This window comes from Salmo salar, chromosome 21 (genome assembly GCF_965601325.2).
Source record: "Salmo salar chromosome 21, fSalSal1, whole genome shotgun sequence".
Classification (NCBI taxonomy): Eukaryota; Metazoa; Chordata; class Actinopteri; order Salmoniformes; family Salmonidae; genus Salmo; species Salmo salar.
The window spans coordinates 35,788,299-35,932,477 of NC_138311.1; the positions used below are offsets into that span (position 1 = coordinate 35,788,299).

The 144,179-nt window shown below is 41.0% G+C and overlaps 2 protein-coding genes and 1 pseudogene across 10 annotated transcripts; 1 reads left to right on the plus strand and 2 right to left on the minus strand.

Annotated features, from left to right (window-relative positions):
- Positions 1-1,706: 1,706 nt before the first annotated feature.
- Positions 1,707-4,386, minus strand: LOC106582261 (secreted frizzled-related protein 3). Its single transcript, XM_014165152.3, has 6 exons — positions 3,688-4,386; positions 3,478-3,516; positions 3,273-3,332; positions 2,916-2,981; positions 2,367-2,571; positions 1,707-2,070 (listed from the first exon to the last, which is right to left on the minus strand). The coding sequence occupies exons 1-6, from the start codon at positions 4,145-4,147 to the stop codon at positions 1,947-1,949; spliced, it is 954 nt and encodes a 317-aa protein (XP_014020627.1). The 5' UTR covers positions 4,148-4,386; the 3' UTR covers positions 1,707-1,946.
- A 1,607-nt stretch (positions 4,387-5,993) lies between these two features.
- On the minus strand, positions 5,994-95,986 carry LOC106582262 (nck-associated protein 1). 9 transcript variants are annotated; one of them, XM_082967129.1, is made up of 33 exons: positions 95,680-95,985; positions 89,416-89,433; positions 88,251-88,361; positions 82,990-83,082; positions 82,706-82,762; positions 82,385-82,527; positions 82,092-82,182; positions 81,717-81,854; positions 78,215-78,263; positions 77,781-77,937; positions 77,548-77,604; positions 77,336-77,432; positions 61,824-61,930; positions 60,612-60,744; positions 58,626-58,709; positions 58,197-58,262; positions 51,266-51,411; positions 44,192-44,324; positions 34,585-34,704; positions 32,044-32,183; positions 31,030-31,161; positions 29,488-29,706; positions 26,466-26,596; positions 26,013-26,110; positions 18,943-19,036; positions 18,643-18,725; positions 17,171-17,251; positions 16,872-16,965; positions 13,934-14,050; positions 13,536-13,645; positions 10,132-10,221; positions 8,908-9,039; positions 5,994-7,110 (listed from the first exon to the last, which is right to left on the minus strand). In XM_082967129.1, exons 1-32 carry the CDS (start codon positions 95,797-95,799, stop codon positions 8,923-8,925), a joined length of 3,426 nt encoding a protein of 1,141 aa, XP_082823255.1. In that variant the 5' UTR covers positions 95,800-95,985; the 3' UTR covers positions 5,994-7,110; positions 8,908-8,922. The 9 variants fall into 9 exon arrangements, with proteins under 9 accessions (XP_082823255.1, XP_082823258.1, XP_082823256.1 ...); XM_082967132.1 differs by having other exon boundaries at positions 5,994-9,039; positions 58,197-58,255; positions 58,628-58,709; positions 82,990-83,076; XM_082967130.1 differs by having other exon boundaries at positions 5,994-9,039; positions 82,990-83,076.
- A 751-nt stretch (positions 95,987-96,737) lies between these two features.
- Positions 96,738-99,359, plus strand: LOC106582263 (dual specificity protein phosphatase 19-like; annotated as a pseudogene).
- The last annotated feature ends 44,820 nt before the right edge of the window (positions 99,360-144,179 follow it).

Genomic DNA, 144,179 nt, shown 5'->3' on the forward strand with positions numbered 1-144,179 from the left:
AGTGGTGAATTAGGTTGCTTGACAAACTAATAAACTTTGTATGGTTCATGTAACACTGGTAGACCTCTTAGTGTAAGGAGAATCTGTTTTACTGCTTCTGTCTGTCACTGCACAAGGCCAAGCTTTGTCTGTTCACAGCGAGCAAACCACCGTATGTCAAAACAAGCATTATTTCACATTAGAGGCCGACACTCTTTCCCTGTCAATTGGTTTGGAGACTGTGTACTGTTGGATGATAAACAGACTCCCTCTGACTAAGAGCATGAATGCTTTCATAGGCCGGGAGGGAGCAGGCGAGCAGTACGCTGATTTGGCCTCAGTCCAAATTCTCTCTCTGACTTTCCTCAACCTGGTAGCCACTCATACATACAGCTTCCCTCTTCATTCCGTTTACTCCTGTTCATTTACAGTACAGTCCAGACGTCTCAACAAGCTTCTCTCAATATGTTGAAGTGCGTAGGCTAGTCAGTCATGGCTACCCATGTTGTAGTTTAGTCGGGTCAATTTAGTTTCAATTGTGGACAGGTTGAGTTCTTCAAGTAGGTTAGGCTATACAGGTCCGGGTAATACTGTACACTACGTGTTTGCTGAGGAAAATATTGTTTTGGAATAAAAACATGTTCTGATCACATTATGTTCAAGACAGTCATGGACTATGCGTTGGACATGACACCAGCCAGACAATGTTTAATAAAGCACTCAAATCAGATTTACAATCACAATTGAGCGGTGGTTAGCATTTCATAGATTGATATATGTATGTATGTTGTGTACGAAGACAAACCAGAGTGATGTATATGAGAAGTATAAAACTACAGTTCAGTTTAGAAAAACCCAAAGCACCAAAAACGACTGGAAGAAAGACACTTAGCAAATCATCAGAGCTCCAAAGCATGAGACATCAGAAAGCAATTCAAACTTTTTGTTCCAAAGAAAGAAAGAAAGAAAAAGAGAGAGAGAAATAGAGAGAGAGAGCTGAGTCGGGAGACATATTACATGTTATGCAATCATTATTTCAATAGCTCAATGTTGTCGTGTTTTGTGTTGTCATCAATGACATGATATACTCTGTCTTCTTGGATCATTCTGACTTTTCTTCGCATACTGACAAAACAATATGTCCCACCTCCCTCCCACCTTCCTCATCCTTTGTTTATTTTTCTCCTTTGAAATGTGTTAAATCCTCTTGTAGTGGAAAATAGCCAGATTACAACTTGATTGTGTTTCCTTTAAAAGAAATAAAGCATAACAGAGCACCCCATCATAAAAGCACTTTGGTATCTTAAAGACATCCACTTCATCCCATGTGCAGTCTCTAGCTGCTAGATAAATATCCATCATTTTTCTTTAGAGTGCTTCTAACATAATGCTGTGCTAAGACCTTTGTGCATCCTAAATGACACCCTACTTCCTATATAGTTTACTACTTTGACCAGAGCCTGTGCCAAGTCCAAAGTTCCCTATCTAGTTAATAGGGTGCCATGTAGGATGCAGTCCCTGTCACTCTTCCAGTAAAGTCCCTCGCAAGTCTCGTCCAACTGTACACACACTCAGCACTGTTAAATGAACATTTTGTTTGTGCAAAAAGAATTATGAAAACACACCAACAAAAAAAAAGAATTATAAACAAATATAATACAAAAAAAGCAACAACTAAAAAAGAATCTACATTCAGCTACAACAGTTTTGAAAAATAAAACGTGCAATAGTGCAATTTCAGTTTTCTGTCTGCAAACACTTTTCTTTCTATCTCCACATGTTGTCCCATATGTCATCATTTAGGGTTGCAACATTCTGGTAACTTTCCCCAAATTCCCAGAATTCCCAGTTGGAGGATTACAGATTTCTTGCTTATTCCCTCCTGATTCCAGAAAACTTGGAATTTTGGGAAAGTTGGTGGAAGTTTGCAACCCGATCATCACTGCACAGGGACGCGTCTTGGTCGATCAGTGGCGGCTCCTCCGCATATTGCTTCTCCCTGGGTTCCCCCGGCTCTGGTCCCAACGCCTCACCTTCCTCCCCATACGGTCCTTCCACTTCTGTGCAATGGAGCCTTCGATGAGCAGAAGCCTACAGACAGGTAGGTGGCATATGAGTTACAATGTGGTATGAATTACATAAAGCTGGAAGTAGGCTACAGTAGGTCCTACTGCCTTCCTTAAAAATGTACAACAGGGTTGGAGTCAATTCCATTTCAATTCAGTAAGTAAACTGAAAGTTCCATTCCAATTCCTATTCTCCTCCAGTGCTTTCAATTATGAAATTTGGAATTGACAGCTCCGCTGATGTACACAATAATATATAAATTATTCCATGAATGATTGTTGCTAATAGAGATACAGTAATACGACTGGCTAAAGACGTACCTGGATCTCTCCTCGTTCTCGTAACCCATAATGATGTACTCGTCGTTGGCAGTGAGAGGAGGACAGGGACAGCCAGAGTTGTAGTACAGTGTGACTGTATCACGAGGGATGTTCACTAAGGAAGACTTCAGGATGTCTTTGACCTCCACGATGGCACTCAGATCATGATTTCTGCTTCTAATCTCCTTCACCCTCGCACGAATCACTGGGAGGAAAAGATTAAACATGATTTTAGTTCATTTGATTATTTTAGGATCCTTTACATTTGAAAGCCAATTTGTTTGACTGAACATTCAGTGCCGTTTTCCTGGACATGAATGAAGCCTAGTCCAGGACTAAAAAGCGCTTTTGATGGAGATTCCATTCAGAGTGCTTTTTACTCCAGGACTAGGTTTAATCTGTGTCTGGAATAACATCCAGAGTTTTTGGACAATGGTAATATCATGCATTGTAATAATCAGCTAACTATATCTCTCTCATTCTGGAATCTTCTCTCACTCCGGAACTGCAAAAATAATTGGCAAAAAAATCATACAGAAAATAACCCACCATAGTTGTAATTACTCTTTAGGTAGGTCTTCAGACCCAGTCTTACCGACTTGCACTTGCATCGATCTGAAACAATAAAAGGATGTGATTAATTGTAGAACATCTGGTTTTTGAACAGCAATATTACATTCTTGAAATGAATGTAATGAAAAACACATGACATCAAAATCTATATCATATTCTAACATAATACTGTACAGAAAAGATTCTTCAGCACTAAATTCAATAGCCAGAAATATTGTAGACATACATTTCTAAGCACATTAGGTTACATTTTCAGTATGTTAGGACAAAAACAGCTCCATTCAAAAGTATAAAATGTTTAGATAAAGCAAAGAAAATGTGAATATTATTTACCATTGTTGGCTCCTTTACAGTTGACATTGTGAGAATCACTTGGAAAGTCAGGAGTTGATTCTGAATAAAAATAACTATGATGAGAACATTTTCACTGAAGAACAGTACAATCTATCAACTTCACAAGTAGCCTCTAATAAAATAGACAACTGTGGTTTAATTCACTTTATATTGGGAACATATTCAAGGGTCACATGCATCTTACCAGGTGAGCATTTTGAGGGGTCTTGATAATAGGGGTTGTCTGAGGAAGAGAGGAATAATATGTACTTACAAGTGGCTGATGTAGAGAATTGTACATCTACATCATATTTCCCCTTTGATCTCTCTCTTTTTATATTATGTGAGGTATATTTATTCACAATATCTATTTCAGAAATACACCATGGAATCATCATAATCACCCTTATCCTACCTGGTCCTTCTGCTTTGACAATGGCCTCTGGCGAGATACAGACTCCCCGGTCATAGACTGGCAGATCCTCGCAGGCCAAGCTCTCTGGCCAGGTGTGATTATAGCGCTTCATCACCGGTTCACAGCCGCACTTCGCCCGTTCACACACCGACTTGCAGGGCTTGATAGGGTCGTGTTGGAAGTCAATAGTGCATATTGGAGCGTACATGGCGCACAGGAAGAACAATAAATCTGGACTGCACTGAGTGCCAAGAAGCCCTTCAAACTGCTCAATGGCCAGGACTGCGTTCGCCTGGGTGCTGTGGTGGAGGTGGTTGGGCATTTTCGTCATGTTCCAGGGCATGGACTTGCACAGTGGGATCCGGATGGGCTCGCATGCCGCTGCGGACGCTCTGGGTATCCCAAACAGACAGGTAATCGCGAGGAAGGAGACGAAGAACTCGTGTGAAAACATGATCATCCTCAGTAAAATTCAGACAGGTGGTTTAGGATAACAAAATTAAAAAAAGAAAAAAAAGAAATCTAAATGCAATGCCTGGTTATGAAGTCGGCATGGATAAACTTCAATGCAATCCTAAAATCTATAGCCCTAAAGTCGCTGTCGAAAGTTGTCTGTCTACCTGGACGTGTCCAAACTTAACGTCACGTAGAAGGAACGAGGAACGAAAGTCATCTTTCGTGCGTAAAACCAAAACAACAAAGCCTATTCGAATCCCTAGCGGGAGATAACGTGGAGATTCCTTTAGTTTTCCCACTGTTCTTTTGTTCCTTATTCCATCCGCGCGTGTGTGATCATATTGCGGGTGGAAGTGGGCTGGGGTGGTGGCTCCGCTCTCTCTATCCCTTCCTCCCCAGACCAGTTTGCGCTGCAGTGATTGCTCGCTGGAATCACAGTGACCGCACAGTGCCGGACCAGCTTTTTTACCCCTCCGCATCATCATCATGCCTCAGTCTGACCCAGGACACTCCTCCTCTCCTGCTTCAAGCCAATACCAAGCAGGGCTGGATAGCTTGTCCCACAGCCTTCTTTGAAATGCTTGGTCGTTATGGAATAGGCTATATAGCCTAACTCATTTCATTAGCTAGGCCTATTCATTTCTATTTGGATTAAAAGTAAAGTCATGAAACCCTTATAAAGTCACCATTATAAAGTCACAAATCTAAAGACATGAGGACAGTGCTAAGTACACAAGAAACTTTAATCAAGCCTAATTATTAGTGTAAACACAACACAATTGTCTTTGATGAATGTTAATAGGCTCATTGGCTGTTGACAAGATTAAGAATGTGTTAAATAGCATCCTTTATGCAAACAGTGTTTAAATAATATACAATGAACAGCATGGAGGATTTTAAAGGGATCGTTTATGTGACCAAGAGGTCATATAGGGTCAAATAGTTAATTATAATTAAGATACAGTATTCACCATTTCAGTGTTCACTATTTAATTACCATTTCAGAGTTCACTATTTCATTAATTACCATTTCAGTGCTTAGTATTTAATTAATTACCATTTCAGAGTTCACTATTTCATTAATTACCATTTCAGAGTTCACCATTTCATTAATTACCATTTCAGAGTTCACTATTTCATTAATTACCATTTCAGAGTTCACTATTTCATTAATTACCATTTCAGAGTTTTCTGGATCCATGTAAAATTAGGCCAAATAATGTGGAGCAAATTACTGTTATGAAAGCTTCATAAAGAGCCTTTTTCATGTAGTTTCTCACAAATACTGTACCAGTGGAAAAGAGAGCAGATTTAGGATTTAAGATTTGTAGATCAAAGGGTCGTCTGATTACCTCTCAGCCATAATTAGAATGTTCACATTTCTTCCTCCAGTCAAACTTGAACACAGAAACTACTAATCGTGTGTGTGTGTGATCACGTGACTGAGGGGGTGTTTAACATTATGACCAGGGGAACGTCAATGTGAGGGCTGCTGGCCGGGACCCTCAGGGCAAAGGAACACTTCCCCACTAATATTTTGACAGCAAAAAAAAGAAGCACGAAACAAGTGACTAGAACTGTTCTAGGAAAGACCTTCTAGACCTTCTAGTTCTAGACAACCTTTGTTTCAGAATACACTGACAAGCCAACTCAATAACACAATCAGATCAGATGGGAGCTTGACAATTAGCTGCCAAGTGTGACAGCTTGAACTTTTGTGGACATTTATCTAAACGAATGTCTCAAATGCAAACTCAAGTTAAAATGATTAGGCTAATCGTAGTACTGTATGTCTGTCTATGTATAGCATTTTGTGTGCTGAAAACAAGAATAATCCCACATTAGGCCAGTAAGTGGATATAGACTAAGATTTATTTGTCACGTTATGGAGGATACACTGTTCATTGAAACATTGAAAACATATAAAAGTGGTAAAAGGAGAGCTATTTATTAACATTCAATAAATATGAAAGAATGTTTATTATATACCGTACAGACAGGTACAATGGAGTGGTTATGCCAATGAGGCATTTAGTTAAAAAATTATTCTATGCTTTATACAAATATCAACCATCTGTTACCACTTTTCATAATATTTAAGTTTAATACCAACATTTTAGCTTAGCTCCAAATAATATAAAATGCTATGGTTTCTCAACAATTTGGCAAATATCTCAAAAGAACACAAGAATGTAATTAACACAAATTCACAGATACACATACTGTAATAATCAACAGATGATGATGGTGAATGGAATAACTGTGGATCATCATTTCCCCAAAAATCTGCAATTGGTTTTGCACATTGCAATGCTGCACTTTACCCTTAATAGCAATTTTAGTGTTACATTTAACCCATTCAATATTTAGAAACTGAAAGACTAAGCCAGTATTCAAAAATGAAATGAAGTAGTAGTGTACCACTGATCATTGTCAACAAAGCTTACATCAGATTCATTTAAGTAAACAAATTATTCATTCATAAAACTGGGTGAAAAGAAAAAACCTTGATCCCACAAAACCAATAATATCATTTTTGTTTTCTTTAAGACTGAAGATGAAACACAGCACACCCACAATGGTCACATCATCATATCAGACTCTCAAGTTGTCCAGAGCCATATATTTCTATTCTCAGTATAGGGCTCTGGGGCTGCCTGCATGTATCAAGCCTCTCAGAGTAGGAGTTCTGATCTAGGATCAGGTCCCCTGTCCACGTAACTGCTGGGTGTAACCCTAGCTAGCAAGCTGTCATGGTCAAAACATATAGACTAAATGGTTGCTAAAATGGGAAGAGTTCTGTTCATGATAAGAAGTTGCTCTGCTTTCTTGACATCGAAATCAACCAGACAGGTCCTACAGGCCCTAGTTTTGTCGCGCCTGGACAACTGCCCAGTGTGTGTCAGTGCGGCAAAGCAGGACATAGGACAATTGCAGTTGATCCAGAACAGAGCAGCACATATTGCACTGAAAATGTACACAGAGGGCAGATGTCAGTGGTATGCATGTCAATCTCTCTTGGCTCAAAGTCTTTTTTTTGCCAGGTGTTGATTGGTTAAAGGTATCAAACTGTTTGGTCAAGCAGTTGGCACATAGTTCGGACACTCATTGGTACAACACAAGACATGCAGCCAGAGGTCTCTTCACAGTCCCCAGGTCCAGAACAGAGGCTGGGAAACACACAGTATTAAATAGAGCCATGACTACATGGAACTCTCTACCACCCCGGGTAACTCAAACTAGCAATAATACCAGATTTAAAAAATGGATAAAAGAACACCTTACGGCACGACGGGGACTGTAAAGAGACAGACATTTTTATACATTTTGCATTATATTCTGCATTGTATTATGTAGTGTATTCTGCATTGTATTAAGTATTGTATTATGTAGTGTATTCTGTAGTGTATTCTGTAGTGTATTAAGTATTGTATTACGTATTGTATTAAGTATTGTATTCTGCATTGTATTCTGTAGTGTATTCTGTAGTGTATTATGTAGTGTATTATGTAGTGTATTATGTAGTGTATTATGCATTGTATTAAGTAGTGTATTATGTATATTATGTATTTTATGTATTCTATTTGTTGTTTTGTTTCCTGTTTGGACTCCAGGAAGAGATTAGCAGTGGGATCCAAATAAAATATTAAATCTTATTAATTGTGATCTAAAAGGCAAAACTGATCTCAAATTAGCACTCCTACTCTGAGAAGCTTGATACATACAGCCCCTGGTGTTGTCTTCTTCACTCTCTGCAAGTTAAGGCTCCAGACAAAACCTCTTTCTCTCGCTAGGCAGGGAGCCTCCCCGCCTGCCTCTCTCTCTCTGCTAGCCTCCCTGCCTCTCCCTCGCTAGCCTCCCTGCCCCTCTCCCTCGCTAGCCTCCCTGCCCCTCTCCCTCGCTAGCCTCCCTGCCTCTCTCCCTCTCTGCCTCCCTGCCTCTCTCTCTGCTAGCCTCCCTGCCCCTCTCCCTCGCTAGCCTCCCTGCCCCTCTCCCTCGCTAGCCTCCCTGCCTCTCTCGCCTCCCTGCCTCTCTCCCTCTCTCGCCTCCCTGCCTCTCTCTCCCTCTCTCGCCTCCCTGCCTCTCTCGCCCTCTCTGCTCTCTCGCTAGCCTCCCTCTCTCTCTCGCTAGCCTCCCTGCCTCTCTCTCCCTTCTCTCGCTAGCCTCCCTGCCTCTCTCTCCCTTTCTCTCGCTAGCCTCCCTGCCTCTCTCCCGCTAGGCTCCCTGCCTCTCTCCCGCTAGGCTCCCTGCCTCTCTCCCGCTAGGCTCCCTGCCTCTCTCCCGCTAGGCTCCCTGCCTCTCTCCCGCTAGGCTCCCTGCCTCTCTCTCTCTCTCTCTCGCTAGCCTCCCTGCCTCTCTCCCTCCCTGCCTCTCTCCCTCCCCTCCCTCGCTAGCCTCTCCTCCTCCTCTCTCGCTAGCCTCTCATCCTCCTCTCTCGCTAGCCTCTCCTCCTCCTCTCTCGCTAGCCTCTCCTCCTCCTCTCTCGCTAGCCTCTCCTCCTCCTCTCTAGCTCTCCTCTCTAGCTAGCCTCTCCTCCTCCTCCTCTCTAGCCCTCCTCTCCTCTCTAGCCTCTCCTCCTCCTCCTCTCTAGCTCTCCTCCTCTCTAGTCTCTCCTCCTCTCTAGTCTCTCCTCCTCTCTAGTCTCTCCTCCTCTCTAGTCTCTCCTCCTCTCTAGTCTCTCCTCCTCTCTAGTCTCTCCTCCTCTCTAGTCTCTCCTCCTCCTCCCTCCTCCTCCTCTCCCTCTCCTCTCTAGCCTCTTTTCACCTCCTCTCAGGGCTCTCAGGTGGAGGAAGGCACACTCTGCTTGTAGACGGCGTGGTATGCGTTACGGAGCAGCACATATGGGAAGCAGGACTCCAGAAGGTCCATGGTCAGGAATGGGGACTCCTGCACAATCTGGTAGAGAAAACACATGGATGGATAAGGATACAACCCAAAATAAACACTGTGAGAACAAAGTTACACATAGGTTGCATCCCAAATGTCACCCTATTCCCTATATAAGTGCACAACTTTTGACCAGGGCCCACATACGGCTCTGGTCAAAAGTAGTGGACTATATAGGGAATAGGGTGCCATTTGGGATGCAGATTAAGTTTAATCACACTTTTGTGATCTTGCCTTGTTCTCTATGTTATCGGGGCAGAGTAGCCCCATGGATAAGGCAGAAGGGTGTGTGTGTGTGTGTGTGTGCGTGCGTCTGTGTGTTCTATCTTATGCCAGGTCCACTGCAGGATAAAGACTGTGGCTGATTCTTCCTTCTTGCCATTATAGTTGTCTTTCTATTCAACAACCTCCCTCCTGTAGATTATTCTTCAAAGGAAAGCAAATCCCACAGACCAATGAGTAAGCCTCTCTGATCAAAAGACCATACATGTGTATGCATGACTGCATATGTAATTTTCAATACAGTCAGAAAGAAAATAGTGCTCTGTTCATTTTCCAGTACAAAGAGGTTATGCGATTCTCTTCCTTTTCTTTCTACTTTGGGCTGGCCAATGCTAGTGAAAATGTTGACCTTGGAACCAACTGCTATATTACATGTGTTAGTTAGATGATGGCTAGATGATAATTAGATGATGTGACAATGTGTTAGATGATGGCTAGCTTAGTCATAATTCATGTCAAGTTCAAAGTAAAAAAAAAATCCAATCTACTTGGACTATTGTAATCCTTATTTAGTAAGCCTAACTTTATGAAACTGCATCTCTTAGTCATTCGTTTTGATATAGTATCATACATTTTTAGTATAGGACTCTCTCCTAAATTAATTTCCCAGGTCTCCCTTGGGAAACATTTCTTCTGACCTAAATGGGACTTCCAGGTAAATAAAGGGTAAAAATAGAACACTAATCTGCATCCCAAATGGCACCCTATTCCCTATATACTGCACTACTTTTGACCATGGCCTATAGGGCCCTATATAGTAGTGCACTATATAGGGAATAGGATGCCATTTGGGACTCATCCATACAGTATGTGACTCACCATATCCAGGAGCAAGTAGACAGATTCTCTGTTCCTTGTTGTGGTTTTGTCAGTCTCCTGGCCGATCTTCAGCAAACTGGAGGAGGCAAGCTGCACGGGAGAGAGAACAGTTTAAATCAGTTTCAACTGACTGTGTGGAAGAATGGTAAAGAACTAGAAGCTTTAAGAACAACTTCAAAATGGGGTGGCAGATAGCCTAGCGGTTAAGAGTGTTGTGCCAGTAACCAAAATGTCGATGTTCCCTTGAGCAAGGCACTTAACTTCTTTGGGATAGGGGGCAGTATTTTCACGGCCGGATAAAAAACGTACCCAATTTAATCTGGTTACTACTCCTGCCCAGAAACTAGAATATTGTGGCAAAGAAGGGGGTCGAGTGATAAATGGCAGATATGTGAGGGCAGAACTAATAAACGGGCTCTGCCCGATCACTAAAATGGCCACCCCGATCAGAACTACAGATCACAAAATGGCCGACTGCCAAAACTACAATTCCCAGAAGCAAGGGGAACCCTCAGAAGGTGGAGCCGACCCACAGATAAAAGGTCATGAAAAACCAAGAAGAGGGAGTGAGAGGGCTGGAAGGTTTCTATGAACCATAGAGAAAGAGAATCTACATTGGCTGGATTTACCGTGTACGAGCTGGACTGTTTTGGACTTACCTGTTGGCGTTTAGACCTGGACCTACCGAGAACCAGATTTGTGTACCGAACCCTGCTATCCTTGACCTTACCTGCGGCCTGGGTGGACCAGGACAGCGAAACGAACACACAGGTACTGTCGTGTTCGAAATGAACTTTCATTCTGGGCTGACTTTGGTGACAGTTTCCCACTTAATTTGTGACAAACGCTCCTAACTTTGAAGAGGTTTGCCACAATATGCATATAATTAGTAGATTTGGATAGAAAACACTCTAAAGTTTCTAAAACTGTTTGAATGGTGTCTGTGAGTATAACATAATTCATATGGCAGGCCAAAACCTGAGAAGATTCCATACAGGAGTGCCCTGTCTGACAATTTGTTGTTCTTCTGTTGCATCTCTATCGACATTACAGCATCTCTGCTGTAACGTGACACTTTCTAAGGCTTCCATTGGCTCTCTAAAGCTGCCAGAAAGTGGAATGGGGTGTCTGCTGTCTCTGGGCAAAGTACAGTAGCAGAGTTTGTAAGTGGTCAGCCTGGGGACAGTGAGACTGGAGATGCGCATTCACGAGACTTCTCCATTTTTTTCTTTCAGCCTTTGAATGAATACAACGTTGCCCGGTTGGAATATTATCGTTATTTTACGAGAAAAATAGCATAAAAATTGATTTTAAACAGCGTTTGACATGCTTCTAAGTACGGTAATGGAATATTTTGAATTGTTTTGTCACGAAATGCGCTCGCGCGTTACCCTTCGGATAGTGACCTGAATGCACGAACAAAACGGAGGTATTTGGATATAACTATGGATTATTTGGAACCAAAACAACATTTGTTGTTGAAGTAGAAGTCCTGGGAGTGCATTCTGACAAAGAACAGCAAAGGTAATCCAATTTTTCTAATAGTAATTCTGAGTTTAGGTGACCCCGAAGTTGGCGGATGTCAAAATAGCTAGCCGTGATGGCCGAGCTATGTACTCAGAAAATTGCAAAATGTGCTTTCGCCGAAAAGCTATTTTAAAATCGGACATAGCGATTGCATAAAGGAGTTCTGTATCGATAATTCTTAAAATAATTGTTATGTATTTTGTCAACGTTTATCATGAGTAATGTAGTAAATTCACCGGAAGTTTTCGATGGGTATGCTAGTTCTGAACATTACATGCTAATGTAAAAAGCTGTTTTTTGATATAAATATGAACTTGATTGAACAAAACATGCATGTATTGTATAACATAATGTCCTAGGAGTGTCATCTGATGAAGATCAAAGGTTATTGCTGCATTTAGCTGTGGTTTGGGTTTATGTGACATATATGCTTGCTTGGAAAATGGCTGTGTGATTATTTGTGTCTATGTACTCTCCTAACATAATCTAATGTTTTGCTTTCGCTGTAAAGCCTTTTTGAAATCGGACAATGTGGTTAGATTAACGAAAATCTTATCTTTAAAATGGTGTAACATAGTTGATTGTTTGAGAAAATTGAATTGTGGTATTTTAGTTGGTTTTGTATTTCCCGCCGTGCGATGCCATTGGCTGTTGGCTAGGGGTTCCGCTAGCGGAACGTCTGTCCTCAACAGGTTAACCCTAATTGCTCCTGTAAGTCACTCTGGATAAGATTGTCTTCTAAATGACTCAAATGTCAAATGTAAACTTTAACACTGAAAGAATGGTGTCTTTTCACAATGTTTCTACAAGTCACCAAGCTGCACCGGAGAAAACTTTAAGAACAACTCTCACACCGAGAGCCGGTTTCCCAGACACAGATTAATCCTATTTCTGAACTAAACAGCAAACTCAAACTTTTTGTCCTGTAAGATTTATCTGTCTGGGGAAACCGGTCCCAAATGTATAGAAGCACTTTTGTCTCTTCTATCAGTTTCACAATGTTACTAGACATTTAAAGCACAATGTTACCAGACATTTAAAGTCTACCACTGTAACCTTGCCTCTTGGATTTTAACTAAACACTGCAGGGTTTCAAAGAGGATGGGGCTTGGGCTGCATCTCACATGGTATCAGACTGGAAACAGCATTAAGTATTTTAACACTGTTGTAGTAATACAATATTGGAGCGCAATACAAAGTAAGAGACAACATTTTATGAGGAATAATTCCAATGGAAACACAGAGGGGAAAACAAGGTTGGTGGTACAGCCTTCCCTGTAGCTCAGTTGGTAGAGCATGGTGTTTGCAACACCAGGGTTGTGGGTTCGATTCCCACGGGGGGCCAGCACAGAAAAAAAAAAAAATGTATGAAATGTATGCATTCACTACTGTAAGTCGCTCTGGATAAGAGCGTCTGCTAAATGACTAAAATGTAAAATGTAAAAAATGGTATGCTGTACCCTCCTCCTCAGCGACGCAGAAAAAGCCCCGGCATCCAGGAAAATTCATTTCAGATATTAAAATAAAAAATTATTTCGAATCACAGAAGGTTTATGGAACATTAATGTTTATCAATCCCGGTCATGAAAATAAAAAATGAAATAAAATAAATATCCTGCCTCCTCCCACGCTGTGTGTAATACATTCTTACACGGCCTTGGCTCTGTCCCAAATAGCACCCTATTCCAGGTCCGAAAAGAAGTGCACTGTATAGGGAAGTGTGCCATTTAGCATACACTCGCTAGCATTTTGGAAAACCCACCAGAGAGATGAAATAGAAAACAGATGAAAGAAGAGAGCTGCTTATAATAAATAATAAGAAAGGGTGGAGAGAAATGTGTGGTATAAACCAAATGGACTATCACTACAAAACGTACTGCGAGGAACTCTTTGAGGCGGTCCTCGATGCTGCCCTTGTGGATGGTGAATAAAGCTGCAGCGATCTGGTTTATAGCTTTAGCCAGACAGTGGATGTTGTTGCAGTGACCTGTGAAAGGATGACAGACAAGTAGATATTAGTGTCTCAAATATGTCTTTAAACACTGCGGGTAAAACTATCTACTATATCTTTCTACAATGTTAACTTGAGACTAAACCACATCAATCCATATACATGTAACAACAAATGAACATAAAAGGTCCTTAAGACATCTTATTACTGTATGTCACAGCACTTAACAAGGACTATTATGAAGGAACCATATCAATAAGTATAACAACAAATAGACATAAAATGTACATAGAACATTTACTTCGTGTATCTAAAAACAGGTACCTTCAATAGCAGGGCTATACTGGGACATGACGTTGCTTGCCAAGGTGGGCATAGAGACCGCCACAAAGACCATCAGCAGGCACGCTATCTTGTACTCCTCCTCAGGACTGATGTTCTCTGTTACCAAAGAAAGGAAATGTCTGTTAAAGCATCACCATGACAGCTTAACAGCACGCCTTTATCTTGGCATCATGACATAGAGAGAAAAAAATATTCAGAATATAGCAGTTTGGGGGAAATCGGGGGGATCCAATTTGGATATTATCTGAACACGAAGACCCTCTAGCCAAGACAAACTGCAATAAGGCTCCGTAATTTACTGTAATTTATATTAACAGGACAACACTGGGAGATGATTCAACTATGTGGACCCAACATGGGGTAGGAGTGCCTCCCAAATGGCACCCTATTCTCTATATTGCACTACTTTTGACCAGACCCTTATGGGTCTCCCTATGGGCCCTGGTCAAAAGTAGTGCACTACATAGTGAAAAGAGTGCTATTTGCATCCTAGGAGATGAAGTTGAGGGTTGATAACTATTTTGATATTAAACAGAGGTTTGTATAAGAACAGCAGGGGCATAATAGAAATGTCTTCGCTGGCCAAAAGGCCTGGAGGGCTCTTAATGGCTCTGACAGAGTTAAAGCAATGTTATTGAGTATTTTCCTTAGAGCAACAGAGAGAGGCTGGGAACTTGAGGAGAGTCAGTGGCTTCGTCCCAAATGGCACCCTATTCCCTATATAGTGCACTACTTTTGACCAGACACCTATACAGGGGATAGGGTGCCATTTGGGATGCAAACAGAGGAATCTCTGGGAATAGGGTAACATTTGGGACATAGAGTGCATTCGGAAAGTATTAAGACCCCTTGACTTTTTCCACATTTTGTTAAGTTACAGCCTAATTCTAAAATCGATTAAATAGTTATTTTCCCCTCAATCTACAAACAATACCCCATAATGACAAAGTAAAAACAGGTTTAGATATTTTTGTAATAAAAAACTAAACTAAACTGAAATATCACATTTACATAAGTATTCTGACCGTTTACTTTGTACTTTGTTGAAGCACCTTTGGCAGCTATTAAAGCCTCACGTCTTCTTGGGTATGACGCTACAAGCTTGGCACACCTGTATTTGGAGAGTTTCTCCCATTCTTCTCTGCAGATCTTCTCAAGCTCTGTCAGGTTGGATGGGGAGCGTTGCTGCACAGCTATTTTCAGGTCACTTCAGAGATGTTTGATTGGGTTCGATTCCAGGCTGGGTGGGCCACTCAAGGACATTCAGAGACTTGTCCCGAAGCCACTCCTGCGTTGTCTTGGCTGTGTGCTTAGGGTCATTGTCCTGTTGGAAGGTGAAACTTTGCCCCAGTCTGAAGGCCTGAGCGCTCCGGTGCAGGTTTTCATCAAGGATCTCTCTGTACTTTGCTCCGTTCATCTTTCCCTCGATCCTGACTAGTCTCCCAGTCCCTGCCACTGAAAAACATCCCCACAGCATGATGCTGCCACCACCATGCTTCACCGTAGGGATGGTGCCAGGTTTTCTCCAGACGTGACACTTGGCATTCAGGACAAAGAGCTCAATCTTGGTTTCATCAGACCAGAGAATCTTGTTTCTCATGGTCTGAGAGTCCTTTAGGTGCCTTTTGGCAAACTCAAAGCGGGCTGTCATGTGCCTTTTACTGAGGAGTGGCTTCCGTCTGGCCACTCTACCATAAAGGCCTGATTGGTGGAATGCGGCAGCGATGGTTGTCCTTCTGGAAGGTTCTCCCATCTCCACAGAGGAACTCTGGAGCTCTGTCAGAGTGACCATCGGGTTATTGGTCACGTCCCTGACCAAGGCCCTTCTCCACCGATTGCTCAGTTTGGCCGGTCGGCTAGCTCTAGGAAGAGTCGTGGTGGTCCCAAACGTCTTCCATTTGAGATTGATGGAGGCCCCTGTATCCTTGGGGACCTTTCAATGCTGCAGACATTTTTTGGTACCCTTCCCCAGATCTGTGCCTTGACACAATCCTGTCTCGGAGCTTTACGGACAATTCCTTCAACCTAATGTCTTGGTTTTTGCTCTGACATGCACTGTCAACTGTGGGACCTTATATAGACAGGTGTGTGCCTTTCCAAATCATGTCCAATCAATTGAATTTATCACAGGTGGACTCCAATCAAGTTGTAGATATATAATTTTGCAAACATTTCTAAAAACCTGTCATTATGGGGTATTGTGTGTAGATTGATGAGGACATTTTTTTATTTAATACATTTTAGAATAAGGCTGTAACGTAACAAAATGTGGAAAAATGGAAGGAACGCACACATGGAATGGACAGCACTTTGTGGATATGGCTGCATGACATGAAACTAATACCAGTGTGTATAAGCATCAACATGTGCTGTTAAGTAACACGTCTCTCAGGGGTGCTGGGGGGGTTAAAACATTACCTAAACAAAGCCTGGCAGATCTGTTGCGATTATGAAATATTGACAGGACGTATTTATTTTTAATTTATGAAAACATTGGTTTGATACATGACTACAGCAGGGAACGTAGTTCTAATGCTTGTCCAACGCTCTCGCTCTTTGCCATTATTAACAGATTTATTTTCAAACTCTGAGATTTCAGCAGCGAGTCAGTCATCCCTATACACAGTGTTTGGACATGTAACTCAGGCTATGAGGCATATGATAGCCATCATCATTTCAGCTCAACAACTAAACATATTCATTCATTCAAAATGGAAATTGGAAATGGCCAATTGACTAAATCCAAGATGTGCAGCAAACTAGTTCACATGCGTTCTTGTTAGAGTTAGTCATTATTCAACAATAATGTCATTGAATACACAATCATAGAGACACCCTCAACAATGGTGCGTACAGAGAAATGGACTTCCATGTATCAGCTGTGTGATGCAGCAGTGTATGGCGCGTCCTATCTTACCTGACTTCTGGGAGGAGAGGGCCACCACCAAGGCAGGGTCTATCTCACAGGGCAGGCCTGCTGCAGAGGACAGCTCATACACATTCATGGCCACCTGATGATCAACATACAGGACATCAGAGAGTCAGTCTGCTTCAAACACAACAGCCATTTATATATCATATTACTAATATATGCCACTTAGCAGATGCTTTAATCCAAAGCAATTTACAGTACAGTGTATGTGATCCTTGTGGGAACTGAACCCACAACCTTGACCTCATGAAGCATCATTTAAAAGGTCCTACTGTGTCTCTCACCTTCATGTCGGTCTCTCTGGGAATGTGATCCTTGAAGTCCTCCACTGAGCTCACCAGGAATGGGATGTGGCACGACAACACCTGTTGACAAGAACAAGATAATGTGTTACCTCAATACTAAGCCAGAAATATTTGATTTAACTAACTTCAGCACAGGGTGAAATATGAGACACCAGCTTAAGACAACAACTAATTGTGTACTCTATTGTGTCAATATATGATGCCAATCAAGTGGGGGAAAGTTAACCCCCTAGAGTTGATTGATGCACCCGTGCATCAATATAATTAACATCATAAAATAATATCCATACAAATCTGTCTGTTTAAGCTAGAGATATCATAGGGCTGCGATTTAATCCACTGCATCCACCGATGTCGGCCTCAAACGAACACAATGTGTTTTCCGTTTTGATCTAAGACCTCCACAAGCCCCAAGGGCAGTGGTGGAAAAAGTACCCAATTTTCAAAAGTACCCAATTTTAAATGTAGTTAAGTATCAAAAGTAAAAGTACAAATAATTTAAAATGTCTTAAATTAAGCAAACCAAAGCAAATGTTCTTGTTTTTAAATTTACAGATAGCCAGGGTCACAGTTCAACACTCAGACATAATTTACAAATGAAGCATTTCTGTTTAGTGAGTCTGCCAGATCAGAGGCAGTAGGGATGACCAAGGACTTTCTCTTGATAAGTGCATGAATTAGACAATTTTCCTGTCCTGCTAAGCATAAAAAAATGTAACGAATACTTTTGGGTGTCAGGTAAAATGTAAGGAGCAAAAAGTACATTATTTTCTTTATGAATGTAGTGTAGTAAAAGTTGTCAGAAATATAAATAGTAAAGTACAGATACCCCCAAAAACTACTTAAGTAGTACTTAAGTAGTTTTACTTAAGTACTTTATACCACTGCCCAAGGGACACGTCTGAAGTCGGTACCGCCAATGTGCCAACTACTGTCTGTAGCTTCTGAACTGTTTGGGCTACAAACTAATATGACTCCACATGGAAAGGAGATTCTCACAAACAAGATGGTGTTCCCCGTTTTGCTCTACGACCCCCACAAGTGTCACAGGACTCATCTGAAGGTAACCTTGTACCGGTAAAAACAAATGAATGGAAGTAGTTTGGTACCCCTACCAAAAAAGGGGTTAAATATTTCTTAACATCTATAAAAAATTAGACATCTAAAATTTCGGAGCTTTTGTATAGCTCCTAGATATAGGACAGACACTTTAAAACCTTATTCGTTATAATATCTTTTTTTACTCTCTGTTTTGCCATTCCTGAACGTGTTTCTATGAGCTATAGCAGTATTATTACCATATATCTTTTTTATATTGATACAGGGGTCCTACAATTCAAAATCAAATAGCTAAATGATCCGCGGTATGACCATCTTAAAACAATTCCATGTTAGCTTAGTAGAACCCCCCAAAGGCTTAGACTTTTAGGGGGTTTAAAGAGCCGACTTACATCTCGGAGTGCCTCCTGAGCCAGTGATCGGAATGAGAGGATAACGCCGATGATGGTCATCCGTTTCAGAACACTGTCGACTGCTGTAACACCAAGACAAAAAACATGTGAGCCTCACAGACAACCGACATGTCTCTAGTTATTTTACTTTTGCCCTTCAGCAACCACAACCAAAGGTAGGTACGCATAACAGTTTTATTTATGGGAGAATGAATCATGAATCTGTTGCTTATTTGGCCCTTGGCAGCATTGAGCCACCAAGACTGACCAGGCCAGTAGAAATACAGACAGAGTACCCACATGAGAGCTTCTTGAACAGAGCAGCCATTTCTCCAGGCTTGTCAAAGCTGGTCCTCATCTGGGTCAAAACCTCAACGTTGTCCACCACCAGTTTCTTAAGAGGAGAAGAGGAGAAGAATGAGTTGAGGGAGACAGTTAGAGGAGTAGGAATGAGAGGGAAAGGGGAAGGAAGAGAAATAGGGAGATATACAGTGCATTTGGAAAGTATTCAGACATTCACTTTTTCCACACTTTGTTACAGCCTTATTCTAAAATTGATTAAATTAACTTTTTTCCTCATCAATCTACACACAATACCCCATAATGACAAAGCGAAAACAGGTTTTTTGCATATGTATAAAAATTAAAAAAAATACAGAAAGACCTTATTTACCTAAGTAAATTCAGACCCTTTGCTATGAGACTCGAAATTGAGCTCAGGAGCATCCTGTTTCAATTGATCATCCTTGAGATGTTTCTACTTGATTGGGGTCCACCTGTGGTAAAATCAATTGATTGGACATGATTTGCAAAGGCACACACCTGTCTATATAAGGTCCCACAGTTGACAGTACATGTCAGAGCAAAAACCAAGCCATGAGGTCGAAGGAATTGTACGAATAGATCCGAGAAAGGACTGTGTCGAGACACAGATCTGGGGAAGGGTACCAAAAAAAATCTGCAGCCTTGAAGGTCCCCAAAAACACAGTGGCCACTACACCAAAGTGAGCAATCAGGGGAGAAGAGCCTTGGTCAGGGAGGTGACCAAGAACCCGATGGTCACTCTAACAGAGCTCCAGAGTTCTTCTGTGGAGATGAGAGAACCTTCCAGAAGGACAACCATCTCTGCAGCACTCCACCAATCAGGCCTTTATGGTAGAGTGGCCAGACGGAAGCCACTCCTCAGTAAAAAGCACATGACAGCCCGCTTGGAGTTTGCCAAAAGGCACCTAAAGGACTCTCAGAACATGAGAAACAAGATTCTCTGGTCTGATGAAACCAAGATTGAGCCCTTTGGCCTGAATACCAAGCATCACGTCAGGAGGAAACTTGGCACCATCCCTACGGTGAAACATGCTGATGGCAGCATCATGCTGTGGGGATGTTTTTCAGCGGCAGGGACTGGGAGACTAGTCAGGATCGAGGGAAAGATGAACGGAGCAAAGAATAGAGATATCCTTGATGAAAACCTGCTCCAGAGTGCTCAGGACCTCAGACTGGGACGAAGGTTCACCATTCAGCAGGACAACGACCCTAAGCACACAGCCAAGACAATGCAGGAGTGGCTTCGGGACAAGTCTCTGAATGTCCTTGAGTAGCCCAGCCAGAGCCCAGACTTAAACCCAATCGAGCATCTTTGGAGAGAACTGAAAAAAGCTGTTCAGTGAACACGGAGGCCTACAAACCTGACTCAGTTACACCAGCTCTGTCAGGAGGAATGGGCCAAAATTCACCCGACTTATTGTGGGAAGCTTGTGGAAGGCTAGCCGAAACGTTTGACCCAAGTTAAAGAATTTAAAGGCTACCAAATGCTACCTGAGTGTATGTAAACCTCCAATTTCCAAACGCGTGAAGGTACCACGTTCATCTGTACAAACAATAGTACGCAAGTATAAACACCATGGGACCATGCAGCCTTCATACCGCTCAGGAAGGAGACACGTTCTTTCTCCTAGAGATGAACGTACTTTGGTGCAAAAAGTGCAAATCAATCCCAGAACAGCACAGTAAAACAACCTTGTGAAGATGCTGGAGGAAACGGGTACAAAAGTATCTATATCCACAGTAAAACGAGTCCTATATCGACATAACCTGTAAGGCCTCTCAGCAAGGAAGAAGCCACTGCTCCAAAACCGCCATAAAAAAGCCAGACTACGGTTTGCAACTGCACATGGGGACAAAGATTGTAGTTTTTGGAGAAATGTCCTCTGGTCTGATGAAACAAAAATAGAACTGTTTGGCCATAATGACCATCGTTATGTTTGGAGGAAAAAGGGGGACGCTTGCAAGATGAAGAACACCATCCCAACCCGTGAAGCACGGGGTGGCAGCATCATGTTGTGGGGGTGCTTTGCTACAAGAGGGACTGGTGCACGTCACAAAATAGATGGCATCATGAGGCAGGAAAATTATGTGGATATATTGAAGCAACATCTCAAGACATCAGTCAGGAAGTTAAAGCTTGGTCGCAAATGGGTCTTCCAAATAGACAATGACCCCAAGAACACTTCCAAAGTTGTGGCAAAATGGCTTAAGGACAACAAAGTCAAGGTATTGGAGTGGCCATCACAAAGCCCTGACCTCAATCCCATAGAAAATTTGTGGGCAGAACTGAAAAAGTGCGTGCGAGCAATGAGGCCTATAAACTTGACTCAGTTACACCAGCTCTGTCAGGAGGAATGACCCAAAATTCACCTAACTTATTGTGGGAAGCTTGTGGAAGGCTACACAAAACATTTGACCCAAGTTAAACAATTTAAAGGCAATGCTACCAAATACTAATTGAGTGTATGTAAACTTCTTATAGAGTGTTTTAGAGAGACCTGAGTTGTGAAGGGATTATTTGGGGAATCAACTAGGGATCCTAATTCCAAAGACTTTCCCCTTCGTTTGAACAACAGGAAAAGGCTCTTACCATCACCAGATGTTGAACTATGCTGTGATCTTACAATGTGTCCCCCCCAAATGGCACCCTATTCTTTATAAAATCTCTGAAGCTGGAGAACCATATCTCCTTCACCGGCTTTAAGCACCAGCTGTCAGAGCAGCTCACAGATCACTGCACCTGTACATAGCCCATCTGTAAACAACCCATCTATCTACCTACCTCATCCCCATACTGTATTTATTTATTTATCTTGCTCCTTTGCACCCCAGTATCTCTACTTGCACATTCATCTTCTGCACATCTACCATTGCAGTGTTTAATTGCTATATTGTAATTACTTCGCCACCATGGCCTATTTATTGCCTTAACTTACCTCATTTGCACTCACTGTATATAGACTTTTTGTTTTATTTTGTTCTACTGTATTATTGACTGCGTGTTTTGTTTATTCCATGTGTAACACTGTGTTGTTGTATGTGTCGAATTGCTATGCTTTATCTTGGCCAGGTCGCAGTTGCAAATGAGAACTTGTTCTCAATTAGCCTACCTGGTTAAATAAAAGTGAAATAAAAAGAAAGAAAGAAAAATATAGAGCACTACAGAGCCCTATGCAGGGAATTGAGTGCCATTTGGGACAATCAAAAACAATTAGAGGCGTAGAATTTTCTGTGATGGGTGTCTTGGCGCAACGAGCCAAAGGATTGTTTTGAAATGTTGAGACAGTCATGTGTGCCGCTCGCAATGCCTCACATGTCATCCACTCCTTCAGTTTGCTTTGAGACTATTCGCCAAAAAAGTAATTTGATGACCACGAATCGGTGTTTACAGAGACTGAATAAAACCAATGCTTAATTCCTACATCTGATTGTGAATCAGATACCAAAACAATTTTATTTTCACAAATTGCTTTCAGATGTGGAGGGAAACGTTTGCATGTTAGAGAATCAGAAATATGTACCAGAGCTACATTGACACACCAATTTGTGCTCTAGGGACTAAACAAACCACCAATTATATAACAATCCAAAGACCGGTTTGAAAAAACATGCATAATATTGTCAGTCTGCTACGATAAAATAATTTAACATTGATTATCATTCTTTAGGTAAATGACATTCCAACAAGAACTCTTCTAAAACAGTTTCACTAATAAAGACATTAGTGTCATGTAATGCACACTACCATTCAAAAGTTTGTGGTCACTTAGAAATGTCCTTGTTTTTGAAAGAAAAGCAAATTTGTTGTCCATTACAATAACATTAAATTGATCAGAAATACAGTGTAGACATTGTTAATGTTGTAAATGACTATTATAGCTGGAAACGGCAGATTTTTTATGGAATATCTACATAGGCGTACAGAGGCCCATTATCAGCAACCATCACTCCTGTGTTCCAATGGCACGTTGTGTTAACTAATCCAAGTTTATAATTTTCTGTGAAGGGAGTAGTACACAGCGCTGTACGAGATCTTCAGTTTTTTGACAATTTCTTGCATGGAATAGCCTTCCTTTCTCAGAACAAGAATAGACTGATGAGTTTCAGAAGAAAGTTCTTTGTTTCTGGCCATTTTGAGCCTGTAATCGAACCCACAAATACTGATGCTCCAGATACTCAACTAGTCTAAAGAAGGCCAGTTTTATTGATTCTTTAAAATCAGCACAACAGTTTTCAGCTGTGCTAACATAATTGCAAAAGGGTTTTCTAATGATCAATTAGCCTTTTAAAACGATTGGATTAGCTAACACAACATGCCATTGGAACACAGGAGTGATGGTTGATGATAATGGGCCTCTGTACGCCTATGTAAATATTCCATAAAACAAGTTTCCAGCTACAATAGTCAGTCATTTACAACATTAACAATGTCTACACTGTATTTCTGATCAATTTCATGTTATTTTAATGGACAAAAAATGTGCTTTTCTTTCAAAAACAAGGACATTTCTAAGTGACCCCAAACTTTTGGACGGCAGTGTATCTATAAGGACTGATTTTGTCCCTCACCATAGTACCTTTTCATCCCAGTTAGACTAAATCTAATCAAAGAGATTTTGCAGCTCTAAAGTGCAACACTAACCAAATAATACGCCACGGAATGCAGAGCTCTACGTATGTACAGTACGTCTATTAGAAGTGATTTTGGTTCTGATGTAGGTTTATCAATAGGCTGGCTCGCTGCTTTCCTAACACTTACCATGAACCCATTTTGTCCCAGTCTAATATACCAAACAAAAATATAAACACAACATGTAAAGTGTTGGTCCCATGTTTAATGATCTGAAATAAAAGATCTCAAAAATGTTCCATACGCACAAAAAAAATATTTATAAAAAGATGTGGTGCACAAATTTGTTTACATCCCTGTTAGTGAGCATTTCTCCTTTGCAAAGATAATCCATCCGCCTGACAGGTGTTGCATATCAATAAGCTAATTAAACAGCATGATCATTACACAGGTGCACCTTGTGCTGGGGACAAAAGGCCACTAAAATGTGCAGTTTTGTCACAAAACACAATGCCACAGATGTGTCTAGTTTTGAGGGAGTGTGCAATTGGCATGCTGACTGCAGGAATGTCCACCAGAGCTGTTTCCAGAGAATGTAATGTTCATTTTTCTACCATAAGCCGCCTCCAATGTCATTTTAGAGAATTTGGCAGTACATTTAAGCAGCGTCACAAGCACAGACCACGTGTAACCATGCCAGCCCAGGACCTCGACATCCGGCTTCTTCACCTGCCACCCAGACAGCTGATGAAACTGTGGGTTTGCACAACCAAAGAATCTCTGCACAAACTGTCAGAAACCATCTCATGGAAGCTCATCTGCGTGCTCGTTGTCCTCACCAGGGTCTTGACCTGACTGCAGTTCGGCGTTGTAAACGACTTCAGTAGGAAAATGCTCACCTTCGATGGCCAGTGGCACGCTGGAGAAGTGTGATCTTCACGGAAGAAACCTGGTTTCAACTTTACCGGGCAGATGGAAGACAGCGTGTATGGTGTCGTGGCGGCAAGTGGTTTGCTGGATGCGGGGAGGTTATTTTATGGGCAGACATAAGCTACGGACAACAAACACAATTGTATTTTAACAATGGCAATTTGAATGCACAAGGGATACCGTGACGTGATCCTGAGGCCCATTGTAGTGCTATTCATCCGCCGCCATCACCTCATGTTTCTGCATTATAACGCACGGCCCCATGTCGCAAGGATCTGTAGACAATTCCTGGAAGCTGAAAATGTCCCCGTTCTTCCATTGCCTGCATACTCACCAGACATGTCACCAATTGAGCATGTTTGGGATGCTCTGGGTTGCTGTGTACGATAGCGTGTTTCAGTTCCCGCCAATATCCAGAAAATGGTAGTCACTCCAGATACTGACTGGTTTTCTGATCCATGCCCCTACCTTTTTTTTAACACATCTGTGACCAACCACCATATTTGTATTCCCAGTCATGTGAAATCCATAGATTAATGGATTTATTTCAATTGACTGATATACTTATATGAACTGTAACTCAGTAAAATCGTTGAACTGGTTGCATATTGAGTTTATATTTTTGTTCAGTGTATGATCTAATCATAAAGATTTTGCTGACCCTACAGAATTCCGTGGTCTTCTTTTTTTTAAATAGAATTCTTATTAGTTACCCAACATTCAGTGAGGGTTGGGAACCTGATCCATCATCAGTCAGCCAGCAGTAAGAGGTTAGCAGTAACCCACACTGCCTCTGCTCTTCTCTGGGAAACACCTCATTAACGAATAATGAAGAAACAACAAAATTGCTCCGCTGTGGGTCTGGTTCTGTTTCCAGGGGGAAAAAAACTGCTTCTGGAAAGAGCCTCTAACCTCTATTGGCTCATACAAGGCAGTATCTAATGGCACCCTATTCCCTATATAGTGCACTTCTTTTGACTAGATCCCATAGGAGACCGCCATAGGGCCTAGGTCAAAAGTAGTACACTATATAGAGCAGGGGTGTCAAACATACAGGTCCAATCCAGCCCGTGGGTGGTTTGAGTAAAACATTTAATAAATAATAATATATATACTTTAAAATTAGTAAAACCAAATCGAAACTGTGTAGAAATGATAGTGGACCTACATTCATACAATTTACTGACTGTCCAGCACACTGGCAATGAAATATTTAAAACATTCAGTGCAGCCCTCCGGACTTCATTGAAGACCGAATGCAGCCCCTGAGGCAAAATGAGTTCGACACCCGTGATATAGGGCATAGGGTCTCCTTTTGGACGCACACTAGGAATTAGAGAAGCGAGAAACCAGGGTCGTGTTCATTAGGCACCAAACGGAACAAAGTGGTCATAAACTGGGATGGGACTATTTGGACCAATAAAAAAAAGATATATTTTTTTGCTATGGTGGAGTGCCCTAATGAACATGACCCAGCCTGCCCTGAGTTAACCCTGGATTACCTCTGGGCTGCGACCTGTAACCCCTGACCTCCATGACCCCTCACCTTGAGCTCGGCCACCTGGGAGGAGATATGCCACATGAGACTCTCACTGAGGAACTTCATCCCATAGGGCCCCAGCAGCTCTGACAGGGACCGCATCTCTGAGAAGAGGAGAAGAAGATAGGAATAAGATGACTTTATTGTCCAATAAATGTCCAACGGAAATTTGGCATCCTGCTTTAAACCAACACAAGATGTCTTCTTCTGTATACATCGTCTGTATACTTAAGGTGCTTTATCGTCCACAAATGTCGAACATACATGCGTTTTTGTTTTATCCCAACCCTTCCGACATAAGATGGTAATGTTTTGTCAGTGATTCCTTGTGTCATCCAACACTGCTATGGCTATAAAAAGCAATGTTTAAATATGCTAGAAAGTAAATCATCAGACTCACTCTCAGTAACATGAATGTCTAATGGTGTCTAAAAGGACAATATAACTAATGAAGCTTACCTGAGATATCAGAGTATTCCTCTGCATTGAAGGTTAGCTCGTTCTCCGTAGGCAGGTTGACAAAAGCCTTCATGGCTGGGAAGTAAGCAATGTGTCCGTTACTTACTTGGCGCAGTAAGGTCTCCAGATACCTGTAGTACAAAGAGAATGTATGGTGTCTGCGTCATTGAATGGAAGGCATGATCAAGGCTTGGATTCAAACCAATCAATTTCTCAGATGTTCACAGAGATCACGTTCACTGCCTTCCTGAAGACAAACAATGTATACGAAACGCTTCAGTCTGGTTTTAGACCCCATCATAGCACTGAAACTGCACTTGTGAAGGTGGAAAATTACCTTTTAATGGCGTCAGACCGAGGCTCTGCATCTGTCCTCGTGCTCCTAGATCTTAGTGCTGCTTTTGATACCATCAATCTCAACATTCTTTTGGAGAGATTGGAAACCCAAATTGGTCTACACGGACAAGTTCTGGCCTGGTTTAGATCTTATCTGTCGGAAAGATATCAGTTTGTCTCTGTGGATGGTTTGTTCTCTGACAAATCAACTGTAAATTTCGGTGTTCCTCAAGGCTCCGTTTTAGAACCACTATTGTTTTCACTATATATTTTACCTATAGGGGATGTCATTCGGAAACATAATGTTAACTTTCACTGCTATGCGGACGACACACATCTGAACATTTCGATGAAACATGGTGAAACCCCCAAATTCCTCTCCCTGGAAGCCTGTGTTTCAGACATAAGGAAGTGGATGGCGGCAAATGTTCTACTTTTAAACTCGGACAAAACAGAGATGCTAGTTCTAGGTCCCAAGAAACAAAGAGATCTTCTGTTGAATCTGACAATTCATCGTGACGGGTGTACAGTCGTCTCTAAATAAAACTGTGAAGGACCTCGGCGTTACTCTGGACCCTGATCTCTCTTTTGACGAACATATCAAGTCTGTTTCAAGGACAGCTTTTTTCCATCTACGTAACATTGCAAAAATTAGAAACTTTCTGTCCAAAAATGATGCAGATAAATTAATCCATGCTTTTGTCACTTCTAGGTTAGACTTCTGCAATGCTCTACTTCCAGGCTACCCAGATAAAGCAATAAATAAACTTCAGTTAGTGCTAAACACGGCTGCTAGAATCTTGACTAGAACCAAAAAATGTGATCATATTACTCCAGTGCTAGCCTCTCTACACTGTCTTCCTGTTATTAAGGCAAGAGCTGATTTCAAGGTTTTACTGCTAACCTACAAAGAATTACATGGGCTTGCTCCTACATATCTTTCCGATTTGGTCCTGCCGTACATACCTACACGTACGCTACGGTCACAAGACGCAGGCCTCCTTATTGTCCCTAGAATTTCTAAGCAAACAACTGGAGGCAAGGCTTTCTCCTATAGAGCTCCATTTTTATGGAATGGTCTGCCTACCCATGTGAGAGACGCAGACTCGGTCTCGACCTTTAAGTCTTTATTGAAGAGTCATCTCTTCAGTAGGTCCTATGATTGAGTGTTGTCTGGCCCAGGAGTGTGAAGGTGAACGGAAAGGCACTGGAGCAACGAATCGCCCTTGCTGTCTATGCCTGGCCGGTTCCCCTCTCCCCACTGGGATTCTCTGCCTCAAACCCTATTACGGGGCTGAGTCACTGGCTTACTGGTGCTCTTCCATGCTATCCCTAGGAGGGGTGCGTCACTGGAGTGAGTTGAGTCACTGACGTGATCTTCCTGTCTGGGTTGGCCCCCCCTTGGGTTATGCCGTGTGGGAGATCTTCGTGGGCTATACTCAGCATTGTCTCAGGATGGTAAGTTGGTGGTTGGAGGTATCCCTCTAGTGGTGTGGGGGCTGTGCTTTGGCAAAGTGGGTGGGGTTATATCCTGCCTGTTTGGCACTGTCCGGGGGTATCGTCGGACGGGGCCACAGTGTCTCCCGACCCCTCCTGTCTCAGCCACCAGTTTTTATGCTGCAATAGTTTTTGTGTCGGGGGGCTAGGGTCAGTCTGTTATATTCTTGAAATATTTCTCCTTTCTTATCCAGTGTTCTGTGTGAATTTAAGTATGCTCTCTCTAATTCTCTCTTTCTTTCTCTCTCTTGGAGGACCTGAGCCCTAGGTTCATGCCTCAGGACTACCTGGCCTGATGACTCCTTGCTGTCCCCAGTCCACCTGGTCGTGCTTCTGCTCCAGTTTCAGCTGTTCCGCCTGCGGCTATGGAACCCTGACCTGTTCACCGGACGTGCTACCTGTCCCAGACATGCTGTTTTCAACTCTCTAGAGACAGCAGGAGCGGTAGAGATACTCTGAATGATCGGCTATGAAAAGCCAACTGACATTTACTCTTGAGGTGCTGACCTGTTGCACCCTCTACAACCACTGTGATTATTATTATTTGACCGTGCTGGTCATCTATGAACATCTTGGCCATGTTCTGTTATAATCTCCACCCGGCACAGCCAGAAGAGGACTGGCCACCCCTCATAGCCTGGTTCCTCTCTAGGTTTCTTCCTAGGTTCCTGCCTTTCTAGGGAGTTTTTCCTTGCCACTGTGCTTCTACACCTGCATTGCTTTCTGTTTGGGGTTTTAGGTTGGGTTTCTGTACAGCACTTTGTGACATCAGCTGATGTAAGAAAGGCTTCATAAATACATTTGATTGATTGATTGATGGTTCACCGAGGATGTTGGCTCAAGCAGAAATCCCCATTCAAACTCAATCGCAGCGCACAGGACATTTATTTGCGTTTGTTTGAATCAAGGAATCAAATCTGTTATTCACAGACAGGCAGAAAGAGGACATTTATATTGTTTTGTGAATGTATTGCTTGAACCAGTTGGTGTAGAGGCTGGTGATGGTGGGTTTGGGTTAAGGGGGGTTAAAGAGTTAAGGGGGGTTAAGGAGTTAAGGGGGGTTAAGGAGTTAAGGGGGGTTAAGGAGTTAAGGGGGGTTAAGGAGTTAAGGGGGGTTAAGGAGTTAGGGGGTTAAGGAGTTAGGGGGTTAAGGAGTTAGGGGGTTAAGGTTAAGGGCTTAAGGGCTCACCAGTTGGTGTAGAGGCTGGTGATGGTTGGTTCTCCGTGACTGTCCAGATGTTGTGTCTGCTGCAGCAGCACGTTGTTGAACACCCTGGTGATATCTATCTGAACATAGTTCTCTATGCTCTGGAGCACAGTCATGTAAGCCCTGACACTGGTCAGCAGCTCAGATGGTTTGGCTATCTCCTGGGTCGCCTGGTTATACATGGTCATCCCCACGATAGACCTAGAGAAGGAACAAAACAGGATCAATCAGTCAATCAATCAAGCAAAGGCATGATGAACAATTCTTTATATTTCACTGACAGATGCAGAGGGAATTCATCATGTCCAGGAATTTGATATTTGACTGGCAGATCCAACAGTTAAGATTGGAATAATAGGGATCAATCAATCAAATGTACTTATAAAGTCCTATTTACAACAGCAAATGATCCCTGTTACTGTTAGTTACATGGACTCCAGGGAGTTTGGGCGACTCTTCAACAACGTTCAACAATAGCTGTATTGTTTTCCCTAATGCCTAACCTTTCCGTATTTCTACATAGATAACTTGGTGTGGAGTGGGCAGATCTGATCCAACATGGCAGGGTTAAAAAACTATGGCACAATAAGTGGTAAAACACTTTTTCACACCCTGACCGAGCATTAGGAACATTTTGTAAATAACTAGCCACTTTTCCCTTCTGTCTGAAGTGTGCTGGGAACTGGGAACCTAAGAGCAGTAAAACTTTTATCCTGCGCTGATCTGGAGGAGCAGGGCGGAGTGGTAAGTGGCGGTAATGGGGTATGTGTGTGAGCTCTCTCCTCTCTGGGAAGCCTGGACAGTGGAGGGGTTCACGGCACTGTGGAGGGGCCAGCCAACGCACCCACGTGTCACACACACACACACACACACACACACACACACACACACACACACACACACACACACACACACACACACACACACACACACACACACACACACACACACACACACACACACACACGCCAGCCAAAGCACCAACGTCACAACCCCAACTCCCACAGTGGAAAATACATGTTACTCTCCAGCACAATGTTTATTTAATTGGACCAGTCAGGCCCCATTCTGGATGCATGTCAAAAATCACTCTGACCCCAAAAAACGTTTGTCTGTTGGACCAATAAATCACAGATAAAATCAGAAACCCCGGAGAGGTTTTTTGTTAAACTCTGTCTAGGGATTTTAATTAAAATGAACAAATGGATGACAATGTTCCTTGATTTATAACAATAAACTAAGCCTCCTTCCTTTTGCATGAGATAGTCAATGGATTGGTGTTTGGGGAGGAGAGACAGGTTTCATAACTGACCAGCTAACGTTACAACACAGTGGGAAGCAGTCAGACTACCTGTAGGAATTCACTCATAGCCTCCTGTGAGGATTGGTGTTTTAACAGGAGAGTGGATTCTCTAAGTTTGTGTGTGTGTGTGTGTGTGTGTGTGTGTGTTCGTGCACATGCGCGATCATACATAAGCGTGTGTGAGCATGAATGTGTGTGTGCAAGCATTTGTGTGCACTCACTTGGTGAAGCGGATCTCCAGGTGTGAGGTGAGGTACTCCCTGGGAGTGAAGGTGTGTTCCCATATCACCATGTTGGGTACGTAGTTGATGGAGAAACACAGCTCGGATAGCGCTGTGTGGAGCTTATCCAGGCTAGGAACACAGACAGTTAGGCAGACATTAAAACCTCATTTTGTTCAGATTAAAGGGGAAATCTGTGACAGAGCAAATGGATTAAGTTCCTCCAGCACCACAGCTAATGTTGTTTTTACACATCACTTTTTTAGCCCAGACCTGAATCTATATTATGCTAGTCCTGGTCATGGTCTGTTTCTATGCCGCTTACTGGAAGCTGAGAATTAAGAGTAGAGTAGTAGAGTTAGGACCAAATTCAAGTGGAATACCCAGAGCAGGGAGGGCAAGTGAGGGCAAGTGGTATTTTTAACACAGAGTGGACGATGAGGTTGCAAAACCATGTCTGCATCCCAAATGGCATCCTATTCCCTATGTAGTGCATTACTTTTGACCAGTGTCCACGGGGCTCTGGTCAAAAGTAGTGCACTTTGTAGAGAATAGGGTGCCATTTGGGACACACACAGACCATGACTTACAAAACCATCCAATAATAGTGCGCTGTTGAAAATATCTGAAAGTGGATAGGTGGTCATGGAGAGGAGGACAGGTAGCCTAGTGGTTAAGAGCGTTGGGCCAGTAACAAAAGGTCGCTGGTTCAAATACCCGAGCAGACTTGGTGAAAAATCTGTCCATGTGCCCTTGAGCAAGTCACTTAACTGTAATTGCTCCTGTAAGTCACGCTGGAAAAAAGTGTCTGCTAAATGACAAAAATGTAAAATGTCTCCATTTCATCTTTCCTCGATTCCTCGAAATTGGAGGAGAATATCCAAAGTTACCTTCCAGTGGATGTTCCCCTCCAACTTGTTTTGAGAAAGAGCAGAGAGGACGAATCGAGCATAGACACATTGGGAAAGAGTCCCTAACCTCACTTAGGGACCCTACAGAGTGTACACTACTTACTTGGTGACCAGCAGCCTGTTCTTCCTCATGCTCTCTACTCCAGGCTTCTCTCTCTCAGGTTCTCCTTTCTTCCCAGTCTGCTTCTTTGACTTCTTGTTCACCGCCTGACTGATGGTTTTGGCACAATGTTTTGGCAGCAGCTGCAACAGGAGCACAGCAGGGACAGGAAAACCCCTTTAACACCCACAGACCAATAAGGAATGAAGTGACAAATGATGTTTCCAAGGCACTTAGTTGGAACGTGCACAATGTAGGTTATATCGTGTTCCATTTACTAGGCTTGCGCAGCATACCATATACCGGTATATACGGTATAGAAATTATTTCTTTGAAGTTTTTCAATAAATGTGAATATTTGTAGCTACTTAAGTAATTACCCGCAGTCAATTTGTGCAATACGTTAGGAGATAAAGCAGATTGCAGACTTCATTTTACCTGTCACATTATTTTAAATGATGAAGCTTACCATAGTTCCCCAGAACAGTTGAGCCAGTAAATAGCACAACAGGAGACAGCAGGAGCTTGTTGAACCCATAGTGTTCTATATCTATCAGAGTCTCTGCTGTGCGGAGCACATGAGCTGATGAACTTACACTTGGATACAATTCACTACTAAATGTTTGCCATCAGATATCTTAATGGCTTTCTGCCAGAAGTCAAAGAGATCTGGATGAGTTCTGTACAGCTGGCATTTTTTCCCTGTGCTTCCTATAGCGTTTTCCCCCCTCCTCCGTTCTTCTCCCATCTGCTCCGTGTACACACTCCGCTCTTCTTTCAGTAAAGCATGCATCACAACTTTCTCCATTTGCACAATTTCTCCAGTCCACTTTCACTTGTAAAATGTCCACACTCACTGAAAATGACATTCAGTAACAACAGGCTATGCTTTTATAACTTTATGAGCTGGATTTGCCGGTCTTTGCAATTAGCTTATGTTTGGTTTCGCACGTTAGCATTTAGCTAACAGCTTCTATATGATTTTGCTATTAGTTCGTGCTAATTCTGTTAGCATTCTGGTAATAGCGGCCCAATGGGCTTTTCTTGCGTTTTTAGCACACCCTTGTGTGTTATCCGGTAATACAGTAAATCCCAGGATGCGAGAAGGATGGTATAGCAATATGAACATCTGGATACTGCACAAGCCTATTTATCTGTACATGACAGAAATAGAATTATGAAAAGTATCTGACTTAAGACCTACATTGAGTCATCAGTTGACAAATTTAAATGGCTAGTAAATAGGTCCAACATACTAACATACAATAGTTCCAACACACAGATAACAAGGCATGAACTCAATGTACCTTACGGCCTGTTTTCCAGACTCAGATTAGGCCTAAATGACGAGGCTTAACCTGTGTCTGGGAGACCGGCCCTTCTCAGTAACTTTAATAAATGAGATGGCTAGGAATGACACGAGAGCAGACCCAGACCACTCCTACCAAACAGTAAAAAAAAATGTCATGTTAAAATACATTAGACATTTCATAATGACAGAATGCATTTGAAACTTCAAGCAGAGTAAAACTTTTGTATGACTGTGTGTATGGCCTAATGAAATTATTTTATCGACAGGAGTGGGAAAAAAGGTGCTTGTATATTAATAAGCAAAGACAAAGACGGCCTCAACGATACGTAATAAAATAAAGATCGGCCTCAACGATACGTAATAAAATAAAGACGGCCTCAACGATACGTAATAAAATAAAGACGGCCTCAACGATACGTAATAAAATAAAGACGGCCTCAACGATACGTAATAAAATAAAGACGGCCTCAACGATACGTAATAAAATAAAGACGGCCTCAACGATACGTAATAAAATAAAGACGGCCTCAACGATACGTAATAAAATAAAGACGGCCTCAACGATACGTAATAAAATAAAGACTGCCTCAACGATACGTAATAAAATAAAGACTGCCTCAACGATACGTAATAAAATAAAGACGGCCTCAACGATACGTAATAAAATAAAGACGGCCTCAACGATACGTAATAAAATAAAGACGGCCTCAACGATACGTAATAAAATAAAGACGGCCTCAACGATACGTAATAAAATAAAGACGGCCTCAACGATACGTAATAAAATAAAGACGGCCTCAACGATACGTAATAAAATAAAGACGGCCTCAACGATACGTAATAAAATAAAGACGGCACTTCAACAAGCCTATTTCACACCATAGCCTGCTGAATTTGTAAGACGACTCGTCTTTCATTTTGATTTTGGCACAAATTAAAATGTGGCACTGACTCGTCCATAGATTGATGTTTCAGCATTGTATCAATTAAGAGTTCAGCCTTCGACTAGCCACGTGCGACATGCACGAGCAGTTACAAGCCTGCTCGAGTTAGCGGCAGACGGACGAGCAATATCCACCATTGTAGTGTGGCTGAAGCCTGATCTGGAAAGTGAAGCTAACTGAAGCTGGCTAGCTTTAGAAAATCCTGAGTAGATCAAGCTTGTATCGTAATATAGCCCTCTGGTCGCTTAGTGTGGACTTTGATTGATCACAATAACAACAGAACCTCACCTGGTCGCTGAGCGTGCATTGCTCGGTGCAGATGTCTGTGATAAGGTTGCGGGCCTGTTTAGCCATCTCATCCAGAAACATGTTGCACAGGGACAAGCTACGGTCGCCTATGTGATGCCTCTGTAGGAAGGAGGGAAAAGGGGAAGAAAATGTTATCCAGGGTAAAGCAGTTTGCACTATAGGAGATTGGATGGTTAGGTGAACGGCTGTTTGTTAGCCTGGTCCCAGATCTAACTCCTTCAGTATTTGTCAATGCCAAACAGATCTAGGACCAGACTAGCTGTTTGTGAATAGCAAAAAGTTCTAGGTAGGTAGAGAGGTCTGAGTGAACCTGTCATTCATAGGTATCCAACCCTTAACAGTACACACTGACTGAACAGCACACACTGCCATGCTCTAAAACTGGTCACACAGTCTCCACAAACAACTCTGGTCAAACAGAATAGCTCACAGAATAGGGCTGCGGGCAGCTGAGCGGAAACGGGGGAAAACTAAACTTCCGGAGGACCTATCATGCTTCCACTCCCTCCTCTCTACCTTCTCTTCCTCTGTGTCCGTGCTAAAGCTGCTTTCTATCACTCTAAATTTCAAGCTTCTGCCTTTAACCCCAGGAAACTGTTTTCCACCTTCTCTTCCCCCCTTAATCCTCCCCCTCCTCCTTCCTCACGGATTACTTTGCCAACCACTTTGAAAAGAAGATCGACAATATCCACTCATCATTCACTCAGCCTACGGAGTCCACTGGTCCAACTCTCACAGAACTACCCGCCGCCGTGACCTCCTTCTCCCCTCTCTCTCCAGATTAAATCCTGCAACTAGTAATGTCCAGCCGCCTGACAACCTGCTCGCTCGACCCCATCCCCTTCTCCAGAACATCTCTGGAGACCTTCTCCCATTCCTCATCAAGATGGCCAATGTTGCTCCCCTCCTCAAGAAACCAACTCTTGACCCCTCTGATGTCAAAAACTACAGACCAGTACCCCTTCTTTCCTCTCTTTCCAAAACCCTGAGCGTGCTTTTGTGAGTGAAATGTTATGTTTGTGTATCAAATCAGTGCTTAGAGCATTGGGCCAGTAACCAAAAGGTTGCTGGATCGAATCCCCGAGCTGACAAGGTAAAAATCTGCAGTTCTGTCCCTGAGCAAGGCAGTTAACCCACTGTTCCCCGGGCGCTGAAGACGTGGATGTCGATTATGGCAGCCCACCCCGCACCTCTCTGATTCAGAGTGGTTGGGTTAAATGTGGAAGACATATTTCATTTGAATGCATTCAGTTGTACAACTGACTAGGTATCCCCCTTTCCCTTTCCCCAAATCAATGCTACTTTTCTAATAACCAATTAGATAGGTTCATGCAGGTGACTGACTGATTGTGTATGGAGGAATCCTCACTATCACTGATAAGCAACTTGGCAGTACACTCAAAATGTTGCTATGGGAACAACCGAGGTATCTCAGTTTCAAGGTCTCAACTTGGAGAGAGAAATCCCCGTGAGGTATGGGTCAGCCACATGTGCGAACCACCGGTAATGATTCATTAATTATGCTAAATCATGCAAATATAACTTGTCTGTGTACAGTATAGCTGTATATAAGACAACTGCTGGGACTGCCCCAAGGGAGCTTCTGATAGACCTGTACGGTGTGCAGAGTTCGTTGTAACCTGTTGTAAGCTTGCTGATAAAAGAGTGATTCATTTAAGCTGGACCAGGTGTCCCTGGTGTTGAATTTCCACCACACTTTCTATGACCAACTCTCTCGTTATCTCTCTCAGAACGATCTTCTTGACCCTAACCAGTCAGGCTTCAAGACGGCTCACTCAACCGAGACCTCTCTCCTCTGTGTCACGGACGCTCTCCGCTCTGCCACAGCTAACCCTCTCTCCTCATCCTCCTAGATATATATCCACTGCCTTCAACACTGTCAACCATCAGGTCGTCCTCTCCACCCTCATAAGGCTGGGCGTTTCAGGCTCTGCACACTTTTGCATTGCGTCCTACCAGGCAGGTTGCTCAGACCAGGTGACATGGAGAGGAGTCTGCATCATATGCTCTCAATACTGGTGTCCCGTGGTTCAGTTCTAGGCCCCGTCCTCTTTTGTCAACACACAAAGTCACCCGGCTCCATCAAATCCTCACATGATCGCTCCCATCATTGCTATGTGGATGACACTCCCAGGTGGCAACATGTCTGCCAGGCACGCAGAGATACATCTCAGCTTGGATGTCAGCCCAAGACGGAGCTGCTCTTCCTCCCAGATAAGACCTGCCCGCTCTAAGACCTCTCCATCACAGTGGGCAACTGTGTCCCCCTCCCAGAGTGCAAAGAACCTTGGCATGACCATGGACAACACCCTGTCATTCTCTGCAAACATCAAAGAAGTGACTCGCTCCTGCAGGTTCATGCTCTAGTCGACAACATCCGTAGAGGTCCCCTGTTGCTCAGTTGGTAGAGCATGGCGCTTGCAATGCCAAGATAGTGGGTTCGATTCCCGGGACCACCCATACATAGAAAATGCATGCATGACTAAGTCGCTTTGGATAAAAGTCTCTGCTAAATGGCATATATTACACTGAGTGTACAAAACATTAAGAACACCTTCCTAATATTGAGCGGCACCCACTTTTTCCTTCAGGACAGCCTCAAATCGTCGGGACGTGGATTCTATTAGGTGTCGAAAGCATTCCACAGGCATGCTGGCCCATGTTGACTCCAAAGCTTCCCACAGTTGTGTCAAGTTGGCTGGATGTCCTTTGGGTGGTGAATCATGTTGAGCGTGAAAAACCCAGCAGCATTGCAGTTCTTGACACAAACCGGTGCACCTGGCCCCAATTACCATACCCCATTCAAAAAGGCACTTAAATATTTTGTCTTGCCCATTCACCCTCAAATGGCACACATACACAATCCATGACTCAATTGTCTCAAGGCTTAAAAATCCTTTAACTGGTCTCCTCCCCTTCATCTACACTTATTGAAGTGGATTTAACAAGTGACATCAATAAGGGATCATAGTTTTCACCTAGATTCACCTGGTCAGTCAATGTCATGGAAAGAGCAGATGTTCCTAATGTTTTGTATACTCAGTTGATTATTATAATAGAGTACGACCCTTCCTCACACAGGAAGCAGCAAAGATCCTAATCCAGGCTCTGGTCATCTCCAGTCTAGACTACTGCAACTCTCTGTTGGCTGGGCTCCCTGCTTGTGCCACCAAACCCCTGCAACTTATCCAGAATGCCGCAGCCCACTTGGTGTTCAACTTTCCCAAGTTCTCCAATGTCACCCCGCTCCTCCACACACGCCACTGGCTTCCAGTCGAGGCTCCATGGTGCTTGCCTGCGGAGCAGCAAGGGGAACTGACCCTCCCTATCTTCAGGCTATGCTGAACTGAAACCCTACACCCCAACCTGAGCACTCTGTTCTGCCACCTCTGGTCTCTTGGCCATCCCACCCCTACAGGTCAGCTCAGTCCAGTGTTCATTTTGGATTTAGTCGAGTCTTAGTCATTTTGACAAAAACATAATTAAGTCTTAATCATTATTCAAATGACGAAAATGTGACTGAGTCTAGTTATTGTCAAAATGACAAAAGCAGCAGCGAATTTTAGTAAACTAAATGCCCTTTTATTTTAGTCACATCACATTTGTATTGTCTCAAACTATAGTAAACTAAATCACTGACTTCCATGTGCACAAACACACAGCCTTTTACTACCAACGTATTGTTCTGCATAACATCATTCTCTTCCCAACAGCACAAACACACAGTACATAGCCTTTTACTACCAACGTATTGTTCTGCATAACATCATTCTCTTCCCAACAGCAGAAATATGACAGACATATACAGTGCTGTGAAAAAGTATTTGCCTCCTTTCTGATTTTCTCTATTTTTGATATTGAACATTAACAGATCAACCAAAACCTAATATTAGATAAAGAGTTTAGAAATAACAAAAAAATATATAGTTATTTTATTTATTTAAAAAAGTTGTGCAACACCCAATTCCCCTGTGTGAAAAAGTAATTGCCCTCTTACACTCAATAACTGGTTGTGCCACATTTGACTGATACCAAATGCTTCCTGTAGTTGTTGATCAGTCTCTCACGTCGCTGTGGAGAAATGTTGGCCCACTCTTGCTTTAACTCAGAACTGCTTCTGATACAGAGCAGAATTCATGGTTCCTTCTATTAAGGCAAGTTGTCCAGGTCCTGAGGCAGCAAAGCATCCCCAAACCATCACACTACCACCACCATGCTTCACCGTTGGTTGAAGATCTGATAACATTCGGTATCAAAAATAGAGAAAATCAGTAAGCGGGCAAATACTTTTTCATGGCACTGGTATTAGAATATATAACAATTATCTGGCCATGTAAATGACTATTTCAGCCTACATTGACATTACATACAAAACAAACAGACACACTCAAGCACAGACAGAGAGACAGAGGAGAGAGAGAGAGAGAGGCACAATCACCAGATGGTGCAGTAAAGTATTGGCGAAGTAGTATGGGTTACACCTCCCTCACTCATCCCCTCATTGACATTGTTATCATCATTTCACAGACGCCGCAGCCACATTGATGCCTAAAAGTATAATGGGAGCTAATGACTGTCTCAACCAATGATATAGTTGAGTCACTAAACTAAAAGTCTTGAGTCCCAGTGCTCGAGTCTGAGTCTCTGGGTCCACATTAACTCAAAATAAAGATATTTACCCAGTCAGATATAGTGTAGTGGCAAGAGGAATTTAGTCAATCTATTGTTTGCTCTCCCTTTTATGTGCCACCAAATGTTTGCATATAGACTACTGGTAATGTTACCAGGGCCACGTTCAGTTGAAAAATGTTCTCGAATGTTGAAGATAGAAATACCATGAATAGAGCCAACGTTATTCCTTACTCAACATGTCAGAGGCAGGTTTGTTCTACATAGCATATTTCTATCTGAACATTCTAAACGTTGCGTCCTGCTGAACGCGCCCCAGGTTGTTAGCTATAGCTAGCTAATAAGGTAACTTGACTGAACAAATTGTAGGCTAAACAAATAGTTAATAGTCCGGTCCACAAGTAGCTAGGATTTAAAACAGCCCGCAATATGATTTATGGATGTAAAATGCAGCCCACCAATGCATGATAGAAAAAAAAAGTAGTGGCGGTATTATGGGTCATGTCTTTTGAACGGTAACCTAAGGGCTATTTTCTCTGAATAAAAGAGCGGGAATTGTCTACTTTGGCTACAGAACCTGTATATGAAATGCAGCGGGAAAAGTGGGAGGGTTGAACGAGACTACATTTACTGTTTGGACATGGACGGCAGAAAAAGCGCTTAGGCAGTCCGCCCAATACTTTTTTTAATGCAGAAAAAACCCTGCCAATGGTGGAACCATCTTCCCCCTGAAGCTAGAACCCGCCCGATTCCCTGCCCATCTTCCAAAAACATCTGAAACCCTACCTCTTCAAAGAGTATCTTAAATGAATCCCATGGCAGTTTGCTCTTTAAACCATTCAGTTTGGTCTTTTTGAAAGTCATAGAGGGTGGGGGAGTTATTTGTTCCCCCAGGCATGGAAGACATGAACAAAGGTTGAAATTTAAAGCTGTGAGTGACAGGTCTCATTTCTCCCTCAGGCCACTGCTAACCGGCAGACGTCAGACTCTATATTAATACTGTGTGTGTGCTCCTTACACAACATACTTCAATTATTATCTAGTCACTCAACATTTTCTGAGAAGAGTTCACATGGAATAGCTTTCTTTCTAACAATTGTTGCATTTTAATTTTTGTTGAAATGATTATGGCCTAAAAAGGTTAAAATGCTGAGGATTTTTTTAAATAAATAAATCGGATGTAAAATGACGTTTAGCTGCCAAAAGAAGAAGACAAAAAAATCGAATTAGATGCCTGAGACTGACCTTTCGCTGAAGTTCTGTGACCTTGGTTGCGTCCCAAATGGCATCCTATTCCTTATGTAGTGCACTACTTTTGACCAGGGAACAAAGTAGGGAATAGGGTGCCATTTGAGATGTATGAGCCCCAGAGGTGGGGACCAAGTCACTATTATTTGAGTCACAAGGTCCAAGTCTCAAGTCGAGTCCCCAGTAGATCCAGTCGAGTCTGGAGTCAAGTCCAAGTCGTGCATTCTAAGAGCAAGTCAAGTTGAGTCAAGTCACGTTTTTTAAAGTCAAGTCAAGTAAAAAAATGTATACAGGCAACGACTTGTTCAACTAAAAATGTGTCTATTTATGGAGGCTACCAGACAGCCCTTTATTTTGTCTACAACACACTGATTATGTAATAATACATTAACAACCAATTCCAAACAAGACTCACAAGTACATTTTGACATAGCAAAACACCAGTAGGCCTATGTTAGTAATTCTTGCTTGATGCCCCATTGCTGGTGAGCTTGCAAAGTAAACGGTTCAAATTCTTGATCACCAAATCACTTGATTTTCAGAGCCGCATATTTTATTTTATTTTTTATTTGACCTTTATTTAAATAGGCATATGAGACTATTTGATATTCATTTATGTCAATCATCTCTCCCTACAATTTGACGTTTGTGCTGCAAACGATCCTATAGCTGTACAGAAAATCAGCAATCTGTTCACTCCGCAAATGTAGCCTGTCATTACAGCCAGAAACGGTGATGCATTTTCAAAACACAAGATACAGAAATAAACTGCGTTTTACATTTGGAGCTGAAAGTCATTCATGTTAGCAGTCAATATCAACTAGGGATATTATGACACTCACTTCTCTGGAGGTCAGAGCAAGCAGGATCATAGGTCTAACTGTATGCAGCAGAGGTTGCAGGATCATAGGTCTAACTGTATGCAGCAGAGGTTGCAGGATCATAGGTCTAACTGTATGCAGCAGAGGTTGCAGGATCATAGGTCTAACTGTATGCAGCAGAGGTTGCAGGATCATAGGTCTAACTGTATGCAGCAGAGGTTGCAGGATCATAGGTCTAACTGTATGCAGCAGAGGTTGCAGGATCATAGGTCTAACTGTATGCAGCAGAGGTTGCAGGATCATAGGTCTAACTGTATGCAGCAGAGGTTGCAGGATCATAGGTCTAACTGTGTGCAGCAGAGGTTGCAGGATCATAGGTCTGTGTGCAGCAGAGGTTGCAGGATCATAGGTCTAACTGTATGCAGCAGAGGTTGCAGGATCATAGGTCTAACTGTGTGCAGCAGAGGTTGCAGGATCATAGGTCTGTGTGCAGCAGAGGTTGCAGGATCATAGGTCTAACTGTATGCAGCAGAGGTTGCAGGATCATAGGTCTAACTGTGTGCAGCAGAGGTTGCAGGATCATAGGTCTGTGTGCAGCAGAGGTTGCAGGATCATAGGTCTGTGTGCAGCAGAGGTTGCTGGATCAGATGGAAAGCATGATCTGTCTGTAGCCTTTTTCTTACTCACAAATATTGTCATTAATTCTCCAGAATGTAACATCTTCATCAGGTAAGTACTGAAGGTAGTGTGATGTTACAGCTATCTTTAGACATATAGCCAGTACCAAAACTGAGGTATACAATTATAAACCACCCAAACTAGGCCTATCTGAAATTTGAAAATGATCAATGAAATCACCAGCTTGTTGTGGCAAAGATATGTCCGTAGCAGATTGCTAAACGGTACTTTATATGGATAATATTAATGTAGGTATGCTACTCTCTTTTTGCCAGGCAAAACTGGAGAACATCAAACAAGCTCTTTCTGGTCACTAATCTGAATATGTGCGTCTGCCTTTGCGCGCCAATGCTGGTGACTGGTCAACCGTTAAGACACACAACTTTTTGGTTCTGAAGCACAGATTAGAAGTTTTTGAAACAAGAATTTGGTCCAATGCCGTAGGCTAACGTTAGGTGACCAGATCGAATAAGCAAAGGTATAAATATAAACAGTATGTATGTGGCCTATTAAAAATATGTATGAGAAATATATATTTTTCCCATTCAGTTCCACACTCACAAGCCCCCAAAACCTTCTCACTGTGCTAGCTCAGCCGACCTGTGTTGATTGACAGTTTGCTGGTTCAATCAGAGGGAAGAGTGTGCGTTTCACTAGCCAATCAGTTTTTTTGCAATTGCGATACTGTCTCTGGCTGCATGTAGAGCAATCCATGGAGACTCTGTGCCACAAAATGAGTGACAAGACGTTACAAAACCTGCCCAGATCATTTTAAGTAATCATTCTCAAGTCAAAGTCGAGTCCCGAGTCTTGAGGCTCGAAGTCCAAGTCATGTCAAGTTATTTTATATCAAGCAGAGTCTCAAGTCATCAAAGTTGTGACTCGAGTCAGACTCACATCTCTGATAAGCCCTGGTCAAAAATAGAACAGGGTGCCATTTGGGACACAGACCTTTTACTGTTAATACAAACCACTGTAAAAAGTTCCGTGCAAGATGGAAATATTCTTGGAAACATTTAATGCTTTTCCAACATAAATAAAGTTTGCAGCTGCCCAAAGCTATGAGGAGTGGACATAGGAAGAGGAACATTTTGAAAACACGCTGAGAGAGGGAGTTTTGTGAAATCCAAGCCTATGGCTCTATAAATCTATTTTATTTCCCTAAGTGCACTCAGACAGCTCCTAAGCAAAAGGCCCTCCTTTGACCACTCTGCTCGGCCACATGAGAACGCCCATTGTGCCACTTCTTTTGGTACTGTTTGTCAACCAATTAGGAGCGAAAATATGCCTTATTTACCAAACTAAATGGATATTGGGCTCCATGTTTGGCAGGAACAAACATGAATGTGCCTGGCGTATTTCAGCAGAGAGGGAAACAGAAATCTGTTGTGGAGGCTGTGTGAGCGGAGGGCTTTCACATCCCCCTGGGAGTAGCTAGTAGCTGCACCAGTGTATGGTTCAACTACAGATTTAATAAATCATGCTTTTCAGCCCTCTACTTCTCAGTACACATCCGGGTACATGGACCACAGCGCTGGACGCTTCGTTACACAACATTCCACAACCCCAGAAAATTTGCAGTTACTTTCCTGATTCTCTGTATGACTCCATCCTGCTGCTGCGGAAGGAGACAGAGGCTGGGTCCCAAATGGCACACTATTCTCTATTAGTGCGCTACCTTTGACCAGGCAAAAGTTGTGGCCAAAAGTATTGCACTAATAGGGAATAGCATGCCATTTGGGATGCAGCCGTGGGCCCTAGCAGCACTGAGACAGAGCTGAAGGAGACTTTCCCAGCCTGTGTGAGACATCCTGTGAAATGGCCTGTTTCTCTGAGACTAGCAGTCCCCCCTAAGAGCTACAAAACTAATGAGAGAGATGAGTCCAAATGGAATAGGCTGCTACTGCACCAATATATTTTACTTAAGATTCCAATTCTTGGAAAGACATCTAAAAAAACATACAAAAACATTCATCTTTACATGTCAGGGGCCATTACATGTATTTCATGTATTCATTTATTTAACTTAAAAACATATTTTGCAAGGGCGACCTGATCAATTGAATATGTTGTGTTGAAAATACATTTCTTTAATAAATGACTATCGCAGAGTGACCGGCCAGACCTTAGTGATGCTTACTGTGATGTTTTGTGACAGTGGTAACATCGTATCTCAATGGGACACTCACCTCCTCAGGACAGAGCTCATGGGTGCAGCTCATGAAGTGGGTACAGAGCAGAGGGAAGGAGATGGAGTGACGAGACTGGGATGGCAGCTCCAAACACTGCTGGAACATCTTCTCAAATGCACGACTGTAAAAGCTATCAGAAGGGAGAAGGACAGAGAGAGAGAGGGAAAGAGGAGGAGAGGGAGCGAGAGAGAGGGAGAGAGGGAAAGAGGAGAAGAGAGAGAGAGGGAAAGAGGAGGAGAGGGAGCGAGAGAGAGAGGGAAAGAGGAGAAGAGAGAGAGGGAAAGAGGAAGAGAGAGGGAGAAAGAGGACGAGAGAGAGAGAAGAGAGGAGGAATAGAACGAGCATGAGCTGCAAACTTCAAACATCCATCTGGTACAATCATATTTAAATCTGTCCAACCCTCTCCTCTCCTGTGCTGTCTCCACCGAACATAAAGAAAAATAACATAACAAAACCTCTAACAGACAGTTACCATGGGGTTTTAGAGGATGAGTGATGGCTATATAGCCTATTAGCTTTTACTATGTTTTCCTTGTAAACGACTTTAACTGAATATGGAGGTAGATGTAAATGTAGCCTCCAGAGGTAAACCTCCCACTTGCACACTGCAACTTTGATCCAATCTATTTCTATTGATGTCGCGTCTTCTGTTTTTACTTTTATATGTACATTTCATGTGTTTTTATTAGTATTTTACTTTTCAATTAAATTGCCCAGCAATGGCTCTAAATAAATCTGAATTCATTATTTTAGGAGATATGAAGCGGGGCATGCTTACATCTGTATCGGACTCTTTTAAAGAACTGTGTGACTCTGAATCTGGCACAATTAATGAATGCACCTACAAGATCAAATCCCAGAGCACCTAACAAACCAACGCTATTGGACATTCTTCTAACGAATACCCCTCACAAATACACATGGACTGGGATATTCTGTAATGATGTCAGTGATCACTGTGCAATAGCTTGTGTTAGAAATACAAAAATGACCAAAGCCAAACCCCGTTCTATTTTTAAGACATTTTAGACAGTTTGATAAACAAGCGTTTACATGATCTGATTCCCAATGTTGACACCGCCTGGGAATATTTTTATATGACATTTTTGTCCATTTGTAATCAGCATGCCCCTGTGAAGAAATGTAGAATCAGTGGAAGGGACCATCCCTGGTTTTCTGATAACTTGGCAGAATTCATTTGAAATAGAAATGTCTCTTGGGCTCAAGATAGACATACAAATCAAATCAAATTTTATTAGTCACATGCGCCGAATACAACAGGTAATACAACAGGTAATACAACAGGCATTTTACCTTACAGTGAAATGCTTACATACGAGCCCCTAACCGACAGTGCAGTTTCAAAAAATACGGATAACAATGAGAAAAGTAACAAGTAATTAAAGAGGAGCAATAAAAAAAATAATAATATATACAGGGGGGGTGCCGGTACAGAGTCAATGTGCAGGGGCACCGGTTATTTGAGGGAGTATGTACATGTAGGTAGAGTTAGTCACTTTAATTATGCATAGATGACAAGAGAGAGTGGCAGTGGTGGAGAGGGGAGGGGGCAATGTGAATAGTCTGGGTAGCCATTTGACTAGATATCATAAGGTGAATGCACCAATTTGTAAGTCGCTCTGGATAAGAGCGTCTGCTAAATGACGTAAATGTAAATGTAGATGTTCAGGAGTCTTATGGCTTGGGGGTAGAAGCTGTTTAGAAGTCTTTTGGACCTAGACCTGGTGCTCAGGTATCGCTTGCCGTGTGGTAGCAGAGAGAACAGTCTATGACTAGGGTGGCTGGAGTCTGACAATTTTTAGGGCCTTCCTCTGACACCGCCTGGTATAGAGGTTCTGGATGGCAGGAAGCTTGGACCCAGTGATGTACTGGGCCGTACGCACTACCCTCTGTAGTCCCTTGCGGTCAGAGGCCGAGCAATTGCCATACCAGGCAGTGATGCAACCAATCAGGATGCTCTCGATGGCGCAGCTGTAGAACCTTTTGAGGTTCTGAGGATCCATGCCAAATCTTTTCAGTCTCCTGAGGGGGAATAGGTTTTGTCATGCCCGCTTCAGGACTGTCAAGTTGTGCTTGGACCATGTTAGTTTGTTGGTGATGTGGACACCAAGGAACTTGAAGCTCTCAACCTGCTCCACTGCAGCCCCATCGATGAGAACGGGGGCGTGCTCGGTCCTCTTTTTCCTGTAGTCCACAATCATTTCCTTTGTCTTGATCACGTTGAGGGAGAGGTTGTTGTCCTGGCACCACACTGCCAGGTTTCTGACCTCCCTACAGGCTGTCTCGTTGTTGATGGTGATCAGGCCTACCACTGTTGGGTCATCGGCAAATTTAATGATGGTGTTGGAGTCGTGCCTGGCCGCGCAGTCATGAGTTAACAGGGAGCACAGGAGGGGGCTGAGCACGCACCCCTGAGGGGACCCTGTATTGAGGATCAGTGTTGGCAGACGTGTTGTTACCTACCCTTACCACCTGGGGGCGGCCCGTCAGGAAGTCCAGGATCCAGTTGCTGAGGGAGATGTTTAGTCCCAGGGTCCTTAGCTTAGTGATGAGCTTGAGGGCACTATGGTGTTGAATGCTGAGCTGTAGTCAATGAATAGCATTCTCACGTAGGTGTTCCTTTTGTCCAGGTGGGAAAGGGCAGTGTGGAGTGCAATAGAGATTGCATCATCTGTGGATCTGTTAGGGCGGTATGCAAATTGGAGTGGGTCTAGGGTTTCTGGGATGATGGTGTTGATGTGAGCCATGACCAGCCTTTCAAAGCACTTCATGGTTACAGATGTGAGTGCCACGGGTCGGTATTCATTTAGGCAGGTTACCTTAGTGTTCTTGGGCAGAGGCACTATGGTGGTCTACTTAAAACATGTTGGTATTGCAGACTCCGACAGGGAGAGGTTGAAAATGTCAGTGAAGACACTTGCTAATAGGTCTGTGCATGCTCGCAGTACACGTCCTGGTAATCCGTCTGGCCCTGCGAATGTTGACCTGTCTAAAGGTCTTACTCACATTGGCTACGGAGAGTGTGATCACAGTCTTCCAGTACAGCTGGTGCCCTCATGCATGCTTCAGTGTTACTTCCCTTAAAGTGAGCATAGAAGTAATTTAGCTTGTCTGGTAGGCTCGTGTCACTGGGCAGCTCGCGACTGTGCTTCCCTTTATGTTCTGTAATAGTTTGCAGGCCCTGTCACATCCGACGAGCATCAGAGCCGGTGTAGTACAACTCCATCTTAGTCCTGTATTGACCCTTTGCCTGTTTGATGGTTCATCGGAGGGCATAGTGGGATTTCTTATAAGCTTCCGGGTTAGAGTCCCACTCCTTGAAAGCGGCAGCTCTAGCCTTTAGCTCAGTGCAGATGCTCCCTGTAATCCGTTGTTTCTGGTTGGGGTATGTACGTATGGTCACTGTGGGGACGTCGTCGTTGATGCACTTATTGATGAAGCCAATGACAGATGTGTACTCCTCAACGCCATTGGAGGAATCCTGGAAAATATTCCAGTCTGTGCTAGCAAAACAGTCCTGTAGCTTAGCATCTGCTTCATCTGACCACTTATTTTATAGATCTAGTTACTGGTGCTTCCTGCTTAAATTTTTGCTTGTAGTCAGGAATCAGGAGGATAGAATTATGGTCAGATTTGCCAAATGGAGGGCGAGCGAGAGCTTTGTATGCATCTGTGTGTGTGGAGTATAGGTGGTCCAGAATTATTTTCCCTCTGGTTGCACATTTAACATGTTGATAGAAATGAGGTAAAACTCATTTAAGTTTCTCTGCATTAAAGTCCCCGGCTACTAGGAGCACCGCCTCTGGGTGAGCGTTTTCTTGTTTGCTTATGGCAGAATATAGCTCATTCAATGCTATCTTAGTGCCAGCCTCCGACTGTGGTGGTATGCAAACAGCTACAAAGAATATAGATGAAAACTCTCTCGGTAGGAAATGTGGTCTGCAGCTTATCGTGAGAAACTCTACCTCAGGCGAGCAATAGCTCGAGACTTCCTTAGATATCGTGCACCTACTGTTGTTTACAAAAATACATAGACCACCGCCCCTGGTCTTACCAGACGCTGCTGTTCTATTCTGCCGGTACATCGTATAACCAGCCAGCTGTATGTTGATATTGTCGTCTTTCAGCCACAAGTCCGTGAAGCATAAGATGTAACAGTTTTTAATGTCCCGTTGGTAGTTTAATCTTCCCAATAACTCATCCATTTTATTGTCCAAAGATTGCATGTTTGTGAGCAGAATTGAAGGAAGTGGGGGTTTATTTGGGGCGGCAGTGGTTAGAGCGTTGGGCTAGTAACCGAAAGGTTACAAGTTCGAATCCCCGAGCTGACAAGGTACAAATCTGTTGTTCTGCCCCTGAACAAGGCAGTTAACCCACTGTTCCTAGGCCGTCATTGAAAATAAGAATTTGTTCTTAACTGACTTGCCTAGTTAAATAAAGGTTAAAAAAAATAAAAAATCGTAAAAATTTGATCGCCTCCTACTCCTCAGAAGGCAGCCCGGCCTCTCTTTCTCCGCCTCCTCTTCACGCAGGTCACTGGGGCCGGGGCCTGTTCCCGAGGGAGCCATATATCCTCCGCCTCGGGCTCGTCAGAGTCGTGAAAGGAGAAAAAGGATTCTGCTAGTCCGTGGTGAGTAATCGCAGTCCTGATGTCTAGAAGTTATTTTCAGTCATAAGAGACAGTAGAGGCAGCATTATGTGCAAAAATAGTAAAAAAATTTAGTTTCAAACAACGCAGAAAAACAAACAATCGGTTTCTGCTCCAGCACCATTTTACTCAATGCTCCTGTTGACTGGGCCTCCTTCAGAAAAAAATTACAGGATTGATCAGGAAGTCCAAATCAGATTTCTATCTAAATACAGTCACAGAGAACCTTAACAACCCTACCAAGTTTTGGAAGCTAATCACATCAGTGTCAGGTTCTAATGTATCCTCTGGCCTTCCTGACCATTTAATGATGGATTCTAAAGAAGATAAAGACAATATTGTTTGGGGTTTTTAACAAGCACTTCATATCTGCTGGTTCAGTTTTTGATAATGGTTTTTGATAATGGTGGGGCCCAGGTCTCTAATGTAAGTTCTGTTACAGTAAAGTATGATATAGGCCCTCATGTGAACCATTAACTTTGAGCCTGTTTCTTATGCCGAGGTCTATAAAGCACTACAGGCAATAGACACAAAAAGTCTGCAGGTCCAGACAACCTGGATCCCTACCTCTTTAAGATTGCAGCTGGTATTATCACTGAACCTGTGGCTCACATTTTCAACTTGAGTATCTTGACCAATTCCATACCCAGCATTTGGAAATCAGCTTATGTCCTCCCACTGCTAAAGGGTGGAGATCCCTCAGTTGCTAATAACTATTGTCCTATCTCTAAACTCCCTATCCTTGCCAAAGTCTAGTCTGAATCCCTAGTGAACTCAGTTAAAAAACGTCTTAATTGAACAGAACATACTGAGCGAGGTTCAGTCTGGCTTTAGATCAGGGCACAGCACCACAACTGCAGCTATGGCAACTGACAAATGCACCTGATAAAAAAACATCATTGTGCTGCTCTGTTTGTTGATTTATCAAAGGCATTTGATTTAGTTGACCATGAATTGTTGCTAGCTAGACTCAGTAACATTGGTCTCAGTGAAGGAGCAGTAAATTGGTTTAGGAACTATCTTTCTGACAGAACACAATGTGTAAATACTGACAATCACAAGGCTAGCTTTCTTGAGATTAATAGAGGTGTGCCCCAAGGTGCCATTTTTGCTCCTGTATTGTTCTCAATTTTTATTTATGATTTGGGAACTGGGATGCAACCAGCAAAGTTGTATCTATATGCTGATCATGGTCATATATTCATGTGCTCCTTCTCTGGTTCAGGCTGTTGAAGAGCTCCAGACTGCTTTCAGTCACTGCAGGCCTCCCTTTATGGTCTCAAACTGGTCGTGAATGTGCAAAAAACTAAATTCATGAGCTCGCACTTAGCCAAAGAAGGTTAGCATTGTCACATCTGGTGGCTTATTCATTGAAAAAAAGTGCCAACCTACAAATACCTAGGTATATATTTGGATGACACGTTGTTCTTTGAAGTTCATATGGATAATCTTGTGAAGAAACTGAAATTGGGTTTTTATTTTAATAATAAGCCTTGCTTCCTGCTTATGGATAGAAAGAAGCTTGTTCAGGCCACTTTTCTGTCTTTAATTTATTAACGTGACTTGTTGTATATGCATGCAGCCTCCTCCGTCTTACAGAAACTGGACTCTGTTTATCATGCATCCTTGTGCTCTATTACAAATGCCAAGTCACTCACCCATTGCCACTTGTACCAAAATGGTGGGTTGGACCTCACTTTATATGCACAGAAAGATACATTTGTATGTGTTTGTCTACAAAGCCCTTTTGAATAAACTCCCTCTTTACCTCTGTAGTCTGGTCTCCCTCACCACCAGCAGTTACATACCCAGTCTGCTAGGTGGTTGCTACTTAAAGTCCCCAGGACATTTACAGTATTAGGCAAGACTGCCTTCTCGTCTTGTGCACCAGAGGCATGGAATAATCTACAATCCATGCTGCATCTAGATATGTTAGTGCCACTGAATTCATTCACATTTTTGATGGGAGACTGTTACAGGAATGTAAACACTTATTTTAGGCTGGATCATGCTGGTGAATTGTATTGTAATGCTGTATGTTTTAATTTCGTAATGTATTGATTGTTGCTGCCTCCATTGAAAAAGAGACTCTGGGTCTCAATGGGCTTTTCCTGGTAAAAGAAAAAAATGGGACATGTAAGTTTTTCTAAATAGGAATCTGAATCCCAAATGTAGACGCCTACCAGGAGATGGAGTCCACATAACCGAATACCTTTTACTGTTTTAAACGGCGGTGTAACTGAACATGGAGGTAAATGTCAATGTAGACCCCTTCCAGAATAGGCCCTGCTGCAAACTAGCGTCTTGTCCAGGGGGTGTACTTCTACATCAAGCTGCCTCACGCTACGGAAACAGGAGATATGCTCTTTTGGGCTGTTCTGGCGCAGACAAGGTTTACTTACCAGAATATGGAGAGGTCAGACGTCTCCACCAGCATCTCCACCAGGGAATCCACCATCTTGGTGTGGAATATAATGGTATTCATCATCTTGCCTAGCTCACGGTGGTCTGCGATGCCCAGAGAAGCCTTGGAAACACTAGTATAGGCCTAACCAAGAGATAAACAAGGCATTATTGGTATGTCTGACCAGAGGAAAACACAACTTAACAGTTCACAAGTTTGTACTCATGTACAGTACCTACTCATTCAAGGGTTTTTCTTATTTTTACTATTTTCTAAATAGTGAAGACATTAAAACTATGAAATAACATATGGAATCATGTAGTAACCAAAAGAGTTAAACAAAATCAAAATATATTTTAGATTTGAGATTCTTCAAAGTAGCCACACTTTTCATGAGAGCTTTGCACACTCTTGGCTTTCTCTCAACCATCTTCATGAGGAATGCATTTCCAACAGCCTTGAAGGAGTTCCCACACATGCTGAGCACTTTCTGGCTGCTTTTCCTTCACTCTGCAGTCCAACTCATCCCAAATCATCTCAATTGGGTTGAGGTCAGGTAAACCATCTCAATTGGGTTGAGGTGGGGTAATTATGGAGACCAGGGCATCTGATGCAGCACTCCAACACTCTCCTTCTTGGTCAAATAGCCTTCACACAGCCTGGAGCTTTGTTATGGGTCATTGTCCTGTTGAAAAACAAATGATAGTCCCACTAAGCGCAAACCAGATGGGATGGCGTATCACTGCAGAATGTTGTGGTAGCCATGCTTGTTAAGTGTGCCTTGAATTCTAAATAAATCAGTGTCACCAGCAAAGCACCCCCACACCTCCCCCTCCATGCTTCACGGTGGGAACCACACATGCGGAGATCATCCATTCATCTACTCTGCTTCTCACAAGGACATGACGGTTGTAACCAAAAATCTCAAATTTGGACTCATCAGACCAAAGGACAGATTTCCACCAGCTTGTGTTTCTTGGCCCAAGCAAGTCTCTTCTTCTTATTGGTGTCCTTTAGTAGTGGTTTCTTTGCAGCAATTCGACCATGAAGGCCTGATTCACGCAGTCTCCTCTGAACAGTTGATGTTTAAATGTGTCTGTTACTTGAACTCTCTGAAGCATTTATTTGGGTTGCAATCTGAGGTGCAGTTAACTCTAATGAACTTATCCTCTGCAGCAGAGGTAACTCTGGGTCTTCCTTTCCTGTGACGGTCCTCATGAGAGACAGTTTGATCATAGCGCTTGATAGTTTTTGCGACTGCACTTGAAGAAACTTTCAAAGTTCTTGAAATGTTCTGTATTCTGTTTCTCTTTGCTTATATGAGCTGTTTTTGCCATAATATGGACTTGGTATTTTACCAAATAGGGCTATCTTCTGTATACCACCCCTACCTTGTCACAACACAACTGATTGGCTCAAACGCATTAAGAAGGAAAGAAATTACACAAATTAACAAGACACCTGTTAATTGAAATGCATTCCAGGTGACTACCTCATGAAGATGATTGAGAGAATGCCAAGAGTGTGCAAAGCTGTCATTAAGGCAAAGGGTGGCTACTTTGAAACATTTCTATTTGTTTAACACCTTTTTGGTTACTAAATGATTCCAAATGTGTTATTTCATAGTTTTGATGTCTTCACTATTATTCTACAATGTAGAAAATAGTAAAAATAAAGAAAAACCCCTTTAATGAGTAGGTGTGTCTAAACTTTTGACTGGTACTGTATGTAATGTCTACTGCTGAAGCGGATTTATATCTATTTTATTTGTCAAATATATGAATGAAAAAAGGAAACTGCACACTGTTCTTGATAGTATCACTGATATTTAACAAGCTTACGTATCGGCCTAACGGCCTTCGTCAGAGCTTTTGTGAATTTTCAGAAAACAGCACCTCTATGTAGACCTAGCCCCACCCACATCCGTTCCACGTATGGAAAGGGGTTGGAGGCAAAGGAAAAATAAATAAGTGCTATCAAACATAACAATATGCATTTCACAAATATTACAAAAGTGTATAGACAAGACGTACCGAACACATCCATAAAATCACAACGAGGACATAGCAAGTTTTCATTAATCATTGGGTACATCATACGAAAAAACAAAGTAATCTTAAATAGGAACATATTTTAAATTCACAACACAACATTAGCTATGCTAACCTTTATGTGGGTCTATTTGAAGAACGTTTAGTCATTAACAAAAACGAAAATCCATTTTTGAATAAAATCCTGAAGTGGTATCGATATATTGACGACATTTCTTGCATATGGGAAGGAACTGAACAAGAGCTGTCAGATTTTATGGCACTACTCAATGACATGGATCCCAATCTCAAATTTACTATTGAAAGTGACACTCAACGCGTTCATTACCTCGATATGTGGATTGAGAAATCAAATGGAACCCTGTTTACAACTCTGTATCGAAAAGAAACAGACAGAAATACTCTATTACAGGGGGACAGCTTCCACCCTGAGCCATTAAAAAGAGGACTTCCTAGAAGCCAGTTTTTCAGACTGCGCCGTATATGCTATTCCAATGATGATTATCTAGAAAAAGCAGCGGAGATGCGCACTAGGTTTCTAAGAAGAGGCTATTCGCCACAATGTGTGGATGAAGCTCTTCATTTGGCATTGGAAAAAACACGAGATGAATTGTTACAAAAAAGACCAGCTAAAGCAAAAGAACACTCCGTTATGTTCACAACCACATATACTTTGAATTCGCGAAAAGTGGGAGGTGTGGTTAAGAAACATTGGCATATTTTATCATCGGACCCAGCTTTGCCGGCTGAATTCAAGAATCCACCACTCATTGTGTATAGGAGAGGTCGCAATTTGCGCGATAAATTGGTTCATGCCAACTGCCAGCCACGAAAGAAAATCAGCCAGGCTCTTTTACGCCCGCTACCAAATGTTAGCTATAAATGTAGAGGATGCGCACAGTGCAACAATATGATGAAGTGTGAATATTTCTGCCACCCACACACAGGAAAACGGTTTCAAATTAACGATATCATCACATGCACCACCACCCATGTTATTTACATTATTAAATGTCCATGTGGGCTCTGCTATGTCGGTAAAACCTCCCGCTCTCTCAAACAGAGAATTAGTGAACATAAAAGTTCAATCAGGAGAAACGACAGGGATTATCCAGTCGCAGTACATTTTAATGACCTAAAGCATGACATTTCTACCTTTAGATTTTGTGGTATAGAGAAAGTCAAGATATCAGACAGGGGAGGTGATATTAATAATACTCTGAGCAAAAGAGAATGTTTTTGGATTTTCACCCTCCAGACATTATTTCCTAAAGGACTTAATGATGAAATGCCTATGTATGTTATGTTGTGAATTTAAAATATGTTCCTATTTAAGATTACTTTGTTTTTTCGTATGATGTACCCAATGATTAATGAAAACTTGCTATGTCCTCGTTGTGATTTTATGGACGTGTTCGGTACGTCTTGTCTATACACTTTTGTAATATTTGTGAAATGCATATTGTTATGTTTGGTAGCACTTATTTATTTTTCCTTTGCCTCCAACCCCTTTCCATACGTGGAACGGATGTGGGTGGGGCTAGGTCTACATAGAGGTGCTGTTTTCTGAAAATTCACAAAAGCTCTGACGAAGGCCGTTAGGCCGATACGTAAGCTTATTAAATATCAGTGATACTATCAAGAACAGTGTGCAGTTTCCTTTTTTCATTCATCCTGTTTCAACTGTTGCCATGCACCTGTAACAAGATTGCTCAGATGTGCGAGTGCCTTTTGAAATTTGTCAAATCAACAGATGTTTGGAATCATGCAGTTTGAAGTCTTTTAAAGAATAATTTTCCTATTAGTAGCGTTCCTCTGCCACTTTCCCAAAAACTCCCTCTTTCCTAGGAATTAAAGAAAAAGCTGATTCGATTTGAATTTGGAAGTCAGTGGGAGTCTGGAAGGAAAAGTGTGGTTGGATGAGTTACCATATCATTAACATCTAAGGAAAGATTTCTGGGAAGACGTCCGTGTTAACTTGATACCACTGATACTGACAATAGCCAAATAACACAATTTCCTCCCAAAGCATATGGTATCAAACCAAGACTGTAGGCAAAACAGATTCTCTCTGGTGTCTTTGCAGAGTTCAAGACAATGCTTTCTTTGATCGTCGAGATCGTCAGAAGGAAAATGGCTACAGTTCTGAAACTGCGTCCCAAATGGCACCCTACTCACATAGTGCACTACTTTTGACCAGAGCCCTATGGCGCAATATGTAGGGAATAGGGTGTAATTTGGGCAACACAACAAGAGCAGTGAAACATCTGCGTTACCAGGGTACAACTAGGCCTTAGAGAATCAATCTGAGAGTCCAAAAATAAAAGCACATACTTTTGGGAAAGAAGTGATCGTGAGCTACACAAGTGTGAGAAAATGCAGCGAAAGTGTTGACTGGAACATGTTCCACTGTGTTTCAACATCTCTAAATGCCTGCCAACTTAAAGAGCATTCGATGCCAACCTGGTACCACAGCCACAAAGACATTTAGCAGGTGCTAAACTCACACAACCATGGGTCAAACATCTGAGCAAGGACAATATATAGAACAATTAGGCAAGGGGAAAGCTTAAAGAAAGGCCTATTTCGAAACGTTAAAGTGCTGTTGCATGATGTTCATGGTGCCATTGTCAGAACCAAATTAGAAAACAGCACTGTGGAGAAAAGAGACATGACAAGAGAAAAACAGAGAAAGAGAGAAAGAGAGAGGGTTAGGGTTTCTCTTCCCTCAATCCAGTCCAACTGTGGCTCAACCAACATCTGCTAGTTGGAGTTAGATCATGACACGATGCAAGACTCAGTTTAGATTACAATCACTAACATGACGTTACTGTGGTAATGGCAGCTTGTGTTTCTCATCCAACATGTTCACTTAACGGATCAGACAAACAACAAGAGTTTCCAAAATAAAACTATGAGAGATTTAAAGAAAATAAAGAAAAGTACTTGATAGCTAGAAAGAACATTCATATGGCTTATGACAAGGTCTGTGTCTGCCATAGTGCTGTAACCGCTCACATGGCTTGTGGGTTGTGGTTGACATGCAGCTCGGAGGAGAAGAGAGCACATGTGGTAGAACCTTTAGAAGCAGTGTTCTTGATGCTTGTGGAACAGACAGGTAAAAGTTCTGATCCAAACATGAAGCTTTCAGGACCATCTTGATAAATTAGGATTATTCGCTGACACATTCTTATTTACAACCATCTATTTTTAGGGATCACAGTGGCACCTGAATATGTAGATATAGGCATATACTGTGTATACAGTATAGCTGTTCATACATTTGTCAGCTGTTCTTGAACATAATGTTTAAAATACTTTCTGAATTTGCTTTGACCCTGGCAAACACTGAACGCAAAAACACAGTGAATAAACCAACATCCTGCTTCTGTAATCTGAGCAGTTCTGTTTTTGCTATCATAGTGTTAAGAGGCTGGCTGTGAAGGGTGTAGCGCAGTCAGTAGAAAAACCATGAGACTTGAGAAAATAGTTGTTCAGCTGTGTTGGGAAAACAGTTCCCATTCCACGCATGGAAGCTTTTCTCTTTTCCCCTTGCCTGCTGACTAAACTGAGAAACCTTTCCGAGCTGAAGAATTTCTTGCCGAGGCCCTGAGCTAAGATCAAACATCTCAGAGGGAGTTGAGTGGTACGGTACGTCACAAATGGCACCCAATTCCCTATGTAGTGCACTACTTTTGACCAGGGCCTAAAGACCTAACTCGTAAGGCCCTGGTCAAAAGTAATGCGAATAGGGTGCCATTTGGGACGCACCCTGAAAAATCCATCTGAGTTGAGGGCTGGGCGAATCGGAAGGCAGCGAAACGGCGAGCCGACCAACGGGTCAGGGAGAGTGATGTGGGTCCCTGGCAGCAGGGATGGTTGTGTTGATCTCAGCAGAGTACTGAGAAGTCAAGCGTGATTGAGAGAGAGAAAGAAAGCGAGAGAGTGAGAGAGCTCAACTCAACCACACTTGAAAATAATATGCCATCTCTCTTTTCTGGGGTGAGTTGCGATTTATTTTGGACAGGATAAAAGACGTGCAACGATTCTTAAACAAACACTGCTTCAAAGAAGAATATTTATTGTCATTCATTCCAAATTCATTTTTAAGAAATGGTCAGGGAATGGGGCCCAGAATCTATCTTCCAATATCCATAAGTTATTTTCCCTGAGAACATGGACATTTATTTTTCATCACTTCAAATAACATGTACATCATGCATATGAATAAAAAAAGAAAACAGATGTCTTTATGATGTATAGACATTTGTCCTCCTCACAGTATCTCAGGCCATATTCTCTATTACTAGTCTGTTAAATGAATGAATGTGCAGTCGGGCTTCTCACACAGGTACACAGAACATTGCTCTGGGCCTGTATTCACAAAGTGTCTTAGAGTAGGAGTGTGGATCTAGGAACAGGTCCTCCCTCTTATTCATTACGATCTAAAAGACTAAACTGTCCTATATCAGTTATATATTGGTTCCCCTCCCCCACACTGGCCTACAGATAGGAAACAGTAAGACAGGAATAGGGTAACTGGAGTAGTGTAGCATGCTAAACCCTGCTCTCTCATTACTGGCTAATTGTGAGTGCTAATTACGACACACACAGAGCACAGTGGCCTCTCAGCCAGACCTGGGTTCAAATAATATTCAAAATCTTTAAAAAATACTTTAGGCCTTTGCTCTAGCCTGCCTGGAGTGCCAGATGGGCTGGTTTTGACACTTTTGAGACTATTATAGTTGTTCCATTGCACCAAGCAAGCTCAATAGAGCAGAGAAAGTACTGTGAAAGGATTTCAAATACTATTTGAACCCACGTCTGCCTCCCAGCTCCAGCCGCAAAGCTGGTCTCATTTTCCTGATGGCTTCTTACCTGCAATCTGAACCAGTCCAGCCTCATGCCCCTGAAATCAAACACGTCCCCGTCTTCCACTGTAACACCGACAGAGACAATTCACTCAGATATGGGATCACCATGACACAGAAAGGAGGGAGGGCAGAGTAGGGGAGAGGTGGAGAGCAGCTCGGGCTCCTACTCTACTCGCCATCTGCCCTCCCTCCTTCATCTGTCCTTCACTCAGCCATTACCAAAACAACAGACAATGGCTTTTAGTGCTCAGGACTAACATGGCTAGATAAAAAAACAACTAAGCATGATCAAGTAGACATTTCCTAACCTGGAATATTTACTGTACAGCAACAGGATGGATTGAACTGTGTTATCAACAACAGTCTCAATGAGAAACTGTTTATTGTTGATGATATTTCTGTAATATGAGTGGCAGGCCGTGTTAGGTTGAATACCTTGTTTGACGCCGAGGGAGGTCATGGTGTTGACGAAGGAGGACATGATGATGGACTCATCCTCAGGACAGACGGACAGATTCTAGAGGAGAGGAAAATGAGGAGAGGACAGGGCCTCAGTTAGACACTGTTTAAAGTAGGAATTCACACTGCATATCAGAGAGCGAGACATGGCCAAGCAAAAAATAAAATCAAGAAAAGACTTGGTCTCCATCTAGTGGTCAGCTCTGTTGTTTTCCTTCAAAACAGAAACCTGCATATAACATAGTACAGTACACTGGACCATCAGTCATACCCTAGATCATAAATACTAAGATATTATGAAACTAAAGGGAGAACATTGACAATGAGTTCCTCTGAAATGGCACCCTAATCCCTTCATAGTAAACTACTTTTGACCTGGGCCCTATGGACCATGGTCATATGTAGTACAGTGCATTCAGGAAGAATTCAGACCCTTCACATTTTGATACGTTACAGACTTATTTTAAAATGGATTAAATAAAAATCATCAATCTACACACAATACCCCATAATGACAAAGTGAACACAGGTTAATAGACATTTTTGCAAATGTATTAAAAATAAAAAACTGAAATTATTCAGACCCTTTGCTATGAGATTTGAAATTGAGCTCAGGTGCGTCCTGTTTCCATTGACCATACTTGAGATATTTCTACAACTTGGAGTCCACCTGTGGTAAATTCAAATGATTGGACATGATTTAGAAAGGCACACATCAGTCTATATAAAGGTCCCACAGTTGACAGTGCATGTCAGAGCAAAAACCAAACCATGAGGTCGAAGGAATTGTCCGTAGAGCTCCGAGACAGGATTGTGTCGAAGCACAGATCTGAGGAAGGGTAACAAACATTTCTGCAGCATTGAAGGTCCCCAAGAAAACAGTGGCCTCCATCATTCTTTAATGTAAGAAATTTGGAACCACCAAGACTCTTCCTAGAGCTGGCCGCCCGGCCAAACTGAGCAATCAGGGGAGAAGGGCCTTGGCCAGGGAGGTGACCAAGAACCCGATGGTCACTGACAGAGCTCCAGAGTTCCTCTGTGGAGATGGGAGAACCTTCCAGAAAGACAACCATCTATGCAGCACTCCACCAATCAGGCCTGATTGGTAGAGTGGCCAGATGGAAGCCACTCCTCAGTAAAAGGCACATGACAGCCCATTTTGAGTTTGCCAAAAGGCACCTAAAGGACTCTCAGACCATGAGAAACAAGATTATCTAGCCTGAATGCCTGGCATCAAACCTGGCATCATCCTTACGGTGAAGCATGAGGGTAGCAGCATCATGCTATGGAGATGTTTTTCAGCGACAGGGAACCTAGTCAGGATCGAGGGAAAGATGAACGGAGCAAATTACAGAGAGATCCTTGATGAGCGCTCCAGAGCGCTCAGGACCTCAGACTGGGGGTGACGGTTCACCTTCCAACAGGACAATGACTCTAAGCACACAGCCAAGACAGCGCATGAGTGGCTTCGGGACAAGTCTCAAAGTCCTTGAGTGGCCCAGCCAGAGCCCGGACTTGAACCTGATCAAGCATCTTTGGAGAGACCTGCAAAAAGCTGTGCAGCGACGCTCCCCATCCACCCTGACAGAACTTGAGAGGATCTGCAGATGGGAGAAACCCCCCAAATACAGCTGTGCCAAGCTTGTAGCGTCATACACAAAAAGACTTGAGGCTGTAATCGCTGCCAACGGTGCTTCAACAAAGTACTGAGTAAAGGGTCTGAATACTTATGTAAATGTGACATTTAAATTAAAATAAAAAACTATTTTTGCCTTGTCATTATGTGTTATTGTGTGTAGATTGATGACGAAAAAAACGATTTAATACATAATAGAATAAGCCTGTAACGTACCACAATGTGTAAAAAGTCAAGGCGTCTGAATACATAACGTATGCACAGTATAGGGAACACAGTGCCATTTTGGCGGGAGCCCATGTGAGCTTCAGAGAGCAGTCTTACCTGTACTAGCTCGTTGAGCACCACGGCATCGAAGCCAGACAGGTACTGGACATAGTACCTCTGCATGACAGGACCATACTTCCTCACATGGGCCCTCAGCTCCTCCATGTAGAAGATCAGCTCTGCAATGTGCCTGAGGACATAGAATAGCAAGAATTATCTATACAAAAATATAAACCCAACATGTAAGGTGTTGATCCCATGTTTGATTAGCTCAAATAAAAGATCCCAGAAACTTTCCATACGCACAAATCTTATTTCTCTCAAATTTTGTGCACAAATGTCTTTACATCCCTGTTTGTGAGCATTTCTCCTTTGCCAAAATAATCCATCCACCTGACAGGTGTGGAATATAAAGAAGCTGATTAAACAGCATGATCATTACACAGGTGCACCTTGTGCTGGGGACTATAAAAGGCCACTCTAAAATGTGCAGTTTTGTCATAGAACACAATGCCACAGATGTCTCAAGTTGAGGGAGCGTGCAATTGGCATGTTGACTGCACGAATGTCCACCAGAGCTGTTGCCAGAGAATTTAATGTTAATTTCTCAAATGTTGTTTTAGAGAATTTGGCAGTACTTCCAACCGGCCTCACAACCGCAGACCACGTGTAACCACGCCAGCCCAGGACCTCCACACCCGGCTTCTTCACCTGAGGGATCTTCTGAGACCAGCCAGCCAGCCAGCCGGACAGCTGATAAAACTGAGGAGTATTTCTGTCTGTAATAAAGCCCTTTTGTGGATAAAAACTCATTCTCATTGGCTGGGCCTGGCTCCCCAGTGGGTGGGAGCCTATGCCCTGCCAGGCCCCACCCATGGCTGCGCCCCTGCCCAGTCATGTGAAATCCATAGATTGCGCCTAATGAATTTATTTCAATTGACTGATTTCCTTATATGAACTGTAACTCAGTAAAATCGTTGAAATTGTTGCATGTTGCGTTGTATTTTTATTTAGCAGAAGAGAATAGAAGACCTAAACTTCATTAGTATGCTCAATACTCCTACACACCATGGCTTTCCTTAAAGGGTCATTTTATTCATACATCTTTGAGACATAGCACTTTGAGCCTCCTGATGGCAGTCAATCAAGAGAAAAACGTGTCACGAAGATGCATTTTCACACAGACTTTTCCAAGAAGTAAACACAGGGCCACTACATTTCATGAGGGGAAACCCCATAGTTACAAGTTGAGTCAGTAGGATGTCTTACTTGTCAATAAAGTCATCTGTGCTCTTCTTCTGGATGTTGTCTGCATGTCGTAGCAGCCAAATGATCTCATCCCGAGCGAACGACAGAGCCATGAATACAAACAGGGCCTAGGCAGAGAACAGGAGTCAGGTTTTATAGTTAATATCACCCATCAATTAGACATGACAGCCCACTTAGAGAGCGTAAGGACTACTGGATCTAAACAGGTCATTCCGGATTTGATTCCTAATCCTCTGACCCCTTTAAAGTTAGTCCAACTAGCATTATCATGTTAACACAACTAGAGTGCCTATAGTGTTAGTCCAACTAGCATTATCATGTTAACACAACTAGAGTGCCTATAGTGTTAGTCCAACTAGCATTATCATGTTAACACAACTAGAGTGCCTATAGTGTTAGTCCAACTAGCATTACCATGTTAACACAACTAGAGTGCCTATAGTGTTAGTCCAACTACCATTACCATGTTAACACAACTAGAGTGCCTATAGTGTCTGTCCAACTAGCATTATCATGTTAACACAACTAGAGTGCCTATAGTGTTAGTCCAACTACCATTATCATGTTAACACAACTAGAGTGCCTATAGTGTTTGTCCAACTAGCATTATCATGTTAACACAACTAGAGTGCCTATAGTGTCAGTCCAACTAGCATTATCATGTTAACACAACTAGTGCCTATAGTGTCAGTCCAACTAGCATTATCATGTTAACACAACTAGAGTGCCTATACCATAGTGTTAGTCCAACTAGCATTATCATGTTAACACAACTAGAGTGCCTATAGTGTCAGTCCAACTAGCATTATCATGTTAACACAACTAGAGTGCCTATAGTGTTAGTCCAACTAGCATTATCATGTTAACACAACTAGAGTGCCTATAGTGTCAGTCCAACTAGCATTATCATGTTAACACAACTAGAGTGCCTATACCATAGTGTTAGTCCAACTAGCAATATCATGTTAACACAACTAGAGTGCCTATACGAGTGTCAGTCCAACTAGCATTATCATGTTAACACAACTAGAGTGCCTATAGTGTTAGTCCAACTAGCATTATCATGTTAACACAACTAGAGTGCCTATAGTGTTAGTCCAACTAGCATTATCATGTTAACACAACTAGAGTGCCTATAGTGTTAGTCCAACTAGCATTATCATGTTAACACAACTAGAGTGCCTATAGTGTTAGTCCAACTAGCATTATCATGTTAACACAACTAGAGTGCCTATAGTGTTAGTCCAACTAGCAATATCATGTTAACACAACTAGAGTGCCTATAGTGTTAGTCCAACTAGCATTATCATGTTAACACAACGAGTGTATAGTGTTAGTCCAACACAGGAGGTGGTGGCACCTTAATTGGGGAGGACGGGCTCATGGTATTGGCTGGAGCGGAATGATATCAAATACATCTAACACGTGGTTTCCATGTGTTTGATGCCATTCCATTTACTCAGTTCCAGACATTATTGTGAGCCGTCCTCCCCTCAGCAGCCTCCTCTGTAGTCCAACTAGCATTATGTTAAAACAACTAGAATGCCTATAGTGTTAGTCCAACTAGCATTATGTTAACACAACTAGAATGCCTATAGTGTTAGTCCAACTAGCATTATGTTAAAACAACTAGAATGCCTATAGTGTTAGTCCAACTAGCATTATGTTAAAACAACTAGAATGCCTATAGTGTTAGTCCAACTAGTATTATGTTAAAACAACTAGAATGCCTATAGTGTTAGTCCAACTAGCATTATGTTAAAACAACTAGAATGCCTATAGTGTTAGTCCAACTAACATTATGTTAAAACAACTAGAATGCCTATAGTGTTAGTCCAACTAACATTATGTTAAAACAACTAGAATGCCTATAGTGTTAGTCCAACTAGCATTATGTTAACACAACTAGAATGCCTATAGTGTTAGTCCAACTAACATTATGTTAACACAACTAGAATGCCTATAGTGTTAGTCCAACTAACATTATGTTAAAACAACTAGAATGCCTATAGTGTTAGTCCAACTAGTATTATGTTAAAACAACTAGAATGCCTATAGTGTTAGTCCAACTAGCATTATGTTAACACAACTAGAATGCCTATAGTGTTAGTCCAACTAGCATTATGTTAACACAACTAGAATGCCTATAGTGTTAGTCCAACTAGCATTATGTTAACACAACTAGAATGCCTATAGTGTTAGTCCAACTAACATTATGTTAAAACAACTAGAATGCCTATAGTGTTAGTCCAACTAGTATTATGTTAAAACAACTAGAATGCCTATAGTGTTAGTCCAACTAGTATTATGTTAAAACAACTAGAATGCCTATAGTGTTAGTCCAACTAGCATTATGTTAACACAACTAGAATGCCTATAGTGTTAGTCCAACTAGCATTATGTTAAAACAACTAGAATGCCTATAGTGTTAGTCCAACTAGCATTATGTTAACACAACTAGAATGCCTATAGTGTTAGTCCAACTAGCATTATGTTAAAACAACTAGAATGCCTATAGTGTTAGTCCAACTAACATTATGTTAACACAACTAGAATGCCTATAGTGTTAGTCCAACTAACATTATGTTTCACAACTAGAATGCCTATAGTGTTAGTCCAACTAACATTATGTTAACACAACTAGAATGCCTATAGTGTTAGTCCAACTAGCATTATGTTAAAACAACTAGAATGCCTATAGTGTTAGTCCAACTAACATTATGTTAAAACAACTAGAATGCCTATAGTGTTAGTCCAACTAACATTATGTTAAAACAACTAGAATGCCTATAGTGTTAGTCCAACTAGCATTATGTTAACACAACTAGAATGCCTATAGTGTTAGTCCAACTAGCATTATGTTAAAACAACTAGAATGCCTATAGTGTTAGTCCAACTAGTATTGTTAAAACAACTAGAATGCCTATAGTGTTAGTCCAACTAGTATTATGTTAAAACAACTAGAATGCCTATAGTGTTAGTCCAACTAACATTATGTTAACACAACTAGAATGCCTATAGTGTTAGTCCAACTAGCATTATGTTAACACAACTAGAATGCCTATAGTGTTAGTCCAACTAGCATTATGTTAACACAACTAGAATGCCTATAGTGTTAGTCCAACTAGCATTATGTTAAAACAACTAGAATGCCTATAGTGTTAGTCCAACTAGTATTATGTTAAAACAACTAGAATGCCTATAGTGTTAGTCCAACTAGCATTATGTTAAAACAACTAGAATGCCTATAGTGTTAGTCCAACTAACATTATGTTAAAACAACTAGAATGCCTATAGTGTTAGTCCAACTAGTATTATGTTAAAACAACTAGAATGCCTATAGTGTTAGTCCAACTAGTATTATGTTAAAACAACTAGAATGCCTATAGTGTTAGTCCAACTAGCATTATGTTAAAACAACTAGAATGCCTATAGTGTTAGTCCAACTAACATTATGTTAAAACAACTAGAATGCCTATAGTGTTAGTCCAACTAGCATTATGTTAAAACAACTAGAATGCCTATAGTGTTAGTCCAACTAGCATTATGTTAACACAACTAGAATGCCTATAGTGTTAGTCCAACTAGCATTATGTTAAAACAACTAGAATGCCTATAGTGTTAGTCCAACTAGCATTATGTTAACACAACTAGAATGCCTATAGTGTTAGTCCAACTAACATTATGTTAACACAACTAGAATGCCTATAGTGTTAGTCCAACTAGCATTATGTTAACACAACTAGAATGCCTATAGTGTTAGTCCAACTAGCATTATGTTAACACAACTAGAATGCCTATAGTGTTAGTCCAACTAGCATTATGTTAAAACAACTAGAATGCCTATAGTGTTAGTCCAACTAACATTATGTTAACACAACTAGAATGCCTATAGTGTTAGTCCAACTAGTATTATGTTAACACAACTAGAATGCCTATAGTGTTAGTCCAACTAGCATTATGTTAAAACAACTAGAATGCCTATAGTGTTAGTCCAACTAACATTATGTTAACACAACTAGAATGCCTATAGTGTTAGTCCAACTAGCATTATGTTAAAACAACTAGAATGCCTATAGTGTTAGTCCAACTAGCATTATGTTAAAACAACTAGAATGCCTATAGTGTTAGTCCAACTAGTATTATGTTAACACAACTAGAATGCCTATAGTGTTAGTCCAACTAACATTATGTTAACACAACTAGAATGCCTATAGTGTTAGTCCAACTAGCATTATGTTAAAACAACTAGAATGCCTATAGTGTTAGTCCAACTAGCATTATGTTAACACAACTAGAATGCCTATAGTGTTAGTCCAACTAGCATTATGTTAAAACAACTAGAATGCCTATAGTGTTAGTCCAACTAGCATTATGTTAACACAACTAGAATGCCTATAGTGTTAGTCCAACTAGCATTATGTTAAAACAACTAGAATGCCTATAGTGTTAGTCCAACTAGCATTATGTTAAAACAACTAGAATGCCTATAGTGTTAGTCCAACTAACATTATGTTAACACAACTAGAATGCCTAGTGTTAGTCCAACTAACATTATGTTAACACAACTAGAATGCCTATAGTGTTAGTCCAACTAACATTATGTTAAAACAACTAGAATGCCTATAGTGTTAGTCCAACTAGCATTATGTTAACACAACTAGAATGCCTATAGTGTTAGTCCAACTAGTATTATGTTAACACAACTAGAATGCCTATAGTGTTAGTCCAACTAGCATTATGTTAAAACAACTAGAATGCCTATAGTGTTAGTCCAACTAACATTATGTTAACACAACTAGAATGCCTATAGTGTTAGTCCAACTAACATTATGTTAACACAACTAGAATGCCTATAGTGTTAGTCCAACTAACATTATGTTAACACAACTAGAATGCCTATAGTGTTAGTCCAACTAGTATTATGTTAAAACAACTAGAATGCCTATAGTGTTAGTCCAACTAGCATTATGTTAACACAACTAGAATGCCTATAGTGTTAGTCCAACTAACATTATGTTAACACAACTAGAATGCCTATAGTGTTAGTCCAACTAACATTATGTTAACACAACTAGAATGCCTATAGTGTTAGTCCAACTAACATTATGTTAAAACAACTAGAATGCCTATAGTGTTAGTCCAACTAGCATTATGTTAACACAACTAGAATGCCTATAGTGTTAGTCCAACTAGCATTATGTTAAAACAACTAGAATGCCTATAGTGTTAGTCCAACTAACATTATGTTAACACAACTAGAATGCCTATAGTGTTAGTCCAACTAACATTATGTTAACACAACTAGAATGCCTATAGTGTTAGTCCAACTAACATTATGTTAACACAACTAGAATGCCTATAGTGTTAGTCCAACTAACATTATGTTAACACAACTAGAATGCCTATAGTGTTAGTCCAACTAACATTATGTTAAAACAACTAGAATGCCTATAGTGTTAGTCCAACTAGTATTATGTTAACACAACTAGAATGCCTATAGTGTTAGTCCAACTAGTATTATGTTAAAACAACTAGAATGCCTATAGTGTTAGTCCAACTAACATTATGTTAAAACAACTAGAATGCCTATAGTGTTAGTCCAACTAGCATTATGTTAACACAACTAGAATGCCTATAGTGTTAGTCCAACTAACATTATGTTAACACAACTAGAATGCCTATAGTGTTAGTCCAACTAGCATTATGTTAACACAACTAGAATGCCTATAGTGTTAGTCCAACTAACATTATGTTAACACAACTAGAATGCCTAGTGTTAGTCCAACTAACATTATGTTAACACAACTAGAATGCCTATAGTGTTAGTCCAACTAACATTATGTTAAAACAACTAGAATGCCTATAGTGTTAGTCCAACTAGCATTATGTTAACACAACTAGAATGCCTATAGTGTTAGTCCAACTAGTATTATGTTAACACAACTAGAATGCCTATAGTGTTAGTCCAACTAGCATTATGTTAAAACAACTAGAATGCCTATAGTGTTAGTCCAACTAACATTATGTTAACACAACTAGAATGCCTATAGTGTTAGTCCAACTAACATTATGTTAACACAACTAGAATGCCTATAGTGTTAGTCCAACTAACATTATGTTAACACAACTAGAATGCCTATAGTGTTAGTCCAACTAGTATTATGTTAAAACAACTAGAATGCCTATAGTGTTAGTCCAACTAGCATTATGTTAACACAACTAGAATGCCTATAGTGTTAGTCCAACTAACATTATGTTAACACAACTAGAATGCCTATAGTGTTAGTCCAACTAACATTATGTTAACACAACTAGAATGCCTATAGTGTTAGTCCAACTAACATTATGTTAAAACAACTAGAATGCCTATAGTGTTAGTCCAACTAGCATTATGTTAACACAACTAGAATGCCTATAGTGTTAGTCCAACTAGCATTATGTTAAAACAACTAGAATGCCTATAGTGTTAGTCCAACTAACATTATGTTAACACAACTAGAATGCCTATAGTGTTAGTCCAACTAACATTATGTTAACACAACTAGAATGCCTATAGTGTTAGTCCAACTAACATTATGTTAACACAACTAGAATGCCTATAGTGTTAGTCCAACTAACATTATGTTAACACAACTAGAATGCCTATAGTGTTAGTCCAACTAACATTATGTTAAAACAACTAGAATGCCTATAGTGTTAGTCCAACTAGCATTATGTTAACACAACTAGAATGCCTATAGTGTTAGTCCAACTAGTATTATGTTAAAACAACTAGAATGCCTATAGTGTTAGTCCAACTAACATTATGTTAAAACAACTAGAATGCCTATAGTGTTAGTCCAACTAGCATTATGTTAACACAACTAGAATGCCTATAGTGTTAGTCCAACTAACATTATGTTAACACAACTAGAATGCCTATAGTGTTAGTCCAACTAGCATTATGTTAACACAACTAGAATGCCTATAGTGTTAGTCCAACTAACATTATGTTAACACAACTAGAATGCCTTAGTGTTAGTCCAACTAGTATTATGTTAAAACAACTAGAATGCCTATAGTGTTAGTCCAACTAACATTATGTTAACACAACTAGAATGCCTATAGTGTTAGTCCAACTAACATTATGTTAAAACAACTAGAATGCCTATAGTGTTAGTCCAACTAACATTATGTTAAAACAACTAGAATGCCTATAGTGTTAGTCCAACTAGCATTATGTTAACACAACTAGAATGCCTATAGTGTTAGTCCAACTAACATTATGTTAACACAACTAGAATGCCTATAGTGTTAGTCCAACTAGCATTATGTTAACACAACTAGAATGCCTATAGTGTTAGTCCAACTAACATTATGTTAACACAACTAGAATGCCTATAGTGTTAGTCCAACTAGCATTATGTTAAAACAACTAGAATGCCTATAGTGTTAGTCCAACTAACATTATGTTAACACAACTAGAATGCCTATAGTGTTAGTCCAACTAACATTATGTTAAAACAACTAGAATGCCTATAGTGTTAGTCCAACTAGCATTATGTTAACACAACTAGAATGCCTATAGTGTTAGTCCAACTAGCATTATGTTAAAACAACTAGAATGCCTATAGTGTTAGTCCAACTAGTATTATGTTAAAACAACTAGAATGCCTATAGTGTTAGTCCAACTAGCATTATGTTAAAACAACTAGAATGCCTATAGTGTTAGTCCAACTAACATTATGTTAAAACAACTAGAATGCCTATAGTGTTAGTCCAACTAGCATTATGTTAACACAACTAGAATGCCTATAGTGTTAGTCCAACTAACATTATGTTAACACAACTAGAATGCCTATAGTGTTAGTCCAACTAACATTATGTTAACACAACTAGAATGCCTATAGTGTTAGTCCAACTAGCATTATGTTAAAACAACTAGAATGCCTATAGTGTTAGTCCAACTAGCATTATGTTAACACAACTAGAATGCCTATAGTGTTAGTCCAACTAGTATTATGTTAAAACAACTAGAATGCCTATAGTGTTAGTCCAACTAACATTATGTTAAAACAACTAGAATGCCTATAGTGTTAGTCCAACTAGCATTATGTTAACACAACTAGAATGCCTATAGTGTTAGTCCAACTAACATTATGTTAACACAACTAGAATGCCTATAGTGTTAGTCCAACTAGCATTATGTTAAAACAACTAGAATGCCTATAGTGTTAGTCCAACTAGCATTATGTTAACACAACTAGAATGCCTATAGTGTTAGTCCAACTAACATTATGTTAACACAACTAGAATGCCTATAGTGTTAGTCCAACTAGATTATGTTAAAACAACTAGAATGCCTATAGTGTTAGTCCAACTAGCATTATGTTAAAACAACTAGAATGCCTATAGTGTTAGTCCAACTAGCATTATGTTAACACAACTAGAATGCCTATAGTGTTAGTCCAACTACATTATGTTAACACAACTAGAATGCCTATAGTGTTAGTCCAACTAGCATTATGTTAAAACAACTAGAATGCCTATAGTGTTAGTCCAACTAACATTATGTTAACACAACTAGAATGCCTATAGTGTTAGTCCAACTAGCATTATGTTAAAACAACTAGAATGCCTATAGTGTTAGTCCAACTAGCATTATGTTAAAACAACTAGAATGCCTATAGTGTTAGTCCAACTAGCATTATGTTAAAACAACTAGAATGCCTATAGTGTTAGTCCAACTAACATTATGTTAACACAACTAGAATGCCTATAGTGTTAGTCCAACTAGCATTATGTTAACACAACTAGAATGCCTATAGTGTTAGTCCAACTAACATTATGTTAAAACAACTAGAATGCCTATAGTGTTAGTCCAACTAACATTATGTTAAAACAACTAGAATGCCTATAGTGTTAGTCCAACTAGTATTATGTTAAAACAACTAGAATGCCTATAGTGTTAGTCCAACTAGTATTATGTTAAAACAACTAGAATGCCTATAGTGTTAGTCCAACTAGCATTATGTTAAAACAACTAGAATGCCTATAGTGTTAGTCCAACTAACATTATGTTAACACAACTAGAATGCCTATAGTGTTAGTCCAACTAGCATTATGTTAAAACAACTAGAATGCCTATAGTGTTAGTCCAACTAACATTATGTTAAAACAACTAGAATGCCTATAGTGTTAGTCCAACTAGCATTATGTTAAAACAACTAGAATGCCTATAGTGTTAGTCCAACTAACATTATGTTAAAACAACTAGAATGCCTATAGTGTTAGTCCAACTAACATTATGTTAACACAACTAGAATGCCTATAGTGTTAGTCCAACTAACATTATGTTAAAACAACTAGAATGCCTATAGTGTTAGTCCAACTAACATTATGTTAACACAACTAGAATGCCTATAGTGTTAGTCCAACTAACATTATGTTAAAACAACTAGAATGCCTATAGTGTTAGTCCAACTAGCATTATGTTAACACAACTAGAATGCCTATAGTGTTAGTCCAACTAACATTATGTTAAAACAACTAGAATGCCTATAGTGTTAGTCCAACTAACATTATGTTAACACAACTAGAATGCCTATAGTGTTAGTCCAACTAACATTATGTTAACACAACTAGAATGCCTATAGTGTTAGTCCAACTAGCATTATGTTAAAACAACTAGAATGCCTATAGTGTTAGTCCAACTAGCATTATGTTAACACAACTAGAATGCCTATAGTGTTAGTCCAACTAGCATTATGTTAAAACAACTAGAATGCCTATAGTGTTAGTCCAACTAGCATTATGTTAAAACAACTAGAATGCCTATAGTGTTAGTCCAACTAGCATTATGTTAACACAACTAGAATGCCTATAGTGTTAGTCCAACTAACATTATGTTAAAACAACTAGAATGCCTATAGTGTTAGTCCAACTAGCATTATGTTAACACAACTAGAATGCCTATAGTGTTAGTCCAACTAACATTATGTTAACACAACTAGAATGCCTATAGTGTTAGTCCAACTAGCATTATGTTAAAACAACTAGAATGCCTATAGTGTTAGTCCAACTAGCATTATGTTAAAACAACTAGAATGCCTATAGTGTTAGTCCAACTAGCATTATGTTAAAACAACTAGAATGCCTATAGTGTTAGTCCAACTAACATTATGTTAACACAACTAGAATGCCTATAGTGTTAGTCCAACTAGCATTATGTTAACACAACTAGAATGCCTATAGTGTTAGTCCAACTAGACATTATGTTAAAACAACTAGAATGCCTATAGTGTTAGTCCAACTAACATTATGTTAAAACAACTAGAATGCCTATAGTGTTAGTCCAACTAGTATTATGTTAACACAACTAGAATGCCTATAGTGTTAGTCCAACTAGCATTATGTTAACACAACTAGAATGCCTATAGTGTTAGTCCAACTAACATTATGTTAAAACAACTAGAATGCCTATAGTGTTAGTCCAACTAGCATTATGTTAACACAACTAGAATGCCTATAGTGTTAGTCCAACTAACATTATGTTAAAACAACTAGAATGCCTATAGTGTTAGTCCAACTAGCATTATGTTAAAACAACTAGAATGCCTATAGTGTTAGTCCAACTAGCATTATGTTAACACAACTAGAATGCCTATAGTGTTAGTCCAACTAACATTATGTTAACACAACTAGAATGCCTATAGTGTTAGTCCAACTAGCATTATGTTAAAACAACTAGAATGCCTATAGTGTTAGTCCAACTAACATTATGTTAACACAACTAGAATGCCTATAGTGTTAGTCCAACTAGCATTATGTTAAAACAACTAGAATGCCTATAGTGTTAGTCCAACTAGCATTATGTTAAAACAACTAGAATGCCTATAGTGTTAGTCCAACTAGCATTATGTTAAAACAACTAGAATGCCTATAGTGTTAGTCCAACTAGCATTATGTTAAAACAACTAGAATGCCTATAGTGTTAGTCCAACTAGCATTATGTTAAAACAACTAGAATGCCTATAGTGTTAGTCCAACTAACATTATGTTAAAACAACTAGAATGCCTATAGTGTTAGTCCAACTAGCATTATGTTAACACAACTAGAATGCCTATAGTGTTAGTCCAACTAGCATTATGTTAAAACAACTAGAATGCCTATAGTGTTAGTCCAACTAGCATTATGTTAACACAACTAGAATGCCTATAGTGTTAGTCCAACTAGTAGTATTATGTTAAAACAACTAGAATGCCTATAGTGTTAGTCCAACTAGCATTATGTTAACACAACTAGAATGCCTATAGTGTTAGTCCAACTAGCATTATGTTAAAACAACTAGAATGCCTATAGTGTTAGTCCAACTAGCATTATGTTAACACAACTAGAATGCCTATAGTGTTAGTCCAACTAGTATTATGTTAAAACAACTAGAATGCCTATAGTGTTAGTCCAACTAGCATTATGTTAAAACAACTAGAATGCCTATAGTGTTAGTCCAACTAGCATTATGTTAACACAACTAGAATGCCTATAGTGTTAGTCCAACTAGCATTATGTTAAAACAACTAGAATGCCTATAGTGTTAGTCCAACTAACATTATGTTAAAACAACTAGAATGCCTATAGTGTTAGTCCAACTAGCATTATGTTAAAACAACTAGAATGCCTATAGTGTTAGTCCAACTAACATTATGTTAACACAACTAGAATGCCTATAGTGTTAGTCCAACTAACATTATGTTAACACAACTAGAATGCCTATAGTGTTAGTCCAACTAACATTATGTTAAAACAACTAGAATGCCTATAGTGTTAGTCCAACTAACATTATGTTAACACAACTAGAATGCCTATAGTGTTAGTCCAACTAACATTATGTTAAAACAACTAGAATGCCTATAGTGTTAGTCCAACTAGCATTATGTTAACACAACTAGAATGCCTATAGTGTTAGTCCAACTAACATTATGTTAACACAACTAGAATGCCTATAGTGTTAGTCCAACTAACATTATGTTAACACAACTAGAATGCCTATAGTGTTAGTCCAACTAACATTATGTTAAAACAACTAGAATGCCTATAGTGTTAGTCCAACTAACATTATGTTAAAACAACTAGAATGCCTATAGTGTTAGTCCAACTAACATTATGTTAACACAACTAGAATGCCTATAGTGTTAGTCCAACTAGCATTATGTTAAAACAACTAGAATGCCTATAGTGTTAGTCCAACTAGCATTATGTTAACACAACTAGAATGCCTATAGTGTTAGTCCAACTAGCATTATGTTAAAACAACTAGAATGCCTATAGTGTTAGTCCAACTAGCATTATGTTAAAACAACTAGAATGCCTATAGTGTTAGTCCAACTAGCATTATGTTAACACAACTAGAATGCCTATAGTGTTAGTCCAACTAACATTATGTTAAAACAACTAGAATGCCTATAGTGTTAGTCCAACAACATTGTTAAAACAACTAGAATGCCTATAGTGTTAGTCCAACTAACATTATGTTAAAACAACTAGAATGCCTATAGTGTTAGTCCAACTAGCATTATGTTAACACAACTAGAATGCCTATAGTGTTAGTCCAACTAACATTATGTTAAAACAACTAGAATGCCTATAGTGTTAGTCCAACTAGCATTATGTTAACACAACTAGAATGCCTATAGTGTTAGTCCAACTAGCATTATGTTAAAACAACTAGAATGCCTATAGTGTTAGTCCAACTAACATTATGTTAAAACAACTAGAATGCCTATAGTGTTAGTCCAACTAGTATTATGTTAAAACAACTAGAATGCCTATAGTGTTAGTCCAACTAGTATTATGTTAAAACAACTAGAATGCCTATAGTGTTAGTCCAACTAGCATTATGTTAAAACAACTAGAATGCCTATAGTGTTAGTCCAACTAACATTATGTTAAAACAACTAGAATGCCTATAGTGTTAGTCCAACTAACATTATGTTAACACAACTAGAATGCCTATAGTGTTAGTCCAACTAACATTATGTTAAAACAACTAGAATGCCTATAGTGTTAGTCCAACTAACATTATGTTAACACAACTAGAATGCCTATAGTGTTAGTCCAACTAACATTATGTTAAAACAACTAGAATGCCTATAGTGTTAGTCCAACTAACATTATGTTAACACAACTAGAATGCCTATAGTGTTAGTCCAACTAACATTATGTTAACACAACTAGAATGCCTATAGTGTTAGTCCAACTAACATTATGTTAACACAACTAGAATGCCTATAGTGTTAGTCCAACTAGCATTATGTTAACACAACTAGAATGCCTATAGTGTTAGTCCAACTAGCATTATGTTAACACAACTAGAATGCCTATAGTGTTAGTCCAACTAGCATTATGTTAACACAACTAGAATGCCTATAGTGTTAGTCCAACTAGCATTATGTTAACACAACTAGAATGCCTATAGTGTTAGTCCAACTAACATTATGTTAACACAACTAGAATGCCTATAGTGTTAGTCCAACTAGCATTATGTTAAAACAACTAGAATGCCTATAGTGTTAGTCCAACTAACATTATGTTAAAACAACTAGAATGCCTATAGTGTTAGTCCAACTAACATTATGTTAAAACAACTAGAATGCCTATAGTGTTAGTCCAACTAGTATTATGTTAAAACAACTAGAATGCCTATAGTGTTAGTCCAACTAACATTATGTTAAAACAACTAGAATGCCTATAGTGTTAGTCCAACTAACATTATGTTAAAACAACTAGAATGCCTATAGTGTTAGTCCAACTAGCATTATGTTAACACAACTAGAATGCCTATAGTGTTAGTCCAACTAACATTATGTTAAAACAACTAGAATGCCTATAGTGTTAGTCCAACTAACATTATGTTAACACAACTAGAATGCCTATAGTGTTAGTCCAACTAACATTATGTTAAAACAACTAGAATGCCTATAGTGTTAGTCCAACTAGCATTATGTTAACACAACTAGAATGCCTATAGTGTTAGTCCAACTAACATTATGTTAACACAACTAGAATGCCTATAGTGTTATTAAAACAACTAGAATGCCTATAGTGTTAGTCCAACTAACATTATGTTAACACAACTAGAATGCCTATAGTGTTAGTCCAACTAACATTATGTTAAAACAACTAGAATGCCTATAGTGTTAGTCCAACTAGTATTATGTTAAAACAACTAGAATGCCTATAGTGTTAGTCCAACTAGCATTATGTTAACACAACTAGAATGCCTATAGTGTTAGTCCAACTAGCATTATGTTAAAACAACTAGAATGCCTATAGTGTTAGTCCAACTAACATTATGTTAACACAACTAGAATGCCTATAGTGTTAGTCCAACTAACATTATGTTAAAACAACTAGAATGCCTATAGTGTTAGTCCAACTAGTATTATGTTAAAACAACTAGAATGCCTATAGTGTTAGTCCAACTAGTATTATGTTAAAACAACTAGAATGCCTATAGTGTTAGTCCAACTAGTATTATGTTAAAACAACTAGAATGCCTATAGTGTTAGTCCAACTAGTATTATGTTAAAACAACTAGAATGCCTATAGTGTTAGTCCAACTAGCATTATGTTAACACAACTAGAATGCCTATAGTGTTAGTCCAACTAGCATTATGTTAAAACAACTAGAATGCCTATAGTGTTAGTCCAACTAACATTATGTTAAAACAACTAGAATGCCTATAGTGTTAGTCCAACTAGCATTATGTTAACACAACTAGAATGCCTATAGTGTTAGTCCAACTAACATTATGTTAAAACAACTAGAATGCCTATAGTGTTAGTCCAACTAGTATTGTTAAAACAACTAGAATGCCTATAGTGTTAGTCCAACTAGCATTATGTTAAAACAACTAGAATGCCTATAGTGTTAGTCCAACTAACATTATGTTAAAACAACTAGAATGCCTATAGTGTTAGTCCAACTAGCATTATGTTAAAACAACTAGAATGCCTATAGTGTTAGTCCAACTAACATTATGTTAACACAACTAGAATGCCTATAGTGTTAGTCCAACTAACATTATGTTAACACAACTAGAATGCCTATAGTGTTAGTCCAACTAACATTATGTTAAAACAACTAGAATGCCTATAGTGTTAGTCCAACTAGCATTATGTTAACACAACTAGAATGCCTATAGTGTTAGTCCAACTAGCATTATGTTAAAACAACTAGAATGCCTATAGTGTTAGTCCAACTAGCATTATGTTAAAACAACTAGAATGCCTATAGTGTTAGTCCAACTAACATTATGTTAACACAACTAGAATGCCTATAGTGTTAGTCCAACCAGAGAGCAGGTGCTGAGCTGTGGTTGAGTGGCAACACTCCCGGCAGAAGCCACATATACAAATCTCCCTAACTGAGACTGGGGTTCAATCCACTGTTTCTCCCACCTGCCTGTATCCCCTTCTGATTTCATAACTGTCTAAATGGAGCCGTGATGAAAGAGCAGTGGTGCAGTACCTTAGGGCCCAGTAATCCTGGCTGGTCAGATAGGACTGTGGCCAGCTCCTTCAGGGCAGATCTCAAGAACTTGCGTCTTTCTCTGTGCATCAAGCCTCTGTAACAAAACAAACAACCACATTCTGAGAGGATAGTGTGGCAAATACCATTTCAAATCTCTGTGTTGAATTGTATCCTAAACAGTCAATTAGATACATTTGAGAGGCACTTACGCATGTGACAGAGCTTGTTCTTTGCACTCTTTGATGTCATTCACACGCTTATTGTAGCTGTGAAATGAAAAGGAAGAATAGTTAATTTACTCATACACACTTGCCTAGGTATATAAATGCCTGGGCATTTCTTAAACTGTCCCTCATTGAGCATGCCTTTCAGTCCAGGACTACGCTTAATCTGAGTCCAGGAAAACAGCCCATAAGGTCAGTGTTAATGTGTGATCCCTCACCCGCGGATGTTGATGAAGAGGTCCTCAGCAGCCTTGTGGATGTGGAACACCTCGTCTCTGAAGAGACAGAGGCAGGTGCTGCTCTGAAGAGCCAGCTTCCACAGGCTCAGAGCTGCCTGGTCGCTGTTCAGGACCCCATGACACAGGATGAAGCCAACTGACACAGAAACACAAGGACAGAGTGAGAGTTAGATGCACAGAAATAAGATTGTGAAACATTCAAACAAATACAGTATTTGTGGGGAATAAGAATATTTAGACTGATTTATATTTTTACCTGTGTTTTAAAGTGTTATGCTTTTAGATATGTACATTGATGTTAAATACACCTGTACCTGAACCATGAATTTTTTTTTTTTAAATGATCCCCATTCCCTCCAATGGTATAAACCTATCAAATCAATTAAGTCAGACTGTACTCTATAAACACTTACATACTATCCACTTCTCCATGGCATCCAGGGACAAGTATTCACAGGGCATCTAGAACAAACAGAATCATAGGTTAATGCATGTGGCTGTGAGCAGGAAATGGTGTGATTGGAGATCCACAGTGCCTATAGAAAGTCTACACCATTGAACTGTTTTCATATTTTGTTGCATTACAAAGTGGGATTTAAATAGATTGAATTTTCATTTTTGCTCCACACAAAATATTCCATAATTTCAAAGTGAAAAGAAAATTCAACAAATGAAATTACTAAAATACACAACCAGTCAAATGTTTGAACACACCTACTCATTCAAGTTTTTTTCCCCCTTATTTTTACTATTTTCTACATTGTAGAAAAATAGTGAAGATGTTAAAACTACTAAATAACACATATGGAATCATGTAATAACCCCGCAAAAATGGTGTGAAACTAAATCTAAATATATTTTATATTTGAGATTCTTCAAAAAGTAGCCACCCCTTGCCTTGATGACAGCTTTGCACACTCTTGGCATTCTCTCAACCAGCTTCATGAGGAATGCTTTTCCAACAGTCTTGAAGGAGTTCCCACATATGTTGAGCACTTGTTGGCAGCTTTTCCTTCACTCTGCGGTCCAACTCATCCCAAACCATCTCAATTGGGTTAAGGTCGGGTGATTGTGGAGGCCAGGTCATCTGATGCAGCACTTCATCACTCTCCTTCTTGGTCAAATAGCCCTTACACAGCCTGGAGGTGTGTTGGGTCATTGTCCTGCTGACAAAAAAAAAAAAATGATAGTCCCACTAAGCGCAAACCAGATGGGATGGCATATCGCTGCAGATTGCTGTGGTAGCCATGCTGGTTACGTGTGCCTTGAATTCTAAATAATTCACAGACAGTGTCACCAGCAAAGCACCCCCACACCATCACACCTCCTCCTCCATGGTTCATGGTGGGAACCACACATGCAGAGATCATCTGTTCACCTACTCTGCATCTCACAAAGACATGGCGGTTGGAACCAAAAACCTCAACATTTGGACTCATCAGATATCCACTGCTCGTGTTTCTTGGCCCAAGCAAGTCTCTTCTTGTTGGTGTTCTTTAGCTGTGGTTTATTTGCAGGAATTCGACCATGAAGGCCTGATTCACGCAGTCTCCTCTGAACAGTTGATGTTGAGATGTGTCTGTTACTTGAACTCTGTGAAGCATTTATTTGGGCTGCAATTTCTGAGGCTGGTAACTCTAATGAACTTATCCTCTGCAGCAGAGGTAACTCTTGGTCTTCCTTTCCTGTGGCGGTCCTCATGAGAGCCAGTTTCAACATAGCGCTTGATGGTTTTTGCCACTGAACTTGAAGAAACTTTCAAAGTTCTTAAAATGTTCCATATTGACTGACCTTCATGTCTTAAAGTAATGATGGACTGTTGTTTCCCTTTGCTTATTTGAGCTGTTCTTGCCATAATATGGACATGGTCTTTTACCAAATAGGGCTATCTTCTATATACCACCCCTGCCTTGTCACAACACAAGTGATTGGCTCAAACACATTAAGAAGGAAAGAAATTCCACACATGAACTTTTAACAAGGCACACCTGCTAGTTGAAATGCATTACAGGTGACTACTTCATGAAGCTGGTTGAGAGAATGCCAAGAGTATGCAAAGCTGTCATCAAGGCAAAGGGTGGCTACTTTGAAGAATCTCAAATCTAAAATATATTTTGATTTGTTTAACACTTTTTTGGTTACTAGATGATTCCATATGTGTTATTTCATAGTTTTGATGTCTTCACTATTATTCTACAATGTAGAAAATAGTAAAATAAAGAAAAGCCCTTGAATGAGTAGGTGTGTCCAAACTTTTGACTGGTACTATAGCTGTTACACAAGTACTCACCCCCTTTGTTCTGACAAGTCTACATTAGTTCAGAAGTAAATGTGACTTAACAAATCACATGAATAAGTTATTTGTACTCACAATGTGTGAAATAATATGGGTTCACATGATTTCTGAACGACTACCCCTTCCTCTGGACCGTACATCTTTAAGGTCCCTCAGTTAAGTATTGAATTTAAAGCACAGATTCAACTACAAAGACCAGGGAGTTTCAAAAGCCTCAAAAAAGGGAAGTGATTGGTAGATGGGTAACAATAACAAATCAGACATTGAATATAAGAATGGTCAAGTTAATAATTATGTGGATTATGTATTAAACCACCCAGACACATAAAATATAGTCATCCTTCTGAACTGAGCTGCAGGACAGGAATGAAACTGCTCAGGGATGTTATCATGAGGCCATTGGTGATTTTAAAACAGCTACAGAGTTCAATGGCTGTGATGGGAGAGAACTGAGAATGCTTTAACTGCATTGTAGTGATTCCACAATAATGACCTAAATGACAGTGAAAAGAAGAATACAAATATACAGAATAAAAATATTCCAAATCATGCATCTTGTATGCAACAAGGCACTAAAGTAATACTGCCCCAAAAAATCCTAGAGGAAACCCTGCTTCAGCCGGCTTTACACCAGACACTGGGAGAGGAATTCACCTCCTGAGGCGAGAATTTCCGTTTTGACTTAAATCTGCTTGAAAATCTATGGCAAGACTTGAAAATTATAGTATAGCCATGATCCCCAATACCTTGACAGACCTTGAAGAATTTTGAAAATAATACTAGGCAAATATTGCACAATACTAGTGTGCAAAGCTCTTATGAGACTTTCCCAAGAAGACTCATAGCTGTAATCGCTGCCAAAGGTGATTCTCACATGTATTGACTCAATGGGATGAATACTTATCTAATGAAGATATTAGTGCTTTATTTTTCATTAAGCTAAAAAAATACAAAATTGCATTTTTCTTCCACTTTGACATTACAGTATTTTGTGTATATCGTTGACAAAAAAAATGACAATTTTAATCCCTCTATGTAACACAATAACATTTGAAGTAATCCAAGGGGCTGTAGACTTTCTATAGGGAGGCAGTGTATTGATGGGACTGCGTGGCTCAAGTACGGCACTAGCAACACCGTAGTCATGGGTTCAACTCCTGGAGAGATCACATTACTGCACTGTAATGTCTGTGTCTGTGTCTGACCTCCGCCCGGCGCTGGGTTGAGCACGGTAACTCACTGTGTCTGACTGGGCTGGGTTGAGCACGGTAACTCACTGTGTCTGACTGGGCTGGGTTGAGCACGGTAACTCACTGTGTCTGACTGGGCTGGGTTGAGCACGGTAACTCACTGTGTCTGACTGGGCTGGGTTGAGCACGGTAACTCACTGTGTCTGACTGGGCTGGGTTGGGTTGAGCACGGTAACTCACTGTGTCTGACTGGGCTGGGTTGAGCACGGTAACTCACTGTGTCTGACTGGGCCTGGGTTGAGCACGGTAACTCACTGTGTCTGACTGGGCGGCTGGGTTGAGCACGGTAACTCACTGTGTCTGACTGGGTTGGGTTGAGCACGGTAACTCACTGTGTCTGACTGGGCTGGGTTGAGCACGGTAACTCACTGTGTCTGACTGGGCTGGGTTGAGCATGGTGCTAGGAGCACTGATGAGACTGAGTAGCTGGGCGTTCCTCCACTGGTCAGCAGACAGGTTTCTCCTGGGGTAAACCATCTGGAGGGAGAGCAGGGCGTCTGACAACGACTACAGGGGAGGGAGAGATTGATTTAAGACAGTTTATATTAACTTTCATGAATAAGCATTAATCAACTATTAACACGTATGTATTTTATTATTAGTAAACATTTAAAAACAATATAAGCATTTATAAACATGGCTTAAGCATAAAAGTTATAATACAGTGTAACCAAAAGATGTGTTATCACTGTCAGTGCTCAGGACAAGAACATAACATGTTGACATATAGGTGACACTATTCACCTTCCCATGTGGAACAAACTCCTCCATCATCTTTTTCAGCGGGTTCTCGTAGTCAACGATCATCTGTCCCAGCCTAGGGTACTCTCGATCACTGGATGGGGAACAAACATACAACAATGTTGTTGATATTTCTATTTCTAAGGGATTTCTAAGTCCGAATCAACAATACAATGAGTGTTTTAGTCCTGCATTACATTTTCCCTATAATACTATGCGATTTTAATATAATGCCACTGGAACTGTACGTATAAAAGCTTTAAGCTTAACTTATTTGAATATTAATATTGTTTTACCTTGATCCATGTGTCATTTCATGGGCATAGTTGTAGAGGCCAATGATAGCTTTCCTCTCTTCAATCCGAGACAGTAGCATCATTAGGTTAGTGTAGGTCACTACTAAGTCAAGGTAGTTTTTGGTCAGGTCAAAGTTTACAGTCTGTAGAAAGATATGGGAACAAAATCAGGAACAACATCAAGACCGACCTACTTCGCCCCTTAGGGTCAGCGTACTTATCTCCTCCAAGTAAAAACATAACATCTTTGAGATATAGTCTTGGAGGAATAACCAAAAGCATCCTGTAATTACATGTATTGTATAAATAAATGTGTCTTACAATATCAAAGAATACTTGGCAAGCATCGATAGTGTTCAGCAGCTCACAGACATGGTCCTGGAAGCAGAGAAAGAAAATAGTATTTATATACATTTCACAGTATAGTACCTTGATAATAAGTGTAACTTTGATTTGTGATGGATTATCATTACACATGTATATAAAGTACTGTACATTGGTATCAAGACAGTCATATTATGCTCCTGCTACTGCTTATTTGACAATGGATCTTAAAACCTGTTCTCTATTTTCACTACAATGAATGATGCTTAAGTTGCACATACCTTAAACTCCATCACATCTACAAATGTGAAGTAATACAATGCTAGATTCTTAAGGATTTCAGACTTCTCTTTTTGTAGTTGTGCAAGCTGTTGCTGTAGAAAAAAAAGACATGATTGTAACAAAAACAAGGTGCTCTAAAGTTAAACATAGGAGACACAAAGGTTCAATGTATGGATGCTATGGAACAATGAGCACAGTCAAATAGGCTGACGGAATCTGGTAGAAGAGTTCAAACATTGTATACTTTATAGTGACTTTGACATCTGTGTTTGGTAGTACATGTTTGGTAGTACAGTGAGTGGTCTCAATTTGTTAGAATAACTAGATATCCTGAGAAATACTACCAAGGACATCACACAATGGGTCAGGGTGACATTTTGACAATGCTAAACTGTAGAGCTCTAACCAAAAACACCTTTCCAAAATACTCATGTCGCCTTCGATAACATGACTGCATTTTTAGCACTGTCACAATGGGGGCTTTATTTAACCAATGATAGCCTCTCACAAGCCAAAAATGAAGTCATATTTTCTGGATTGTTATCTTTGGGGTGCGTCCCAATGACATCCTATTCCCTATGTAGTGTGCTTCTTTTGACCAAGGTTCATAGGGCTATTGTTAAAAGTAGTACACTATAATGAGAATAGGGTGCTATTTGGGACAAACACTTGGTCTCTTGCCCATAAATGTTACTTATTCTAACTATTAACAGTTACCTAACAGTATTGAAAAATTTGAGTGTTAAAGATAATACAAATATGAATAATTAGCAACAAATTAAATGAAAATCTGCTACATAGAGAATAATAAGACATGCAAAACATAGAAAAAAAGGAACTCTGAGGAGCTTCAACTTACCAAAAGAATATTCCAGAAAAAAGCCAAGTTAAGCATGCAAAACAAAAACACAGACCAAGTAAAACATGAACCACTGCAGCAAAAAGTACAACATAGCAAACCACATGACAGCTACACCATAGAAGCAGTTAAACATTTCAAATTAAATAGAAAGCCGGCCAATGGTGATAGAAGCAGTCAGACGTCTTTATCCTGTCGTGTCCCTTGTATATATCTTTATACATATTTTTCTTCGCATATCTTTTTAAAATATTTTCCTAAACCTCAACTTCTAAATACTCTCCTGCAACCCGCCTCACCCAATATTTACTTCGGATCTGGAATCCCTCAACTGAAGCTAGCCAGCTAACTACCTACCAGCTATCAGTCAGCAAACCATTGCTAGCGGTCATCAGCTAACCTTTAGCTCGGAAAGCTCTCGCCAGTTCGAACAACGTGACTCAAACCAGAGCATAACGGACGTATTATTATTTGAATTTTCTTCCCCCATATTCCCAGATTCCTACCGCAAACTCTGAACATTTTCATCTGGATCTTCGCAACTAGCTAACCGCAATCCCGGGTGACTACTCCTGGCTAGCGTTTCCATCCTGGAGCAAGCACCAATTAGCCTGAAGCTAGCCCGGCCAGGGCTCCTGTGCTACCACCGAAGCCCACTCCTGGGCTACAATATCCGGACCCCTTCTACTGCCGGTACGGGGCACGGAACCCCGCCGATCCTCTACGATTGGAATACCGACATAATCTGCCCGAGGATTCCAACAGGCCCCTCAGGCGCGACGTCCGCTGAAGGCCCATTCTGCTAACCGCGGCCTACTAGCTACCTAGAGCTACTTGGAACCCTACCAATTCCACGACTGGTCTATCGACGTCACCGCACGAAGAGGCAAAAACAGACTTACCCCCATCGCGACGTCCCCCAAAGGTTAACTTGCTAGCCACGGTCTGTTAACTGCTAGCTTGCTTGCCCCGGTCTGCTAACTGCTAGCTTGCCTGCCCGGGTCTGCTAACTGCTAGCCCCGGTCTGCCAACTGCTAGCTTGCCAGCCCCGGTCTGCTAACTGCTAGCTTGTTTAGCCCCCGGCCTAATAACTGTTAGCTTGTTAACATCGGCCTAATAACTGTTAGCTTGTTAACATCGGCCTGCTAACTGGCTGAATCGCCGTGTCCCCAGTCACCCAACCACTCACTGAACCCATATGTTCACTTGGCTATGCATGCCTCTCTCCAATATCAATATGCCTCGTCCATTACTGTCCTGGTTAGTGATTACGGTCTTATTTCACTGTAGAGCCTCTAGCCCTGCTCAATATGCCTTAACCAACCATGTTGTTCCACCTCCTACATATGCGATGACATCACCTGGTTTAAACATCTCTAGAGACTATATCTCTCTCATCACTACTCAATGCCTAGGTTTACCTCCAATGTACTCACATCCTACCTTACCCTTGTCTGTACACTATGCCTTGAATCTATGCTATCGTGCCCAGAAACCTGCTCCTTTTACTCTCTGTTCCGAACGTGCTAGACGGCCAGTTCGTATAGCCTTTAGCCGTACCCGTATCCTACTTCTCCTCTGTTCCTCTTGTGATGTGGAGGTTAATCCAGGTCCTGCAGTGCCTAGCTCCACTCACCACTCCCCAGGTGCTCTCATTTGTTGACTTCTGTAACCGTAAAAGCCTTGGTTTCATGCATGTTAACATTAGAAGCCTACTCCCTAAGTTTGTTTTATTCACAGAGCACACTCTGCCAACCCAGATGTCTTAGCCATGTCTGAATTTTGGTTTAGGAAAACCAACAAAAACCCTGAAATCTCCATTGCTAATTATAACATTTCCCGCCAAGATAGAACTGCCAAAGGGGGCAGTGTTGCAATCTACTGCAAAGATAGCCTGCAGAGTTCTGTATTACTATCCAAGTCTGTACCCAAACAATTTGAGCTTCCATTTCTAAAAATTCACCTTTCCAGAAACAAGTCTCTCACTGTTGCCGCTTGCTATAGACCTCCCTCTGCCCCCAGCTGTGCCTTCCAATGCCCCCACCATTTCTCCTTCACCCAAATCCAGATAGCTGATGTTCTGAAAGAGCTGCAAAATCTGGACCCATACAAATCAGCCGGGCTAGACAATCTGGACCCTCACTTTCAAAAATTATCTGCCGAAATTGTTGCAACACCTATTACTAGCCTGTTCAACCTCTCTTTCGTATCGTCTGAGATTCCCAAAGATTGGAAAGCTGCCGCGGTCATCCCCCTCTTCAAAGGGGGTGACACTCTAGACCCAAACTACTACAGACCTATATCTATCCTACCCTGTCTTTCTAAGGTTTTCGAAAGCCAAGTTAACAAACATATTACCGACCATTTCGAATCCCACCGTACCTTCTCCGCTATGCAATCTGGTTTCAGAGCTGGTCATGGGTGCACCTCAGCCACGCACAAGGTCCTAAACGACATCATAACCGCCATCGATAAGAGACATTACTGTGAAGCCGTATTCAGCGACCTGGCCAAGGCTTTCGACTCTGTCAATCACCACATTCTTATTGGCAGACTCGACAGCCTTGGTTTCTCAAATGATTGCCTCGCCTGGTTTACCAACTACTTCTCTGATAGAGTTCAGTGTGTCAAATCGGAGGGCCTGTTGTCCGGACCTCTGGTAGTCTCTATGGGGGTGCCACAGGGTTCAATTCTCGGGCCGACTCTCTTCTCTTTATACATCAATCATGTTGCTCTTGCTGCTGGTGATTCTCTGATCCACCTCTACGCAGACGACACCATTCTGTATACTTCTGGCCCCTCTTTGGACACTGTTAACTAACCTCCAGACGAGCTTCAATGCCATACAACTCTCCTTCCGTGGCCTCCAACTGCTCTTAAACGCAAGTAAAACTAAATGCATGCTATTCAATCGATCACTGCCCGCACCTGCTCGCCCGTCCAGCATCACTACTCTGGACGGCTCTGACTTGGAAGACGTGGACAACTACAAATACCTGGGTGACTGGTTAGACTGTAAACTCTCCTTCCAGACTCACATTAAGCATCTCCAATCCAAAATTAAATCTAGAATCGGCTTCCTATATCGCAACAAAGCATCCTTCACTCATGCTGCCAAACATACCCTCGTAAAACTGACCATCCTACCGATCCTCGACTTCGGTGATGTCATCTATAAAATAGCCTCCAACACTCTACTCAACAAACTGGATGCAGTCTATCACAGTGCCATCCGTTTTGTCACCAAAGCCCCATACAGTACCCACCATTGCGACCTATACGCTCTCGTTGGTTGGCCCTCGCTTCATACTCGTCGCCAAACCCACTGGCTACAGGTTATCTACAAGTCTCTGCTAGGTAAAGCCCCGCCTTATCTCAGCTCACTGGTCACCATAGCAGCACCCACTTGTAGCATGCGCTCCAGCAGGTATATCTCACTGGTCACCCCCAAAGCCAATTCCTCCTTTGGTCATCTTTCCTTCCAGTTCTCTGCTGCCAATGACTGGAACGAACTGCAAAAATCTCTGAAGCTGGAGAATCATATCTCCCTCACTAGCTTTAAGCACCAGCTGTCAGAGCAGCTCACAGATCACTGCACAATGCCCATCTGTAAACAGCCCATCTATCTACCTACCTCATCCCCATACTGTATTTATTTATTTATTTATCTTGCTCCTTTGCACCCCAGTATCTCTACTTGCACATTCATCTTCTGCACATCTACCATTCCAGTGTTTAATTGCTATATTGTAATTACTTCGCCACCATGGCCTATTTATTGCCTTAACTTACCTCATTTGCACTCACTGTATATAGACTTTTTGTTATCTTTTGTTCTACTTTATTATTAACTGTATGTTTTGTTTATTCCATGTGTAACTCTGTGTTGTTGTAGGTGTCGAATTGCTATGCTTTATCTTGGCCAGGTCGCAGTTGCAAATGAGAACTTGTTCTCAACTAGCCTACCTGGTTAAATAAAGGTGAAATAAAATAAATAAAAAGATAAGGATTGGGTGGAAAAACACTTGAAAAGACAAACATGGTGAGAATGAATTAGTTGTACTGAAAAAGGCTAGCTATAAAAAGATAGAATTGCCATACAGAACATAACATTTATGGAAATGTACATGTGATTGATAGATCTATAGTGAAGAGGTAGGATGATGGATCTCAGATGGAATTTCATTTACATTTACAATTCCTATTTTATCTCAAAAGAGTAAAATACTATTATTAAAATATGACTAATTACAACAATTAATGCAATTAATAAATGCACATTATTGCACAGACCTTGTAATGCAATAGGTAAAGGACTGCATATAAATACCAAGCAGAATTCAAATGAGCTGAAATAACATGGAATAGATCTGGAAAATACATCCAATAGACAAGACTTACATTGTTGTTGCGTGTTTCAACTGCTGGGAATTTTCTGACAATGAACTTGACGGCAGACTCCAGGTTCTTGTCTATTAGATAGGATGGTTTGGCTTTGGGGTCACCACATGCCTATAATGAAGAGGGCCAAAAACACAGACCAACGCTAAAGAGGCATCAACAATAATACTAACAACAAAACATTGGCAGAAAACTGATAGGATGAGGTAGTATTTTGGTCACGTTTTGAGTGAGTGAGTGTATGAGAGAGAGCGAGAGCAAGAGACAGACACGGAGAGAGAGATAGAGTATGAATACATTTCCACTGACAGAGTGCTGTATGGGAGGATGGAGAGCAGTTAGTGAGAAAGCAGTGATGGGCATACTCCTACTGGGAGAGAAGATAGTTGAACTGTGTGTTACAATATAGATGTTAGAAGCAACAGAAAGTTAGCAGATGTATGTTTGAGGTAGGGTGGTGTATGGTATACGACACTGGGCATGCACAGCTACCTGACAAAACAGGAATAGTTATGTTTTAGTATTCAGTCAGTCTATAACACATAAGAGTGTTGAGGTTCACAATACAATGAAACTAAAACAGCAGAGCGACAAACATATAGAGAAAGAGTATGTTCAAATCCTCATATCATCAAAACTGGATTGAAGATTAGTGATACGATGTGATGGATCCATGCAGGGAACACTTCCATTTTGCAGAGGAGAGCAGGGTAGTGTTGAATTGCATAATGAAGTGTCAGTGAATTCAACCAGGCCCTATCGTTTCCCATTGCCTGATCTTCAATCCCTAAAAAAAATACAAACTTTTTGTTTTTGTGGTGCAAATGTCCGGGAACTGTGAATTTGATGCTCACAAACCAAAAGATGACCATGGTTAAAGCTTTAATGTATTATGATCTAGTTGTTGGACTATAGGTGCTCACCTTTTTTAATAACAAGCTAGAGATAGTTATCTTGTAAGAAATAAACGGGCAAATATTATATCTATTTTAAACTAATAAAATTATTCCAGCGATTCAATTGCACTTTGGGATGGGCCTGTTTGTTGAATTGTGAACGTTGTGAGTACTGAGTAGTATACAAGTAATTCTTGGACATGATGCTGGTAAGGATAGCAGGGAGGGGTAGAACGAGGGTGAGTGATTTAGGGAAGAGCTGAGCAAACCTTCCAAACTTGTCCTTGCTGAGGGAAGCATTGTGACAGAAAGAGAGAAAACCACACAGGTAAACACAGGTAAAGTCAGATTTAAAACATAGAACCATGCATCGCTACATTAAAAAGGCTTCGGGTTTTACTTCCGGGATATTTGTTGAGGGATAGTTTGGCTTTACACTGTGCACAATAATTAATGTGTCGCCTGTCAAAGCATTGTTCAATCAGTATCTCACACCATGCTGGGGACACTCCTCCTAGAGTAGCAACACCGTAGAGTATTAAGGCTTTAAGTTTAAGAGAGGACATGACGTATTGTTTGATTAGTACAAGTAGGAACAGAAACATGCAAGTAAAACCAAGGAAAATGCTAAACCAGTGCATATATCAATGAACCAAAAAAGAATATGGCCTGAAACATTTCATGCACAGAACCCGTAAAGTATTAAGGCAACATATTGATCATTTCACTCAGCTCATATAGGCAGTTAGGCACTTCATTGTTCATTTCCAAGATAAATTCACAACATAAAAAAAATAACAGAACGTGTCTTAACAGTACAATGACATACAGTAATTAGCTTTGTTGTAAATATTTTGTTTAAAAATGTGCAAAATCAAAAGGAGTAAAAGAAAATATGTTTCTCTGCTTCATCCAACACAACCTTGGTCTGAGACCAGTTAAGTTAAAATAACTTGGTCTAATTTAGTGAGCAGCACTGACTACCATAAGCACTTCTTCTCTAACAGAGCTTCCCCCATGCTAACAATGCTTCCCCCATGCTAACAGTGCTTCCCCCATGCTAACAGTGCTTCCCCCTTCCCCAGTGTCAACTGCTCCTCCCCAGTGATAACAGTACTTCCCCAGTGATAACAGCACTTCCCCAGTGATAACAGCACTTCCCCAGTGATAACAGCACTTCCCCAGTGATAACAGCACTTCCCCAGTGATAACAGCACTTCCCCAGTGATAACAGCACTTCCCCAGTGATAACAGCACTTCCCCAGTGATAACAGCACTTCCCCAGTGATAACAGCACTTCCCCAGTGATAACAGCACTTCCCCAGTGATAACAGCACTTCCCCAGTGATAACAGCACTTCCCCAGTGATAACAGCACTTCCCCAGTGATAACAGTACTTCCCCAGTGATAACAGCACTTCCCCAGTGATAACAGCACTTCCCCAGTGATAACAGTACTTCCCCAGTGATAACATGGTCATAGGAGAGTGAATAACAGATTGAGGTAAAGGCTATGTCCTCATAGGAGACCCTCCCTCTGACCTCATAGATGCGGTAAAGACATCAATGGAACTTGACCCAAACAACGGAAATTCCATGGAAATGCGTGGGGGAAATATCCCAAGTCTTCTCATTGCCCACCCAGTAAAATTAGCCTGCATTTAGGCTATTCTTTATATGTGTATTTCACACTATGTTGAGGTAAAAATCTGAATATAAATGCTTGTATGGATGTCAACCCCAACATATGTTCATGTCATCGTCACCAGTCAACTGCATTGCAGTTAAAAACAACTTTGACTAGCACCACCGATTTCTGCATGCCAGCTATGGTACCAGCTAATACAAAAGGGAGTTATCATTTATCAGTCACTTCTTCTGTACCTGAAAAGAAACAACTTCTACATGTTATGCAGCGAAAACAGCCAAATATATCCAAATCTGACTTTAGTAACCACATTGTGGGCCTGTTACAATGCATCAATCATGACGGATTAGACAAATATCCACTTTGTTAGATCAGATTTCTTCTATTCTCTTCAGTCTGCGTTCCATTGACCTCTTTACTGCATCTATAGGAGACCTCTTCCCACCCTCTATCAGGACTCTCTGTCTATCAGGACTCTCTGTCTATCAGGACTCTCTGTCTATCAGGACTCTCTGTCTATCAGGACTCTCTGTCTATCAGGACTCTCTGTCTATCAGGACTCTCTGTCTATCAGGACTCTCTGTCTATCAGGACTCTCTGTCTATCAGGACTCTCTGTCTATCAGGACTCTCTGTCTATCAGGACTCTCTGTCTATCAGGACTCTCTGTCTATCAGGACTTGGACTGAAACAATACCAAGGAGCTGACTGAATTCCTATTGCACTCACTACATCAGTGTACTGATAAAGTCTTAATCTGGTTATTGACATATGGATGATTTGTTTTTTCTGTTGTACTGCTATCCAATGTTCAACCCAGTGACCAGAATCTCTGTTGAATGTTGTGAGTCTTCCAGCAGGACAACAACCCAAAACACACATAAAAAGCACCCTGGAACATTTCAAGAACAGATGCTGGACTGTTCTGGAGTGGTCTGAATCTAAATCCCATCCAAAACCTATGAGGAGATCTGAAAACAGCAGTTGGTGGGAGGCAGTTTGCTGCTGAAGAGTGGGCCAAATCGTCAGTAGAAAGGTGCAGCTAGCTCATTGATGGCTACTAGAAGCATTTGTTGGCAGGTATCTTGACCAATTTTAAATTAAAATTGTAAACTTAAGTTTACAAAAATAAAATTGGTTCTGCAATGTTGAAAATCCAATAAGGTGTGAAGAACAAAAGTTATTTTCAATTTAAATAGGACATTTAAGAAAAGTGCAAGGGTGCCAATATATTTGGCCGCAACTGTATGTTCGACTCGAGGACAATTTGAGCTAACCCTAACTCTTTTCTTAACTTACTTCTCCTAGCCTGCCACAGGTAATTATCCTAACCTGCTGCAAAAAGTGACTTCTGCTAATGAAAACCAGCAGGCTTGCCCCTGAGAGCAGCAGGAGTTTCCACTATGCGATACACCTTCATTTATGACATCATAAGAAGCTCTCCCCTCTCCACAAACATGGTTCTTTTTATCAATTTCAAAACCTACATTTGAAAGGCTACATTTTTCAGCCAGTAGTCTATTTTTCTGAACACATAAATTGCCACAACGCAATATAAGGGGGTCATACATGCTTATGACAAGTCTTACACTTTTCAAACAAATATTGCACTGTGACACTGATACACTACATAAACATTATTGTGAGATGACAGAAATATCATCAGAAATATTTTATCATGAAAAGCTAGGCGGTTGTGTAAGTCAGGGGTTCTCAAACTCTTTGGGGCCAGGGACCACTTACACTTATGTGATAGCAAATTTATCAGGGACCACGTCATAATCAGAACACAACTGGAGTTAGATAAAAATAGCATACAAAGAGTTTTACTAAGATTTCGGCAGTACAACTCTCAGGCCCTGGGAAGGAACATTTTATAGGCCCACCTCTTGGCATCGGAGAAAAAAAACAAAAATAATTTTAAGCTGATTTCCTAAAATTCTACACATTTTGTCATGGGTCAGAGAGATTGTGTTGTTGTTGCAGCTTCAAAGCTAATATCCTGCAATTCTACACATTTTACCATAAGGAACGGAGAAAACGGTGCAGTTTTACATCTTAAATTACAGCGCATTTACGTAAAAAATGTTTTATAATAATTGGGTGGGAATACAAGAAGTATTGAGTTGAAGAATGTATAATTGGTGGAGTACTGTGGATACCAATATCCAGCTGAGCCTCCCAGTCCCATCTTGCCCAGGGTTAAGAACATGAATTGTAATTTAAGAATATTTTACTACTCCCTCTAAACTTATTCCCGGATCCATTGGCAAAAATGTGTTTAATATGTTATTGTTAGTAATATTCATTAAAAAAATGCAAAGTCAAATAAAAAAATAAAATATTTTAAAAAAATATTGAGATCTGGCCACAGACCCCCTGCAGTAACTCTGCAGACCCCACTTTGAGAACCCCTGGTGTAAGTTACATCAATATAATGAGAAATACTGCTGGCCCAGACAGTGGTGTCCCACTTGCAGCCAGCTGTCATATCAGGGGTCCCACTGTTTTGCTGTAAACAATTCTAATGCTAAGCTATAAGCTGTTCTTGGTACATAATCCCATATTGTTTGCCACTGAATCTTCAGATTCACATGTTACTCGCTGAGTGGGTATCAACAAAATATATCTCTATTTTGGATGAACGCTCCAATTAATTGTGTTTGATAAAGCTGCTAGTCTAAGCAGTTTGATTTACTGAGGTAGTCCTAGTAGACTTGTGCAGTAGGCTACAGTAATGTGCTTTACTGGGGTAGACCTGTGGTAGTAGTAGGAGTGTGCATTAGGCCAATGATATAGGTCTGTGGTAGGCCTGTGTGCCTTAGGCCTGTGCAGAAGCCTACAGCTGTTTGATTTACTGAGGTAGGCCTGTGCCGCACCCTACAATCACAGCACGCTACAATCACAGCTGAAACAAAAAAGCCATCTGAAATTCTTCATAAGTGCTATCAATGCCTACCAGTTGCCAAGCAACAGATCTGCTAGTTCAATGCACAAGCATTGAACGCCGCCACAAATGTTAGGCCTATATAATAACAAGAAATGTTATTGGAAGCATGAAAATGGAGGTTTATAAATGGAACTGTATGAGTAAAAGGCCTAATATTACTGATAGATTGTCTGCAAAACTGCTGCTCTTTAATTATTTGTTCCTTTTTGATAGTCGTCCTGTGTTCTGAGGAAAGTTTTTTTCCCTTCTGAATCCTGTATCTTACTTGGGCTGCATAATGTTCTTATGCTAATGTATCTGTATCACCATCTAACTTCAATTGAGAGTTTAGAGACAGAGAGAGAGAGAGAGACACAGATGATTCTGTGGTGCCTATTAAGGGCTAAGCCTTATAGCCCGAGTAGACCGTCAGCACAAGGGTTGATTGGCTGGCAGACAGACAGGCAGGCAAGGCAGAGGCATTATTCTCCACCAGCCTCCTTTCAGCTACACGCTGGACTGCCTCCAGCTATCTTCTATCTGCTGCCATTTTCCCAAAGTCGTCCAAGCATCTCCGATACCCAGTCTGTGTCCCAAATGGCACCCTATTCCCTACACAGTGCACCTCTTTTGACCAGAGCATAGGAATAGGTTGCGATTTGAAACAGTCACAGTACTCTCTTCTCATTAAAGGACTGACTGTATCAAGGCCATTAACATGGACAGATACACTAAGAATGCTCTTTTCTGTTACACTGACTGAAAGTCTTGTATGGAATCTGCATTTTATGACACCTCCCCAGTCCCCACTATGAATAAGTAATAATGAATAGTGAATAGTATTAAACTAGTAATACTACTAAGAATGTTTTTCTCCGTAGGGGTTTAAAATAAGTAAATTAAACATCATGGGCCAGTTTCCCAGACACAGATGAAGTCTAGTGCTGGACTAAAAAGCACTTTTATTTAATATGTTTCTTTAGTCCAGGTCTAGGCTTAATTTGTGTCTGGGAAACTGGTTCTAGTGTGGAATCTGTATCATAATGTCACCACTTTTACAAGTGTAATAAACAAATCATTATAATCTCTAAAACGGTGCCTTCTTCTAGGTACTTCTCCCTTCTATCCTGTGAAAATGTGTTTTATTGTGTGATTTTAAAAACAGGACCTATGTGCTGCTATGCAACGGGCATTAAATAACAACTCTACAATAACAACCATATCCCATACATGTACAACGTCTGTAGATACTGTGCCAATGGTTAGTATCCTACAGTCATGATGTGTTGATTTGTGCTGGGTGAGTGTTTAGGTCTACTGGGTGATGTGATGGTTGAATAGAATGGTCTACATCAACAACTGACTGCTGTCAGACAATATATGCCTAATGTGTGTCAGATAGTGTTAATATTATTACTCTAGTATCTACTAATCTGACACATTATGTGTTCACATGAAATTGATTGATCTCCGATTTCAATCTCACCAACAATAGCTCAAGAATCTAGAACAGCATTCCATTCTTAATTTGATTGAATATTATATTAGCAATGTGGTGAACAAGAAACTATTTAACGTTAACTAACGTTAGCTAGCCAGCAATCACAAAACAAAATGCAGCTAGGCATGTAGGCTATTTCAGTGAGCAACATCTTTCAATATCCTATGAGTTTTTAATTATTGTTATACGAAGATTGAAATAGATCAATCTCAGAAAACAGTGATTTGGCATTTTGATGCTATTGATGACAGATCTTGGCTAGCCACATAGCTAACTTATACTGCAACACATTTCAAGAGGGCCTTGACTGGAATTCTGCAGCCCTAGCCGTCATCCTTTGGATTTCAAATGAAGGCGTCTGCCAGACATCACAGATCATTTTGGGGTTTGATCTTTAATTTCTCTTGAATGTAGTTACAATTTACTATGAACATAAGAATTACACTGAGTACCTTACCTTCTTGATATTATAGACACGAGTGAGCATCCCGATGCCCCGGTCGTTCAGAATGGTAAATTTCTCGGCCAGCTTTTGCTGGCCCGGTTGGAGCGAGCCGCGCGACAATGTTGCCGACATAGCTACTGAATCTTGTAAAATTATCGTTGTAGAATTTGTTTGTCGTGAAAATAGTGACACTCGAGTGTTAAAATGTTATAAATCGCCCATTCTGTGGGTTGAGCGGTTTCGCCAAGCCCCACTCCTCTCTCCCGTCGCAGACTAGGTTTTTACTAGGTGTTGTCCTATCTGACGAAAACGAGGCTGTTTCCTGCAATCCAAAGGCACGTCACGTGACAAGCTAGGGAAGGAACATACTATTTTATATGTAGGCTGCACCCACACTACACCCACGACAAAATAGTTCTAAATTATAGATTTGTATTATTCAGTTTGTTTGGGCGAGTCATGCGTGCATACATGTTTAATAATGGGAGGTCCCAGGAATCGAATCCACTATCCTGGCGTTGCAATGCTCTACCAACTGAGCTACAGAGGACCAGTGACATTTTATTATATTCTTTTCTTAAATATTAAATACTTGTCATTTGCCATGGTACCAAGAACATACTCTTGCTAAACTGGTTTTTAAAACTGGCTTAGAACTCATCTCAACCAATCACAATGCTTGTTTTGACCCACCTGTTGTAGAATACGTAACTTAAACATAAATACTGTTCATGTGTAAAACTTCATATGGGCAAGCCCTTTAGGTCAATCCTCGATTCAATGGTATCTCGGTTGTGTTGGAAAATGATGATAACAGCATGTAAAATAGACTTCGAAATAATATACCACTGCACCAGCCTACTGGACACACACACACACACACACACACACATTCACAGGCTTTAGAATGGCATCATGTGATAGTGACATCTGTGACGCCCCGAAAAAAAGCCCAGGGACCCATATGGGTTGATTGACTGATTTGGGCTGATTGACTGATAGGAGTTCTCAATTTTCAAATTGGGTTTGACAAAACCTGTCCAGAAAACATGCAGGAGTCCATTTGAACCAGTAGCTAGGCACTGTTCACAGTACATCTAAGGGAGTAGCATACCAATTATTCTTTGTTTTGAGAAGACAAACGTGATGCAGTCTCTTGCCCAGGAAATAAAGACATTTTTCAAAACCAATTTGAGAAAACAATGCACCTGTGTGACAACATTGAGTGGCAGGAGGATTATTGAGACATGGAAAGGGTAAACTATTCATGTTGTAGAGGATAAAACTCAGCCTGAGACAGCATGTGGCTATGTACAGGACAACAGCTGGGACTTACAAGTTGGAGTTATTAAACCTTATTTAATATTAGGTGAGTGGATGAGATGTGTGTTATTGACAGGGGACACTTAGCTGTCATAATACAATTGACAGGTGCCTACACAGACACACAGAGGTATCAATAAATTATATGGGGGTTTTAAGTTTGTTGCCACTGAGACTCTGAGTCCACTGGATTATTGCATGTAAACACATGTATTTTTCCCTACAGACAGTTTCAACTTTTACAGTATCATTACTGTAGTAAGTCATTATAAACATATCTGCCAAATCTCTATAGGCGCAGTTATATTTCCATCACAAAATGCCTCACAGGTTCACAATTTGATGGTTGTTAATTATTGTTGTAGGCTCACAAGATGCTGCACATGACTTTGGCACTCTGAAAAAATATAAGGTATTGTTTTATGTAATAGAGACATGTTTTATATCATTTTCTGTCTACTTCTGTTTTGTTTTGGCGTTTCAGAAATGTTCTTCATCCATTTCAGGTGTCCCACATATTGAATATAGCCTATGATGTTGAAAACACCTTTCCAGACCTGTTCATTTATAAAACACTGAGCATTCTGGATGTGTCTGATACTGACATAATATCCTATTTCCAAGAGTGCTCAAAATTCATAGACCAAGCAAATACAGAGGTAAGTTGATAATGTTCTCACGACCTTGTAGGCTAATGTAGGCTAATTGGGGGCAGTAATATCCAGTTAATTATTTATTTTTTCTTTCATATTTTCTTTTTATGCTTTAATACCCTATATTTCACTGCATTCATCTTACCTGACAGTAAACATTCCTAAGCATCATGAATGGTGACACAAGTTCTTTCCACTTGCTAACTTTTATTATTAATAAGCACTCTACTGTGTACAGCACATAGGCCAAATGACTTTACTTTACGTTAAGCTACTTTGTTTAACTTTACTTTAGTAATTTCCTTGACTGTTCAAGTGTATTACCTGGCCTATATCTGATACTGGACAGCAGTGAGCCAATGCAAAGCCTCCCTCACTACCTTTAGGTATCCCCAGTGTGTACTAAATAATACACGGCAGAGTTTTCATCATGCATCATTTATCCTGTTGTAGAAATATCATATATTTATAGTGGCCCTATGTTTGCTATACAACCTTTTAGCAAAATGCTGTGCTGGTTACCCAACAACCTGACACTACCACATGCTGTAAATTCACCAAAGGTTTATGATTACAATAACTTGGCCTATTGGAAATAACTTTCCACTCTCCGTTGAATGGAGGTTGGTGGCTACTGACTATTTTATTTCCCTATGTAACCTGTTTGGCTAATCAATTTGGCTAATCAAACCATCAATGATGCTTAGCTGACTGGGAGAATAATTCTATCACCTTACAGCTTGTAATTGTGCCATTGTGTGTGATTAGCATAAGATGATTTTATTAGACTACCATGAAGTACAGGATGATGTAATTGATCTTGTGTTACTGGGGCTGTGTGAATTGAAGGGATGGGATTAATATTTAAAGCAGCCGAGCACCTCATGTCTCATGCTTTTGGACTAGATATCACTAAACTGACATAAGGCTTTATAAAAAATAAAATAAAAATCCCAGAACACTTCAAAAAGTTTTTTAGAATATCAAGTCCCTCTGTTGAGCTATTAATTCCCTTTTTTGTTCAAACTGGGCTGAAGTGCTTTTGGGTATGCCTTCATTCTACTGGCATAAGGCTTGTTTCCCTCTTCTTCCCCCTCAGAAAGGAGTTGTGTTGGTTCACTGCAATTCCGGAGTCTTGAGGTCCGCCTCGGTTGTCATTGGATACCTGATGTCCAGGGAAGGGAAGCCTTTTGATGACGCATTTGCCTTGGTAAAATCAGCCCGACCAACCACATGCCCAAACCCAGGCTTTGTCGAACAGTTGAAAGGTTTCAAACCTAAATGGGGCATACAAGCCAATGGTGGGGACTATGAATGAGCAACAACAGCAACACCTGCAGCGCCAGAGTAATGCATTTCATCATCAGCCACTGTTTCTCATAAAGAGATCATTCTGATAAAGATCCTTGGCTGTGTCCGAAATAGCACTCTATTCCCTATATAGTATTCCCTACCTTATACCTGAATAGGAAAGGTATAAATATACACTGGGGCCCTGGTCAAACGTAATGCACTATATAGGGAATTGGGTGACATTATGGATCTTAATATGGCCCCTAATCCCCTAATCCAAGGGACCCCACCATCATGTTGAGGTGTTCATTAGCCATCATTTTTAAATGCCCTACAATGCCCTGTCAATTTACACTGTGGGGCCAGTGTTATCCAATAGTTAAACATTCCCGTTATCAATTTCTATAAACCACTGAGGGTGGTTTGAGGCCACAATGGAATTGAAAATAATCTAATTTGAATAGGAAAGGTATAAATATACAATTCTCAACTTTATGAACGATGCCATGTCTGTACAACAATTCTTAAATACATTTTGAGTCTTTCTTTTTTTGTACCAAAACTGTGTGGGGTGACAGGCAAAGAAAACTGACTAAACTGATACAAAAATATTATTGTTTAATGTAGAGTTTTAATTTGATTAACGTTAATTATGGTTTAAGAAATATTACGGACATCCTTAGTTGTATTATTGTAAAAATCTATGGGATGTTGAATAACAGATGTATTCTACTGGAGGCAAGATTTTAAATGTTATAATGTACTTCCATGATTTTGTAACAGACATATTATTTTAGATTTTATTATCTTTAGTTTAAAATGTGTTTTTTATTGTAAAAAATATTACTATCCTTCAAGAAGTCCTTTTAGATATATAATGATTCTGGGTATATGAAATGAGTTGTTTACTAATGTTAATTTGTTTTATATGAACATGTTTGACTGCAAAATAAAATGTTGTGAACTCTTGTTCAAGAACAGGGATGAGCAACTTTGATGGGGGTGGGGGCTTGCGGGTCTGCGTACCCACATCCATACAGATATGCAGTCAAACTGTTTGTGCAATCAATCTACTTACACAGTTCACAGTTTTGTTTTAAAGTTAATTTCCTGCAATTCTACACATTTGGCCATGGGGTGTGGAGAAAATGTAGCAGTTTTAAAGCAAGTTTTCTGCAATTCTACTCATTTTGCCATGGGGTGGAGAGAACTTTTTGCAATTTTATGACACATTTCATGCAATTCTACTCATTTTGTCATGGGGCAGAGCGAAAGAATGTGTAGTTTTACCATGGGGTGGAGAGAAATTGTTGCCGTTTGAAAGCAAATTTCCTGAAAATCTACACATTTACATTTACATTTTAGTCATTTAGCAGACGCTCTTATCCAGAGCGACTTACAGTAGTGAATGCATACATTTCATACAATTTCATACATTTTTTTTCTGTGCTGGCCCCCCGTGGGAATCGAACACATTTTACCGTGACTTATGTCATGTTAATATGATATCTGAGTGAGAGTGACTAACCCTGTAGGTCAAGGACGTTGGGCATGTGTCCTGCGTGCCAGGTCGATATTCGGCCATGATAACCATATGTTTAGATAGCTGGCTAGACTAATTTACCAATCTAAAAATTGTTAGCTGACATGGCTAATTCAGTGACTGTCAGTGACTGACATAACAAGAGAAAAACTGCTGATTCAAAACCAAATTTGCACCTTGTGTAATCTACTATTCTAACTCTCAACAGTAAGTTGAGACCCCAACTAAGTAAAAAAATGAAGAAAAAAATAAATATACAGTGGGGGAAAAAAGTATTTGATCCCCTGCTGATTTTGTACGTTTGCCCACTGACAAAGAAAGGATCAGTCTATAATTTTAATGGTAGGTTTATTTGAACAGTGAGAGACAGAATAACAACAAAAATATCCAGAAAAACGCATGTCAGAAATGTTATAAATTGATTTGCATTTTAATGAGGGAAATAAGTATTTGACCCCCTCTCAATCAGAAAGATTTCTGGCTCCCAGGTGTATTTTATACAGGTAACGAGCTGAGATTAGGAGCACACTCTTAAAGGGAGTGCTCCTAACCGCAGCTTGTTACCTGTAAAAAAGACACCTGTCCACAGAAGCAATCAATCAATCAGATTCCAAACTCTCCACCATGGCCAAGACCAAAGAGCTCTCCAAGGATGTCAGGGACAAGATTGTAGACCTAGACAAGGCTGGAATGGGCTACAAGACCATCACCAAGCAGCTTGGTGAGAAGGTGACAACATTTGGTGCGATTATTCGCAAATGGAAGAAACACAAAAGAACTGTCAGTATCCCTCGGCCTGGGGCTCCATGCAAGATCTCACCTCGTGTAGTTGCAATGATCATGAGTGTAGTTCTGGAATCAGCCCAGAACTACACGGGAGGATCTTGTCAATGATCTCAAGGCAGCTGGGACCATATTCACCAAGAAAACAGTTGGTAACACACTACGCCGTGAAGGACTGAAATCCTGCAGCGCCCGCAAGGTCCCCCTGCTCAAGAATACATATACATGCCCGTCTGAAGTTTGCCAATGAACATCTGAATGACTCAGAGGACAACTGGTGAAAGTGTTGTGGTCAGATGAGACCAAAATGGAGCTCTTTGACATCAACTCAACTCGCCGTGTTTGGAGGAGGAGGAATGCTGCCTATGACCCCAAGAACACCATCCCCACCGTCAAACATGGAGGTGGAAACATTATGCTTTGGGGGTGTTTTTCTGCTAAGGGGACAGGACAACTTCATCGCATCAAAGGGACGATGGACGGGGCCATGTACCGTCAAATCTTGGGTGAGAACCTCCTTCCCTCAGCCAGGGCATTGAAAATGGGTTGTGGATGGGTATTCCAGCATGACAATGACCCAAAACACACGGCCAAGGCAACAAAGGAGTGGCTCAAGAAGAAGCACATTAAGGTCCTGGAGTGGCCTAGCCAGTCTCCAGACCTGAATCCCATAGAAAATTTGTGGAGGGAGCTGAAGGTTCGAGTTGCCAAACGTCAGCCTCGAAACCTTAATGACTTGGAGAAGATCTGCAAAGAGGAGTCGGACAAAATCCCTCCTGAGATGTGTGCAAACCTGGTGGCCAACTACAGGAAACGTCTGACCTCTGTGATTGCCAACAAGGGTTTTGCCACCAAGTACTAAGTCATGTTTTGCAGAGGGGTCAAATACTTATTTCCCTCATTAAAATGCAAATAATTTATAACATTTTTGACATGCGTTTAAAAAAAAAAAAATGTATTCTGTCTCTCACTGTTCAAATAAACCTACTATTAAAATTATAGACTGATCATTTCTTTGTAAGTGGGCAAATGTACAAAATCAGCAGGGGATCAAATACTTTTTTCCTCCACTGTCTATATTTTTAAAAGTTGGTCGGGGGCCCGTTTTTGGAAATTGATCTGAGGGACTACAAATGTGGGCTGTGGGCTGCATGGGCCACCAGTTGCCCATCCCTATTCTAGAATGTAAACATGTTTTATTTGAGTTTCTTGGATTTTTGTCCCCCATGATGAAATCGGGAAGGGGACTGTGGATATGTCTCTGTCCATATAGTACATTTGTATGTTCGTTCATCACACGTGATATCTCAGACAGCACTCGCCCGATTTTGACTAAACTTTGGTGAATGATGCGTCTTGCCATAGAGATCCATCCACCTTTTACAAAATTACACTGATTGGCCCAAGGGGGACGTTACAGTAATCAACTGTACGTACATTAGTCACATGTGATATCTCAAACACCACTGGCCCAATTTTGATGAAACTTCATGCCATAGAGGTCTGTCATTGACAAAATTACACTGATTGGCCAAGGGTGGCACTGCATCAATCATGATGGATGACATGTTTACTGTTGCCTTGCTTTATTTTGGCTTCCATACATAATGTACTGCTTACATTTCCTCCATAATATTTGTTTTGGCAAGTAGTGTGAATTATTCGTCAAGAACCTATCTTTTGATTAATGCATGAATTCACCCTTTTGATCAATGTGTGTATGTATTCAGAATATACAGTGTCGTCACAAAGTTTTCATATCCATTGACTTATTTCACATTTTGTTGGGTTACAGCGTGTATTCAAAATGTATTAAATAGATTTGTTTCACCCATCCACACACAATACCCCATAATGGCAAAGTGAAAACATATTTTTGAAAATGTACCACATTTATTGAAAATTAAATACAGAAACATCTCATTTACATAAGTATTCACACCAGAGTCAATACTTTGTAGAAGCACCTTTGGCAGCGATTACCACTGTGAGTCTTTTTGGGTAAGTCTCTAAGAGCTTTCTACACCTGGATTGTGTAACATCTGCCCATTATTCTTTTCAAAATTATTCAAGCTCTGTCAAATTGGTTGTTGCTCATTGCTAGACAGCTATTTTCAGGTCTTGCCATAGATTAACAACTAGATTTAAGTCAAAACTGTAATTCGGCCATTCAGGAACATTCACCGTCTTCTTGGTAAGCAACTCCAGTGTAGATGTGTTTTAGGTTATTGTCCTGCTGAAAGGTGAATTTATCTTCCAGTGTCTGGTGGAAAGCAGACTCAACAAGGTTTTCTTCTAGGATTTGGCCTGTGCTTAGCTCCATTCCGTTTCTTTTCTATCCTGAAAAACTCCCCAGTCCTTAATGACTACAAGCATACCCATAACATGATGCAGCCACCACTATGCTTAAAAATATGGAGAGAGGTACTCAGTATTCAACGTATGCTTTTTTAATTTTACCCATCTACTAATAGGTGCATTGGACAACCTCCCTGGTCTTTGTGGATGAATCTGTGTTTGAAATTCACAGCTTGACTGAGGGACCTTACAGATAATTGTATGTGTGGAGTACAGAGATGAGGTAGTCATTCAAAAATCAGGTTATACTCTATTATTGCACACAGAGTGAGTTCATGCAATTTAATATGTGACTTGTTGGCACATTTGTATTCCTGAACTTATTTAGGCTTGCAATAACAAAGGGGTTGAATACTTATTGACTCAAGATGTTTTATTCATTTGGGAAAATTTGGAAAAACACAATACCACTTTGACATTATGGGGTATTGTGTCTAGGCCAGTGACAAAAAAATCAAAATGTAATACATTTTTAATTCAGGATGTAACACAACATAATGTGGAAAAGGTCGAGGGATGTGAATACTTTCTGAAGACACTATATATTGAATAAAATACTGCTACTGAAGAGTTCATCTCCATTCAATTAAGTTTATAAAGTTATTATATTCTATTATTTTTGGCTGTTGATCTTCATATCAATTACATCCCTAACACAGCACATCTGATTACAATTACAATATTATGTCCGCATGCATAATAACCACTTAAAAACCTGTTATAATCATGAAATATAACATTTAGTATATGGGCTACTTATGTAAACTCTGCTACACCATTGGACAGATGCACCCTGACTAATGGGCTAAATATCACACATCATCAAAGCAGTGTAATTTGATGATGAATACATTTTTATTAGCCTACGCTGTCACATCTGTAAATAAGGCACCATGATGCCAAATGCTGTTGGCGCGTTTGCTTGTCATATTTAATCGCAAGAGAGCGGCTCCAATATTGCCGCCTAATCGAGGGGATGCTGTGGTAGACAAGACAACTAACTGTATTTAGACTACTGAACATCAATAGCAGCGAGCTGGGAAATGAGAAGACAAAACAGACTGACCAGTACTAGACTCTACATACATGGCATGGATTTTCCATCCAATAGAACAGGTGTGGCCATGGCCATGGGCTCTCTATCGCTGTGAGGAGCCGCTCGCGGGAAAGCTTAACCTTTCACATGTAGACAGGCTTCGGCGGGGATTTCTATATTCCACATGGGCACGCTCTCTTCGACGCTCACGCGACGGAAGACGGCAGTTGTCTCGGTCATAGTCACGGAGCGGGATGATCCGGTGTGGACAGCAGCGAACGAGAACCACCTGACCGAAACTGGACCGAACGCCGTAATTAAAAATGCGGTTCAAAAGGTCGCTCCAGAGATGCAGAATGTTTCTGTCATCAGCGAGGAAGGCAAGTGCTTAAACTTTCGTTGCCCTTATCAACGCAGCATATACCCTGTTGTCAGGGTGAATGTCAGTGCGGCTGAATAGAGAGAATAAAAAAGTGTCAAGTTGCTTTATTTTGTAAAGACAACATAATAGTTGATATTTAAAATCTTGAATTAGTCAGGTATTAATGTCAGTCAGTTACTTCTCTCATTCAGTAGGCCTATTTCAACTAAACATAGTGTAATGAAACAGGCAGGGAGCAGGTCTCGAACTCTCGACTTTCTAGCCCGAAGTCCAGCGCGCTATCGACTGTGCCGCAAAAGCACGAGTCTTTACCGTTACAATACTCATTTTGCCTGTGACAGACTACGACTTGCTGGTTATTAGATAGCACTTTTTAAACTGTGAAGTAAGCAAGATGAGTCTCACAGTTTGCAGTAGCCTAAACACTATTCCATATAGACCTCATGATTTCCTTAGATACAGTATATAACCTATCATTACCAGTGTTTGAAACTGCATGGACAATCTTCAAAATTGTAGGGTAAAAACCCAGTGACTTCTAGTCAAACAAAACTGTATTTACAAAGGTTTAGGCTAACATGTTGACCACTTCATGTCAGTTTTTGGTTATCTCAACATTTACTATGCAATGCCCATGGTAGATTGAGTGAAGCACATACACACTCATTGGGACCCAGACCCACAGGACCTTGTTGCACCCTGCAACACACCCACATTGGAGTTTGCAAGCTGCATAATGGCTTCCGAGGCTTTGACAACATCATGCAGCTTGCACATCAGAGTCTAATATTGAAGTAATTTTTCTAATGTGTATGGCCTCTTCTGTAGCCTACACAAATACCCACCAAATTGAACATTGTTATAGCCCTTACAGCTGAGGTCACTGAAATATTTTTTCTTTGGGGATAATATTACACCACCCTTATACCTAGTATACCACCATCAATTGAAGTTACAAATCTTCCTTATTAAGAACAAACTGGTCAGATAACAGCATGGGTTGGACATGAGACTCATTTACATCACCCTCAGAATACAATCAAAACACACTTATGAAAGATATTGTAAATCACGATTAGCCTGTAATATACATCAGAGGAGGCTGGTGGCGGGAGCTATAGGAGTAATCAATGGAACAGAGTCAAACTGTTGTTTCCATGTGTTTAAGGTGTTTGGTACCATTCCTTCACTTTCTCCACAATTTCTTACGATACATTCTTATTCTAAAATTGATTAAATTGTTTTAATTACAGCCTCGAGTCTTCTTGGCTATGACGCTACAAGCGTTGCACCTGTATTTGGGGAGTTTCTCCATTCTTCTCTGCAGAACCTCTCAAGCTCTGTCAGACTGGAGGGGTACGTTGCTGCACAGCTATTTTCAGATCTCTCAAGAGATGTTTGATTGGGTTCAAGTCCGGGCTCTGGCTGGGCCACTCAAGGACATTCAGAGACTTGTCCCGAAGCCACTCCTGCGTTGTTTTGGCTGTGTGCTTAGGGGCGTGGTCCTGTTGGAAGGTGAACCTTTGCCACAGTCTAAGGTCAAAATCAAATCAAATCAAATTGTATTTGTCACATGCTCCAAATTCATCAGGTGTAGACCTTACAATGAAATACTTACTTACAAGCCCTTAACCAACAATGCTTTAAGAAGTTTTAAGAAAAAAAGTGTTAAGTAAAAAACTGAAAATAAAAGTAACAAATATTTAAACAGCAGCAGTAAAATAACAATAGCGAGGCTACATACAGCGGGTACCGGTACAGAGTCAATGTGCGGGGGCACATTTAGTCGAGGTAATTGAGGTAATATGTAGATCTAGGTAGAGTTAAAGTGACTATGCATAGATAATAAACAGAGAGTAGCAGCAGCGTAAAAGAGGGGTCTGGGTAGCCCTTTGATTAGCTGTTCAGGAATCTTATGGCTTGGAGGAAGAAGCTGTTAAGAAGCCATTTGGACCTAGACTTGGTGCTACGGTACCGCTTGCCATGCAATAGCAGAGAGAACAGTCTATGACTAGGGTGGCTGGAGTCTTTGATAATTTTTAGGGCCTTCCTCTGATACCTCGTGATATAGAGGTCCTGTATTGCAGGAAGCTTGGACCCCGTGATGTAATTGGCCGTACGCAATACCGTCTGTAGTGCCTTGCGGTCGGAGGCCGAGCAGTTGCCATACAAGGCAGTGATGCTACCAGTCAGGATGCTCTCGATGGTGCAGCTGTAGAACCTTTTGAGGATCTGAGAACCCATGCCAAATCTTTTCAGTCTGCTGAGGGGGAATAGGCTTTGTCGTACCCTCTTCATGACTGTCTTAGTGTGTTTGGACCATGTTAGTTTGTTGGTGATGTGGACACCAAGGAACTTGAAGCTCTCAACCTGCTCCACTGCAGCCCCGTCGATGAGAATGGGGGCGTGCTCGGTCCTCTTTTTCCTGTAGTCCACAATCATCTCCTTTGTCTTGATCATGTTGAGGGAGAGGTTGTTGTCCTGTCACCACATGGCCAGTTCTCTGACCTCCTCCCTATCGGCTGTCTCATCGTTGTTGGTGATCAGGCCTACCACTGTTGTGTCATCGGCAAGCTTAATGATGGTTTAGGAGTCGTGCCTGGCCATGCAGTCATGAGTGAACAGGGAGTTCAGACCTGGACTGAGCACACACCCCTGAGGGGCCCCTGTGTTGAGGATCAGCGTGGCGGATGTGTTGTTACCTACCCTTACCACCTGGGGGCAGCCCATCGGGAAGTCCAGGATCCAGTTGCAGAGGGAGGTTTTTAGTCCCAGGGTCTTTAGCTTAGTGATGAGCTTTGAGGGCACGATGGTATTGAACGCTGAGCTGTAGTCAATGAATAGCATTCTCACATACAGTTGAAGTCAGAAGTTTACATACACCTTAGCCAAATACATTTAAACTCAGTTTTTCACAATTCCTGACATTTAATCCTAGTAAACATTCTCTGTCTTTGGTCAGTTAGGATCACCACTTTATTTTAAGAATGTGAAATGTCAGAATAACAGTAGAGAGAATGATTTATTTCAGCTTTTATTTCTTTCATCACATTCCCAGTGGGTCAGAAGTTTACATACACTCAATTGGTATTTGGTATCATTGTCTTTAAATTGTTTATCTTGCGTCAAACGTTTCGGGTAGCCGTCCACAAGCTTACCACAATAAGTTGGGTGAATTTTGGCCCATTCCTCCTGAAAGAGCTGGTGTAACTGAGTCAGGTTTATAGACTTCCTTGCTTGCACACGCTTTTTCAGTTCTGCCCACAAATGTTCGATTGGATTGAGGTCAGGGTTTTGTGATGGCCACTCCAATACCTTGACTTGTTGTCCTTAAGCCATTTTGCCACAACTTTGGAAGTATGCTTGGGGTCATTGTCCATTTGGAAGACCCATTTGCGACCAAGCTTTAACTTCCTGACTGATGTTTTGGGATATTTCTTCAAAATATCCACATAATTTTCTTACCTCATGATGCCATCTATTTTGTGAAGTGCACCAGACCCTCCTGCAGCAAATCACCCCCGCAACATGATGCTGCCACCCCCGTGCCTCACGGTTGGATGGTGTTCTTTGGCTTGCAAGCCTCCCCCTTTTTCCTCCAAACATAACGATGGTCATTATGGCCAAACAGTTCTAATTTTGTTTCATCATACCAGAGGACATTTCTCCTAAAAGTACAATCTTTGTCCCCATGTGCAGTTGCAAACTGTAGTCTGGCTTTTTTATGGCGGTTTTGGAGCAGTGGCTTCTTCCTTGTTGATCGGCCTTTCAGGTTATGTCGATATAGGACTCTTTTTACTGTGGATATAGATACTTTTGTACCTGTTTCCTCCAGCATCTTCACAAGGTCCTTTGCTGTTGTTCTGGGATTGATTTGCACTTTTTGCACCAAAGTACGTTCATCTCTAGGAGACAGAACGCGTCTCCTTCCTGAGCGGTATGACGGCTGCGTGGTCCCATGGTGTTTATACTTGCGTACTATTATTTGTACAGATGAACGTGGTACCTTCAGCCATTTGGAAATTACTCCCAAGGATGAACCAGACTTGTGGAGGTCTACATATTTTTTTCTGAGGTCTTGGCTGATTTCTTTTGATTTTCCCATGATGTCAAGCAAAGAGGCATCGAGTTTGAAGGTAGGCCTTGAAATACATCCACAGGTACACTTCCAATTGACTCAAATTATGTCAATTAGCCTATCAGAAGATTCTAAAGCCATGACATCATCCTCTGGAATTTTACAAGCTGTTTAAAGGCACAGTTAACTTAGTGTATGTAAACTTCTGACCCACTGGAATTGTGATACAGTGAATTTTAAGTGAAATAATCTGTCTGTAAACATATTTTTTTTAATTACTTGTGTCATGCACAAAGTAGATGTCCTAACCGACTTGCCAAAACTATAGTTTGTTAACAAGAAATTTGTGGAGTGGTTGAAAAACTAGTTTTAATGACTCCAACCTAATTGTATGTAAACTTCCGACTTCAACTGTACATGTTCCTTTTGTCCAGGTGGGAAAGGGCAGTGTTGAGTGCAATAGAGATCATCATCTGTGCATCATCTGTGGATCTGTTGGGGCGGTATGCAAATTGAAGTGAGTCTAGGGTTTCTGGGATAATGGTGTTGATGTGAGCCATGACCAGACTTTCAAAGCACATCATAGCTACAGACTTGAGTGCTACGGATCGGTAGTCATTTAGGCAGGTTACCTTAGTGTTCTAGGGCACAGGGACTACGGTGGTCTGCTTGAAACATGTTGGTATTACAGACTCAGTCAGGGACAGGTTGAAAATGTCAGTGACACTTGCCAGTTGGTCAGCGCATGCTCGGAGTACACATCCTGGTAATCTGTCTGGCCCTGCGGCCTTGTGAATGTTGACCTGTTTAAAGGTCTTACCCACATCGGCTACGGATAGCGTGATCACACATCGTCCGGAACAGCTGATGCTCTTATGCATGCTTCTGTTACTTGCCTCAAAGTGAGCATGGAAGTAATTTAGCTCGTCTGGTAGGCTCGTGTCACTGGGCAGCTCGCGGCTGTGCTTCCCTTTATGTTCTGTAATAGTTTGCAAGCCCTGCCACAGCTGATGAGCGTCGGAGCAGGTGTAGTACGATTCAATCTTAGTCCTGTATTGACGCTTTGACTATTTGATGGTTCGTCGGAGGGCATAGCGGGATTTCTTATAAGCTTCCGGGTTAGAGACCCGCTCCTTGAAAGCGGCAGCTCTACGCTTTAGCGCAGTGCGGATGTTGCCTGTAATCCATGGCTTCTGGTTGGGGTATGTACGTACGGTCACTGTGGGGATGACGTCATCGATGCACTTATTGATGAAGCCAGTGACTGATGTGGTGTTTCAGAAGAATCCCGGAACATATTCCAGTCTGTGCTAGCAAAACAGTCCTGTAGCTTAGCATCTGCTTCATCTGACCACTTTCTTATTGACCGAGTCACTGGTGCTTCCTGCTTTAGTTTTTGCTTGTAAGCAGGAATCAGGAGGATAGAATTATGGTCAGATTTGCCAAATGGAGAGTGAGGGAGAGCTTTGTACGCATCTCTGTGTGTGGAGTAAATGTGGTCTCGAGTTTTTTGTCCCTCTGGTTGCACATTTAACATGCTGGTAGAAATGAGGTAAAACAGATTGGAGTTTCCCTGCATTAATGTTCCTGGTCACTAGGAGCGCCACCTCTGGATGCATGTTTTCCTGTTTGCTTATGGCCATATACAGCTCATTGAGTGCGGTCTTTGTGCCACCATCGGTTTTTGGTGGTATATAGACGACTACGAAAAATGCAGGTGAAAACTCTCTTGGTAAATAGTGTTTTCTACAGCTTATCATGAGATCCTCTACCTCAGGCTATCAAAACCTCGAGACTTCCTTAGATTTCTAGCTGTTGTTAACAAATATACATAGACCGCCACCCCTTGTCTTACCAGAGGCTGCTGTTCTATCCTGCCGAAAAAGCTTAAACCCCGCCACCTGTATGTTATTCATGTCGTCTTTCAGCCACGACACGATGAAATATAAGATATTACAGTTTTTAATGTCCCGTTGGTAGGATATACGTGATCGGAGCTTGTCTATTTTATTATTGATTGATTGTACGTTGGGTAATAGGACCGATGGTAAAGGTAAATTACCCTCTCTGCGACGGAACCTTACAAGGCACCCAGACCGTCCTCCACGATACCTCCATCTCTTTCTCCTGCCAATGACGGGATGAGGGCATTGTCGGGCGTCTAAAGCAAATCCTACCTGTCCGACTCATTAAAGAAAAAGTATTCCTCCAGTACGGGGTAAGTAATCGCTGTCCTGATATGTAGAAGCTCTTTTCGGTCATAAGACACGGTGGCAGAAACATTATGTACAAAAGAAGTTACAAATAACGTGAAAAACCATACACAATAGCACAATTGGTTACGGGATCGTAAAACGGCAGCCATCTCCTTCGGCATCACTATAGTATAGAGCGCTCTGGAGCAGGTTTTCATCAATGATCTCTCTGTACTTTGCTCCATTCATCTTTCCCGCAATCCTGACTAGTCTCCCAGTCCATGCCACTGAAAAACATCCCCACAGCATGATGCTGCCATCAACATGCTTAACCGTAGGGATGATATTGGCCAGGTGATGAGCGGTGCCTGGTTTCCTCCAGACGTGAAGCTTGACATTCAGGCCAAAGAGTTCAATCTTGGTTTCATGAGACCAAAGAATCTTGTTTCTCATGGTCTGAGAGTACTTTAGGTGCCTTTTGGCAAGCGGGCTGTCATGTGCCTTTTACTAAGGAGTGGCTTCCTTCTGGCCACTCTACCATAAAGGCCTGATTGATGGAGTGCTGCAGAGATCGTTGTCCTTCTGGAAGGTTTTCCCTATCTCCACAGAGGAACTCTGGAGCTCTGTCACCTCTCTGACCAAGGCCCTTCTCCCCTGATTGCTCAGTTTGACCGGGCAGACAGCTCTAGGAACAATCTTGGTGGTTCCAAACTTCTTCCATTTAAGAATGATGGAGGACACTGCATTCTTGGGGACCTTCAATTCTGCAAAAATGTTTTTGGTACCCTTCCCCAGATCTGTGCCTCAACACAATCCTGTCTCAGGGCTCTACGGACAATCCTTCAACCTCATTGCTTGGATTTTGCTCTGACATGCACTGTCAACTGTAGGACCTTATATAGACTAGAGGTCGACCGATTAATCGGAATGGCCGATTAATTAGGGCCGATTTCAAGTTTTCATAACAATCGGAAATCGGTATTTTTGGACGCCGATTTGGCCATTTTTTTTTTTTTTTTTTTTTTTTAGACCTTTATTTAACTAGGAAAGTCAGTTAAGAACACATTCTTATTTTCAATGACGGCCTAGGAACGGTGGGTTAACTGCCTTGTTCAGGGGCAGAACGACAGATTTTTACCTTGTCAGCTCAGGGGGATTCAATCTTGCAACCTTATGTTAACTAGTCCAACGCTCTAACCACCTGCTTTACATTGCACTCCACGAGGAGCCTGCCTGTTACGCGAATGCAGTAAGAAGCCAAGGTAAGTTGCTAGCTAACATTAAACTTATCTTATAAAAAACAATCAATCAATCATAATCACTAGTTAACTACACATGGTTGATGATACTACTAGTTTATCTAGCCTGTCCAGCGTTGCATATAATCGCTTAGGTACACGTTGCTCCAACCATAAACATCAATGCCTTTCTTAAAATCAATACACAAGTATATATTTTTAAACCTGCATATTTAGTTAATATTGCCTGCTAACATGAATTTCTTTTAACCATGGAAAATGTGTCACTTCTCTTGGAAACAGAGTCAGGGTATATGCCGCAGTTTGGGCCGCCTGGCTCGTTGCGAACTGTGAAGACTATTTCTTCCTAACAAAGACAGCCGACTTCGCCAAACGGGGATGATTTAACAAAAGCGCATTTGCGAAAAAAGCACAATCGTTGCACGACTGTACCTAACCCTAAACATCAATGCCTTTCTTAAAATCAATACACAGAAGTATATATTTTTAAACCTGCATATTTAGCTAAAAGAAATCCAGGTTAGCAGGCAATATTAACCAGGTGAAATTGTGTCATTTTGCGTTCATTGCACGCAGTCAGGGTATATGCAACAGTTTGGGCCCCCTGGCTCGTTGCGAACTAATTTGCCAGAATTTTACGTAATTATGACATAACATTGAAGGTTGTGCAATGTAACAGGAATAACGTTTTGTTTTCGAGATGATAGTTTCCGGATTCGACCATATTAATGACCTAAGGCTCGTATTTCTGTGTGTTATTATGTTATAATTAAGTCTATGATTTGATAGAGCAGTCTGACTGAGCGATGGTAGGCAGCAGCAGGCTCGTAAGCATTCATTCAAACAGCCCTTCGCAATGCATTGCGCTGTTTATGACTTCAAGCCTGTCAACTCCCAAGATGAGGCTGGTGTAACCGATGTGAAATGGCTAGCTAGTTAGCCGGATGCGCGCTAATAGCGTTTCAAACGTCACTCGCTCTGAGACTTGGAGTAGTTGTTTCCCTTGCTCTACATAGGTAACGCTGCTTCGAGGGTGTCTGTTGTCGATGTGTTCCTGGTTCGACCCAGGTAGGAGCGAGGAGAGGGACGGAAGCTATACTGTTACACTGGCAATACTAAAGAACTATAAGAACATCCAATAGTCAAAGGTATATGAAATAAAAATCGTATAGAGAGAAATAGTTCTATAATTCCTATAATAACTACAATCTAAAACATCTTACCTGGGAATATTGAAGACTCATGTTAAAAGGAACCACCAGCTTTCATATGTTCTCATGTTCTGAGCAAGGAACTTAAACGTTAGCTTTCTTACATGGCACATATTGCACTTTTACTTTCTTCTCCAGCACTTTGTTTTTGCATTATTTAAACCAAATTGAACATGTTTCATTATTTATTTGAGGCTAAATTGATTTAATTTATGTATTATATTAAGTTAAAATAAGTGTTTATTCAGTATTGTTGTAATTGTCATTATTACAAATTTAAAAAAATTAAAAATCGGCCGATTAATCGGTATCGGCTTTTTTTGGGCTCCAATAATCGGTATCGGCATCGAAAAATCATAATCGGTCGACCTCTAATATAGACAGGTGTGTGCCTTTCCAAATCATGTCCAATCAATTGAATTTACCACAGGTGGACTTCAATCAAGTTGTAGAAACAGCTTAAGGATAATCAATGGATAAAGGATGCACCTGAGCTCAATTTCGAGTCTCATAGCAAAGTTTTTTTTTAAACATACATTTGCAAACATTTAAAAAATCCTGTTATTGTTTTGTCTTTGGTTATTTTCAGGAGGCGCGTGGCTTTTAGATAGTTACTTTTGGCCACCTGTGAGAGTAAATGTAATTCCTGTTGGTCAGGTTAAGTTTGTATACTGCAATGTTACATTTTCCTTGAATATTATTGGACATTACATATTCTAATACAAAACTATTAACATGATCATTTACATATTGCAACAAAGTGTTTACTATTAGTGTTGATACGTTTGATACTGGAGCTCCGAGGCATGCATAGAAATTGCAAAGAAGTTTACTTTCGAAGCAGTGTGCATCACTTTATCAGAGTGAAGTGATCAATGACGTCCAAAGCTTTGTTTTGTCGCAACAACCACCTGATTTGTTTGGTATTTTTTTCGGTAGAAGGTAAAAACAATATCCTTCATACGCACTACATCGTGCGGGACATCATATATAATTATTTGGCTGCTCTAAATTAGTTTGACCAGCAGATGCCACTAGTGTACATTGTTTTGCTCAAAGCCTCGAGTAAAGAACCTATTTTCGACACAATTGTCTGGAAAGCCTCAATGCATCAAGAAGCTTCGTTTCCCCATCACTAGCTACAATCCGATTGGGGATATTACATTGGGATTTGCATAGGTTTTTAAGGAACTCATACACTTCTGTAAGCTTCGTTAATGCTACAAACGTGCCAGTATTCAACCGTAACGTGATAACAATTCAACAGAAGAGATGAACCGGACTGACATTTACTCTCACGGGTGACCAACAATAACTTCCTGAGCAGCCAAATTATTATAGATGACGTCCCACACCCTGTAGCATCTGCGCAACCTTTATGTCTATTACCAAACCAATACTAAACCAATTAGGTGTTTTTTTGATGAAACAAGCTTCAGACATCATTGATCACATGCTTGTGAAAAAGTGATACAGGCATCGGTACACTGCTTAGAAGTAAATTGCTTAGCGATTTCGACGCATGCCTTGGAGTGCCGGGCATCAAACGTAGCATCACTACTTGCAACCCAGCAGTTGGGTCATCCAAACAACCCAATATTTTTTTTGTGTAAGCCCTCAAAATAAAGCCTTATGAAATACGTATTCTATTGTGTTAAATAATAATTATAACATATTCACTTAGGTTCTCACTTCGTGAAGCCTATAGCACTGAAAATGGAAGTATGCAACAAGCATGTCTCTGTCACTAACAAATCCAGTCATAGGTGGTAACTCTACAATGCACTCGAAAGGCAAGGCAATCTGGGAAATATGCAAATAAAACTTTACGCTAAGCAGTGTGTTAATTCAACACTGTTCAGTGTCTATATCGTAGTGGTGCATGGGTCAGCTGTTTGCTCAACCACACCCGCCCTCAATTGCTAATAATCTATCATCAACCGCCTGACTATGTAATAAAGTCAAAATCTGAGGCCCACACCCAACCCTAATCTGCAAATATAGAACATGCGCTATAGGCTACAGTCAAAGACTGCAGAATGATTTTTTTACAGGGGGTGCAGGATTTTCTTTTTCCTGATTTAGATATGTTTCTGCTTATAATTTCCGATATTTTGGTAGGCTATTTAGTCAACTTGTCTATAATTAGATACATGTAATTTCTCTTCTCTCATTAAATGTTGCCCTGTCATCTTCTTTTGCGGAGCAAAGAAGTTTACTGACTGGTGAAAGATTTTCTGTGCAAAATTTTGACCGGTTGTAAGAAAATAGAAAGCTATGAAAATGACCCAACATGTTTCTGCTAACATTTCCGTTTGGCTTAGATGCATATTTTATGTGGTTGAAATACTATCAGCTTTTATGATGCTGATAAAGATAGCACCTCTACAGACGGTATGTAACTGAGCATTAGCATTCTGTCAAGATGCTGAAAGAAAGAAATCATATTTCTCCCCTCCTGTTCCAGTAAAATTTTTGCCTACATTTGGTGTAGCATTTTACTGCAAGAAATGCTTAATTCTGCAGGAGTTAATATTAAGGCTATGTGAGAGGTTAGAGACCTACAGTCAATGTCCAGATAACATTTTCCATTGTACCCATCTGACAGTAGGCTTCAGTTCCCTTGACGTGCCATAGGCCTATTTGAAGTCCCTGTCTTGTGACTATTTCTATAGTGCCTCAGTCGTCACACATAACATAGCCGACATTGCTATCATCCTTTTCTACCGCTTCACAAAATCTTTCCAAAACATGACTTTTCTGTCCCTCCTTTCTCTTTATTTTCAACTCTTCTTTTGCAGATTTTCTCTTATTGAAATAAACTCCGACATTGTCCTTTTTGCCTCCATGGATTGGCGTTAAGCTTTTCTGCCCATTCCCAAAATCATTTGGTGATTTCCGTGTATAGTCTATTTGGCGTGCATACAGTTAGGCCATAAAGCTTAGGCTTATGCCCTAATGCCAGACAGCCTAAAACAATGAAAGAAAAACCTCAATGTACCCTGTAGATATAAATTGCATAAGAATGATACATTGATGGATTTTTTAAAGGAATTGTTTTCTCTTTATTCAACCGCCCACCACCCACCTGACCTTCATAAAGATATAACCGCCGGGACTTCAGGTTATGAGTCAACCCGCGCATCACTACAATACAGGTCCGCACATTCAGTGTTCATTTAATACTGGAGAATTTGCTGTGTAGCATATTGTTGTTGTTTTCGTCTTCATTACCCTTTAGAAATCCATGATAATGACTGAATCTTACTGTTTTATTTTAAGCCCACTGGACTGGGTTGAGTAGGCAGAACAAAGACAGTGGAATTCATAATGGGTCCTCTGCTCTACTCTCTGGGCAGTAGAATGAGAACACGCACGCACACACACACACACACACACACACACACACACACACACACACACACACACACACACACACACACACACACACACACACACACACACACACACACACACACACACACACATTTCCTCTTTGGACAGTATATTGAGCGCACTGCAGGTTCAATCTCTAATTCACTCTCCAGACCTGGGTTCAAATACTATTTTAAATCATTTAAATACTTTATCTGGGCTTGATTGAGCTTGTCTGGGTCAATAGAACACTCCCAAAACTGTAAACCCCCGCTCACATGGCACTCTAGGCAGGCTAGAGCAAACGGTCAAAGTATATGAAAGAGATCAAATACTATTTAAACCCAGGTTTGTTGCTATGTGCTGCCAAAGCATATTAGCAATTAAAGACAGCCACATGAGGCGTAATTAAGAGGAATGAACTCAGCCAAATCACAGTGAAGAGCTGTTAAATTAAAATGAATACAAACCAGGGTCAGTCTCCACTGTATTTTTCCAGCGGTAGTTCCTCAATAGAAGGAACATCCCATCATCTCTACAATCAACAAAATTGTTATTTTTAGATGTTAATTTGCTCTTAATGGTGCCAGTGAACTGTGTATTAGCCTGCTCTGTGTGAATGGAGAAATATTGTAGATGTGATAGTTTCTTCTCACAACCGCTGAGAGAAGAGAGATGTGAGAAGAGAAATTTGAAAATGAGTGATACAGCTTTTTGCATAGTGAAAGGCATATGTTCCCTTCATTGAATACAAAGAGATACATAGCTCTTGACTTCCTATAAGGATTTAGCTAATAGACTAGTAATCTATATTTAATAGTGCATAATTAAGTCTTTGACTTCTCACGGTAATGAGCAGTCCTGCCTTGTAACATCTTCCATTCACAGGCCACAGCATTACCTTGTAATGTAGAAGTTTGAGCCTGATGTATGCCACCTGTATTTCTGAGACCTAGAGTCTAGACCACACAGTTAGATACTAAGAAAGATTCACTGCCCTTGCAATGTCAAGCCACAGGCCACACAGTATACGAGAATTCCCTGTTAGCAGTCAGGCCAATGAGCAACAGAAACCTTTAAAGGCACGCTATGTAATTTAGCTTCCCCACACACAATCACAGCTGAAACAAAACAAGTGTATGATTTACAGTAATCAAGTCACCTCTTCCACTTCTTTCACTTTGTATTTGCAAAGACCCATTTGCACTGATTGTAAATACGTCTCTCTTAAATTATCAAAATGTAAATGTAATCAGTCCTCAAGAATATAAACAAACATTAAGTATTCTTTCTGTTGCCACCTAGCAGAAGATCAGTCAAACTGCTAATCACGTGGAGGGAAATGCTAATGCACTGGGGTTCTGGTTAGGTTTATAAAGAGAATTTGAATCTAACATGGATGGCCACTAGATGGCTCCCTGTAACTATAAACCTGCAACAAAATAACTCCCACTTCTCTCTGGAGGCTCAAAGGATGAAGAAATATAGGGGGTGAGCAGGTGTATTGAGTGCAACATAGCATGCCGGGGGGGGGGGGGGGGGGGGGGGGGGGTGTGTGTGTGTGTGTGTGTGTGTGTGTGTGTGTGTGTGTGTGTGTGTGTGTGTGTGTGTGTGTGTGTGTGTGCCTGCGTGCGTGCGTGCGTGGTGTTTCCCCTAGGATTTGTTTTTCAGCAGCAGTGGCAAACGTAAGGTTGCTTCTGGTGACTTTTTAATAGGACATTATATTTCAAAATGAATTAAAATTAAAGTTTATTGACACATAATTAAGTTGAAATATAATTTCCCATTTAAAATATTATAACCTGTAGCCTAACTGATGCAGCATAGCGGTTTAAATAATAGGCTGAAGCATGGCGTCTTCCATCTGCATTTACCTAATTGAAACAACAACAAAAATGCTACACATTGTAACTTGTTTCTCTGATCTTAAATGTGTGTCTCGGCAGAAACCTTTTTTAAAACAAAATCATTTTGGGAGTGGCGGCAACGATTTAGCAGCAGCGGGGTACCGCTGAAAAATGAATAAATAAAATAAAATAAATAAACTTTCCTCAGGACACAGGATGACTATCAAAATGACTATAAGGTACAGGATTGTCACAACACGCAAGAGCTGAGTTGTCTGCTGATTTCAAATAGAATCAAATGTTATTTGTCACATGTGCCGAATACAACAGGTGTAGACCTTACAGTGAAATGCTTACTTACAAGCCCTTAACCAACAATGCTTACAAGCCCTTAACCAACAATGTAGTTATAAGAAAATACCAATTTTAAGAGATAAGAATAACACATAATTGAAGAGCAGCAATAAATAACAATAACGGGGCTATATACAGGGAGTGCCGGTACAGAGTCAATGTGTGGGGGCACCGGTGTCGAGGTAATTGAGGTAACATCTACATGTAGGTAGAGTGATTAAAGTGACTATGCATAGATAATAACAAAGAGTAGCAGCAGCGTAAAAGAGGGCGGGGGGTGGGCAATGCAAATAGTCTGGGTAGCCATTTGATTAGCTGTTCAGGAGTCTTATGGCTTGGGGGTAGCTGTTTAGAAGCCTCTTGGACCTAGACTTGGCGTTTCCGTACCGCTTGCCGTGCAATAGCAGAGAGAACAGTCTATGACTAGGGTGGATGGAGTCTTTGACAATTTTTAGGGCCTTCCTCTGACACCGCCTGGTATAGAGGTTCTGAATGGCGGGAAGCTTGGCCCCGGTGATGTACTGGGCCGTAGGCACTACCCTCTGTAGTGCCTTGCGGTTGGAGGCTGAGCAGTTGCCATACCAGGCAGTGATGCAACCCGTCAGGATGTTCTCGATGGTGCAGCTGTAAAACCTTTTGAGGATCTGAGGACCCATGCCAAATCTTTTCAGTCTCCTGAGGTGGGGATAGGTTTTGTCGAGCCCTCTTCACAACTGTCTTGGTGTGCTTGGACCATGTTAGTTTGTTGGTGATGTGGACGCCAAGGAACTTGAAGCTCTCAACCTGCTCCACTATAGCCCCGTCGATGAAAATGGGGGCGTGCTCGGTCCTCCTTTTCCTGTAGTCCACAATCATCTCCTTTAGGGGAATATAGGGGAAACACTGGTGTCTCTACTGTGTGTGTGTTGAGCAGGTGTATGGAGTGCAATATAGTATGCCATCTCTTTGAGGGAGTGTGACCTCTAGGAATCAATGTGCTCAGACTGCAGTGGTGGATTGGCCATTTGGCAATTCTGGCAAATGTCAGATGGGTTGGACCATTTTTAGTTGGGTGGGCTGGTCGAAATTGACACACACTCACAACATTTTTGTATATAAAAATAAAACAATGAAAAAGGTGACCTGGCCGGCGGCCCATGGACCTGTTAAGATGTGTATTCAATTTCTCTGTTATACTAATCTATTCATTGGTTGCACGTTTCGTCACAATTGTTTTGAACGTTTGTTTTAGGACTGATGCCCAGCTGAGCATTGTACTCAATGAAGTCTCAATTGGTGTCACCATTGTGATGTCTCCAGATTGACTTTAGATGCAGTGTAACTTTAGCTAGCTAGCTAAGATTGAGGGGAGAGCACAACATTTTTAGCTAGCTAATGTTAGCATTGCTAGCTATTTCTGACGAACTTTGCTAGCTCATGAAAACATTGCCATCTCTCTAAATCAGCGTTTCCCAAACTCAGTCCTGCCGACCCCAAGGGGGGCACGTTTTGTTTTTTGTCCAAGCACTACACAGCTGATTCAAGTAATGAACTCATCATCAAGCTTTGATTATTTGAATTAGCTGGGGCAAAAACCTAAAGGTGCACCCCTTGGGGTCCCGAGGACCGAGTTTGGGAAACCATGCTCTAAATTAAACTTGACGACATCATAACGATGGCAAAGTTGTTTTGTACTAGTTATTTGTGTACTTTAGCAATGTCATCAAATTCCAATGAATAATGACTGATCAGTGGGCAATGGCTGCCCCCCCTACGAAGATGGGCCGGTCCGGTTTTCATGATGAGTTGAGCTGAATTCGCCGTCAAAGTCAAATGGGTCATTAGCAATGAGACCTGCTCCAACTCTGTCGTCAGTTAGACATCCAAGATTCTGCATAGTAAAAAACAGAAAGGGTGCCAATAAACCTGTGTATTATGTTTAGAGTTAGTGATCTAGTTAATATGTTTTCAGATTCCACTTCCTCAGGTGTTGAACCCCAAATGAAATAGCCTACAATATTAGTTAGTGCACATAAACATGTAATTCATCTCTCTTGAACAAAACAAATGTCTGGAAATTCTGGATTCCTTTTTTGACAGTAAAATATAACTACAGTAAATTCTAATTTTCAACCTAAAATACTTGACAATCCCTGGATTAGGTTGCACATCAAAATATCATGAATCATGCATTCTTGCTTGGACGTGTTAGATGAAACAACTTGTTTATTGAAGACCTCAGTAGTCTAAGTATTATACTTCTTAATAAAGCACTATGAATTACTTTACAAGATGATTACTCATGATTTGTGTCAGACCAAATAATTGCCTGGTGCCACCAACTGTAAGGACTCAAACACACCAATAGCTCTTTCTGGCCGAGAGTACATAGCATTTGCGAACCGAGTGCGCACCAACTTTACAATTGGCAGACAAACGCTAAATCCACATTCGGTGCGATGTGTAAGCCTTAAAAATTTGTGTCACCAGTGACACCAGGGGAAAATGTAAGTCTGGAGCCCTGTAATAGTAATGAATTCATTAACTAAGGTGTTTATTTAGGGGAACACATATGATGGCACTAATTTGCTAAATATTGCCTAAATCAGCTTGTCTTTTATAACGTTTAAGTTTTAAGCAGACAGGCCGTCAGACAGACAGACTGGTGTGGATAAAATGCCAGGGTCGAATTCTTGTCCCAGTCCGCCTCTGTCAAACTGGATTTTTTATTTATTTATTTAACCTTTATTTAACTAGGCAAGACTGAATTGAACCAAAAGCTTTATTTTACATTTTGGCTTGTTTAATCTTAGAGGATTATCTTGTCACACCCAGAGAGCTGATCCTTGATAAAACATTAATTCATTTACCTTATTGCTTTTCCCTTTCCTCTTTTTTTTGTATGGATTCATAGGGGCCATGTGCCTGAGGATTACGGAGACCTTTGAACAATGTTGATATGGGCCAGGAGTCAGGATTAAATCTAATGTTTGATCCTGTTGCTAACTGTGAATAAGAGAAGCAGTTGATTATGGTTCCCATTGATAGTTTTTGTTGACTGATTAGTCAATTATTTAAGTATTTCTGCCATACAAGCTTTCACATGTATTTGTGAATAGCTATAGCTATTTTGATATGGAAAAAGGAACCACATAAATACTATTGATTACCAGGCCTAATGATGCAGCATTCTATTCATGAACATTGCATATGATTGCTTTAAGAGCAGTACAATGAGTAAACATTATTATTTTTACCTTTGCAGCTGGAGGATTCCTATGGGCAAATTTTCTGAGTCTTCTTGTGGTGTTTTGAGATTTATTTGATTTATTAGGATCTGCGTTAGCTGACGCCAATGGTGACAGCTAGTTTTACTGGGGTCTGACACATAACGAAAAAGACATTACAGACAAAATACTTTACAATTGAAATACATTTAAAAAAACATTAACATGTAGTGTGCGTGCGTGCATCTATCAGTTACACATGCATGTCAGTACATACACACAACAAGTAGGTCACATGGGGGTGTTGTAGACCGCCCTGTAGACACAGAGAACATTTAGAACATTTAGGCCTGTTTCAATGCCACAAAAATAGTTCTAATTCCAGGGCTGTGGGGTGTTTGTGGGCTGACATTAATTCAGTGGAAAAGGAAGGAGATGTCAGGGAGCCAATGGGTTTCTTGATTACACAGAGAATATATGAGTCGATTCAATTAGATTACTATTTTTTATCCCTGGCAGATGTATTACCTTCTGATATATGTAATAATATTTAATACAAGCCATATATCACCGTTGACAACGAGTGCGTAAGACATACTTTTTTAACACGGTTTGGCTTCATTATAAGTGCAGACATCATTAATACATTTTTGTCAGATAATTATCTTAGCAACAATTTTAGAATGTCTAGTAAATGAACCTGGGACATTTTTTGCTATATTAAATTAACTCCTAATATTAATTTCCCACCTTGTCCAACAAATCAGTGTTGATGTCTTTGTAGGTGGTTATAAATAGTGATGGGCACGATAATTCAATAGTACTGTAGCGATCTGTTTCATATTGTTTTATCAAAGATACTTTTTCTCTTTCATCTGTGGTTTTATCCTTGCCAGCCTTTTAAGGCCATGAGCTTTTTGTCAATTTTTGGGGGTAATATTGCCGGGCAATATTGGTGGCAACGGGACGTTACCTTACCTTTACCTTTTTGCTCTGAGCAGCGGCACTCATCCTGGCATTCAATGAAAATGACAGAATCTTCAAAAGAGGCGGGAGCGCAAATATTTGTCAAACCAAGATGGCAGCTGTGGTGAAAACCCCCATATGAAAAACACCACAAATTGTATTTTTCTAGTAAACAAATATGTGTTTTCCAAATGATACAAGCAGTTTGGTAGTGTGGGTAACTACCTACAACTAACTAGCTATTTGTTTTGTAACTTAAGTATGTTTACAAATCTCGTGTATACCCGTTTAGATGTAGCTAGTTAGCTAGCTAGTGATTTATGCTAACATTAGCTATCGTAGCTAGCTAGCATCTAAAATTGGAAAAGGCTATAAGGACACTCCTGATGCCCAAACCGATATTTCATTTCAGAATTGATTCAAATTAAGTTAGGGTAAGGGTAAGGGTTAGGGTAAGGGTTAGGGTCAGGGTGAGGGTTAAAGGTTTGGTTAATGTTACAGTTAAGGTAAGGGACAGTTTTAGGTTTTTGCTAGTCAGTTTAAGCGTCTGCTGTGTCCTTATAGTCTTTCCCATTATAATTGCTGGTGGGTGTGGATTTTATCATTGGGGGTTTATGGATTTGTTAGCCAGCTAGCCTTAAGCCAAACAGCGAACCAGAAAATGTTGATTGGTGTAATCAGCTAGCAACCAAAAAAGCACATGACCTTTTCCAGTCTGCTTCTCTCTGCTTTTATCGATATGGACTTTCTAGTGCCCATCACTAGTTATATACATAGGCTATATTAGCCATATCCTTGTGTTATTAACTACAATGTTATTACAATAGCGGGCAGGGAGGATTTTTTTGTTTGTTGAAGCGAGACAGAGAGACCATGAACTAACAATCTGTCTGATGGCAGTCACTCTGTCATTAGTGATCTTTTCCCCAGGCAGCTTTTACTTGATGCTTGCCCTGACAAACATTTACTAAGCGTACATCCAGTCCAAACACTACAAAAATACTGTACAGCAGTTGTATTGGTGACATTCAACCTCAATATTTACTGCCAGTTTATCTGTATGGACTGATGACTTTGACCTTGTTATTGTTTCAGAATGATGATGCACCTGAACATCACCTAGGCTGCTTCCCAAATGGCACCATATTCTCTTTAGGGTACACTACTTTTGACCAGAGGTAGTGCACTATATAGGGAATAGGGTACCATTTGGAATGAAGCCAAAGAACACAGGTTCATCCAAAGTCACTCTCAGACCTCTGGAGTGGCCCTTACTCTGATTGGTTGTTGATAGCTCTGTGAGGTTTCTAACAGATGAGGGTGAGCAGGTTAATAAAACCAATGGCATCTCTGGTGTGTGTGTGTGTGTGTGTGTGTGTGTGTGTGTGGTGTGTGTGTGTGTGTGTGTGTGTGTGTGTGTGTGTGTGTGTGTGTGTGTGTGTGTGTGTGTGTGTGTGATTGAATGGAGGTGGGAAATGTGGAGGAAATTTGGTTTTGGAGTTGAGGCAATAACAGTTTTATGTTTGTTGCCTCCAAGCCATTGTTTTTGAAGCTATTACGTGAATGCTTCTGTTGACAATAACATTTCAGAATACAGCCGACTGCACAGTGCATATGGACTCAAGGTAATTGTTTCAGTATTTATCAGGCACCAACACACACACACACACACACACACACACACACACACACACACACACACACACACACACACACACACACACACACACACACACACACACACTCTCTCTTAAGTCTTGTTGATTGATGCATTGCACTCCCTTTGTTTATAAAGCACTCCTGCATAAGCATCCGGCATACCTTACTTCATTGTTAACTCACAGACGTACGAGATACCAGACCCGGTCTCAGGGATGGCTAAATCTGGAGATCCCTTCAATCTCCAGTTAGGTAAATCTGCTTTTAGTTTTTTAGAACTTTACTTGTGGAATAATCTCCAAGGCTTTCTAAAATGTGATGAATTGGTGCCTCTAGGGCAATTCAAAAGGATGATTGAGGACCATTTCACTGAAAAATGAATGCTTTTTTCTTTGATAGTGTTTTGCTTTTCGTGTATTTATGTGAATATTGATGTGTATATTGATGTGTGTAGTGATGTGTATAGTGTGTATTGATGTGTATTGATGTCTATTGATGTGTATGCAGGGCTCATCTGTGAAAGAGACCTTGGTCTCAGCATTTCTCCCTGTCGAAATAAATGGGAACATTTTTTACTAAAAATAAAGAGGGAGAGGGAGAATTGTCGCATCAAACAAAGTGATGTGGAACCCATTGCTACCTACGGAGTTGCAGAGTGCAAACTCACAAACTGTAATGAAGCAATTTTACTAAATTGGCCAGTAACAGTTCCAGTGGGACCATAAATAGTATTGTATACCGCTAGCAGCTCCAACAGAAAGCCATAGTCTGCGTCCCAAATGGCACTCTGTCCCCTATATAGTGGAAAAGGAGTGCACTAATGTTGAAATAATATTGTGCCATTTGGGACGCAGAGTAATGTCTCAACTGTTACAACTTCCTTTCCATTTCATTGTATATTTCAATGGACATCAGACGTTTTAATTGGACATCTAGTGTTTTACTGTCGTGCCGAAACCCAATAATGAGACAAATGTTGTTTAATGTGATTGTGAACTGTTAAAAGCAAACAAACAAAACAAGCAGGTCCTTTGCTAAACCCTCTGTGGACAATGAGAATCCCTTCCCTTATAATATGTGCTTGTTTGTGCCATGCCCATTAAGATGGTTGTACTAGAAAGGTCATACAGAGAATCATACTGCAGATATTTAGCTGCTTCGTTAGAAGGTGAACAGTACAGAGTTAGGTGCTGTGCTGACTGACTGACAGAAAAGCCAGAGTTATTTTCAGGGAAGTAGACCTTGTTTTTGTTTTAATAGGTCATGTTACATTCAGGATATATCCTACTTCCAGCTGACCTCTTAAAAAAAGTTGTTGTGTTGTCACATACACCAGATAGGTGCAGTGAAATGTGTTGTTTTACAGGGCCAGTCAAAGTAGCACAGCACCCATGGAACTAATTAGAGTTAAGTGCCTTGCTCAAAGGTACATCCATAGATTTTTCAGCTTGTCAGCTCAGATATACTGGCCCAACACTCTAACCGCTAGGCTACCTGCCACCCTAGAAGGTATCCAGGTCCCCCTCGCAAAATAGGTTTCTAACCTCAATGGTCTTTTCCTGGTGAAATAAATGTTTAATTCATAAAGGAGCATGAAAATGTTTTTCCAATAAATTGTACCTATTTGGTATGCTCTGAGCAAAGCATGCATGGCAATTTCAACTAAACATTACTTGGATTTGCTAGGCCTAATGTCAGACATGTTGTAAGAAGATCAGAGCACAGTGCAGTCTGGTTATCAGTGACCCTCATCAAGTGTCTAATTTAATCAGTCTTCTGAAGCAGATGGAGAATTTTAGCGTTTTTACAATTGCAACAGTGTGGAAATCACACAATGTGGCATTCTGTGGCAGAGCACATATCTATGTTGTCATAGACAACTAGTCAAACCGCCTGCACAGATAACATTTAGAGAGAGAGAGAGGGGGAGGGGTGGATGTAGCCACATACCATCTACCTACTGGGCACAGATGTCAGTTCAACATCTCATTTTGATTTGGTTGTGTTGTCAACTAGCGTGAATTCAACTTTAAATCAACAAAGAAATTCACCATGTCATTCGATTTATGTAAAAAGTTGGGTGAAAAAAAGACAAAATTCGCTTGCATTTATGACTTTTTTCAAATCCAATCAGTTTTCCACGTTGATTCAACATCTTCACATTGATAGTGGGTAGGCCTATAACTGTCAGCCTGACGTGAAATGGTTAACATCAGTGTAACCTGTGGCTGTGGTTTCTGTTTCAGAACTCATTATTTATTTCATGTATTCATTATGTTTCCTGGTGGGATGTGATTGGACACGTGTATCTGGTTCTTATCTTTTACCATGGCAACCAGAGAACAAAGCAGTTAACGTGCCATGATCCAATCAGAATCAGATCGCCTGCTAATGGGCTGCAATGGCAGGACACTCACACACAGCATGGGGATGATTTGATTAGGAATTGCACTACATCTGATGTGTCATTGAACTATCGAGTCCCATTTGCATGTTTACATTTAGTTCATTGTTGGTGGTTCACTCAGTATGTACACAAATTAAGTCATTGCTCTTCCTCAATAACTCATAAAGATTGAAATGAATCCTTGATCTCCATGAAAGTGACTGATGGTGTGTGTGCACTTGTGTGCACGTGTGTGTCTGTGTGTGTGTGTGTGTGTGTGTGTGTGTGTGTGTGTGTGTGTGTGTGTGTGTGTGTGTGTGTGTGTGTGTGTGTGTGTGTGTGTGTCAGTCTGTTTGGTCTGAGCTTCATGCAAGTCAGATCAGTTCAAATACATGAGAGACAGACATTCCACTGACACTCCATTGTCAGATTCAATCTTTTGTCTTCTGCTCTTCTCTTCATAAGACATCACAGCAGCATGTCTGGAATAGGCTAATCGTTCAAAGTTAACAAGAAATATGTCCTGATATCATTATCGGTTTTATATCACTGGGGAAACAGTATTACAACACAACAGCCTAACTGAATCTTCATAGTTTGTAATAGATGTTCTATAGAAGGATTTGAACATTCTCCACCAAAGGAGGCTGGTGGAAGGAGCTATAGGAGGATGGGCTCATCGTAATGGCTGGAAATGAATTAATGGAACGGAGTCAAACGTGTTGTTTCCATGTGTTTGATGTGTTTGGTATCATTCCATTGATTCCATTCCAGCCATTACAATGATCCCGTCCTCCTATAGCTCCTCCCTCCTCTGTTTTCAGCTAGGGCTAGGAATTGCCAGGGGCCTCAATATACGATATTATCATGATACTTAGGTGCCGATACGTATTGCGATTCTCACGATTCTATACTGTATGTATTGTGATTCAATACTGCATCACTATTCTGAAATGGATCCTCCACTTATAGAAATAGAATGTCTCCACTCTCTCCGCTATTCTACTCTCAGGGCTCTAGAATTCCCCAACGTTCCTACTCACTAGAGACAGAAAACATGTATTTGCTCTAAGACTATATTATTGTTACATAGCAAGTTCTCCAGTGTTAAATCAACACTGAGAGTGTTAAATTAACACTGAATGTGTGGACCCGTATAGACACTGGAACAGTGTTAAATGAGCACACTGATTGGTGTAAAGCCTTATTTCAAGTGCCTTGCCTTTTGAGTAAATCATAGAGTTACCACCCATGGCTGTATTTGTTAGTGACAGAGACATGGTTGTTGCATTCATCCATTTTCAATTCTATGGGATATGTTATGTTATCGTCCTATGGAATATGTTATTGTTAAAGTTTCAATATCTAACACAATACGTATTTCATAAGGTCTTATTTAGAGGAACTACACTCTAAACATAACAATTAACTCTATAAGTTTTGAATTAGCACTTATTGGTGTAAAATAACCCTCCAGTGTTAGTGCTAATAACCAGTGTTTAACCAAAACCATGCCCATCATTATCATTATCATTATCATTTCCCGGCATGCACTATTGCAAGTTAATTTTAAGAATTGTTTATTTCAATATATTATTTCAATATCTATCTTTTTTGCATGTACATTGATTGATTAATTAATCTTATGCTTCTCAAATATAAATTACATACATTTTCTAAACCTTCTCCAATATGTTATATTACTGAAATGGTTGTTTGTCACAGTTGTTGTCGGTGAATGAGGACCAAAACGCAGCAGGTACGTGAATGCTCATCTTGATTTTTAATTATCTTCAAAATGAACGTACAAAATAACAAAACACGAACGATCAACCAAAACAATCTGGTAAGGCACAAGGCAAAACACAGAACAATCACCCACAAATCACACACACAAACACACCCTAATATATGGGACTCTCAATCAAAGGCAGATAGACAACACCTGCCTTCAACTGAGAGTCCCAACCCCAATTAACCAAACATAGAAACACACACACCAGACTAACCATAGAATACAAACACAGACCATCAACCAAAAACCCGGAAATACTAAATCAAACACCCTTTACACAAACACACCACCCCGAACCACATAAAACAAATACCCTCTGCCACGTCCTGACCAAACTACAAAAACAATTAACCTTATACTGGCCAGGACGTGACAGTACCCCCCCCTTAAAGGTGCTACCCCAGAAGCACCTTAAAAAATAACCCCAAGCAACACCAAAAAAAAATTCCCCTTTTCTAAAGGGAGGGAAGGGAGGGTGGCTGCCGTCAACGACGGCACTGTGCGACACCCCCCCCTCCCCAACCCACCTATTTCTGGAGGTGGCTCTGGTTCCGGCCGTTCCAGGCTGTCGGGCCACTCTGGCATCGCCGAGGGGCAGTCGGGCCAGTCTGGCATCGCCGGGGGGCAGTCGGACCAGTCTGGCAATTCGGGAGAGTCGGGGCAGTCTGGCAATTCGGGACAGTCTGGGCAGTCTGGCAATTCGGGACAGTCTGGGCAGTCTGGCAATTCGGGACAGTCTGGGCAGTCTGGCAATTCGGGACAGTCTGGGCAGTCTGGCAATTCGGGACAGTCTGGGCAGTCTGGCAATTCGGGACAGTCTGGGCAGTCTGGCAATTCGGGACAGTCTGGGCAGTCTGGCCACTCCGGCAGTTCAGGGCAGTCTGGCCACTCCGGCAGTTCAGGGCAGTCTGGCCACTCCGGCAGTTCAGGGCAGTCTGGCCACTCCGGCAGTTCAGGGCAGTCTGGCCACTCCGGCAGTTCAGGGCAGTCTGGCCACTCCGGCAGTTCAGCGCAGTCTGGCCACTCCGGCAGTTCAGCGCAGTCTGGCCACTCCGGCAGTTCAGCGCAGTCTGGCCACTCCGGCAGTTCAGCGCAGTCTGGCCACTCCGGCAGTTCAGCGCAGTCTGGCCACTCCGGCAGTTCAGCGCAGTCTGGCCACTCCGGCAGTTCAGCGCAGTCTGGCCACTCCGGCAGTTCAGCGCAGTCTGGCCACTCCGGCAGTTCAGCGCAGTCTGACCACTCCGGCAGTTCAGCGCAGTCTGACCTCTCTGGCGACTGTTGACTGGCGGGCAGCTCTGACGACTGTTGACTGGCGGGCAGCTCTGACGACTGTTGACTGGCGGGCAGCTCTGACGACTGTTGACTGGCGGGCAGCTCTGACGATGACTGTTGACTGGCGGGCAGCTCTGACGATGACTGTTGACTGGCGGGCAGCTCTGACGATGACTGTTGACTGGCGGGCAGCTCTGACGATGACTGTTGACTGGCGGGCAGCTCTGATGATGACTGTTGACTGGCGGGCAGCTCTGACGATGACTGTTGACTGGCGGGCAGCTCTGATGATGACTGTTGACTGGCGGGCAGCTCTGATGATGACTGTTGACTGGCGGGCAGCTCTGATGAAGACTGTTGACTGGCGAGGCTGGGTTGACGCACTTGTAGCCTGGTGCGTGGTGCTGGTACTGGGCTTACCAGATTATGTACACGCACCTCCAGGCTAGTGCGGGGAGCGGGAACAGGACGAGTCGGACTGGGTTGACGCACTTCCGGGTCCGCACGAGAGACAGGAGCTGGAACCCCAGGGCTATGGAGGCGCACAGCCGGTCTAAATCTTACCTCCTGCACAACCCGCCTTGGCTGGATGGAACTAGTAGCCCTGTACGAGCGGGGTGCTCGTACAGGGCAGACTGGGCTGTGCAGGGGCCTGATGGTAGCCGTGCGTAGAGCGGGAGTTGGGTAGCCTGGTCCTCGGAGGCGTACCGGCGACCAGATGCGCTGCGCAGGCATCCTCCTACCAGGCTGGATGCCCGCTCTAGCACGGCACCTGCGAGGGGCTGGAATAACGCGCACCGGACTGTGCGTGCGTATGGGTGAGATAGTGCGCTCCTCAGCGAAACATAGCGCTCTCCACCCCATACGCTCCTCCATATAACCACGAGTAGCTGGCTTCCGGCTCTTCTTACGCCTAGCCAAACTACCCGTGTGCCCCCCCCCAAAATTTTCTTGGGGGTGCCTCTCGTGCTTCTCCTTCAGCGCGTACTTGGCCTCGTACCACCGCCTCTCTGCCTTGGCTGCCTCAATTTCCCACTGCGGGCGTCGATAATCCCCAGCCTGATGCCAGGGTCCGGCCCCGTCCAGAACTTCCTCCCAAGTCCACTTCTCCCGCCAGTCCAACTCGAACTCCGTCTGCTCCTTCCTCTGCTGCTTGGTCCTTTGGTGGTGGGTGATTCTGTCACAGTTGTTGTCGGTGAATGAGGACCAAAACGCAGCAGGTACGTGAATGCTCATCTTGATTTTTAATTATCTTCAAAATGAACGTACAAAATAACAAAACACGAACGATCAACCAAAACAGTCTGGTAAGGCACAAGGCAAAACACAGAACAATCACCCACAAATCACATACACAAACACACCCTAATATATGGGACTCTCAATCAAAGGCAGATAGACAACACCTGCCTTCAACTGAGAGTCCCAACCCCAATTAACCAAACATAGAAACACACACACCAGACTAACCATAGAATACAAACACAGACCATCAACCAAAAACCCGGAAATACTAAATCAAACACCCTTTACACAAACACACCACCCCGAACCACATAAAACAAATACCCTCTGCCACGTCCTGACCAAACTACAAAAACAATTAACCTTATACTGGCCAGGACGTGACATTGTTCTAGTTTAGATGCTTTAGGTAGTGTCATATTTCAGTCTTCTCAACTCTGGCAGTCATTCTGAATGCAGCTTTTGGGTGATGAAAATGTAAAAGGTTGGATATCTCCTCTCTGGTTAGATTTCAATAGGAGTTACATATCACTTTGCAAGCCAGCATAATGTGACAGGTTGCGTGAATAACCCGACATGTTGGGTTGTTCGCCTTATCCGAACGTGACTTAATTTAAGCATCAATTGGGTTTTCATTCACTTTCATGCTGGGTTGACCAAGCAGCTGGTTCTTGTTTTTAAATGTAATCCTTAGATTTCTTCAGGAGGAGTGGTTAATTAGCGGCATGGCTTTTAGCTAGTTATTTTTGGCCACCTGTGAAAGGAAATAGCATTCCTTGAAAATGATTGCGCATTACACATTGCAACAAAGCGGTTACTATCACATTGGGATTAGCATACACTGCTGTACACTTCAATACAGCTACAAACGTGTCAGTGTTCGACCGCAACATGCGATAACAATTCAACAGAACAGACTAACTGGAATGACGTTTAGCCTCACAGGTGGCCAAAAATTACTGGCTGAAAGTTACGCCCCTACTAAGCCAAGCCTCCAGTCTTCTAATCTAACCCAGCATCAACAAACTTGCCTGGCTCTTTTTAAAAACAACCCAACTACAGTGCCTTCGGAAAGTATTCAGACCCCTTGACTTTTTCTACATTTTGTTACGTTACAGCCTTATTCTAACATTTATTAAATCGTTTTCCCCCTCTTCAATCTGCACACAGTTCCCCATAATGACAAAGCAAAAACATATTTTTAGACATTTTTGCAAAGAAACCAGGAACAATCACATTTACATAAGTATTCAGACCCTTTACTCAGTACTTTGTTGAAGCAGCGACTACAGTCTCAAGTCTTCTTGGGTATGACGCTACAATCTTGGCACACCTGTATTTGGGGAGTTTCTCCAATTCTTCTCTGCAGATACTCTCAAGCTCTGTCAGGTTGGATGGGGAGCATTGCTGCATAGCTATTTTCAGGTCTCTCCAGAGATATTTGATCGGGTTCAAGTCCGGGCTCTGGCTAGGCCACTCAAGGACATTCAGAGACTTGTCCCACAGCCACTCCTGCATTGTCTTGGCTGTGTGCTTAGGGTCATTGTCCTGTTGGAAGGTAAACCTTCGCCCAAGTCTGAGGACCTGAGTGCTCTGGAGCAGGTTATCATCAAGGATCTCTCTGTAATTTGCTAATTTGATCACTTCATCTTTCCCTCAATTCTGACTAGTCTCCCAGTCCTTGCCACTGAAAAACATCCCCACAGCATGATGCTGCCACCACCGTGCTTCACCGTAGGAATGGTGCCAGGTTTCCTCCAGCCGTGGCGCTTGGCATTCAGGCCAAAGAGTTCATTCTTGGTTTAATCAGACCAGAGAATCTTGTTTCTCGTGGTCTGAGAGTCTTTAGGTGCCATTTGGCACACTCCAAGAGGGCTGTCATGTGCCTTTTTCTGAGGAGTGGCTTCCGTCTGGCCACTCTACCATAAAGGCCTGATTGGTGGAGTGCTGCAGAGATGTTTGTCCTTCTTGAAGGTTCTCCCATCTCCACAGAGGAACTCTAGAGCTCTGTCAGAGTGACCATCGGGTTCTTGGTCACCTCCCTGACCAAGGCCCTTCTCCCCTGAATGCTCAGTTTGGCTGGGCGGCCAGCTCTAGGAAGAGTCTTGGTGGTTCCAAACTTCTTCCATTTAAGAATGATGGAGGCCACTGTGTTCTTGGGGACCTTCAATGCTGCAGACATTTTTTGGTACCCTTCCCCAGATCTGTGCCTCAACACAATCCTGTCTCAGAGCTCTACGTACAATTCCTTCAATGTCATGGCTTGGTTTTTGCTCTGACATGCACTGTCAACTGTGGGATCTTTTATATAGTTTCCGAAGGCACTGTAAGTGACCCAATGCCTGCAACCCAGCAGTTGGGTCATCCAAACAACCCATCATTTATTTGTGTAAGTCCTCAAAATAAGGCTTTATGAAATACATATTGTATTGTGTTAAATAATTACATTTGAATGATAACATATTCACTTAGGATGTCTCTGTGAAATCCACAGGATTGACCATGGATGTATGCAACAAGCACGTCTGTCACTAACAAATTCAGTCAAATTGACAAATTGCAGGAACTTGTTACAAAAGACGGAGTCACCTATGATTCTCCGAATTATATTTTAAAAGAGGAAGCTAAATATTTTAATCTTATGTTCTCTTTTCCTCTGAATGACAATTACTGTAAGGAATTCTTTCCAAATAATAAACATTTTTAAAATTAAGAAATGTACAGAAAGAACAGTGCGAAGGCCAAATTACAGAAGAATAACTTTTTGAGGCTTTTAAATCCTTTCAGTAAAAACCCCAGAGCTTGTGGCATACCGGTAGAGGTACAGTGGGGCAAAAAAGTATTTAGTCAGCCACCAATTGTGCAAGTTCTCCCCACTTAAAAAGATGAGAGAGGCCTGTAATTTTCATCATAGGTACACTTCAACTATGACAGACAAAATGAGAAAAAAAATCCAGAAAATCACATTGTAGGATTTTTTATGAATTTATTTGCAAATTATGGTGGAAAATAAGTATTTGGTCAATAACAAAAGTTTATCTCAATACTTTGTTATACACCCTTTGTTGGCAATGACACAGGTCAAATGTTTTCTGCAAGTCTTCACAAGGTTTTCACACACTGTTGCTGGTATTTTGGCCCATTCCTCCATGCAGATCTCCTCTAGAGCAGTGATGTTTTGGGGCTGTCGCTGGGCAACACGTACTTTCAACTCCCTCCAAAGATTTTCTATGGGGTTGAGATCTGGAGACTGGCTAGGCCACTCCAGGACCTTGAAATGCTTCTTACGAAGCCACTCCTTCGTTGCCTGGGCGGTGTGTTTGGGATCATTGTCATGCTGAAAGACCCAGCCACGTTTCATCTTCAGTGCCCTTGCTGATGGAAGGAGGTTTTCACTCAAAATCTCACGATACATGGCCCCATTCATTCTTTCCTTTACACGGATCAGTCGTCCTGGTCCCTTTGCAGAAAAACAGCCCCAAAGCATGATGTTTCCACCCCCATGCTTCACAGTAGGTATGGTGTTCTTTGGATGCAACTCAGCATTCTTTGTTCTCCAAACACGATGAGTTGAGTTTTTACCAAAAAGTTATATTTTGGTTTCATCTGACCATATGACATTCTCCCAATCCTCTTCTGGATCATCCAAATGCTCTCTAGCAAACCTCAGACAGGCCTGGACATGTACTGGCTTAAGCAGGGGGACACGTCTGGCACTGCAGGATTTGAGTCCCTGGCGGCGTAGTGTGTTACTGATGGTAGGCTTTGTTACTTTGGTCCCAGCTCTCTGCAGGTCATTCACTAGGTCCCCCCATGTGGTTCTGGGATTTTTGCACACCGTTCTTGTGATCATTTTGATCCCACGGGGTGAGATCTTGCGTTCGAGATCTCCCAGATCGAGGGATCAAGGGAGATTATCAGTGGTCTTGTATGTCTTCCATTTCCTAATAATTGCTCCCACAGTTGATTTCTTCAAACCAAGCTGCTTACCTATTGCAGATTCAGTCTTCCCAGCCTGGTGCAGGTCTACAATTTTGTTTCTGGTGTCCTTTGACAGCTCTTTGGTCTTGGCCATAGTGGAGTTTGGAGTGTGACTGTTTGAGGTTGTGGACAGGTGTCTTTTATACTGATAACAAGTTCAAACAGGTGCCATTAATACAGGTAACAAGTGGAGGACAGAGGAGCCTCTTAAAGAAGAAGTTACAGGTCTGTGAGAGCCAGAAATCTTGCTTGTTTGTAGGTGACCAAATACTTATTTTCCACCATAATTTGCAAATAAATTCATTAAAAATCCTACAATGTGATTTTCTGGATTTTTTTTGTCATTTTGTCTGTCATAGTTGAAGTGTACCTATGATGAAAATTACAGGCCTCTCCCATTTTTTTAAGTGGGAGAACTTGCACAATTGGTGGCTGACTAAATACTTTTTTGCCCCACTGTATATCAAGCCTATTCTGATATACTAAAAGCTCCATTGTTAGCTTGTTTTAACTACTCCTATAGAAATGGTAGTCTGTCAGGTACTCAGCAGGAAGGTCTGCTCTTTAATTCCTTGTTACTTTTATCTCTTATTCCTATCAGTTTTTTTTGGAAAATGCATTGTTGGTTAGGGGCTCGTAAGTAAGCATTTCACTGTAAGGTCTACACCTGTTGTGTTTGGCGCATGTGACTAATAAAATTAGATTTGATTTGATTTCACTATTATTAAAACAAGGCCCAGATGGCAAATATAAAGACCCAGTCTATCAGACAGGTTTTTTACATGGACGATACATTGGAGATCATATTTGACAACTAATAGAAATAATAGAACAACATGAAACATCTAAGAAGCCAGGCCTGGAATCTATAGGGGATATTTAAAAGGCCTTTGATAAAGTAAGACTGGATTTCATTTATAAATGCCTAGATTTTTTCAATTTAGCTTATTCTCTTATAAAATGGGTAAAAGTAATGTATAGCAACCCCAGGTATAAAATCGTAAATAACGGCTACTTCTCAGAGAGTTTTGAATTGTTAATAGGTGTTAAACAAGGGTGTCCGCTGTCACCATATCTATTCGTTATGGCCATTGAAATGCTAGCTATTAAAATCTGATCAAATAACAACATTAGAGGATTAGATATCCAAGGCTTAAAATCAAAGGTGTCCATGCAGATGACACAAGTTTTATATTAAGTCCGCAAGCTAGATCCCTGCAATGTCTAATTGAAGATCTAGATAACTTTTCTGGACACTTTGGACTCTAACTTCCGCGACGCATACAAAGCCCTCCCTCGCCCTCCTTTCGGCAAATCTGACCACGACTCCATTTTGTTGCTCCCAGCCTATAGACAGAAACTAAAACAGGAAACGCCCGTGATCAGGTCTGTTCAAAGCTGGTCCGACCGACCAGTCTGATTCCACCCTTCAAGATTTCTTCGATCACGTGGACTGGGATATGTTTCGGATAGCATCGGACAATAACATTGATGTATACGCTGATTCGGTGAGCGAGTTTATTAGCAAGTGCATTGGTGATGTGGTACCCACGGTGAATATTAAAACCTTCCCCAACCAGAAACCGTGGATTGATGGCAGCATTTGCGCAAAACTGAAAGCACAAACCACTGCTTTTAATCATGGCAAGGCAACCGGAAACATAACCGAATGCAAACAGTGAAGCTATTCCCTCCACAAGGCAATCAAACAAGCTAAGCGTCAGTATAGAGACAAAGTAGAGTCGCAATTCAATGGCTCAGACACGAGACGTATGTGGCAGGGTCTACAGTTAATGACGGGCTACAAAAAGAAAACCAGCCCCGTTGCAGACACCCATGTCTTGCTCCCAGACCAATTAAACAACTTCTTTGCTTGCTTTGAGTGCCACTGACACGGCCTGCTACCAAAACCTGCGGGCTCTCCTTCACCGCAGCCAACATAAAACATTAAACGTGCTAACCCTCGCAAGGCTGCCGGCCCAGACGGCATCCCTAGCCGTATCCTCGGAGCATGCGAAGACCAGCTGGCTGGTGTGTTTATGGACATATTCAATCAATCCCTATCCCAGTCTGCTGTTCCCACATGCTTCAAGAGGGCCACCATTGTTCTTGTTCCCAAGAAAGCTAAGGTAACTGAGCTAAATGACTATCGCCCTGTAGCACTCACTTCCGTCATCATGAAGTGCTTTGAGAGATCATATCATATCATCTCCACCCTACCTGACCCCTAGACCCACTCCAATTTGCTTACCGACCCAATAGGTCCACAGACGACGCAATCACAATCACACTGCACACTGCCCTAACCCATCTGGACAAGAGGAATACCTATGTAAGAATGCTGTTCATCGATTACAGCTCAGCATTCAACACCATAGTACACTCCAAACTCGTCATTAAGCTCGAGACCCTTGGTCTCGACCCCGCCCTGTGCAACTGGGTCCTGGACTTTCTGACGGGCCGCCCCCAGGTGGTGAGGGTAGGAAACAACATCTCCACCCCGCTGATCCTCAACACTGGGGCCCCACATGGGTGCGTTCTCAGCCCTCTCCTGTACTCCCTGTTCACCCATGACTGCGTGACCATGCACACCTTCAACTCAATCATCAAGTTTGCAGACGACACTACAGTGGTAGTATTGATTACCAACAACGACCTGACGGCCCACAGGGAGGAGGTGAGGGCCCTCGGAGTGTGGTGTCAGGAAAATAACCTCACACTCAACGTCAACAAAACAAAGGAGATGATCGTGGACTTCAGGAAATAGCAGAGGGAGCACCCCCCTATCCACATCGACGGGACAGTAGTGATGAAGGTGGAAAGTTTTAAGTTCCTCGGCGTACACATCACTGACAAACTGAAATGGTCCACCCACACAGACAGTGTGGTGAAGAAGGCACAACAGCGCCTCTTCAACCTTGTTACCAAAAACACTCACAAACTTTTACAGATGCACAATCGAGAGCATCCTGTCGGGCTGTATCACCGCCTGGTACGGCAACTGCTTCACCCACAACCGTAAGGCTCTCCAGAGGGTTGTGAGATCTGCACAACGCATCACCAGGGGCAAACTATCTGCCCACCAGGACACCTACACCACCCGATGTCACAGGAAGGCCAAAACGATCATCAAGGGCAACAACCACCTGAGCCACTGCCTGTTCACCACGCTATCATCCAGAAGGCGAGGTCAGTACAGGTGCATCAAAGCTGGGACCGAGAGACTGAAAAACAGCTTTTATCTCAAGGCCATCAGACTGTTCAACAGCCATCACTAACATTGAGTGGTTGCTGCCAACATACAGACTCAATCTCTAGCCACTTTAATAATGAATAATTGGATGTAATAAATGTATCACTAGTCACTTAAACAATGCCACTTTATTTAATGTTTACATACCTTACATTACTCATCTCATATGTATATACTGTACTCTATACCATCTACTGCATCTTGCCTATGCCGTTCGGCCATCGCTCATCCATATATTTATATGTACACATTCTTAATCATTCCTTTACACTTGTGTGTATAAGGTAGTTGTTGTGAAATTGTTAGATTACTTGTTAGATATTACTGCACGGTCGGAACTCGAAGCACAAGCATTTCGCTACACTTGCATTAACATCTGCTAACCATGTGTATGTGACCAATAAAATTTGATTTGATTTGATTAAAACCTAATTATGATAAGTGTACAATATTACATATTGGATCTTTAAAAAATAAAACTTTTACATGACCCTGCAGTTTACCTATAAAACGGGCGGACGGTGAATATCACAAAAGATACAAATGAGCTCTCCATAATGAATTTCAAAAGAAAACTTGTAAAAATAGACAAGATCCTGCAACCATGGAGAGGTAAATACCTGTCTATTTATGGAAAAATTTCCCTGATGAACTCCTTAGTCATATCTCAGTTTACTCACTTACTTATGGCGCTGCCTACTCCGGATGATTCGTTTTTCAAATCATATGAGCAAAAAACATTTTGCTTTATCTGTGATGCTAAACCAGACAAGATAAAGCGTCCTTATCTATATAATGAATATGAACTAGGTGGATTGTGATTATTTTACTTGAGCCCTAAATGGTTCTCAAGTAGATTACTAAGAAAAGCTCTTCTATTGCTTAAAAATGGCCTTTTTGCCATTGTGCAGATTGCCATGTCTCATTTTCGATTAATTGAAAATGAAACTTTTTTTCAAAGCGTCTCTCTTTTTCAAACAAGCATTGCAGAGCTGGCTACAATTTCAATTTCATCCCCCTAAAGAGATAGAACAAATATTACGACAGATATTATGGCTGAATTCAAATGTGCTGGTTGATAAAAGACCTGTATTTATTGAAAATATGTTTGAAAATGTTTTTTGTTTTTAAATTATATTGTAAATTGGAATGGTGGAGTTATGTCTTTCATGGAGTTATCAGAATTGTATGGGAAGGTCTGCTTAATCCAAGATTACAACCAATTGATTACAACATTACCCCAAAAATAGAAGAGGCAGGTGGCAGCGGGAGAATGTAGGGAACTACTCTGTCTGCCTGATATAAAGGATCAAATCCTGCGGAGGAATAAAAAATAGGAAAGTATACCAGTTTCATTTGATGATCAGGATGTTGACAGCTGTGCGTGCCATACAGATTGCAAAGGATACAGAATCAATAGACCATTTGTGTTGGTATTGCCCTCAGGTAGCCTGTTCTGGTGTCAGGATCAGGAATGTCTGGAAAAACATAACATTGATCTAAAATTGACCCTAGAAATAGTATTGTTGGGAGATCTGGAGACATTGGGTCTGTCAATTTTTTTTAAAATTAGCATTTCATTTTTTTACATTTTAACCTGTATTTAACTAGGCAAGTCAGTTAAGAACAAATTCGTATTTACAATGACGGCCTGCCGGGGAATAGTGTGTTAACTGCCTTATTCAGGGGCAAAACGACTGATTTTTACCTTGTCAGCTCGGGGATTCAATCCAGCAACCTTTCGGTTACTGGCCCAACGCCCTCTTAGTAAAAGTATTTACCTTCAACTCGTAATCTGTGGATTCTATTTGATTAGATAGATTCAAATTGTATGTCAAACAACACAGCATTGTTGAAAGGTAAATGGTGCATAGAAATCTGAAGAGGGTTGCCAGCAGAGATAGGTGGGATGGGCTGAAGGAAGCTGAGGGTTGGGATGTGGAATTGGAGACAAGTGGGAGTTGAGTTGCTGGGCGGGGGACAGAATGACGGTCAAAGTTAAAAGTACAAAAAGTCAAAATAAAACATAACAAAAAGTATGTTTGAATGATACTGAGGGGCAGTATTGTTACAGCTAATGTATGTTTGCCTGAGGCTGATGCCATGCAGGTGTTTGTACACATATACACACACTCTCATTCAAATGCTAACACGTACACACATGTAAATAGTGCCATATATGCACGCAAACATATTCAGTTGGCCTTGCTGTTATGATTTTTTTAAGGGGGGGGGGGGGGGTTCTCAGATGGTTGAGGGGCAGCTCTTGGGGAACTGTGGGGGGGATCTTGGAGGGCTGGTGGCCTGGTGGTTGGAAGCTTGGGCCGCTGGGTCCCCTGTTTTTGACCTTGTGGGAGATCTGTTGACGCGCCCTTGAGCAGGGCGTTGACGCTGGTTGCTTCTGTGGGTTGCTTTGGATGGGAGTCTGTTAGATGATTAATGTGATGTAGATGTTGAGCGGCTTCACTGCAAGTAGATTGTATGTTATATATATATATATATTCAATAAAAAAAGGGTTGTAAAGCTACAATTGACTTGAAAGGCAAAAATGCAAACATGCAAATAAAGCTTTACACTAAGCAGTGTGTTAATAAAACACTGTTCAGTGTCTATTTAATTTTACACTGGGGAATTTGCTGTGTACATCATGGATTAGAAGCTTTGCTATTACGTTAGTGTGCTCTGCTAACTTTGAAAGGGCTACACTGACTGTGTCTCCATGGCAACCTGTATAACCACTGACTGACTGTCACTAACAGTCAGGGCCGTTTCTACTGTTTTGGGGACCCTAAGCGAGATTTGGTTGGGGGGGCCCCACTGACGTCACATATGCCTAGATATGGCACCGCTAACAGTGATTGGTTGTATAAAAAAGCTCTCTCTCTCTCCTTTTCTTTCTCTTTCCTTCTCCCTCTTTCTGTCTAGCCCACCTACCTCTTTCTCACTTACTTACTCACTCACACTATCTCTCTCTCTCTCTCTCTCTCCCCTCCTCTCTCTCTTGATCTCTTGCTCTCTCTGTTTTAATTACAGTAATGGATTTCTGTTAATATTGTCTCGTTTTCATCCTGATGACTTTGCGCTCTAGGCCTAACAAGAAAAAGACTCTCCGGAAAACCATTAGTATATTAATGACGTCCATATTTAAACACTGCTAGTGGGATGAAATAATTACACATTCCTAGATGACAATAATACATTCATATTCTAATAGTATGTCGGATGGTCATAATTTCTCCATAGACATGAAGGAAATTAGTTCTAGAAATAGGTAGAAGCATATTTGGTGCAGATTGTCAGGGTTTGTTAAATGTACACTATTTTCAGTGAGCATGAGTCCCACTGAACTGGAGTTAAAATAACACTTTTGAAAGTGTTAAAGATTTAACTCTGTTGTAGTGTTCCCCATTCAACTTAAACTGTGTAACTGAACTTGGTTGTGGTGTTTGCATAGGTCTACTGTAGGGTAATACGCAGCACCTACAGTATAAAACATTACACTTGATTTAGAGTAAACTAGACTCACTTTGCTTAGTGCTGACGTTGTTACACTTTCTCAGTGTAAGAAATGAACACCTGTAGTGTTACAGTAAATACTTTTTTGGTGTTGTTTTAACACTGTATTATGTAAAGCCTATTTTGCATATTTCCCAAGGTGCCTTTTCTCTTTGAGTTAACTGTAGAGTTACCACCCATGACTGTATTTGTTAGTGACAGAGACATGGTTATTGAATTATTTCCTTTTAAAAGCCTGTGGCTTTTACCAAGTGAGTACCTATGCGAATGCTGTCATTAAAATACAACAAGGTGTTACTTTGATGGCCTGGTAACAACACAGTGTTGTTCGGAAACTCCTGGTTTAAAGGCCGGCTTGCAAAGTGATGTGTAATTCCTATTGGAATCCAGCCAGAGTTAGAATATCCAACACTTGGCAATTATTTTCACCCGCAACCTGCATTCAGAATGATTGTCAGGGGTAGGAACATTGGTAAGTAGACTACCTAAAACATTTAAACTGGAACAACAATTTCAGTAATGGGTGCAATAAATCTAACTAACTATTTGGATTAGTTTACAAAAATGTATGTTATTTATCTTTGTGTAGCATAAGATTAATAAATTAATCAATGGACATGCAAAAACATAGATATTGAAAACAATCCCCCCAAAAAAATCGACCTGAAGTAGAGCATGGTGGGAAATATGATAATGATGGGTGTGGTTTTGATGGGACCGTTTTACTCGCCAAAGTGTTATTTTAAACCACTGAGTGTTAATTTAATTTTTACAGAGTAAATTTAACTCCTGAATCAACATTAGAAATGTTCCACAAAAAAAATCTACACTGGACAATATGCTGTGTAGTTTGCCTTGACAAATGTGATCCAATATACTGTAAGCTACTCTTGCATCAGTCACAGTCTTGACCAGTGTGTTGTTGTGCTGAACAATGTGTAAAATGTGTTGCCTGTAATGTAATTCTTACCTGCTCCCTCCCTCTATCTACTGACAGGTGACTCACTGCACTCCATCTCTCAAAAGCATATTCCTTGATTGCTCGTGCCTCTGTCCTCACTAAGGTAAAATTGCGGGAACCTGGTTACCAAGATTTACCGGGTTTTACTGCCCAAAACCACTACCTTTTCCTGTGATAAATAAGTGCGAGAAACCGGTAAATTATAATACATTATTAATATGAACAGCATGGCGTGAAATTGAACTTTTAAATTATGTGCGATGTCTAAATATGGCTTCTCTATGGCCTCTGCATGATGAATCATCAACGCTCAGGGTAGGGACAGACAGCCCATCTCAGTATGGAACCCACTTCACAATGCATGTATTGTAGACCTATCATCTCATCATGGTAACTTTTTTTTCTTGTGACAGGTAGGCCTACATTTGCTGCAGCATAGCCTATGCTAGAGTAATATAAAGACAGAATGCATGTTTAATTCACACATCTCCATCTGGCTTTCAGGGGTCACCTTGTTTTTAAATTGTAAAGATTCATATTTTTTTATCGTAGCTGCAGAGTTTTAAAACAGCCTTTCACTC

What these genes read in the sequence shown, in the direction of transcription:
- LOC106582261 (XM_014165152.3), bottom strand. Translation starts at nt 4,147, where the DNA reads ATGATCATGTTTTCACACGAGTTCTTCGTCTCCTTCCTCGCGATTACC. An exon ending in CTGTAAAGGAGCCAACAATG is followed by an intron (nt 2,982 to 3,272) that starts GTAAATAATATT and finishes TTATTGTTTCAG; the next exon opens with ATCGATGCAAGTGCAAGTCG. An exon ending in GAGAACGAGGAGAGATCCAG is followed by an intron (nt 2,071 to 2,366) that starts GTACGTCTTTAG and finishes ACCTGTCTGTAG; the next exon opens with GCTTCTGCTCATCGAAGGCT.
- LOC106582262 (XM_082967129.1), bottom strand. Translation starts at nt 95,799, where the DNA reads ATGTCGGCAACATTGTCGCGCGGCTCGCTCCAACCGGGCCAGCAAAAG. An exon ending in CCCTCGGCGTCAAACAAGGT is followed by an intron (nt 58,263 to 58,625) that starts ATTCAACCTAAC and finishes GTCTCTGTCGGT; the next exon opens with GTTACAGTGGAAGACGGGGA. An exon ending in AACAGGCTGCTGGTCACCAA is followed by an intron (nt 31,162 to 32,043) that starts GTAAGTAGTGTA and finishes CTGTGTTCCTAG; the next exon opens with CCTGGATAAGCTCCACACAG.